This window comes from Nyctibius grandis, chromosome 5 (genome assembly GCF_013368605.1).
Source record: "Nyctibius grandis isolate bNycGra1 chromosome 5, bNycGra1.pri, whole genome shotgun sequence".
Classification (NCBI taxonomy): domain Eukaryota; kingdom Metazoa; phylum Chordata; class Aves; order Nyctibiiformes; family Nyctibiidae; genus Nyctibius; species Nyctibius grandis.
Genome location: NC_090662.1, coordinates 30,190,635 through 30,334,813, shown reverse-complemented (window position 1 = coordinate 30,334,813; position 144,179 = coordinate 30,190,635). Strand labels below are relative to the sequence as shown.

At 39.4% G+C, this 144,179-nt stretch overlaps 1 protein-coding gene across 1 annotated transcript; it reads right to left on the bottom strand.

Annotated features, from left to right (window-relative positions):
- Window positions 1-33,496: 33,496 nt before the first annotated feature.
- TFEC (transcription factor EC) lies at window positions 33,497-138,647 on the bottom strand. The gene is made up of 8 exons (XM_068401237.1): window positions 138,447-138,647; window positions 72,689-72,940; window positions 70,331-70,426; window positions 55,154-55,268; window positions 54,233-54,289; window positions 50,737-50,812; window positions 34,790-34,937; window positions 33,497-33,877 (listed from the first exon to the last, which is right to left on the bottom strand). The coding sequence occupies exons 1-8, from the start codon at window positions 138,645-138,647 to the stop codon at window positions 33,497-33,499; spliced, it is 1,326 nt and encodes a 441-aa protein (XP_068257338.1).
- Between the last annotated feature and the right edge of the window lie 5,532 nt (window positions 138,648-144,179).

The window sequence follows — 144,179 nt, the reverse complement described above, 5'->3', positions numbered from 1 at the left end:
AAGTAATGAAAAACAGGCTAACAATTTAGACTCTTTTTCAGTTCACCACTCTTCTTCACTGTTTAAAATATCTGTATTATTTTTCCTCAATATTAAAGCACCACATACAAATCATCTTACTTTAGAGCTGAGTAACTTCCTACAGATGCCACTAGGTAGGTCTGGAGTGCATCAGGGAATTGTGATCTTTGGGGATGAGCTAAGTCCCTGTAGACCAGTACTCACATTAGTGTCACAAAAGAAGGAAGAATTACCTTCTCCTGAGTCTAGTAGCACAGCCTAACACATGGGTGTTTGCCATCTGCATGTCAGAAAGGACAACCAAGACAGTCGAAAGACCACAGTCCCAAAACGCTACAGAATTTGCCTTTGGGATGTTTCCATCAGATCCTTCCCCAGATCCTTCTCTCCTCTCTCCTCTCCCCTTCACTACAGAGCAAGCAGCGGCTTTTCCAGTGGCCGCCCAGAGTCAGCTGGCAGCACGGACCTGTCTGCGGAGACAGGGGAGCCTCCACCGTGGCTCCGGGACACCTGCAGCTCCTGCCCTTGGCAAATCCATTTCCTCTGCCTCTGGGTTGCTCTGCACTTCAGCAGAGCAGGTCTGCACAATGTGTACTTTGTCCTTCACATCCCTTTCCCTTGTAGAACATCCTGTCCTCCCTGAAGCTGCAATAAGTGCTGCTGAGCTGTAGACTGAGTCTTTCTTATATTGCCTAGTTACATCGAAAAAGCTGATCTGCCATGATCTGCCAATCCACTTCAGTGCCAAGCCCAGACTAAGGGAAGAAATATTCTGAAATAAGTGCTTGCAAGGAAGCATATTTGTGAATACTATTCCAATATTATATACTTTTTTAATTTGGTGTACTTTTTGATTATGATCTACTTTGCTCCTAATTTCAGATGTCTGTGGAGAAGGGGAGAAGTGAGATTCTCCTGGAGGCCTGAACACATTTGGGATGTTTATGCGCATAAGCTGTTCGCCCCTGGGTGGTTTAGCATGTTTGCCCGGGACTACTTATTACGAGATGATACACTAGTCTGTTTCTAAACCATTAAGTATGATTGTAATATCATAGCACGTATCTTCACTTTTAATGGATATGCCCCATATATTTCAGCATGGTTTAGAGAATTTCCTCCTTCTCTGTGACTGAAAAATGAACTTGGTTCACTCTTTTGCTAGAAGAAAATAATACAGGACCTCAATAATTAAGTCTCTGACTTAGTGAATTCTTCTTTCATGTTTTGTCCACAGTCCATGAAAAATTGATTCTCTCTCAGGTAACATGCTTCTTTTTATCTATATGCAACACATTGATCCTCTTCCATTTTGGAGTTAGCTTGTTCGTTCCACTATCATTCCTGAGGTAACAAATGATATTTTCATAGTCATGGTTAGTAATCAATATACACAAGCTACTGTCATTGATCTGTGTAAGACCCTTGATCTAGAAAATCACCAATTATAGCTATTTAAAACAGATTCAGCTGATTAGAACCCAGAGAAAACCATTGTCTGGGCGTTTTGCATAATGGTGTTAAAACTGAGGTGAAATAATTTAATTAGATTGTATTTACAGAGCGAAATTTTGGCTTTTACCATCTTCTAAAAAGACCTCTCTGAAGAGTATGACATATGTCTTGAATTTTACTTATATATGTACAATTATTATAGCCCGATAAAAAAATCCACATAGAACGTGCTCTAACTTTGTTATTAACGTATTTAAATTTTACTTAATACAAATAATTTAATTTAAATATTGACATAATTTGGTATATTACAACCTCCTGTACTGAGAAGTGTGAGCTTTTGTTTCGAGCTTGAGCGTCCCACACCACACTGCATTCTGTGTATTCCAGCTGCAGCTATCCTGCAAACACGTGAGTTCCTCAGACCTGCACAGCTCAGGAAAATAGGACTAGACAACATATATTTCCATAACCCTATACAGCAATACAAGTTATGATAAATCAGCTGCAAGCATTTAACCATGTAATTCACACTCACTTTAAAGACCCTTTGCCCTGCCAAAGATGTTTAAAGGGGCTTTAATATAGCAGTGAATCAAGCCCAATGACCAGCTGTAGTTTGGTATTTCCAAGCTTTTATCAGTTTTCACCGCTGCTTTCATGTTATTTTTAGAAACTGTCTGGAATCAGAACTCTAGCCTGAAGTTGTCTGGGTTTGCAGTGACTGATTTTGGCTCCATTCTCATCATGGTTGCAACTAAATAAATGCCCCTGATTCTGCTCAGGCGCCCATTCCATCTTTCTCATCTCCAGTGGGCTGCACACATTCTCCACCCACGGACTTGGTTCCAGGAAGGTTAATAGTCCCCATTTCATTCACCATTTACAGAAGCCACTTTCTCCTGTTTAGCCAATAAATGGCTGCAAGTTTGGATGACACCTCTGTAATCTGTATAGAGTTATACAGCTGGAACATCCAAACACAGCATCCCTCACCTGTGTTTCAGTACAAAAGAAAGGTGCTTTTAGATTTCAGGGATATAAAGGGACCACACAAAACACACAGCGCCTTGCAGGACAAAGAAGGATCTTTCTGCAAAGAGGGAGAGGGAGGTTGCAGGCGAATGGGCAAGTAGTTTTGCAGATTTAACCACAGGAAAGGAAATGTTTTCCTTTCTCAGCATTGCAACAAAAACTCCCACACAAAGCCCAGAAACAGGGGCTTTTTGCAAACAGGGGAATTCACATATTCTTTCCCTTGAGCATTGCAGTAATTCATTACTAGGGAGTGGCCACTGCTGCCCATGAGAGTAGTGGTCTGACTGTGAAGCATGGCCAAGGGAACAAGGAAGGTGTAAGAGTGTGAGAACTACCGTCCCCATGAGGCACTCAAAATATGAAGCAGACTGATGGTGCCCAAAACAAACATTTGTTTCCAGCTGACAAACTGAAAACAGTACTTCAGATCAAAAACGTCAAAATACTTCTGTCAAAAAGCTGATAATTTAGGCAAATCTTTTTCTGATGAAATTGTTTTTATATTTCCAGGGTTTGTTTAAAGAAAGCAAGTAAAAATAGCAGAAATTATTCTAAATCCCCTGTATCTTTCAACTATCTTATATTCTCTAATAACACGTTACTTCTCCCATTTACTTTGCCTCTCTCACAGTCTTAAACTATTGCAGATACAAAAGTCCAACAGAGAAAGTTAAACTCAACTTCTTGACTTAGGCACAGGCACAAAATCTAAACTGAGCTGAGCAAGGCCTACAAGTTTCCATCCCAAAGCACGCTATGAGGGCTGAGAGGAAAACAGGAGGTATATTTGGACTGCTTGTAGAAACAACATGTGCATCATGGAGCTGATGCTCAATGTTCATGCAGGGCAAAAAGTCTTCCTAGGAAAATCTGCTTGAAAACTATCCCAAGTATTTTTACTAATTTAGTCTCATCATATCTGAATGAATTAAATGTAACCACCAATTAATTCAAAACTCATGAGTTAACCTACCTCTAGAGTTTTTCTGCAGCATGTCAGACTTAATTGTTTAGGGACGTTGCTACCCACACAGCCCAGTCTCCAAGATGTTGACTCTCACTTTCTTCATTTCAAAGCTGTTGATAGGTGCATTTTTTCTACTAAAAATCACCATCATATGTTTGACCTGCCTATACTACTAGCAAGTTTACTAACATTTGTTGTTTCATTGCCACTAAGGCACTTCCATTAGCAGTGGGCAGGAGGTGTGAGTGGGCAGCTGGCAGACTGGCATCCCTCTCTACCAGGGCTGGATCATGCTGAGGCTATAGCACTAAGCTGAAATATCCTAATGTTCCTAATGCTAGTTAGGTTGGTTGTGGTTTCACTGGTGTGAGTGGGTAATTAACAGAAATTTTAGAAGGCAATTTTAACAAAAATGCTGGTTCACAAAAGGCCTTGGCCTCTGGCTCTGAAGCAGGGTATTAACATTACTGATCAAGATCTCCAGTTTTACTACACTGCAGTCTGTTTAGGGAGAAGATCTAATCTCTGAGTTTCCTTGACCTTGTGATCTTTTACCTCAAGAGAAAGTCTGTGTTCCATTTTAGAAATATAAACATTATTAGTGCATATATGAAAGACCACCTCTGCTCTGCAATGGAAGATAAATAAATCCAGAAGAAAAGACCAAGGACTAGACTGAACCAGCTGCATGTTGAGTGAGCAACCAAGTTACCAGAAAGAAAAAAAATTGTCTTTATTGGGTTATATGAAAACAAAGGATGGAGAGAGTTAAACTAAGAACATTGAAGAATTCAAAAATGGTTTATAAAACTTAACCTAGATACTGCTTTCAAAAACCTCAACTGCTGACTTCACATACAAATATATGTACAAATTCTACAGTTTTTATACATATATATATAGTCCCTTGTTTGGCCTGTCCTATATTAATAAGTTTATTGATATTTCTTACTGCTTCATTGCCCACCAATACACTACCTCTAATGTATGTGAGAAGTACATATATGCATGTATATGTGCAAGTGTTTAGTTATCTAGCTGTCTGTTTACTGTAATGTAAATCTAATGATTGATCTTTTTTTCTAATAGCTTTTATTTCCTTAATCCTGAATGAATAGCAGTATACAAATTCTGCTCAACACCCCCCAAAAATAAAAAAAAGCACACAAAAAAAATTTCTTAAATGATAGTAACTAGTCCCCCAAGCAAGGGGAAAGCACAGTCTGTCAGAGGAGCTGCACCATCTGGGACAGGTTCCTCACAGAGAACAGCTCTCCCCAGCATCCTACACCTGGAAGAAGATGTTCAAGGAGAAACCAAAGGTGTCAAATCTCCCTTCACTTCCATGCAGGCAGCATGATTCCATCTGTGCAGTGCAGACATCAGCATTGCATTGCTGTTTTCTTCTCATCCACACATACTTGCCATCCCCAGAGGTCTGAAGGAGTTAACATGATACAGTGAAATGGGCCCTTGGCTGGGGAACCTGGTGTGCTCGCCATGCCCCTTCCCATCAAGGCAAGGAGTCCTCACTGCGCACTGCACTGCAACTCTTACGCTGATGGTGGCTAAATCATCAGTCAGCACATTTCTGCTGGCCTGACAGGTAGGCTGGAATTAAGGCAGAAAGAAAAGTGACAGAACTATCCATGATTTTTCACATATAACAACTCTTCATAAAACTTTTTAATCTTTATTTTTCTGATACTCATCTCCAGTTGCATTGCACTTACAATACTCATTGACTTTTGAGTAGTGCTGTGATGACTCCCAGCCATTAAGTTAAAAAATAGTTGCATTTTTATACCATACTCATCACCACAACTGCATGGTAACTGTATCCCAAATCACAGTCTGTTCCACCAGTTTGGCCAAACGTCTCAGCTTGGATTTATGGCACCAATTTGCAATGGATTTACAGGTTCCTTTCCTGAGTTATGCTGGGAAACACTGGGAAACATACAGAATACTCTAAATACTAAGGACACGCTCAGGCACCTAAGGCAATTGACCCACTCCAGATAGTATTTATAGTGTACAGACCTTGCTCATTGCCACTTAATACATTTCTGAGTGTATCATTCTGATGTTACCTCAATTTCTGTAAAAATTGTTTAGGTTTAAGTAGCATTTGTATATTTAATTATGTCACATATCCTTGGTGCTTTTAGATTCAAAACTAATTAGACAACATATTTCACCAGGGTATCTTTCCTCCACCATACAAAACTGTGCTAATAAAAGGCATCAGCTTGGGAACTTGAGAATGGAAAAATTGTTTTGGATTGAGTTTCTAGCTTTTTTCACTTGAGAAATGTTAGCATAGTGCCAGGTGAAGTATGGATTTGAAGAACAGGAAAACTGACACAGTGGCCATCCTAGCTTGTTTATTAGTTTCAGTCTGTTATGGAGGAAGAAAAGATAGCAATGCTGCTGTGTAAACGCAAAAGATTGCCAGCCAGGTAGAGACAGAGCATTTCTGTTTCCAAAAAGGTTAATTTCATAAAACATTTTACTCTTCCAAGTATTCTCTGGTCACTGGCAAGAACCAGAAACGTTGCGTCTCTTGCATGTCATATTAACGAAGCCGAAAGCTTTGTGTGTAGAGTGGTGTGTGCTCTGAAATAATTTGAAAGCTTAGCCCTGGTACCCTGTGGTGCCAATTGAAACTGAGGGGAGGAAAGGCAGGCTACTCTCCAGTTTTAAAACCTGGCAAAGTTTTCCTAAAGTAATGTGTGGAATAAACTACTTACAATAAACAACTGTAATACTGCAGGAGTTTTCACTGATAGAGGAATGTGTATAAGACACTCTGACATAAAAAATAAATCAGCTTTGGCTCCAATTATTAAGTGCTAAAAGTAACATTCTCAGATAGAAAAGGGTGGGCTTCCTCCTTTTTAACGATAAATATGTATGAAAAAGAGAAGTGTCACCATGGAAACCAAAGTCTTGCCATAGTTTTTCATACAGGCAAATGTTATAATGGAAACTTGTGTTCATTGCAAAAACAAACAGCTCAAGACTGACTCGAAGGTAGTATTACAGCGTTGTCAGCTTCGTCAGCTTGAGCCCCTTTGCAGTTCATTTTCTTTTATCCAAGTCTTCCCGTGTTTCCCATCTGGATTACACTGTCATACTTCAACCTGCTGTCTAAGGTGAAAAGTTTAATATTTTTCCAGTTCAATAAAAGAAAAACTTTAATAAAGATGAAAGGAAGATAACTACACAAAAATACTTCTCTTCACCTGTATTCAATCATAATGACAAAAACTACTTAAATCAATTTTAAATATTAAACAAACAACAAAAAAAAAAGAAATTAAGTTAAGGCACTAATCCTACAGGCACAGTTCTTCATGAGTTTAAACTCATGAATAACTTTACTGTTGTGACTAGTGCCTTTGTAATCAAGGAGATGTTTGTGTGACTGTTCATTAGCAAGTTCAGAACTTGAATGCATGAGTATAGAAAATACATAGAAGCTCACAGATGTCATTAAATAACGTAATACACCAAGAAGGAGGAAATATGAGCAAATGGGACTGTTAACATACAAAAACCGCACCCCAAAATGCTGGGAAGGATTATGACCCCCTGTTTGCTACATTTGTTCAGTAAACGGAGATGATAAAGCATGTGCTAATTGGGAATCAGAGTGCTGGAGCGATGCCTTTCAGCATGTCACGTTTGCCAGAACTATACGCCAATTTGCCAAAACACTTTACCACAGCTGGGCAGCGTAATGTTGCTACATCTCACTTTCTTGAAGTCAGATCAAGAACCCATTGCCCACAGGCAAGAAATGTTATTCTCCCAAGGAGTCCCTTTGTTTTTAATAGGACTCATTGTGTGAATGAATAACCACAGAGTAATGTGAGTGAGAGGCTCAAAATCTGGCCTCTGAATCACCTCTCTGAAAGCCAAGTGGACAGCCTGGGTAAGAAAGGGCCACTGCTGTCTGTGGCATCATTCCCTACCCAACGAACCCCCATGCTACAGGGTTCTCCAAATATCTTTATGAAAACTTGGCTGACTTTCTATTATCAACTATTCTATTTCTTCTATACAGCATAGGAGTTCTTCGAATTATTATGGGCTATTATTTAAACGTATATTTAAATTCTTGTAGATGAGAGATTTTTAACCCCCATAGACTACAACTGCTCCATTAAATCTGTTTCAGCATTTCATGTCTATTTGGCTACTGCACATACAGAACAATCTGTGAGCAGTTATGAAATTTATTATTTTTAAACTTAGATTGTGGGTGTATGTGTGTATGAATGACCAGTTAGAAAAAATACTAGTTATCTGTCATTTTCAAAATAGCCCTCAACACTTCTCTGCCTTTTAAAGACTAATGACCTGCAAAATTTAATTTAAAAATATTTTTTTAAGTTTCATAAGCTAAAAACAGCATCTAATATCACACCATTCCTGTATCTTTCATTTATGTGACATAATATGAGCTGAAACAATTTACTTCCACTTTTTTCTTAAGATCATTTGCATTTGAACTAAGATCCTATCGTATCATCCCAGAGAAAACTTCAGCCTTGGACCTACACAATATGCCTAGCCTAAATTTTATGCGCTGGGTTGTCCCATTGCAGCTAGCAGGGCTGCTGAAACAGAGAAAGCCACAGTACTGCATTTACAGCCACGCTTAACTTCTCTATCAGGACTACTCTCAGCAGTGAAGCTAAGCATATGTACATGTGTGTTTCCAGGACCTGGGTCTAAGCCTTTTTTACAGGACTGGACTGCTAATGGTTTCATCATAAAAATCGGAATCAAGGAGTTATAAATGAAAATTACGACATAAATGTACCCGGAGTGGCACAAATGGCATCATCATAGTAATCACACTAGAGACTTTCAGGGAGCAAAACAATATAAAATAATTCAAATCTTTCTGCTGAGGAAAGAAAAAAAAGAGTTAATTGAATAAAGTACTTCAGAGGATTGTAGCCCACTTATGTTTTCATTTAAATACACATTAAGATTTTTCTAAAATGGCCAAAGACAGTTTTTGTAACGCCACATATGGATGTCGGCAGCGTATGTAAAACAGAGAGAGAACTGTTCATTCTCGTTTGGTTTAGTACCATATTTTTCTAGGTATGATCAGCTGTAATAGTGGTATTTCATTGTGATTTTGAACCATTAATTTGCTCAATAAAAAGTGCTGGATTTTTAATAAATGGAAACCTCAGAATACATGCATGTGCATGGTCAAGTGCCAAGTGTGATTTAAAGAAGGCTATTGTAAGTCTGCTTTTATTGTTCTTCATAGACCACCAGAATCAAATAGTGTGTGGCCTACAAAGCAATTAGGCATTTACAAAGGATTCTCTGCTGGAATAGTATGCTCAGAAACAGAAGAAAATCCGATTTGTAAACAGCAAATACTCAAGGCAGGAATCTGTGCTACAATTCTGTGGTTTTTAAAGTCCATAAAAACAGATGAAGATTTATCATATGAAAATGAGAGTGGTTATTGAAATTTTCTTCAGGTCACATAACAGTGAAAACTGTGTACTTGATCATATTATTTTGTATAGTGGTGGATGCCTGGTCCTTGTGCCAGCTGACGACAGTGGAAAAGTTTCCTCTCCCTTCCTCATACTTCTCCCCAAGCTCCAACACCAGGCAACCGATCTGAAGCCCAAATACCACTTTCCTCTGCTTGACTTGGGTGGCTGTACAGAGGAATAATACATGCTGCTCCTCCAAAGGCTGAACTAGTGCATGTCATTCACCCTGTCACTCCTGGATGTGATAGTCTTGGCTCTCCCTGTTCAGCAGTTCATGCATGGTCAGAGCAGGCACTGTGGAGGTCTCTTGTCCAGTTTCCCTGCATGGCTTTACCAGTGGCAGGGTTGCTCTACAGCCCAGCTGCAGCCTCTCTGCACCTCTCCAGAGAACACCCCCTGCCTGAACCAAGGGCCATATTCTTCTGGTAGCACAGGCAGCAAATAAGGCCTTTAACATACTCTGAAGGGCCATCAAAAACTACTGCAGACACACTTTGCCTCAAGTATAGCTGGTAGTAGCAGTCTTACTCCTTATCACTGTCCCCCAGCAGCACGAAAGACACAATCTTGTCTCACGGGAGGAATTTTCCTATAAAGTGTTCTCATCAACAGCAATGCAAGGGGCACCCAGGTAAATCCATATACAACTAATGCCTTCTCAGGGACAGTGTTTAAGGTGACATCTGAGGGCCGTACAGAGAGGAACAAACCTTCACAAGAACTTGGGAAGCCTTGCTTCCTTATTATTCAGTTAAATAAAGGAACTTTACTGTTTCTTGTAAACAGCATTTTGGAAATATAAACTAAAGTAATAGCAATACAAATCAACTATCCACTCTACCCAGTTGAGAATCTGCTCCAGCGTACATATTCTGTAAAGGTTATGGCCACCTGCAGACTAAAAGGACTGTTAAGGTCCAAATACTCATTATTAAGCTACCATAGTTTGACGAATGGAGTCAAGATAAAAAATACATGTGGCTTTAAATTATTTGTTTGTGTTCTTCTGAATTTCACAGAAAGTAAAAATTTAACAGGCAGAAATATAGCTGGTATAAATCTGTACAACTTCATTGACTGTTCTCATTTATATCAACGGGGGATCCGACCCACACTATTGTATCATCAAGGAAAACATTCTGTGTTTGCTTAAAACCAATGCATTTTTACTTATTTAACAACAAACTTTTTCCTTTCCTTTCCTTTCCTTTCCTTTCCTTTCCTTTCCTTTCCTTTCCTTTCCTTTCCTTTCCTTTCCTTTCCTTTCCTTTCCTTTCCTTTCCTTTCCTTTCCTCTCCTCTCCTCTCCTCTCCTCTCCTCTCCTCTCTCTTCTCCTCTCTCTTCTCCTCCCCTTTCCTCTGTTTTCCTCTCCTTTCCACTTTGTTGAAAATTTCCAGAAATGCAAAATGCAACTTGTAAATAATTTTTGGCTTGGCAAGCTCTCCTGTGCACTAACAGTTTACATATTGCTCTGATTAGGCAAGCTAAACATGGTACTAAATATGCAGACGTGTTTCAACTCATGATGACAGCTTGTGTATGATTTACAGCACTGGCTGCTAAAGGCAATTGTTCTGGTTCAATATTCCTATTTATTTATGCCAGCATTTTGCTGTAAACAAAACCATTTACGTATCAGATGGCTACTGACAAAGAGTTTTTTGAAAGCTCAGTCCCAACAAATGTGCAGGCATATATCCACACTTTAAATAAGTATGCTGGTATTCTTTATACATTTTTGGGTTGAAATCAAGCTGAAGAGAGATGTTTCTATGGTAATTCAGAGGTTGTTTTTGTCTGTTTCTCTTTCCTCATAAACAGAAATTCAATGCCAACCCAACAGACTGGTAATATCCCAAACATGAAAACAATGCATATGTGATAGCTAAGGAATCTCCATGGTACAATACATACAGGGAGAGAAGCCGTCTCCAAATATTTCCTTTAAGTCAGAATTAATATTATCATGAGAATTTTGTTTCCTTAGACTCACAGTGGATGTCAGCTACAATATTATTCTCTTACTACCTATACAGACCTATACATAAACTGACTGATAGTTGGTATATCCTGGTGAAGTAGGGTTACAGACAAAGTTCAAAAGCCTTATAATCTGCTGCAAAATCTGTAACGGTGTGACCAGAAAGCAATATTCTGGTTTGCATAGGCCGAATGAGTAGCTTCCATTAATAGTGAACAGCAATGAAAAAAATCTACCTTAGTGAGAAAATTTGTGATACTTTCAGCAAATGTGATTAAAATAGACTCTCTCTCTCTCAAGCTGCCCATGGGTATTGGATCCTGGACCTTTGGTGCTTACGCAGGAACTATTACATCTAGTGTTTCCCAGACAAAGGAGTTACTGTACATATAGGCTTTTCTCTTTTCTAGGCTGGCAATTATAAAGCTTAACCCATATTTCAATAAGAAGGTCACTGATGGATACCTGACCTGATCGTGCCAAACCAGCGGCAAGACCAGCAACTCTACCAGTCCCTACAGCAGTGAATAGGCTACCAGCTTGGATCAGAAAGCACCAAGCTCTACCAAAGAGCAGTATGCGCAAACTGAAGCCTCTGGAATTAGTTTCGCTGCATCAAAGTATAAGGATGTTTTTCCATACCCAATATTATTATCTTCTGAGCTTTTTAATTTGCAGATTTCTCTCTCCTCTTTCATTTTACAAGATGAAAACCTGTCTCCAGAACACACATGTTCTCCACAGCATCTTGGGAGGGGTCCTTCCTCCTGCTCTGAGTAAAATGACCTTCTTGTGGTGCATGGTGGCCTTGTCCTCAGAAGCCATCCTTGGCCACTGGATTTTCTGACGATTGTGACTTTCCCTAGAAACCTCCATCAAAGCCATTGTGGGGTCTAACATGCAGAGAAACATCTTGCCGAAGAAGTAACATAGGATAACAATTTGGCTAGCACTGCTGCTAAAGAACATCACCTATAAACCTCCCACACTGACCATGTATTTTTTGTCCTACACAAATGCGAAAAAAAAAACCCACAATAAAAAAACCCCTGCAAATCACAGGAGAAGGCTAATTGAAAGCTGTAGCTACTACTGACACCAGGTGAGGGATCTGCAGAACAAGGACACTTCCAGAGCTAATACAATCCTTTCTCATTTTCCTAATTTATAGTAATAGCCAAGCCAGAGTCTAGAAAAAGATGAACTAAAAATATTGGGGTCATGGGTCTATTTAAGGCAGCAGTTAACAGCAATGGATTTACGGGAGAAACTAAGGGGCACATACTCTGGGTCATGAGCTGAAGAAAATGCTTCTCTTTCTGTATCACCATTACAGCTGTATCCAGCTCTGGCTAAGGACGTGGCAGCCCTTCCCCATCACTTACTAGACTGGGATGTTTCCCCAAACAGGCAAGGCAAGGGCTCTCAGCCTTAGCCGTCACTTTGCAGTCACTACTCCAAAGCAGTACTGGGGCTGCTCTGCCCCAGGCGATGGGTAGGAGCTACACAGCTTATTGGACAGACACTTGTACTTAATGCATTTCTTACCCCTGACGCATGCCAAAGGCAGCAGAGCCCAGTGGATACACTGCGAATCAGGAAAATCGGGTTCTGCGTATGACCACTCTGTCTCTCTGGATTCATTCCCTCTCCCTTCAGCACAAATGAATAATGAATCTGGTCCTTCTTTCCCCTTCTGTAAGCCCTAACAGTAATGACAGCCCTCAGGCTACAACAATCCATGTGGAACTACTGTAAAGGATGGAGAAATTAACTGCATTGAGCAACTACCAGGATTTTGAAACAAAAAATGGCCTCATCATGCAGAAGGAAAGGATGCAGAAGGTTTCTTGTCCCCACCTTCCTCCTACATAATGGAACGACATTTGCAGCCAGTGGGCTCAGAGGACTGTGCAGCCTTCTCAGCCTCCCAGGATTTACAGTAGTCAGGGAAGGAGGGACTTCCCTTTCCCCAGTGAGTCAGGAAGATGCTCACTGCTTGCAAGAAAGCTCTGGTTCTAGTAATCTGGCTCTCCTACAGGGTACTGGTTTTATCCTCAGCGTTCTCCTCTCTGACTTTGAAAACCTACTTCTTTCTTTGCTTGAACAACTAAATTTAAATGCATAAGTTGATGGAGGCACAATTGCCTTTCCCCTCTGCAGAGGTAAAACAATGGTGTCTCATGAGGAGCCAGCAGCTTCATTAACATAAGACAAGAGTTTCACAGTATATATCAGCCTACTTTAGCATAGTCAGGGTGTCTGGCTCTGCATAAGCCATGTAGTAGGAGTATCATGGTCCAAAGTTTGGTCTATTAAACATCTAATCAACATAATTACACTAAGAATTATGACTGCATGATTTTCTACTACCTAGCACCTGCATAGCTTTATGTGCTTAGGCAAACTGAGTGCCAAGTGGCAAAATTGGGAAGGTAGAATTCTACACCTGCTCTGGAAAGGTGGGAACAGTGAGGCAGACGGAAATGGGAAAACAGGCCCTTTAAAATCTTCAGGAGAAAGATCTTTTGTTACTGAACAAGCAACTTGGAATCATAAAAAGAATACCGGGACCGTCTTTGCATTTTAAGATACTGAGTGTGGTCTCACAGGACTGTAAAAAACCAGTAAATCCACTGAGATTTCCAGCTGCACTACAGTGAAAGTAGTGCAAGTGAAATCAGAATCTGGACCTACACTATCATTTTAACAATCCCAATAAGATATTGTGGGGAGTATGTATTCGTGTTGTAACTCCACAGTTTGTTAGTAGCAAATAGGCTTCAGCTTGAGTTCTTTCAGCACAGCCTGAATGGTGTGATTATGGCCCATAATATTCCCTTACAGTGCCTTCTTGCTCAATTCACAGTAATTTTTGCTACAGTATCTTTTCCCACAACTTTCTGGCTTTTTTTAATCTCCTGATTTTGGCCAAGTTGTATCACTTTACTGCTACTAATTCAAATCCCTTTGTTTACCCCCCCTGTTGCACAGTAGCCACCTCTCTGTTCAACAGAGGAATCTCTTCCCTTACTCTGACTTCCTTCAGCACGATACTGGTGTTGATTTGCTACAGTACATTCTTCTTTACCTCCTACATGCAACTCCCTCTGCTAAGAAAATGCTCTCCACCTGTCTTCCTCCACGATCCTTGGAGATTGGAAAATTATTTCTGTCCCATGGATATTTATATTGCCTTCTAGATTATATCAATGTGCTTTGCCATACTTGATGATATCAATGTGCTTTGCTGCACTTTCTTCGCACATGGTTTGCCTTATTTATGGGGATAGGATTCTCTTTGCATTTCATTCAGTTTTCTTCATGTCCTTTGCTTTAATTAATCAGAAGAATGTAACTTTACGTGAGTTGGGTGATGTGTTTCATCTGCTTAGGAAGTATAAGGGAAGCAAGTAACAGTAAGAACACGGTAAACAAATAAGTTTGATAGGTTTTTTTCCATAATAAATTTGCAATAAAAATTATCTTTAAGGTCCCTTCCAACTGAAACCATTCTATGATTCTATGATTCTATGATGACTATCACTGTTAATATCCCATTTTTTATTAAAAGAAAAATGCATAACAAGGCGGAAGTAGTTATACGCTAGAACTTTACTGTCAACTCATATGGGGAAATATGCCTTTTTTTTTTTTTCAAAAAGAAATAGAAATAGATGTAAAAGGGTTCACGTTTGCAATTATGGCTTCCAAGTATACACCAGATCCTAGGTGTCCTCAGGAGGATTTTAAGCATCCTGCTGTCTGTCTGTCAAGAGTAAGGCACTTTTTACCATAGTGTATTGTTTTATCTGGTCAAATTGTCAACCTTTGGGAAGCCAAGGTGAAAGCTCAAAGCTTCTTTACTAAAGTATAACCATTGTGTATTAAAATATCCGGGGTGATTCATTCAGTCAACCCAACATCTACTCATCAGCAGCAGAACAAGCTGAGGAGGCATTATACCTTTCTCTCGCACGCCATTTAAAGCCGGGCACCTCGGTCCGAAAGGCAGAATTGTTCCTCGGAGGGCGGGAGGGAATCACCGAGCGCGGGAGCGGGAACGCCGTGACGAGAGAGACCTCTAGTGGCGCCAGCGCCGCGCCCTGCCCGCCGACGGCCTTATTGTCCGCGCACCGCGCCGCCCGCCGCCCGCCCGCCGCCCGCCACCCGCGCCCCGCCGCGCCCCGCGCTCTCCCCTGGGCTTCGGGCGGGCTGCGGGGCAGGGGCCGCGCTGCTCTGAGGGGGTGGATGCCCGCCGGCATCTTGCTCCTGCCACGGGACCGTTCGGCTAAACGGTCAAAACCCCCTTCCGCGCAGTTTTGGGTGTTGATCTGCCGTGTGGTGCGGCAGTGCGCGGGGGACGCGATATTAAAAATCAAAATGTTGCTATAATTCCGGGGTGACTTTTTTTTAAAAAATATTTCAAGGTGCAGAAATTTGGTTTTGTTTTACTGCGCCTGTTCGTCGAGCCCTCTTAGACTTACTTAGGTGAGTAATTTGGAAAAACACAGGATTCAGTGATGCAATTTACGTTCTTACTCACTAACAAGAGCCTACCCTCTGCTGTCACACCTTAATAATTAGCTACATTATTGTCCTATTACTTTACTATTAGCCTTGTTTATGAGAAAAATCTTGTTTATTTTTTTGTTCTATTTCTATTTGATCACATAGCTGCTTAGCAGCCCAAATGGCAACTATTTGTCTCAAGTCATTTGCAGCTACAATCCCTGTTCAAAGCCTCATCTCACAAAGTCTTCCTTCTTCCTGGATGCAACGTTACTGCAAGTGGTCCCACTGGTATCACGCTGTTAGCACAGAGTCGTGTCCATGGGACAGCTCAACTGTTGTGCCCATTGCAAAGAGTTTGCACAATTAGGCCCAAAGTGTGTGAAATATAGCAAAAAAAAAAAAAATAATCAGGGCTATTTTTTATTTTAATAAGCAGATTCAAAATATGCAGGGCCAGAGAGAGGGCAGACATGCAGTGTGTATTAAGTGCAGGTTATCAAAAAGAAACTGTCTCTGGATTATGTACAGTTTCACTTGACTGAAGCTTCATGGAAGATTAAGCTTCTTTTGTTCTCTGTGCTGTTTCACATAGATCAGTTGATGATGTGCAGAATAATTTTAACCACATATTAAACAGTGGTTAATCTAAGATAAGGAGATGAGCAAATATGAATAGTGAATAGTGTTTTTAGTGTTAATGCTAATTAGAGATGGAGCAAGCAGTTCATCAGAAATTTAAACTCTTTGTGCAGGGTTCTCAAAAATGTATGTGTAAAGAGAAGGCCTGTTTACTATTGCAATGTTTACCAGCCAGTCTCCTGTGTGGGACACATAATTTATAAAGGAATCAATCACCCCTCTCTGATTTACGGAGAATAATAGCACCTGGGTGATTGACTTCGGGAACCGCTGCAGACATGGAAAATAAAATAGGCAGAAAGTGTTAAAATCCGGGACACTGTGTCAAAGAGTTGCGAGTATTAAGCTAGTTGGGTAGCATTTTTAACAGGAGAGGGAGGTGGAGTTGTGGGGTTCTGCAGCATATAAAAATAACACATTGTATTCTCCTTAAATTATGGCATTTCCAAAATATTACACTTCAGACTTTTGCTGGCCCCACAGGAGACATTTTCAGTGCCTTTTCTCTTGTAAAGATTTAATTGATCTCTTTTGAGGCTAGGAGAGGTCTAATATTTTGCAGATCTATTTTTATTTTCATCTTTTGCCTTAATCTCCTTCATACACCTTTAATTTCTTCATTTGAATTAATTAAACTCTCCTCAGATATATGAAGACAATGAGATTTCTCGACCCCATTCATCACACAGGTTATTCACAGTTCTTTCAGGAATTTTACCAACAGCAATTTGCCGAGGAAATCTGTTTGTTATTTGTGCGTGAGTATTTCAGCAAGCCCATGAATAGGACAACTGGCACTTTGGAATTTGCAGTGAGAGCATTTATCTTTTTCAATAGACTCTGATAGCGTAAAACTTGTTCATATAGCTTTGTTTTCTAGGTGACACTAGGACGCCACTGGGGAAAGGAGTAAGTACATAGTAGTTTAAGTAAGCAATGACATTATTAAAAAAGGGAGAAAAAGCTTGATTCCATCTTTCTGAATTCACCTTTTCTTTCTTTTTACTTTTTTTTTTTTTTACTCCATGTCTTCTTTTCCTTTTTGGAAGACAAAAGAGGGGTTAATGGTACAGTTTACATGCTGTGTTACCTTCTCTCAGCCACCTGCTTTTGTGCTCCGTTCACATTCATTCTTACATGGTGCATCTTCATTTTTCCTTCCTCCTCCTTCAGACGTTTATTGCATGAAAACAAGCCTTATCAATCAGTTCCTTGAATATGTTGCTGATGGCAGAAGAACTATGGGGTCTACTTTAGTGAATAACTTTACCATCTTTGCCTCATCATCTCTAATCAGACAGGTGTCTGGGCTACTTTTGCCCTGTAGGTGGACTCCTCTCTAAACATTATTTAGACCATTGCTGGAGGTGGTCTGCTGTGGAAATGTATTTGGCACTGCGATCTTTGTGCATAAAATATGTGCTGATCTTTTAAATATGAAAAGATTCATTGCTAGTCCTGAAAAAACATAAAAAATCTGAAGAAGTGCACCATATTAGGAAGGAGTAGGAAGAAAATGGTTAACCAAATGTATTTTACCAATCATTCCTATAAAGAGAGACACATGGTTTCAATTTTCTTATTGAAATTGAATTACTAGTTTAGGACAAGTTGGCAGAGTAAAACCATCTCATATGTAGCCATCCAATACACCCTCCCTTTCTTTTTAATCTCCAAATATGTCTGGCAAGTTCAGAGATTGTTTTCTGGAGTCAAGGGATCTCAAGCTACAGGATCCTCTCACTGTGATATTTTTTGTCACTTTTTGTTTTTCATTTTCTGATAAAACAAACAGATAGGACTTTGTAAACTTAAAATGACAGAGAAGTTTTTTCCCTACTTTTTAAGTATACTTTTCCTAAACATCTGTAGAGACAAACAAACTCTGTTACTGTATCCCTCACAGGAGAGGAATATGTTTAGGAGTATATGTTTTGTTGGTAATTAGGTTAACCTTGTACATCATCATTACTTGAATTGTCAGGGAAAACACCTAGGAAACATTTTTATCTCTTTTATCACTATTAAAAACCACACAACACAAATATTTCAGTGTAAATGTGAAAGAATATCTCAGTAATCATTGGATTCATGTTAGTGTTACGGGGCACTGAAATTTCTCTTTAAACATCTGGGCAAGATTTTGTGGCATTCAGAAACCTCTTCTCCTCTGTCTCCCAGGTCTGTACCTCCTTCACATGCTTGCACCATAGTAGTGAGACATTTGCTTGCCAGATAGCTGTAGTGGCTCTGTTTCTGAGGCTATTGCTGTTCACCTTCACTACAGCCTCTTCAGAGCTTGACTCAAGTGAACCTGTTTTTTCTTGCACTGGAGTCCACCATCAGAGGGCCCTGCTACGAAACTTGAAGGGTGACAAGCAACTGAGCTGTGGTTGCATCTCACATTACTGTAGCTGCTTTGCAAACAAGGTTACGCCTACACACAGAGTTTCTTTTCATGAACATACACGTAACTACCAAAGTCCTGGTGGTTCTCAGTCACTCAGAGCAACAGATCCTGTCAAAACCTATGCCCTCTCCACTTAACCCACCAATGCCAATTTAGCACATATCTTCAGTGCACATCTAAGCTGCACGAGGACAAGAAGACCGTACACAGTAATTCAAAGAGCAATGCTCTGGGGGTTCTTGTGGGATGTCTGAAACCCTAATGGCAGTTAATCCAAAAGAGGAGCCTGATCTGGGGTCTTTTGCTGTCAAAGAAGCTAGGCTGCTCTTACCACTAGGCTATTATCTAGTGTTGAGTTTTTTTAATAATATCTCCTGATTGAAACAGTTTCATATCCTATTAAAACAAAACCGAACAAACACACGCCCCCCCTGAGAAACCCGAAGTCATTTGGGAAAAGATCGATGCCTTATTTAAAGTGCTCGCCAGTAACACGGATGGAAAAAGTGCTAAGCCTGACATTAAACAAGGCAAAACAAGTATTTCAAAGCCAGGTCTCTTACCCTTGGGTGATTGCCTGAGCCACTCTTGCTTGGTAGTTAAATCTTGTTCTGAATTTTCATCTACATGCCACTAATGCCTCATGCCAAGGAAAAATTAATGGCAAGAAGAACAAAATAAAATGCATCACTCCGGCACACACAAAAAGGTAGAAGTTCTGCTCTTTTTCTGGCGGGTTCCTCTGGTATTGGTCAGTTGGCTCTTTGTTCCCTACCCTGAGATGCTTAATTTCCTCTCCTTTTGTTACAGTGAGTTTGAGCTAGAGGCCCTGTGCATCTTGTTGCAAAGCCCTGTGCTGGATGCCAAGCCCAGAGGTGCCCCAGATCACTGGGGAGGAGAGACTGACAGCTGGAGGACACCCCGTGATGAGTGAATCTGGGGTTGTAGAGAGAAATTTCCTTCAGTTGCTAGCAGTGTTTTGCAATAAATGATGTGGGGACACAAGCTAAAAGGTCACAGAGAAAGAGGAGCAAGGACATTCAGTGAGAATGAAAAAATAGTGACAGCTGATAAAGACTTCCCAGTTTGTGTCAACACATCCCATAAAAGGAAAAGACGTGGCAAACTTATTACTGCACAGGGGTGCGGTGAGCACCATGGCTTTATTCCCTTAGTTTCTTGACTTACCACAACAAATGACATCACAGAATTGGTGTCTAAGCTCCAGAATACAAAAATAGACTTTTTTTTTACGAAAATAAACAACATAGAGCTAGGAAGAAAATAAGATCATGGCTCACAAACATTAGATCAAAGACTGAAGAGCTATTTTTTTCAAATGGATTTCTTCATTAATGCCATCCCTTAATATCTGTATGAATAGTTTTTTGTTCATAAACTAGGGAGTGACGAATTAATAACTTTCACTAATTTAATCTGGAAGCAGGAACAACATCATTATATCTTGGCAAACAATCATTGCCATGAAAGAAATGCTGTACAGGTGAGGTAAAATGTACAATTGGCTGAAATACATTTTGATAATCCATATAAAACTTGGGAATTACAAATACCTCTGCAGAAACCAGGACCGTGAAATAATTCCCAAATGAACAAAAGCTAGGAACACATTTGTGACCAATTAAGCCATATGATTGGTTCTAATATATGTTATGATTTTCCCAGGTAGCTTTAAAAGTATGAAAAGATGAACAAAATGACCGTTTCATAATAACATGCTTCCTTTGCTTGATGGATAACATTTATTATTTATTTCATCAAATACTTCATTAACTCAATGAATGCTTCCAAGTTCCAAAAATAGCATTTCCCAGGGTTAAAGTCTTTTAGACAAAGGATCTGAGAACAGAAGTGAGAGCAAATACATTGAAAGTAGGAGTGAAAATCAAAGAAGAGAGGGTTGGTGAATACAAGCCATAATGCAGGATGCTCTCTCACAGCAGGTCCTGCTGGGTCTATGAGCTGTTGCCATCACCCTAATGTTTTGCCTGCCAGGCAGTCCCTGAAGGGATTTCTGAGTGCGAGGGTGGAGATTTCTAGGCAACCCTGTCAACATCTGTTATTTGTTTTGATTTCTATAGAGTTTTGGAAATATTGAAGAATTCATAGATGGTTTATACAGGTATATTTAATTTTTTTTTTCTGAATTATAAAGCATCCCCTGGAGTAGCAGAAAACAAAATTATTTGTAAATACAAATTATAGGGTACATTTACAGTGAAACTTAGAAACCTCCATCATATATACTTTCAAAATCTTGAAGAGGATATTTTCCCTAAATGTTGAAGGATTATTTCTTATTTTAACCAAATGTGTTTTCTGTAGCACTTTCTAAATTTAAATACAGTTTATAATCCATTTGAGCTGTGATGAGTGTAAGTCTAAGTAGAATATGATCTCATGAATGATTGTGTTGGTTCATAAACAGTCCTGTTCATGAAGAGAACGACACGACAAAAAAAATGCTGTATTTGAAGCACGAGCAATTCAAAATCTGCCTTCCAGACTGACCCACAGAAACAAAGTTCTGCTCTGAGACCCTTAGAGGGAAAATGGCCACTTGTCATATTACAGTCATGAGTATTCCTTATTTTCCAGCCATTACTGAACATGTTTAAGGCACTCATGAGCTGTTTTGGCAGATACTTATTGATGCATTTTAAGTCTTTTGTTAGCTATAGTCTTTAGTCATTTTAGTACATTGAGAACTAATCTCCAAGTCTGTCAGTCCCATTTTGCATTACAAATCATTTGTAGTTTTATAACTGTCATTTCCAAGGACATCTGGAAAAGATGGATTTATGAAAGGTTATCGTGCATTCTAAGGAGGCCGGGAATTAGCATGACTTTGTAAAGGTTCTTGTAAATTGAGCAGCAGCCATCACTGACAATAAGCTGTTTTCTGCTCTAGTCAAGTATCTTTATTTAAATATTAAGGAAGAGGTGTGACCTTTGGCCTCAAAGATCACTATGATACAGCAATAGCACAATCTATTAGCTGTCAATGAAGTATTATGGCCCTGGCTCTCTCAAGACACCTATTTGTGGACAGTGTTATAATAACCCTTCCATTAGGCATCCCCAAGGCAAATAACCTTGGCTTTAACAGAGTCAGTTTAAAATTCCTTGGAGTAACATTAAGAGAATATCTGGTTTGTGTCAGTTTAGGATCAACTACCAGCATTAGTCCCCTTCTGTAAATTGTAAGTAAGTAGCTGTGGATTTATTAGAATTATTTTATACATGCCCACAGGTAAATATTAAATACAAAGGATGTGAAAACTCATATTGCTTTCTACCTCCTACATGGAATATATACAGATTAATGGATACCTGACAGGTCTGAACATTTTAAAACGGGATCCATTTTCTACTGTATACATTTCATTTCTTTTGTTGATGGAAATTACACAGTGCTACTAGAATTAAATTTCATAAAAAAAAAAAAAAAAAGAAAAGAAAGAAATAAAATATAACAGTAAACGTGATTAAAAGTAGTCTAGATAACATTCGTATGAGTTAGCATATTGTCCCATATAAATAGTTAGGTACAGCTACAGTAAGATTAGGGGACTATATAAAAGGCCAATAAATTTTCACATGCTGTCTCTTGTTTCTCTCTACTGCATTTCCTGCTCTTCAGGTATCAGTATATTTCATACTCAAAGTTAAGTCCAAGACCAAGTATTTTTAAACTTGTGGGATGTTCAGAACAAGTCTTTTCTTCAGATGTCTTCTGTTGTTCAGACAAAATAAATCTGATGATGCTACCCTAATATCAGCTGAACTGCTTTGAAAACTGCAAGAGTTTCCCTACATATGTAAAACCAGCTAAGTTTGTTTTTTGCATCTTCTGAAAGAGAACAGCTCTAAAGCCACCTTTCATAAGAGGTAACAACCAAGGTCAAACTCTATTTAAATACTTTGAAAAATCAGAGGTACTTGCAAGTATTAAAAATAACCTACTAAAAATCCTATTAACATTTCAAATATTTTGGCCAGTATCCTGGTTATAGTGTTTCTTCTGAATCCAGCTTTAATATCTAATACAAATGGCTTTTGTTGCTGAAACACAGCAAACAACTGAAAGTGCTTGCTGTTGTGAAATCAGAAGTTTGGCTGGTTCTGCAAGTACAGCTTCTATACAACTTTATTTTCTGTTGATTTTTAGCAGTAGTAGATCATTCCTTAGGCAGCAATACAAGCATTCATGTGATGAGAAACTACACGAGCTATCCCCCAGCGAGGTTCAGTGTCTCTACACCTCCTCCCTGTCCCCAGAAGGGCTTTGATGGAGCCAAGGCAGTGATGGATCCCCTCCAGCCACTGCCCCCAGGACTCCTCTGCTCTAGGAAGGTTTACACATTGCAGAGGAAGAAAGTACCTGAATTAAATAACTCAGTGCTAAATTGGCCAGTTCTCTCTGCTTAGTTTTGAAGAGTCCCCTTTCCACCCCCTCACCACCTGCAGTTCTTGACCTCCTTAGAGGGTTTTTATAGGAGGAAGATGAATAAAGGGAAAAAAAGCCGTGGAGGCAATAGTCTACCATGCTGTGATCCAGTGCCTAATGGGTGCATTGGGATTTATCCCCTTGCCTAACGAAGGCAGAAAAGACAACTTCTACGTGGCTCAAGACTGGAAATATTCAAAACTACCGGTGCAGATTCACACTACAGCCGAGGGTATTTGGCTCCTGTACAAATGCCATCACTACCCTGGGCAACGTGGGCTTCAGGACCAATCTTTTCAGCCAGGGAGCTCTGTTCTCCCCCAGCAGGTCCTGGCATGGCAGCCAGCCCCTGGCAAGAGAAAGAAGCTCCTGACTCAGACTGGACAACGTCAAAATTTTGCAGCAGCTATTTTGGCCCTGACATTCTCAGAGTTAGAAGCTATGGGTCCAGAAAGTACAGCACAGTGAAAGATGGCCTCACCTTTGTTGTGACCCTGACAAGCTTATTTCAAACCACTGCTAGGAAACTCCACATAGTTTCAAAGCAAACAATTAAGTTGAGGATTACAGTAGTTGTTTTCAAGTGTTCAGTTCTCACATATTGTGCACTGTGAAGGCAATATTCGCTCTCAATAAAGGGCACTTGACTTTTGGTTCATTCTCCCTTTAGCACTCCTCTTACAGTGATATTGGATATAAAGCCATTTTCTTTCATAGGGCAATACATGGCAGAATCTAGGACGTAATTTAAGGGGCTCTATTGATATCATAAATTACAAGAAGTCTGCTGCAGCGGTTTATGAATGGCAGTAAAAACCTGAAACTGAAATACATCATTAGAATCATGTGCCACATACATGTATTATTATTTATAATACAGACCTAAGTATCCATATATTTTATAGACAAAGAAGATACCATAGGACCTCGTGCTAAAAAGGAATAGGACTTCCACAGCCTCTTGCTAGCAGATGTGCTCCAATAATGGAATAGAAAAGCGATGTTTATGAAGTTACTTCATAAAGGAGGAAAGAAACCTGGGTCTCTAAGCCTGGGAAAGTGCAATATCACTGCAATGCTTTCTACAAGATCAGTTCCTTGTGCCACTTTCGGAGTAACATCTTTGCTCCACATACCAGAATTGAATTTGAGGAGGACACTGAGGTTCTTAGTTATTCCGGTACACCGAATCTGCGTCCATATTTCAGAGTACATATAAATCTGATTTGGGCAATAGCTGTCAGTCAGATCGCTGTCTCTGTGCTTTTAAATTCTCTGGCTGGTACCATGGTTTAGCACAAGCACTTTAAAAATACAGTTATGCAAAGACAAAAAGAATAATAAGAAAGCTGTAGTCTCACAGAAAGAGTCTGTGAACAGTCCCAAATCACTTTGCTCTCAGTTCGCTTAAGAATTTAGTTCCCCAAAACAAAGTAATGCATGGCCTGTATTGAGACTCCAGACATCTGCTTCAGAAAATGGGCTTTGAAGGGGAAAGACCAAATAGGCACATTTTTGCAAACATTTTCATGTAAAATGTACTTACTTCTCTCCCTTGCTACACTGGCAAAACAGGGCATGAGGCTGATAGCTGCACTGTCTCCAGTAAAGCCAACTGGCCCTTGATGTAAAGTCTGCTCCCACCAGCAAGGTTATCCAGAGCAAGCCATGTGCACCTCCTGGTAACACTGAAAGTGCTTGGAGCCAACAACCATCCAGTTTGGGATTTCAGGGGCCTAAGGGAACCAAACATCTGTTTATTACTGGATTTCAATACACTTGACATCAAAACTAAGTCAGTTCCTCTGAAATGGCATGGCTTAAAGGGCAAATTAGTTTATTTCCTTCCCACGCTTGGTAATATTGAGGATCGAGATACATAGAAAACCATTTCTGGCCTTTTAAATAACCATATAATTACTTGTCACCATTAGTGCAGTGCCATTGTTTCACAGCTACCAACCTGTTAAACCACTGAGTGATCTGCCAGGTTCAGCTGAGCCTGCAGCTGATCTCTGACAAGCAGGAGGAGCTGATGCTCCTTGGACTTCCACCAGTCTCTGGAGGAGGAAGAGCAGTGAGAAAGGGAGGGAAGAATATTTGTGTTTTATCCTCCAGAATTTGGCACAGTTTGAAAAGGGAAAGAATGATGTGAGAGAGAGGGGTGAGGAGAGGTACTCATAACTTACCCCACTGGAAGCTGCAAATACCCTGAAATAAGCTCCTTTCTTTTCCTGTGGGAAGGGACAAGCTCTGCCAGAGCCCATCCCAGTACTCCCCTGCCTGCTTTTCAGGCTGATGTTTGCCCTTGGGCAGAGATCTTCCTTCAGGTGCACCAGATCCTGTTTGTGACATTTTGGGATCAAGAATATACCTTCTTTTTTTTTGCATGCTCCTTAACCTCAGTTGTCTCAGGCTTTTCTTTCACTTGCCCAAAGGATGCTCTAGCCACTGCAAAAGAGCAAGTCAATTGTAGTGTAATTTAGAGTGTAAATTCCCAAGTGGAAAAAGTGCCCCTTGAGTGTTTATTGCAGAAGTAATTTCTCTGATCCATGTATACGGTTGACCATGCTTATTTTACTTTGCAGTAAGACTAAATCGCTTTGTGTCGGTTTGTTTTTATAGCAGGCTGGTTGTGTATATTAGCTGCCCTGCAGTAGAAACTGTTTTCCAGTGGAAATGAGGGAATGGTATTTCTGCAATGACTTTAGGTATTTGCTCCATTTTTCCAATGGCTCTGTAGCAATGCAGGATTTTTTCATAGAATCATAGAACGTTAGGGGGTTGGAAGGGACCTCTGGAGATCATCAAGTCCAACCCCCCTGCCAGAGCAGGACCAATCTAGGAGAGGTTACACAGGAACGCATCCAGATGGGTCTTGAAAGTCTCCAGAGAAGGAGACTCCACAACCTCTCTGGGGAGCTTGTTCCAGTGCTCTGTAACCCTTTCAGTAAAGAAGTTCTTCCTCATGTTGAGGTTGAACTTCCTGTGCTCTAGCTTGCATACATTGCCCCTTGTCCTATCACAGGGCACAAGTGAAAAGAGGTTGCACCTTTCCTCTTGACACCCAGCCCTCATATATTTATACACATTAATCAGATCCCCTCTCAGTCTTCTCTTCTCCAGACTATAAAGCCCCAGGTCTCTCAACCTTTCCTCATAAGGCAGGTGTTCCAGTCCTCTAATCATCCTCGTAGCCCTCCGTTGGACTCTCCAGTAGATCTCTGTCCCTCTTGAACTGGGGAGCCCAGAACTGAACGCAATACTCCAGGTCAGGTCTCACCAGAGTAGAGTAGAGGGGGAGGAGGACCTCCCTCGATCTGCTGGACACACTCTTCTTAATGCACCCCATGATACCATTGGCCTTCTTGGCCACAAGGGCACATTGCTGTCCCATGGATAATTTGTTGTCCACCAGGACTCCAAGGTCCTTCTCCACGGAGCTGCTCTCTAGCAGATCGCTTCTTAACCTATACTGGTGCATTTTATTACTCCTTTCCAGGTGCAGGACTCTGCACTTATTCTTGTTGAACCTCATTAGGTTCCTCTTTGCCCACCTCTCCAGTATGTCCAAATCACGCTGAATGGCCACACAGCCTTCAGGTGTATCAGCCAAAACTCCCAGCTTTGTATCATCAGCAAACTTGCTGAGAAGACACTCTGTCCCTTCATCAAGGTCGTTGGTGAGGTTCCTCTCCCTAGTGATGAGGAAAGGTGCCCATGCCACAGATCAACTAACTGATAAAAAGACATTATATTAAGAATTTTTAATGTTATCATCTTATGTTTGAAAAAGATACATTTCCTTTAACTTAGCCTACTCCTGGAAGAGTATGTAAAATACTTAGCTAACAGATTTGTTCGAAATTCTGTATGTTAAACTTAAATAATCTGGAATAATTTGGTAACTGAAGGCAAGTCCACTACAAGTAAATACAATGTAAAAATGCATGTTTATGTAAAATGCTTAAAAAAAGACCCCCAAACTCCTGTTAACCACCATTCAAAAAATTTATGTTCTCACAGGGTTGCAGTAGGGAGAGCTCTTGGCCTGTGCTGGGCTTTGACTCCCCTCTTGTTCAAACCCCCTCAGGCTCAGTAGGAGGAAGCCTGGGAGGTCTGCAGAGGAGCTCAAGTGCATTGCCAAATCCTTGCTTGCTACCATGGGCAACCGGGTTGTGCAGCCTCAGTTTTGTACTTATGGATTTTGAACCTGTTAGGTGTTATTAGGGTTATTAGGGTTGCAAGGTGACCCCACTCTGGATTTGAGGCAGGAGGATTAGGAGACCTGTGCCAGCTCCAAGGAAGAAATGCAGGTGGAAAGTGAGGCTGGGGAGAGGTGTCCCTCTCTGGAGAGATGGGAGGATGGGGCTCAGCACCTTTGGCTTTGTTTGTTTGACTCTGCCAGCAGTGGGACTGGTTGCAGAAAAGAGCGGCTGCTGTCACTGCCGTCTGCGTTGCACATACACGTGGTCCTGGGACATCCCTGGGGTATCGTCAGGGGGTGACTTAGGGCACATAAGTATTGCCTTGCTTGAACTCCAGAGGCCTAAAAGAGGAAGTAAATTTCTAATCCAAGGAGTAAGTTTTTAAAAAGCAAAAGCACTTTTGGGGGAGCACTTTTTGAATGGTTCCTGTTTTGCAAACACAACGACCATCTAGGAATGTTTATGTTTTGATTCCAGAAAATTAATAGATATAGTATCATTTGAATCAAGGCACTTTACAGAAAACACTGGTTATTGCCTCCTTTCACACAGAGGGAAGTTTCCAACATTAGCCATGATCTTATCACTAAGTACATATACTTAGGTACAGGGATCTTATCTGGGGGAAAAATGCAGTTTGGAAAGTAACCGAGATGATATATCTCAATGACATTTGGAAAAAATACTGGTTATTTCTTATGATTTGGGGCATTTCTCTTTCTTATACAAAGTGTTGTCTATCAAACTCATAAGCATATGAATCTCTTTAACTATACTATTGTTCAATCTGCCTGTTTGTAACTCAGCCTCTTATTCCATTATAATGCTTGAATGATTCACATGCAATGTTTCCAATCCACTTTTCCTGTCTTGTGAAACTTTTTGACGAAATGTTAGCATTTGCAGGCACCAGATGTTTTGACATAAGGAGAAGCAATATGTAAATTTTAATCCATGCTAGGAACAATAGCCTGGAGGCACCTTTTTCTTATTACATGAATCATATACTTAACCACAATGTGGTGGATTATATCAAAATCATCACCACCCTGAATATAGAACACTTGTCTTGTGGTTGCCAATTAATGAAACTGATATATATTTAACTTGATGGGTACCAGTGATTTAACCAATAAGCCTTAGCATACTTTACTGCTGCAGCCTCCTTTATAATTAGACTTTTGGTCTGATTATTATCACAACTTCATATATTTTCCTCTAATCTCCCATTGATTGTCAGTAGAAATGATGTTGACGTTAAATCTGTTTGTTTGTGAATTGCAAATAGCACTACTTTTAATCAAGCAGTGTATCACATAGTGCTTTTCTAATCTCTGAAATAACTTTTGGTTTTATTTTCTGATGCTGTTTATTTAATCGTTAAGTGTCTGAGTCTGCAACAGGCTGAGCGTTGCCTTCAAAGTGAACTGAGGGCTCTCAGTCCCTTACAAAGGAGCTGAGTACCTTTTATGATCAAATCCTAAGTGCATAATAAATATGTAAAAAAGCAAAGCTTCTTTCCATGACTAATCACTGAACTTTAAATAATATTTATAATAATATTCTGTTTTAATACTGATAGAGGTGTCTTAATGATTTGGTGAAATAAAGAGCCTGGAGAACATCTTTATTACAAATACAATGTTTATCTGGTGTAGACAAACAATGAGCACTATTTTACATGAAACAATGAACTATTACAAAACTATAGCTGAAATATATGTTACTACTCAACAACTTTTGCATCATTTCATGCACAGAAAGCACTGAATATCTTCTAAAGAAAGCAGCACTTTTGATATTAGGAATTCAAAATGCAATCCGAATCCTTACTTAATTCATTAAGTAAGAGTATCTTTTAGTGCCAAATGCTACCTAATTATCAGCTTTAAAAAAAATGTTTTACATCTTAAAATACAATATTCTGTTTATCCTAGATTGTCTGGGGAACATCTAGTACATTAAAAGGTTTTTGTAGAGCTTCTTAGTGATTTAACTGATATCATCATGCCTGCTAGCAATTTCGCAACATTCTGAAAACACTTTTCATAAATCAAAGCCTTAGCAGTAGGAATAAGCAGATGGCAGGAGACCATATTAAAGAATGTATCAATTATTTTTATTAATGGGAGGCTACTGGATCATGATGTATCATAATGGACTAAATGTTTAGCAATTGTGAAGTGTTTTGTCTATTAGTTATCTCAGATGTTCTTAGAGGATGTTATTATATTGTCTCGTGATGGCATTCTTTGAGGGACTGGATAGTGAAGTTTCACAAGGGACATATAAAAAGATGTTTTAATTTCAGTCCTTTAATTGTATTCATATAACAAACATAAAATACCAGCACGTATAAAATGTAATTTTAAAAAGATTGCATGTACAGTGCGTAATAAAGTATATTCTATCTGCACACATTGACTTAGAAAACAAGATGCTATATGGTTAACAATGAAAAATAGTAATTATTATAAAAATATTCTACAGTCTCATAATAGCAACGTAAATGCCTTTACTTATCTAAGAGACTTAACATAATTTTAAATTACAATAATTTTACATCCTCCATTCATATATACAGCCCTATTAAAGTCAAAAGGTATTATAATAACAATGTTCTTATTAAGATTAAATGACTGAATTATATTTAGCTATTTTACTATATAAAGCAACTGTGTTCCTGTTTGTTAAAACTGTGTGCGCTTACTGTAGCTTTTCACTCTATCCACGCTATGCGCAATGAAATAATTTAGGTTTCTGTTCTTAGTATAGTATCTATACCCATTTCATGAATTAAACAGGATGTTAATATTTCAACTCCCTTTCCTTTTGTGCAATTATTAGTCCACTGTTCTGTGTATTCTGTAGGAATATGTCCACCAGCTTTGAACAGCTGCTACTGAAAACAAGCAAGAACTCTTCATTTAATACATCTTGACAAAAATAGCCAGTTCCCCTCACCCCCTGCCCTGCTTGAGGTCAAACTCTTTAAGTCTTTAAACACTTTCCTAGGCCCAGAGCCACAGACATATTATGCATCTCTTTCATGAGATTTCATTAAACAGATCTCTGTAGGAAATAGCTAGAAAGTGTATTTCTCTTGCACCACGTTTTAGTCCAGTAAACACGCATGGACAGCAAAGAAATTCTGCCTGAGGAAGGACGCTAGGATTTGTCCCTGTAGTCATGGAATCCCTTTCCTCTGTGCAAGCCAGTAGGACCACGCTCTGCCCTGCTCTAACAGTCCTCTCAGCTTCACAGCAGCCTCACCAAACCTGGGGTGGGAGAGGGAGAGCTTACTCCGGAAAGTCTGGGATATGGTTACCAGCACACACATCTCCTAAATGCCTTTGGTAGTACCTATTCATCCCCAGAATGTCCTAGATTACTGTTTCTTCCACCCTGTGTCACCACTTAATTTCAAGGGTGATGCTGTAATACAGGTTATAGTTACCAGCTAGAATACTAATTATGATGCCTTCCTACTAGAAAGAATGTAATGGTAGTGAAACAACATTGCCATAATACACACCTACAGGCAAGGATACATTTAGTGTTTTGGGCAAGGGGGTTGGGGATTTTGTGTGAATGAGGAGAGCTTGAATATGTTTAATGATAGATGCAATAAGTATATTGCAAAATAAGGATTCACTGTCTTCTGTTACGTTTCTCATGCAGGAAGAGAAAAAAAAATCTGGTGCTTCAGACTGAAACAATTGTCAGAAGAATGAAAATCAACTTTAAAAAATTTAATGGATGCACTATAATGTTTTTTTTAGAACAGTGCTTACAAAAGTGATGAAATTCAGGATATTATTTAAAGTCAATATAGTTCAGAAATATGGTCTAACTCCGATGTAAAAGTTCAATGGGAAAATCATGTCATACATTCATATTTAATTTCTTTTTCTGCATTATGAACAATCCACACTGGTGTATTTTAAAATAATGTAGTAGAAACCGCAGTACGAGGACAAATGACTTTGATATCAACCAAGTATCCCCTCCTTTCATCAGCTGAGATGGACAATACACATCCTACACTAGACATAATGTGGGCATAAATGTTACTTCTAATTAATCATACTTCATATTAAAATGTCAATATTAGCTAGTCTTTGGCAAAACTATGACAAAGAGGTTCCTTTTCTAATAAGCTGAATTTATAGAAGCACTCCAATTAAAATGCTCATCAGTTCTATGTTCAATTACCTTTCGTTAATACTCATTTGTCTTTCCATTCCTTTCTTCCATGCTAAAAAAAAAAAAAAATGACCAGAAGACTACTGTAGTTATTTTTAACCATGCAGTGGAAGCATATCTTAGTCTCTTCCGAGGGTCGGGCGTGTGCTGGGCTGTCTGGGACCCCACACATACGCAACAAGAAGGTCAGTTCCACTCTGTTCAGCTTACATCCAAGTAGTTTGCATAGGCTCATAGAAATCCTTGAGCTTCCTAAAAACATAAATATTCTTGTGAAATTGGATACTCCATCATCTTTCATAGCCATCCAGATGTAATTTATTATCCCACTGCTAACTTTCCATTTAAGAAGTTATTGTGACACTATCTGGGTTGGTCAGGAATGGGCTACGGCCCTGGAGGAACACAAACCTCACAAGGACTGTGAGGAGGACCCAGGTACCAATAACAGAAGAGGCAATAGGAAGAAAGAATTGCTCTGTTCTTAGATAATATGTTTAAATACATTTGAAACATTAACGTGAATAACAATCCATTTTGATCTCTTCTTACAGTTTCCAATCCTGTGACACTTCTGGAGCATGAGACAGGCTCAGTAACAGCAAAATTAATACACATTTTTGAAACATATTTTGAATTGCTAGAAAAGTCCCTAATGTGATCTTTGGGCTCTGGTTGAGGAAGAGCTGTGAAGAACCTGTGCCAACTTATTTTCCCATGTATTAATATTACAGTTAGAATGATTGCACTTAATGTCCTCCAGGAACATACATCACTCTCCAGAATTTCACTATGTATAGAAATGATGTGCCTTCTACCTGCCCTCTAACTGCCAAGCCTTTACTGAGTCATCAAAACACGTTTTCTGAACACCCCCTCCTAGCAAGCTAGTTAAGAGAAGCAGTGCAGCACATCAACACTTCCGAATATCCTCTGCAGTTTGAAAAGTCTTCCTTTTCAGCTTTTCTGTAGTGAATCCAAAGCCAAATTTGAAATTAAATTATCTTTGTTTCAAGTGTACACAATAGGAATCTTGTAATTTCCTTCCATTTCCAAATGGATCAAAGGCACGTGTATAAATAAAGTCCCTTTGGAAAAACTTTATTTGCTGCCGAAGGACACTGAAAGCGTTGTCCAGAAGCACACTGTCGTGTCTCTGAATTCTGATATCTTCCACACAAAAAAGGACACAGTTTGAATATTCTTGGAATAAGCAGCTGACATAGCACTGGTAGTGCTTGTTTTAAATTGTGCTAATTGTAACACGGAGTAACTTTGTTGAGTCTTGTACATCCATACAGTCTTTCTGCTGAAATGTCATATCTTTTTCTGTCTGACTTTGTTTGAGTCTCCGTCATTATGTTAGTTTCCATTTTTCTTCCGTATCATTAAAATATATATTAAAAATCTATTGTTTTTCTACAAATGAAATTTAAAAAAAATGGAATTCCATGAAAAGCTTAATGGACTTTCTCGTTTTAAAGAGAAACTGACACAGTTTAAATTTCATGCTCACTTCACACATGTGAAAGCATTACCATCTGTTTCTTCAAATTTTAAAACCTGCAACGTCTCTACAGTTCCCAGCTTAAATAGTTCCCTGTTGCTTCACATTGTGTAGAATTTTTATTTATATATAAAAAAAGAAATTAACAAATGACTAAAACTCATGTTTATAGCAGAGAAAAGTGAATGCAGATTGAAGAGAGAGTTTGAACACACTTTTCTAACATGGGTATTCCTTTTGTGATAACCATTTTCATAGTGCTGTAAAAAGTCATGGAATGACAGTAAAAACATCCCAGTGAAGAAAGATTTGTGCAAATGTCAGCTGTGAAGAGAGGGTATGAATATGGGACAAAGCGATATGAGCTCATGTCCATCTCATTTTCCTGTGAAGTAAGGGCTGATTTAAAGCCTTGTCATGTAACTTATCTTCACAGTGGCTCTCCTTATTCGTATTTAAAATAAGAACAAACACCATGCTTACGTTCAACTCGGTCTTTTAGCAAGCGGTCTAGAGAAGTGTGAGGCCCTTTCTGCTTTTATAAATCATCTCCATCATCTGTGCTAAAGCTGCTTCTCCTGCTGCTCTCCTTCGATGCGGCTGGGGACGTGGAAGACAAGAGTGGGTCTGTTCCAAATGGCGACACCGTGTCATCCAGTAAAATTTCCTCTAGCCGTTGCTCTTCTTTTAAAGCTGCGCTGAAGGACAAATCCGTGAAGTGTGAAAGTGGGTCAGAAAAGGCTGTAGATCCATCGCAAACATCAGAATTTGGTCCATGTGCCAGAGGTATTTGTTGAGAGTAGTCTACAGAGTTCTCCTCTGGATAAGACTGTTGCTTGATGACCTGTGCAGCTAAATCAACAGCACTGAGTGAAGACATGACTGGAAGGCCGTGTGCACGTGCCTGGATCTCTAGTTCCTAATATTTCAAACAAAAACAATTAGATAATGACTTTAAAAGACAAAACGCTTTCTTCAGAATTATTGCAATAAGTATACAGATCATACGTGCGAATTAATTATAACTTTTATCCAGTTGTGAGACTATGTTTTAAGATATGAAATTGTTAATCTATGAAAATTTGCCACTCGAGTGTTTTTCTTTTTATTTCTCCTCCTGTCATTAAGCAACTGGCCTATGGGAACATAAGAGGTAGGACAGCCTCTCTGAAACCATTATGTACTGAACCCAATAAAGGTGACAGAAAAATGTTGCAACTTTCTAGTTTGTTAGCCACTGCTATCCAGAGAAACAGAAGATACTTTACTTGATTATGCTTACGATATACACATATACGTCTAAATCACCATATATAAGATGATTGATTTTATGTCTGTCTGTTTATCTCATCTTCTATATTCAAATCTTGCATTTCAAGTCATGCAGGGCCATATTCTGCTGCTTCATGTCACAAGCAGATGTAACATGGCACACTGTACCCAAGGAAGTGTAACGTGTGAAATGATTACAAAGGGAAAATGAAAATACTGAAGGGAATTTTGTGTCCAACATGGATTTTGGTTGCAGGGAATATACTTTTTTGCTTCCTTTTTTTGTCTTTCTCTGACTCTAATACGTACATAAGGAAACTGTTTGTACAAATACTTTATTAACTTTCCGTGTATTACTTTACGTAAGGTCTAATTATCAAAGGAATTTCCTAGAAATCTAAAAAAATACCTCCTCCCCAATATACACAGCAATAAACAGAGAAAGCCAACTCATTTTTAATAAATGCCATTTGGGGAAAGATGATATAGATTAATAAAATTTGATGAGGGATAAGTACTGAGAAAGCTTTGTAGTTCATGACGATGCTCTTATACAAACCTGAATTCGGAGTAGAAGTCTTCTGTTAGCATGCTCTAATTTCTTCTGCCTGTGTTCTAATTCTCTGGCTCTCTGTTGTTCTTTTTGTAGCCACTTGATGTACTCCACTGATGCTTTTAAAATAGTTCCTTTGTTCCAGCGCATATCACTGCAGAATGTAGAGATAACCTTTTCACAATTGTGCATGTCAGCAGAATTCATAAGAACTTGCAAAATCTTTTACATTAATATGAAATAATGATTTACATGACTATTATTCACTCTTAGATATTATTGCTTCTGAATGGAAATTTTAATAGAATAGTTAAGAAGCCCTTATATAGTAAAATTAATCCCAGAATGAAAATAAGTGTCAAAAGAAAGTAATAAAGTGACTTTTTGTGGGAGAGCTAAATGCAATATCATGATTCTACCATTACAGTTTTTATATTTTTAGTGAAAATTGCTTTTATTATTAACTCTAAGATTAAAATCTATGTGCAGTATTTCTGCATTAATGAACTAGGAAATATACATTACTGAGGACTTAAGCCTAAATTTTTAAAGATCTTTTTGAATATACTACTCCTTTTACCTGACTTACTAATGAGGTTGCTTTTATGCTTGTTGAGAAAAAAATGGTCTGTGCTGAATGCCATTCCTAATTGTTGACAGTCCAGACAAATCACACTTTGGTAACCATAATGGCTATGGAATGACAAAAATCTTGTTCAAAAATCTTGAAACAATATAAACCAAGTTAAAATCCACAGCTACATGCAGACCCCAACTCAAAATAAAAGCCTTGCAAAAAAATAAGATTAAACTTATCCATCATTCAGGAAATCACAGTTCAACTTCCAGCTTACAAGCAGTCCTACTAACAATACACTTGTTCAAATGCATCTGTTCAAGGACTTTCATGTATCCCTTTATCAACTTCCCATGTATTCCTTTGTGTAAGGTCCTGGAGGCCTTGGAACAACAATGAAATTTGTTGAAAATGTTTAATTTCTAACAAAGTTCAGTATTTTATGATACAGGATGGGCCCGCTACACTAAATATACAGACAGAAAGGTTTATCCAAACTATCCACTTCAGTGCAAGATGGCTTAGACCGAACAGAAGATTGGCAGAGGTTCTGGTCCTAAGCAACCTGAGAAGGAAAAAGCTATTTGAAACAGTAAGAATCTGAGGTTGGGAGTGGCAAGTAACCACCTTAGTGCATTTTTTTTTGTACCTATTCCAAATACATATACTTATATGCTGGCATTTATAGAGTCAAAAAGAAATATAAATTATACTCCAGTCAATCATCACTTTCTATTATTCCTTGGTTGCTTTAGTTAATGAGACTTGCTCTTACACACATACTCACCTATGATGAGTAAAACTGATGTGGAGTGGATTTATTGCAGAAGTGTCTATGCTTTACATTCAGCCTGTCAAAGTAAGTGCTAAGGAACCTTGCACCTTTACCTCAAGGATAAGCACCCTTAGAGACTTCCAGCAAGGCAGTTGTCTTTCTACTGAATGTGCAGGGCAAAAGCCAGGCAGGTACAGGATTTAGGGACCCTGACCACCTGGCCTTTCCTGATGCACTGTACTGGGGATAGAATCTGATGGAGTTGATCACAGAATCACAGAATGTTAGGGATTGGAAGGGACCTCGAAAGATCATCTAGTCCAATCCCCCTGCCGGAGCAGGATTGCCTAGACCATATCACACAGGAACGCGTCCAGGCAGGTTTTGAATGTCTCCAGAAAAGGAGACTCCACAACCTCTCTGGGCAGCCTGTTCCAGTGTTCAGTCACCCTCATCGTAAAGAAGTTTTTCCTCATATTTAAGTGGAACCTCCTGTGTTCCAGCTTGCACCCGTTGCCCCTTGTCCTGTCAAGGGATGTCACTGAGAAGAGCCTGGCTCCATCCTCATGACTCTTGCCCTTTACATATTTATAAACATTAATGAGGTCACCCCTCAGTCTCCTCTTCTCCAAGCTAAAGAGACCCAGCTCCCTCAGCCTCTCCTCATAAGGGAGATGTTCCACTCCCTTAATCATCTTCGTGGCTCTGCGCTGGACTCTCTCTAGCAGTTCCCTGTCCTTCTTGAACTGAGGGGCCCAGAACTGGACACAATACTCCAGATGCGGCCTCACCAGGACAGAGTAGAGGGGGAGGAGAACCTCTCTCGACCTGCTAACCACACCCCTTCTAATACATCCCAGGATGCCATTGGCCTTCTTGGCCACAAGGGCACATTGCTGGCTCATGGTCATCCTGCTGTCCACTAGGACCCCCAGGTCCCTTTCCCCTACGCTGATCTCCAACAGCTCTGCCCCCAACTTGTACTGGTACATGGGGTTGTTCTTGCCCAGATGCAGGACTCTACACTTGCCCTTGTTATATTTCATTAAATTTCTCCCCGCCCAACTCTCCAGCCTGTCCAGGTCTCTCTGATTGGCTGCGCAGCCTTCCGGCACATCAGCCACTCCTCCCAGTTTTGTGTCATCAGCGAACTTGCTGACAGCGCACTCTAATCCCTCATCCAAGTCATTAATGAATATATTGAATAGTACTGGTCCCAGTACCGACCCTTGAGGGACTCCGCTAGACACAGGCCTCCAACTGGACTCTGTCCCACTGACCACCACTCTCTGGCTTCTTTCCTTCAGCCAGTTCACAGTCCACCTCACTACCCGATCATCCAGACCACACTTCCTCAGTTTAGCTGCGAGGATGCTGTGGGAGACCGTGTCAAACGCTTTACTGAAATCAAGATAGACCACATCCACAGCTTTACCATCATCTATCCACCGGGTTACATCCTCATAAAAGGCTATCAAGTTGGTTAAGCATGACTTCCCCTTGGTGAATCCATGCTGAGTGCCCCTAATGATCCCCCTATCCTTGATGTTAGCTTTAAAGATGTTCAGAAGAATACACAAAATTGTTTGTGATAAAGCATCACAGTGTTTAACCATATCCTAGAATTTAGATCATTTGCTAGAGATTTGAGAGAACAATCTTTTTGATTAGAGAGGGCTCAAATTCACGTCTCTGTCCTCTCTGGGCAGCACAAAAACCACGGGACTCCAACACACTGGGACCTCCCCTTGTCTCAGTGATGAGGGCCAGGAATGCACAGCTTTTGGGATTAGAAGGTGAGAAGGTCAGAGAGAAAATAATTATTGTCTCAGACCCTGCTGTCTACAAAGCCAAAACATCAGAGGCTGCTTGCTGAAGTGGGTATGTATTTTCATTTAGACTATCCCTTGCTGAAAAACCTAAAGCAGAGGTGGGAGTGGGAGCCAAGGGCAGAACTTGTCTCCCTCATGACAGCTGAATCATCTCTTGGCAGTCCCTCTGCCTTCTCCTTCTTCTCCCTGTACTTCTTGCCCAGATGGGAGGACAGAAATTTTCCTGCCACTATCCCATGGACTCCATCCTAGGAGAGGACTTTCTCCTCGCATGTGGGATACCTATGTTCAAACTGTAAAGGCTAAGGAAGTTTTTAGTACACGTGATGCTTATTTTCTGGACAAATCTTTGACACCATCACCACATTATAATCTTTTTTTTTTCTACAGATGTCTTTGGAAAGTTAGGTAAAATACTGAGAGGTACCTATTTACACCTGAATTGCAGTGGAGTTTGAAAGGCAGCGAGCTGCCTGTCTGTCTACACCAGAGCACTCCTGAATAAATAGGAGCAGACAAAGTTAGGAGGACAACAATATTTCAAACAGGGAATCTCCACTGCCATCTCAGATATGAACTATATGTTCTGTATATAACTCAGAATTACAGTAGGTTTTTGTTTAATTTCAGGTGAAAATTACTGATTTAGGACATTTTCATGGCAACTTTGAAAAGCGCTACAGTAATAAGAATATCTATAGCATCAACTCTGGAGAAACACAGTCTGCCTAGGCAAGGGGGGTCAGCTCCTCCTAACATGTAATTAAGACAAAATTAAGCCAGTTTTGGACTGATGGTCTGAACATAAAAATGTAGCACTATGAAATTAGAAATTTATCCATAGCTGGCAAAATGGAAATAATTAAGACTTGTAACAGCAGGAGAAAAATATGCATATGTCACATATTTGGCAAATATTTCATAGTAAATTCACAAATAATTTCATGTCAGTTATAAAATCTTATGAATTCAAAATCAAATTCAGACAAAAATATTTTTGGTTAATTTTTCTGATTGACATGTGAATAAGCCGTATGTTCATGACTGTATTTGGAATATTTTTGTGATATAATTCATTCATGTTACATATAATTGACAACCTTAGTGATATTGCTTACTTTCAGTTCATGTTGCCTTGATAGTCTGAATTTTTTTGTATATGGTAATGACATTTCTTCTCATAGATTGAAATAAATCTTCACTGGAGGGCTAATTTCTGGATTCAAACTGCCAGTGAGATGGATCTGGACAGCTTTTGCATGAGATACATATGTCTAGATATCTCTTGTGGTAATACAAATTTGAGAGGCAAAACTATCATGGAGATCTAGGACAAAAATGTTGTGGTATTATCATTTAAGAGACAACTGTGTAGAGGTTTGGTTGAGTGAGAAGGGGCACGATCCTGTGTCAGTCACCGAGCAGTCTGAGCAACCCAGGCTTTGAGCAAGGGTTAAGCCCAGAGCTAGCGACCTTGAACTCCCCTTGCACGGAGCAGAACAAAGAACCCCGTGGTGCCTGCTTCGCGGGAAGCAAAACTACATCCGGGAGGGGAGGGGGCGGTCACGGCTCTGAATATGTAAACCTATGGACCAATCACAAGTGCGATCGGGGCGCGCGATTAACATATGCATAGTCTATATAACCACTGCTTTCTTTGTTAATAAACGAGAAGCTTCCATACTCACATTGAGATCGTGAAGTTTACTCCAGACCGTTCCCCAGCACCTGCGAGCGCGCCTCCCCCGGTTTTCCCCGTACTACAACTGGTAGCAGAGGATGGTTCCCTTCGGCGTGCTCTCTCCGAGACTGCGGTAAGCAGCGAAAAGGAGGTGTTGGGAAAAAGACGGCTGGGAGCGGTGCTGTTCGGGTTCAAGAAAGGGCAGAACAGACACTGGAAGGGTTGGCCACCCAGCTCCCAGGGTTCAGGTGCTGTTCGGGTCAAAAGGGCAGAGCAGACACTGGAAAAAGGGCAGCCATGGAAATAGAGGCTGCAGTCGTGCTGATTGCATATATCTTCTCTAAGAGAAGGAGCAAGACAGCGGAGAAACAGCTAATTAAGCTGATAAAGTTGGGCCAGCGCTGGGGACATTTTAAAGACACAGCGCTTGTATTTTCTGTGGAGGAATGGAAAGAAGTGGGAGACATTATGTGGGAAAAGACTGTTGAGAGGGACCCCGAGGAAGAAGAAATTTAGGAGGTGCGTGAACTCTGGCAAAACGTGATAGAGACTTTAAAAAATATGAGGGCAGAAGGAGAGGTCACCCGCGCGGCTGCTGAGATGCGGCCGGCGCCGCCGGAGCCCACCCCCCCCCGCTAAAACAGAGAAACCTGGGGTTCTGGCTCGTTTCTTCGGGTTACCGGCGGTTAAGGGCATGTCGGCAAACATAAAGCCATCCGTGGCTGAGGTCCGTACGGCGGTAGAAGCGGCGAGCTCCTGGGAGAAATGGCGCGGTAAGAATTTAGAGGAGGAGGCTGCAAACAAAGAACCACGTGGCGCTCCTAGGACCGCGTGGCAAGGCGAGCGGAAACAGGAGGGGGAGGGGTGGTCAGCCCCTCCAGACGCTGCGCGGCTGGCCGGCGGAGAGGCGGGCGGGCTCATCCCCTCTGCGCCGCCGGAGTACCCGCCCCTTCCGCCCTCGCCCTGTCAATCAAGATCCACACCACCTGACCGTGGGAACCTAGAAACGGATGTCACGAGTCTCCTGCAACAGGTTTTGCGGGAATTGCAGGATTTAAAGGTACAGCGACCCGAATTAAGAGCATCCGCTCCTGGATTACAAAACAAAGACAACTCCAGGGATGCTCCGCTTCCACCTGCACCTAGGGCACCGAGGTGGAGTGGGGTGATTCGTGATGCCATATTAGAAGGACACTGGAGTACAGCAGCAAATCTAGGAGGAGTAGGAGCTTTTCCAGTGCTACAACAGAATGGAGTAGCTACTTGGGAACCACATGATTGGAAAATTCTCCAACAAGCAAAAGCTGCAGTTACCCAGTATGGAGTAAAATCAGATGCTACAAGGAATATAGTCTCCTGGATTTTTTCTGCGGATCTTTTATGCCCGCATGACTCCCGAAATTTAATGAAACTGTTGCTGACACCTACTCAATTCCTTTTGTGGGGTTCAGAATGGGCACAACGAGCAGCCAATGAAGCTGCACGGAGAATGAACGATCCAAATGATCCTTTACATGGAGTTACTATGGATATTCTCACAGGACAAGGAGCTTATTCTACGGTGCAAGCACAGTTACAGTTACCAGCAGTAGTACTACAAAAATCTGCACAGCTTGCATTTGAAGCATTCCAAGCCTTGCCTGGCTCCGCGATCCCGTCATTCGGATCGGTGGTTCAAGGAGCTACGGAAAAATATGAGAACTTTATTAATAGACTATGGGAAGCCGTAATGAATCATCCTGATCTTGATGAGGATAACAGGCAGCAGATGTTAAAGATCCTGGCTTTTGATAACGCAAACAGACAAACTAAACAGTTGCTCGCTAGCTTACCTAAAGGTGCAGGAGTGGAAGAAATGGTGAAGCGAGTCGAACGTGCTGATATGCAGAGAGCTAACAATACCGTTGCTGCTGCTGTGCAAAGTGCTGTTAAGGAGGTGGTTCAACCTTTGGCAGCGCTGGTACAACAAAAAGGGACACAACGACCAACGCGAGCGGGACAATCCTTTCAAGTAAATTGCTATCGATGTGGAGAGAACGGACATGTCAGAAAAGATTGCCGAGCTGCTGTCTGGTGTGATACCTGCCAGAGGAATAATCATTCAACTAAGGCGTGTCAGGGAAACTTCCAAAGGAGCGCGGAGAGGGGCCGCGTGAGGAAACAAGTCAACCCATCATACGAACCAAAGGTTTTTTACAACAGCACCAACCAGCAACCCGAGGAAGCCTGGGGTTCGACGTGGAAATTACAGTAGATGTCACCTTGCGAAGTCAAGAAGTACAGAAGGTCCCTACTAATGTACAGGGTCCGCTAAGCGGGGATTTCGATCCCATGGGAGGACTTCTGTTAGGACGATCTTCTGCTGGTATAAAAGGACTTATAATACTTCCAGGAATCATAGATGCAGACTATACCGGGATCGTATATATTATGATGTATACGCTTAATCCACCTATGTTTGTGCCAAAAGGTAGTCGAGTTGGACAAATAATCCCCCTTTCTGCCTATCAACAAGGTGCTAATACGACTACCTACCGTGGAGATCGTGGATTTGGCTCCACAGGACCAGCGGTATGTTTTACCACGAGAATGGACAACAGACCAAATATGTCAATCACAATGTCTCAGAACAACACTCGTATAAAGGTACAGGCCTTGTTGGATACAGGTGCCGATGTCACCATTGTCAGTCGACGCATCTGGCCAAGTAATTGGACACTAGAAACACCTGATTCACACATTGCTGGCGTTGGCGGGAATTCTATGACAGCTGTTAGTCATCACCCTGTGACCTTACTCTTTCCAGAGGGACAGCGTGTAACTTTGAAAGTTTATGTCTTGTCCTTGCCTGGGGTTTTGGAAGCACTCATAGGGCGAGATGTTTTAAGTCAGATTGGTGCGGTTCTTACAACCACCCATTTTTGATAATGGCCGCTGGAGAGCAGTCGCCCAATCCACCCTTGACTTGGTTATCAGATGAGCCTGTGTGGGTTGACCAGTGGCCTATGACTGAAGAGCGACTGCAGATTACTAAGGGACTGGTGGAGGAACAGTTAAAAGCAGGACATATCAAACCCTCAGTTAGTCCTTGGAATACACCCATTTTTGTCATCCCTAAGAAAAGTGGAAAGTGGAGATTATTACATGATTTACGGAAAATTAATGAGCAAATGCAAGCAATGGGAGCATTGCAACCAGGTATTCCATCACCTAACATGTTACCAGCAGGATGGCATATATTGATTGTAGACTTGAAGGACTGTTTTTTCACCATATCTTTACATCCTCAGGACACCATGAGGTTTGCCTTTTCTGTTCCTGTTATCAACAAAGCGGAACCAGCTCAAAGGTATGAATGGGTAGTTCTACCGCAGGGCATGAAAAATTCACCTACGTTATGTCAGCTTTATGTGGCATGGGCACTGAAACCATTGCGCCAGCTATGGCCACAGACTATCATCTATCATTATATGGATGATATTTTGTTATGTCAGGCTGATCCTTTTTCAGAAGAAAGTCTCCACAAACTAACAACAACGTTGGCGGAGAAAGGTCTCGTGATTGCACCAGAAAAGATTCAACGAACTGATCCCTGGAAATACTTAGGATGGACAATTTCGGATGCTCAAATCCGGCCTCAAAAGGTGGAGCTACATACAGATTTGAAGAACCTGAAGGATGTACAAACACTTCTCGGAGATATTCAGTGGGTCCGTAACTGTGTCGGTATCTCGAATACCGAGATTGCCCCCCTCACCGAACTGCTGCGACGATCACACCCTGCTGACACCATACAGCTGTCTGAGACTCAACAAAGCGCGTTGCGGTCAATCATCGCCAAATTACAAACTGCTTGGTTGTCGCGACGCATTCGTGAACTACCTGTGTCTCTGCTTGTAATTAACAGTGAAAATATGGTTTGTGGTGTCATTTGTCAGTGGCAAAACAAAAAGGGGGAACTCCCCCAGGGCTACAACCAATGCCACTACAAATGCCATGATAAAGATGAAGCTTTTTGGGTGTTGGAATGGGTATTTCTTAGTGTACAACCAAAGACAAGCATACAGACTAGACCAGAAGCCATAGGGGAACTAGTGAGAAAGGGTAGATCTAGGATTGTAGAATTAACAGGACTGGATCCAGCTGACATTAGTATTCCTGTTAATGCTGTAGACCTAGAATGGTGGTTCCGTAATTCTCGACCCATTCAGGAGGCTTTTTTGGGGTACGAAGGAAGAGTCCATTCACAGCAACCGAAAGGTAAATTATGGCAGATATTACAGAAAAATCAATGGATAGAAAAATCTAAAGTACAGAAAACACCAGTAGTGGAAGGGTTAACGGTCTATACAGATGCGGGAAAGAAACAGCGCAAAGCGGTGTGTGTGTGGCAGGAAAAAGGGAATTGGGTACACCACATGCTGTATGGTCAGACCGATGATACCTTACAGACTCTGGAACTATCTGCCGTAGGCTGGGCCTTGACAAATTGGCTGGATGGGGCTATAAATATAGTCACAGATTCTATGTACGTAGCAGGTGTCATCCCACGATTGGAGGAGGCATTGCTCCGAAACACACAAAATCCCAGCCTTGGGCAGTTATTCTTGCAATTACGGTCTATTATGCGACAACGCAGTGTGCCTTGTTGCATAATACATGTGCGGAGTCATCAATGGGATCTTGGTCTGGGGAAGGGCAATCAGGTGGCAGACTCTCTAGTTAGCCCTGCTTGCCATATTCCTCCTTTAGACAAATTTCAACAAGCTAGACAAAGTCATGAGCATTTCCATCAAAATGCAAAAGGAATACAGAGACAATTTGGAATAACAGAAAATGAAGCAAAATCTATTGTTCAAGCATGTCCGAGGTGTGGGGCTCAGGGACCAGGCATTGGTATTGGTGTAAACCCGAAGGGCTTGGCAGTACTTGAGCTATGGCAAATGGATGTAACACATATTCCACAGTTTGGGAGACAAAAATATGTACATGTCACAGTAGATACCTTCTCGAGGTTAATCTGGGCATCTGCAATGTCTGGAGAAAAGGCGCAACAGGTTTGTAAACATTTGTTGGCGTGTTTTACCGTTATGAGGGTGCCAGAACAGATCAAAACAGATAATGGGCCAGCATACACCAGCCAAAAATTTCGTGTATTTTTAACACGCTGGGGAGTGAAACATGTTACTGGTATACCACACTCCCCGACAGGTCAAGGGATCATCGAACACACCCATAGAACCATAAAGGAATATTTAAGGAGACAGAAGGAGGTAGATACTGATCCAACATCGCGGTTGCATAAAGTGTTGTTTACTTTGAATTTTCTGTGTTTAACAGGGGACCGAGAAGAACCACCGGTTGTTGTACATCACCAGCAGTTGAAATTTAATAACAACACCATTATACCTCAGTTACAGGTTATTTATCGGGAACCTGCTACAGGGGAGTGGAAAGGACCGGTGCCAGTGATCCTTAGTGGCCGGGGATATATGTGCGTGGCCACTGACCAGGGACCACTTTGGGTGCCGAGCCGATCAGTAAAACCACACCTCCCCGAGAAATCGGATGGGTGATGGAACTGGTAAAAATGGTTCTTACAGGAGTTCATGGGATTGCAGTTATATTGTTAATGTTACCATGTTTATTTTCTTGTTTGCAGAAAGCGTTAATGAAACTTGTGAATCAGGCCTGGCTTGCTCACAAACAAGAAGGGGGAATTGTAGAGGTTTGGTTGAGTGAGAAGGGGCACGATCCTGTGTCAGTCACCGAGCAGTCTGAGCAACCCAGGCTTTGAGCAAGGGTTAAGCCCAGAGCTAGCGACCTTGAACTCCCCTTGCACGGAGCAGAACAAAGAACCCCGTGGTGCCTGCTTTGCGGGAAGCAAAACTACATCCGGGAGGGGAGGGGGCGGTCACGGCTCTGAATATGTAAACCTATGGACCAATCACAAGTGCGATCGGGGCGCGCGATTAACATATGCATAGTCTATATAACCACTGCTTTCTTTGTTAATAAACGAGAAGCTTCCATACTCACATTGAGATCGTGAAGTTTACTCCAGACCGTTCCCCAGCACCTGCGAGCACGCCTCCCCCGGTTTTCCCCGTACTACACAACTGTTATTTTATGTGTATGTGTGTCTGTGCATGTGCATGTGTCCCATGTCTTCTACATCTCTACTCATATATGCATATACCGGTTGGTGTCTTATTAAATGGGGAATATTGAAGTTAAACCTTTCAATGTCTAAAGGCAACACAGCAAAGGATCAGCTGGTGACCTTAGAAGTCAACGTCTTTCACTCCATGTCTCTCTATTTATACCAGGAGCAAAAGAAAATGCTGAAGATGTCTGTGCTTGTTCTGCAATTGCAGACACTCTCCATTCGCTCTAGCCCATAGCACCATACAACAGTCACAGGACAGTGCTACAGAGAGACAGAGGCTCTATGCAGATGTGCAGGGTTGGAAGAGCAGCAATATAACTAGTGAGGATGAAGGCAAATGGGGGGGAATAAAATGGGGGAGGTACCTGCATAGCAATAGTCTGCAATGCATCTAGCTCTGCTTAGCAGGCAGGCAAGCAGATTCATCTATGATGGGAAGAAAAAAACACCTCAGCATCTGAAGATAGGTTAAATCCAAGCACAGCAAGTGTATACGAGGAATTTAGAAATTCTCTAATCAGTTATTGGTTTTCTGTTATTTCTCTGAAAGTGCTAAATTCTAAATTGGGCTCAAATAAAGTTACCTGAGGAATGATAAAAGTGGCATGAGGAAATGGTAGTTTTTTGCTTTTTACATATTTCTATATTGTGCTTGCTCAGTATATAATAGAGATAAAATTTGAAATGACAAGGCCTACAAACCCATCTGAGAACCTTTAAATACTGAGCAGCCACTGGCAGTTATTAGTCATTTTATTGGAAACTATTGTATAAAAACAGACAAAACAGTTGATTCATAACTGTCTTTAACCTACAAAGTTAGATATAGATCAACTAGTCTTTGCACATGGCAGGAATCCTTTTTTTCATTTTACTCTTTCACTATCTACTAATTCCTTCCTTTTTTTTTCCTTATTCTTCATTTTTATTGTATGTATGTAAGGCTCCACCCTGTAAATACTGAAACACATGGGAAACTACATGTGAAAGAAGTCTGTTGAAAGCAGTAAGAAGTTTTGCAGGTCTGGTCATCAGCAATGACCTTTGCAAAGGAGGATAGTGTCTTTGTCTCTGTGTGCATGTGGTACAATAATTTGAAATTTTTAGCAAGCTACGTATATGTTATCTAGTTTAATTAAGAGATGTCTACAACACTTAACATGATTTGCATGGAAAAGTAGCAAATAAGTAAAAAACACATTATGTTTTATTAGTCTCTGAACCCTAGCTCCTCCTAACTTTACCAGCTGAATCTCTCTACAAATCTCAAATGCCCAGACCAAAATGCATAACTCTCACCTAAGAGAGTTTCTCATTTAGGAGAAAAGAAACATAGCCATGAGACTGATCTTCAGCTCATTTCCATTAAGGTAACTTTGTTGAAGTCAAAGGAGCTTCACTAGTTTACACAAGTTGAACTCCCGGAGGAAGGACAAGAGCATCTGATAATCTAAGATGAAAACTAATTAACAAAAACAGAGTTTGGGAGAGGGTCATAGTCACAGAGTTTGCCAGCCACAGAGCCATTACTATTAAAAAATACATTTGTGAAGTTGAAGCTATGTTTGCAGACCATTTCTTTCCCTATTTCTGACAAATCAGCTGTAAACTATGATCGCTCAAAGAAATACTTTGAAGGACTTTGCACTTGTTTTGGTGACCTGCACGATTATAAAGTGTGTTCTCCTGAAAGAGGCAGCAAGCTTCCATTTTATAACAGCATGAGCGTGTGTAAGCTTTTCCTTTACAAGAAGCGTGGCCGTGCTGACTGCTAGTGGGTCTGTCCCCAGACAACAGAGAGAAGGTCAGGCACAGGCAGATGCAGAGGGGAGAGAGTGGGAGCAACTCACTACTGCCCAAATCCTCAGTGGTTCTCTTGACATCCCAGTTATGTAAAATGACTATAATTCTTAGAGATTTTTTTCTTCTTACTACTTCTGACAATTCTAGTCTGGCTACCATAAAATAGTTCTTGCATAGGCATTTCCAAACTCTATCACAATGTGAAGCCCTGTTAAGCACCTAAAAGGTGGATTCTGAAAGGCTGAACACAAAGGAACCATGAATGTAAAGGTAGGTATATTTAAAAGAGCAGGTTATGAGTTTTTCAACAAAATACAACTGAGTATTTGGGGCCTTTTTTAATTTCATTTTTGAATTATTCTGTATAACTGTTTTGCATTTCTGAATCATTTGGATAACTATGCATTGAAAATTAAACAAAAGAGCCCAAGTCCTTTGCAACTTATCTCCATTTTCTGACGCTGATTAAGAGAACTGAAAACACCCATTCATTTAAGCGATATAATCCACACTTTTCATCATTAAATTAAAAAAAAGTGAAAAGAATAGGGGTTTAAGCCAGTCAAAAGAAAGTCCCTGCGGAATCTCTGCAGGAGCCAAACAAGTTCACTACATAACCAACAAAACAAAAGTGAAATAAAAACCCCACACAACACTTCTAAGAAATATAAATCATAAAAGGTTTCCAAATAGCATCAAAAATGTCCTTTTCTGTTCCCGAGTCTGAATGTAATCTTCTTAAAGCAAGCCATCTGGGACAGGCATGCTAACCACTATGGCTTGGTTATAGTAGTATTTGCTCTTCAATGCAAAGGCTGATTTGCTTCACTGTCATTAGTCCAAGCATCAGTAAAGTTTCTTCTTTTATAGCTAAGTTCCCACTATAAGGAGAATCTTCTAAAATCAATATGAGAGGTGAAAATGCTATGTGTGATAAAATGTTACAGATAAAGTATTGTAAGAGATGGATGATACATCTCTTTTTTTCAAAGAAGGGGGCAGATTGGGGGCACAGTAAGGTGTTATGAAGGGAAAAGCAAGAACTGAAAGAGAGGGTAAGGACACTGAGTTATGATTTGGCAACACAGGACCATACCAGAAAGAAATCATAGTTTTGATCTGCTCAGCCAGCAAAACAACATGGTCAAATTAATGTATTTCCATCTACAAATATAAAAAAAAATATGTTTACACTTCTTTGGATTAATTTCACCTGCCACCAAGCTATAGCAAAGTTATGTTATAACATAGTTTTTCAAAAGCATCCCGAACCTTTTGATACCTCTTTTTTCTTAACAACAACTTGAAAGCTTTTAAATAGGCCTGTTTTCAAAAGGAGTACTGATTACCAGCCTTTTGAAGACAGCAGTCCTCAGAATGTGAGATACTTAAATTCATCACATGCTTTTGTAAACAGAAGCCATTTTGGGGCTGTCACACTCTTGAACTCAGTCATGGGTTTGCAGACTAAAACAAGAAAAGGCGATGTCTTCAGGATTTATACCTGAAACTTTTTCATCAGGCGACAACACTAAAATCTGTGGGTAAAATCCATCATCCACTTACTGGAGCAAAATTACAGTCCAGATAATTCATTTTATGAAGATCTTAAGTGATTGCTCAAGGTATTAATGTTCTGAGTAAGTTCATAAACTAAACCTGAATCCAGACCAAAACATGTAATTGAAACACCTCTGTAGGCAATCAAAAATGCAACTGGAATTTGTACCTCATGCCCATTTCCAATTGCAGTGTAACTTGCTTCCATTATTGCTTTATAGCTGCAAACCAACAGTGCCATCCACTGTTTTTCTGAGAAATCTTTCAATTATTTGCACAAGTGGTCTTGAATACTGAAAGATGCACCAGTAAAATTCAAACTCTTCTACTAGTCTGTGTTTGCAATGGATCACATGTGGCCAAAACTTCATTTAGGTACTTGAAGCGCTTCTTGTTTTAACTCAGTTGTAATACCTACTTGTGCATTAATAACAAGAATATGCCCATTTATCTAATCTTGGGTGGATGCTGTAAAAGGAGACGAGTTCGTGAATTCTCTAAAATGGATGCAGTATGTTAACTTTCTCTCTGGTGGTTTCACTCCAAGTGGCTTGTTATGTCAGCCTTGTACTTATGTAAGTCTCACACAGCTTTATATTGTCATAGAAATCCCTAATATAATCAAATGTTTCTTAGACCTAAAGAAAAAATAGGCTGAAATATCAATAGATGTTTTCATCTGAAGGATCATGCAGGTCTGTATTGACATGCAAATGATAAAGACAAAATCTGTATAATCAATTTTATGCAAGTCACAATCATGCTAGTGCATGGTCTTAAGGCTTCCCTTAGTGACAGGAGAAATCTAAAGCTAAAGTTCAGCATTAAATATCACACTGAATTGTTGTTGATAATCCTGCAATAGGCTTTCCTACCGAGGTGGCTTTTTTCATATTGATGATAAATACAAGTTTTAAGGGAATGCAGGTATAGGTAATGCAATATGCATTTTGTGTTACTGTAAGTATATGCATTAGTATAAAATGCTATTATTATAGCAATTATTATTTTTATCCTTTCATTTTAAGATTGTTGTTTTCCCTGCACTGAGTGGAGGACTTCTGAAACATGCTCAGTCTACAGATTTTAAGCTGATTCTTTTTTTTTTTAGGCGAAGGGCAGACAGTGGCAACGTGCATTTTGTTTTATCCCACTAGAGGGCCCATGGCAAGGGCTGAAAACATCACTCTGTCCTTCTCCAGAGACACCACACAATTGCTCCCAGGGACGGGCAGCTGGACTTTCTGTTGTTTGGCTTATCTTCTTTTGTCTTCTTTTTGGTTTTGTTTGGTTTTGGCTTTTCCCCTGATGTGGCAGTCTCTCTTAAACATCCTGGAATTGTTTTCATTTTATTACTCTTTCACAAAAATTTCCAAACAGAAACCAAAAATCTGTCAAAAGTGTGTTACTTTAACAGCCTGATCTGAGCCAGTGACCCGGCATGGAAGATTTGGTATCCCATTACTCAATCCTATAGCCAGTAGATGCAACTGTCTGGTTTTTTTTTCCTGTATTTACACTATAAACATTATTATAGGAAAGATTGTTGAACTCACGGATCATTAGACTTGGGGATGAGTGTGCCAAGCTCCTTGATTCGGTAATTAATATTATACCTTCTTCTTCTCTCAACTGTTAAAAAGAAACAGTTACTATTTTTATGGTGAAATATTCTTGGAGAAATTCAACATGAAACACTTTAATTAGTTAAAAACAAGATAGTCAATGTACAGAAAATTCCTTCCTTGAATAGAAGTCCCAACATGATCTCTTACCTGTCTCTGACTTGCTCTCAGGACAAACACCGTGATGAGTACCATCTCTGTATCTTACCCTACCTGTAGGTTTCTTCTTCATTTATAACTAGACTCCTAGAGAATTAAATAGTCACATACTGCCTAAACAAGAGCTAACATTTCTTTTTTTCTGATGTTTATGTATCCTTTCTTCACCCTGCTCCCACACAACAGAGTTTTCAGCTTAGTGGAGTTTTGATGATGACTTCAACAGGTACACAAGAAAACGCATCCAGCATTTCATATTTTGGCAGAACTCCTACTACAGATCACAGTTAGCAATGTCACTATCCCTTATCTACAGTTCTCAGCATTGCAAACCACAGAGAGGCCATAACTGCAACCATATCCCTTCACTGAAACAGAGAAAGATTGTGTCCCAGAAACACTTCATCCCCAGGACATCTGTTTCTTCAGTGATGAACAGCACAAGTGTGCTTACAATAACTTTTAAAACACACAGAAATGGAAGAAAAACATAATTTAAATAAGAAAAAAAAAATATTTTCTGTATTTAAATTTATGCTTCCCCTAAGATATGGCATCTTGGTTTACTTGTAATTTAGTTAGAAAGGAAAAAAGAGAAGATAAGCCTCTTAAAATTAGTTCCCCCTCTTTGTGCTCTCAATCCACTTTATCATTGCCCTGGTATCCAGACTGCAGTGTGTGACCCTTCTCTGCACAAAGAGTCACCTTTCGGCCTTCCATTTCACTAATTTAGAGAGAATTCTCCTCTGCTTCCTCACCAGTTTTTCTCCAGTTACTCTTACATGCAGAAACCTCACACTGTCTAGTAGATAGGCCCAAAGGACGTCTCATTGCTTTAGGGGATTTCTTGTATATAATTGTGACATAGAAAGTATATTCAGTGAGAACGTAATCCCATTGTGGCATTGCTAGCCATCGTAGTGATGTCAGGAGTGATGTTCTACTGGCATGAACAAGCACTTTTGTCCACTCCCTCCTCATTGTACTTTGATTCAATCCAAACCTCTTTGAAGGGACAGGATTCAGCTTTGGTCCGTCACTAGCATTGGATTGAGCTATTTCTTTCATCCCTTGCTTCTTGGAAGCCCTTACTTTCCAATGTGCTATGCCACTGTACTCTGTCAGACCAGACCTGGCCAGCCTAGAACACAGGCAGAATGGATACATGCTCCCCTCATCCATGTATGAAGATGTACACTTAAAGTTTAACGCCCTAAATTTGAATATAAGTACAAAAAGCCCAGCAGAGTTAAATTAGAACTGTGCAGCCAAGGGTGACCTAGTGGGTCTTCCTAGGCTGACTTCAACCTTCTCACAGTCATACAAGCATATCACTTTCAGTCTCATCCCCACCACACAGATCACTTTTAGTTCTTTACTTCTTCCAATACATAAAGGTGTTTTTTCTTTCTGTCTGTGTGAGGCTTTTAGGTTTGTGCAGCAGTCAGTTATTTCCTCCCTAGTTGATTCCAGCTCAGGGAACTCCCTAGGTGTTATTATTTACCCTGATGAAGTGCTCTGCCTTCATGAAACATATTGTCTTGTCTTACTCTCAATAGAAACAGGAATCTCACTTCACAGATTAAAGCATCTCAGGTTTTGTAGTCATGATTCACATATTCAGGAGACAGGGTTATAATCCTCTTGAGTGTACTGTTAAGCGACCCCTTGCATCCCATTGGCATGAATGTGCTGGATCTCGTAGAAGAAAGTGTACAGAAGCACACAGCAACTGAACAATTTAGAAGATATATTTCAGTTATGTTGGCAAAATAATGGCAGGGCAAACAGAGTCAAAGAATGTGTATTAACTATGCAGTCATATGGCATAATAACAGTGTAATTAATATTTACAGTGTGGAAAAGCTCTGCAAGACGACTCCTACCCACCACCTTTCCTAGTCCAGCAAAAACTCCCCATTCCTACACAAACAAGACAGGCAGCAGCTACACTGGCACTTCAGAGAAAATGTGCTACCAACAGGCCTAAAAATCTACACGATCTGTCTGTAACCCAGAAAAATGTACAGACAGAAATAAGGATGCCTTCTGGAAAGTCTAAGTAGCAGAAAGTTGTCCATAGTGGTTGCTAGCACATTGTACCAGTGGATGTATACTTCCAGGTACGTAATTTCATGCAAGTAAAGCTATAAATCCCTCTAAGATTACTTGAATAGCCAGAGAACAAAGACATAAATAGGAGAACAAAGATATAAATAGTGGCTATTAACTAATTACCAGTTCAGGTTTAAATTCATAACATCATGGAATATCTCAAGTTGGAAGGGGCTCATATGGATCACTGAGTCCAACTCCCAGACTATTTCTGCTGGAAAAAGTGGAAAGGAGAATTGGAAAATGTAATTGCTTTATTCAAAACTTTCCAAAAAAAATCCTTCAGGTCTTTTGTTTCAAATTACTCATTAGAGGGAAAAATTGCATAATTTTATAGGCAATCTTCTTTTAGCAATAAACCCAACCTTTTTTTCTATTCTGGATAAACCAAAATGTTGTTTATTTATATAAGTTCAATATTTAGGCACTGAACTATGAATTTTGTTATGTTCTAAGCCTAAACTATAGAAGACTATTCCTCTAGAACTGAAATGTCTAACATCTGTACATGGCTGCACTGTTCTACATAAAGGAAACAGAAGTGTATCTCAGCCTACAGAGGTTGGGGGGTTTGTGTATCAGAGCAGAGTCAGAGCACCATGAGTCTCACCCCATCCTGCCCTGTTCTCCTTTTGTGACATAGGATTTCCACAACTTTAAGTGCTTAACTAGCGTTTAGAAGTCATCTGATATCCTCTGTAAATTTTTTTGTCATTCCCATCATCCAGAGAGAGATACACCCTTTCACTTGGGTTCTTAAGTAAGTAAGGTGTGAAGACTCTGGATTTTAACTGTTGTTTTTTTCATCATCTGTCTCCTCTCTTGCCTATTTCGCACTGTAATTTTTAGACACAACACCAAATAAAGTGTGCAGGATACAAGTACAACTGTAGAATAAAAACACACTAGCAGGAGATAATATGGAAAGAAATTCATTACAATATGCAAAGTATTTTGAAAGACAAAAGTCAAAGACATAAAATAATTTCAGGGAAGAAAGCTGTGTGGTTGGCTGTGTTTGCAGATTAAGTTCAATTTGATTACCCTGGTAAGATGCTGACCTAGAAGAGCAGAGATGTGTTAGCTAATGTATATTATTTCTGCATTCCCCATACATTCCATTTAATGAGATGGAAGATGAACATATACTTACTGAGATTGTGATTATCCTTTTTTTGTCTCTCCTTTGCCAATGCTCGTGTATCTGCTTCTGACAGAAAGTAACATTTATTAAAGCAGTCCTTAAGTTGCAATTCTAGTACTTCTTTCACTTTTTCAAAATGGCCTCTTGTCACAAAAAGCATCCTTCTAGTCTTTTTACTTCATTATTCGTTTTATTATTAAACAAAATCATAAGCAATCTATATTCTACCAGCACTAAATTTTTGAGTAAGTCTCGCAGGTTGCTTAAGACTTTTATTGCACATATTTTTATTTAAGAACACAGTAAAGCTATGGAGGGGTATTTTTCTCCAGTTTGCTGTATTTTACATCAGGATAAAACTTACTTTACACTAATGTGGATATGGATTTGTATATCCCATAATGCAAGAGTTAATCAGATTTATAAGATATTGAACAAACTCACTGTTTTCTCTGAGTGACACTAATAAACTGTACATGGTTGTTAGCATTCTTTGGATTAATTGAATGTAACTTTTAAAGTTGTTAATCCACTAATATAGATTTACCTTGAATAGCCTTATTGTAAGGTTTTAAAAGAACCATTTGTTCTACCCTGGAACAAATTTAATGGATGATAATTTATTTATACCATTTTTCAGGAGCCAACATGTGAAAGAATCCACTATGTTTCTTAAAAGAATTAGGTTTATTAAAAGCATGATGTTCATAAAAAACAGGGGGCAAACATGGTTTCTGAATTGCAAAAGAGGAGAACAGAAAGAAAACATTTCTCTTTAGTCTTTGTTCTTTTTCTTAAATGAAACTACAAACTGCAAAATTCTCAGGAATTTAATTATGGACATCTATTTCATGGGTAAGATTTATTCAACTTTTAAGAGAAACATCACTTCTGAAATTATAAAATACTAAAATCTCAGAGTTCTTTTACCTGTGAGTTCCCTTTTTACTGGTAGATTAGCTGCACAAGAAGCATTTGTGAGACCCATATTAGCTGGTGCCATTCCCTGGTCACTGTTATATATATCCAAAATGCTGCTAGATAGCTTGAGGGGTAGTGGGGAGGAAGGAATAATAATTAAAAAAAAGTTAAAATAAGTTAAAGACTTAAAAGATTAAAAAAAAACATAAATACAAAGAGCAAACTTTTTTGAATATGAGTCTGGTGTTCTTTAGAAGGAGCTACGTATATCTGTCTAAAGGGAAAGTTTGCCTTATGTATTATTAAGTAAAATTGAAAGTGAAGGGTCACAGTCTGCCACTGTTCCACAGTGATTTTTTGAACCACATCACTAAACTCCGAATTGGTACTTCATACTGCACCTGGCTTAGCAGTATAAAGATTCAGTCACCCAGTTAGATGCAATAGTTAAAATTAGAATGGACAGAACATCAAAGAATATGCTTTAAGGAAAGTAACTGTGCTGTTGTCAGGACAGGCCAGGTAACCTAATGGTTTTAACATGCATAACATATATGATCGTGTATGCCATTATCCTGATTACCTTCTAAAATGTAATATAACATTATTTAAATAAACCCATAGAACACACTTAAAGAGAAGTAAGGCTAAAGTATGTTTCTATGGATTCTGGATAATTATCCCAATATTTTTACTTGAATAATTTTACATATCTGAAATAACTGTAAAATATGTAGAAGTTTAGTAAAGAACAGTTCAGGCTTTGCTCAGTTTCTATGACCATATAACCAATCTTTCAGCATTGATCATTATCTTATATATTTCTGTATGTTCATGTGAAAACAGCTGTATAACAAGAGTCCGAGTCCAGGTTCACAAAAAAATTTACGTTCTTATTCTAAGGCAATAAGAGCAACATATTTTTTTCATTTTATCATGCATAAAAAGTTTGTGCTGACTTTTTTTTTTGTTTGCGGCCAACACACAAGGGCTCAGAAATTGTGTTTGGGTCCACCTGGTCAATAAAAAAGAAAAAAAAAAGGAGAAAAAAGTGGGTGAAAAATGTGGGTGAAAAAATTGAGGAAAATTGTGGGTAAAACTACTGACTCGAGACAGAAAAGCATGAAAGAAAGTTAGGAGTTATTTAAGGAAATTGTTTTTCATAGACAAGAAAACATGTCTTTACAGATCTGCCCTGCACCCATGGATCCTGAAACACTCTGGAATTTTTCAGGCAGGTCACTGAGACACCAACCATAGTCTGCTGGGAAACAGCTTTTTTGTAGACTCTGATCATTTCTCTTTTTGTACAGACTGTGAGCTTCACCACAAGTTATTTTGAATGGAGACACTTTCCCAATGACTTGCTCAGTGTCAAATTGATCCATGGCAGTGCTTGCTGTATTTTTGTATTAAATCTGAAATTTTAAATAAGTTTTATCTTTAAATAACGATTTTACTAAATTAACTAATAACTTTACTAAATTATCTGAGAACCTAGTTTGTGTTAAATTGTCCCAGTTTTATAACCTACAATGAAAGGAAACCATCAGGATTCTTTTTGAATACATATAAATAACATGCTCATTTGTAAAGTAGAGATTTATCACTTCGGAGAACTGACAATTCTTAAATACTGTTAGAAATCACAACACCAAGTCAGTTTTGCAAATCTGCTTACATATTTGATCTCTCAATGAAAATACTTTTTAAAAGAATGTTTGGAATTCAGTTGAGTATTACTCAAGAACAAACTATGTTTAATATGCAGGATTTGAATGCTAAGAGCATTTGCACGTTAAGCACCTTTGTTTCGTTTCAGAGCAGTAAACCACCAAGTATTAGAGAATTCACTCCAGCTTTACCTTTGCATTGTCTTTGTTCCAGGGAGAGTATAATATTACAGAAGTGAACTCATACTAGCGCTAGACACATGTTTAATGACTTCTTACATTCATGTAAATGAATTTGGCTTATTGAAATGATATGAAAACAGAATGATATAAAAAATTGAGAGTCAATTTTTTAAACTCCTACACTTATTCCAGTGGGCTTGGGATAAAGCTGTTATATGGTTTAGGCTACCGTTTTTGTGAAATACTAGGAAATAGTAACCACTGAAAATAATATAATCTAATAAATAATCTAACAAATGAGAAATACATATCTATCATATTTTACATATTTCACACAGCTGTGTACATGAGTTTAATACCTTGCATAAAACTGGTGGTAATCTTTTTAATTTATAAGATTATCAATACCATTAATGAAAAACTCAGAACTGTAAACCACATTTTGACACAAACATGAGAGACATCAATGATTACTTCTAGTTTTCAAGCAGTAATTCATCCTTATGCTCGAAATATCGTTAAATTTCTATCGTCTGTTCATAAAGATGTGAATTCAAAAAAACAAGGCCTAAATCCAAGAGAAAAGGTAACGAATGGCCGACTTAGCTGGTAACAAAAAAAGGATCCCAACACACCTGAAAATTCAGAAGTGTGCGAGGGTCCAAAAAAGGGTGAGTAAACTCAATTTAAAACCACAGGTAGACATTTCAGCTGAATTTGGTTGGTTACACAGCTGATGAAGGTACTTCCATCTAACTCAGCTGCCATTGTCTGGAACGATAAGAGTTCACATGCCTCCTTCCATCAGCAGAACAGCTGGGGTAGTGTCATCCCACACAGCCAGGGCTGCAAGCAAGCATCTGTCCATGGTCTATGTCTGTTGGCAACTGCCATGTAATTTCAAGGGAGACTTAAACCAAATAACATTTCCATATCTTCCAGGAATAAAAGAGGAGGATTCTTAATATGATAATAAAATACATGGATAAGGGTTGTCTGTGCGTGTTCACCTGTAGTCCCTAGGCAGCTCTATGTCACAATAGTGTTCATTTACATGACCACATACTATTTAAGTATTTTTCCCTTTTGGCTAATCTTTGCATGATGTGTTTGTATTACAGTAACATTCCAGTCTGTAAGGATCATGGCTCTACTAGGGTCAATGTTGCACAGCTAGAAAGTAACAACTCAACCCTGTTCCAAAGTCAACTACATTTTTCTTAATTTAAAAATTCTGCTGATTGTGGTGATGCCCAGTCTAGACAGAGACACCCTGGGCTAGAAAGCATTTCCTGGATATTGGGTTCGTTTAACATATCATCATATAATCCATTTCATAAATCAATAATGTTCTGTCTTAAAATCAATAAGGTTTCCCATCTCCAATATTTTTATTTGGAGTATGTTCCAAAAATTGAATGATCACAAATTATTGTTAAAGAGCTTTCTTTTTATTTCCATTTCCAGACAAATTTTATTTTGGTTTTGTGTTCCTTTAACTTAAAAAGTTCATTGTTTAACCTCCCCATATGATTATTGTGAGTGACCATAGTTCCCTTAAGCCTTTGGTTTGCTAAGTTGAACAGGCCATGATTCTTTAACCAGACTTCCCATGCTATGATTTGTCCTAACAGGTCTCTCCCTGTCTTTCCTGCTTTGGATCAGTTTTTCTGAAGGGTGGACACCTTTATTTGTCTACCGTATTCTAAAATTTTTCTACCCAGTGAATCCCACAGTGGATATTTCCTTGTGTCTCTTGGAAATCTCTCTCATGATGGATCCTAAGATCATATTTATCTCCTTTTTGCAGTCCCATCATTTTGATGGCTTATAGTCATCCTCTGAGCAACTAATGTAACCAGATCTTTCTCTGTCATCTCCAGTTAATGAGCTCTCAGCTTATTGCAGACATTCCTGTTATTAGTATTTAAATGAATGACCTTGCACTCAGTACTATTACATTCCTTCCATTTATACTATTCTGTCATCACAGTCATATAATTCTTCATCTATGATATCCTCATCCTCCTTTGTATTGGCAATACTTTCTACTTTGGCTACCTCAATAAATTCATCAACATAAATGTATTTTTTTGTACCAAGGTCACTAATGAAAATATTAAATAAACTGAGGCTGACGATTGATTCTTGGAGCACTTCATTAATAACTTCTCTTTTAATAAAATCTTTATCATCTCTCTAGCTTGCCCCTTAACCTGAAAAGAATCCTGTTCAGTTACTTTCTATATGATCTGTATTGCACTTTACTAACATGCATTCATAAAAGAAGGCTACAATCAACAAACCCTGGACACGCAGGACTAGCTAGAAAGACTAATTCCAGTAGCAAACAACTCTCCATACATCCAAAAGGATGTCAGTAATCATGGAAGCAATGGAGGGTATGTACATTTTTAAAGAGCAGATACCTTACATGTTCTAGTTACATAAAATGGCTAAACTCTAGTGTAGCAAGAGCTTTTCACCAAAGGCATCTGGACTGTCCTGACAGGTCAAATAAATTCATCAGCTAGCCTGCTTTCCCTTGAGGGACCTGGGAAAAGGCATCAGGATGGACTTTCCTGTTAACGGAGTCTTATTTCCAGGTACCATTTCTCCCAGGGTCTTATTTCCTCACAGTCACATTCACAAGCCCAAGTGTATGATCAGAAGGGTCAAGATGCCTCCAGAAAAAAACAGAGGTCAGGACCAGACTGCCTCTACCAGAGGTCTTCATTGTGCCCAGGTCAGAAGAGCCCATGAAAAAGAGGGCAAGTGGGAAGAAAGCTGCAGCAACAGTCCTGCTAGCAGAAACTTCCTTTGCTACTCTCTTTTCCAGGGTTAATAGTTGCAGACATGCAACTCACCAAGTGTGTCTACATGCCTATATTTCCTGCAGTAACAGAAGTATGGCATACATCCAGAGCAGTTGATGTGTGGTACAGACAGTTCTGAGGATCATTGGCCCTATTACACATGATCAGATTGCCTGTACTGCACCTGCAGACTTGACAAACTCAAATAACAGGGAAGCATAACACATGCTGCTTTACTTGTCACAAGAAGAAACCATGTAGCTGCCTAACCTGAAAGGTTGAGTACTATATCTGCAAGAGAAAATGTCTTTTGGTGCTTGGTAAAAATTAGTACTTGCTCGCACTGCATCTAGAATAAAGTGTTCACATGTGAAATATTGGTACAATGCTTTATTCTTCCCTCCCCAAATATTTCCCACTTAAATCATGTTCTCATGAACCTAATTGATAGCATCACTTCAAATAATAGTTTTGTAAAATGAGGCTACTTCCCCTTCTTAGCTACAAAAAATATGTTAGCATCCATCCATTTCAATGTGGTTCTTGCTTATTCATTTTAATTAAAAAAATCAAAGCAGCAATTTTACAAAGTTTTTATAATATTATCCCATATATGCATCCCGAATGTAGAAATCTAAATTTGGAACTGTGTCCACAGTTCATTTTTTATAATATTATCCCATATATGCATCCCGAATGTAGAAATCTAAATTTGGAACTGTGTCCACAGTTCATTTTACATATCAAGTAAAAGTTTGTTCAGTATTTGTGTTACTGGGGTACAAATAATAAAAAAACCCATACTTAATTCCTCATCATTCCTTTCCTGTTTATTTGTGACAATCTTTTCAATCTTTGAAGTTCACAGATGAACTTCAAAATTAAGATTAACTTAATTTGGCCAAATAGTGAGTTGATCAATAAGTGTATGATAACCCAGCCACTGAAAATGCGTTTTCTAAATAGTAATATCTGATATACCAGGTGTTTTCAATTTTTGACAAGGGGAAAACTGGGGTAATTCTTGTATCTCCAATGTGTATTTTAGTAAATTGTGACTTTTCATCTAATTCAAAGGTATTGCAGACAGGACAAATAGTCTTGTGGGTCAATACAAGTCCTGTACTCAGAAGACTGGGGTTCAACCTCTGTCTTTCTTTTGCAGTTGCTGTGTTACTTGAAGAAAGTTGAACGACATAAGCTGTGATATTGTTTTTCTTTCTAAGGATGTGTTTATACTGTCAACTGTAGAAAAAGTTGTAGCATATTAATTCTAGAGCCTAGAACAAGAAGATCCCATTCACAGCTAAATGTTTTAATTAAGTCCTTTTGTAACTGCAATGCAAAATACTTATGTTTGAAAATATATGGTCTTTAGTAACACCTAATACCCAGATGTTCCAGTTCCTCTTTTTATTATCTAAAGAGCAGAAAAGCAAATGCTTCCCTTTTCAGACTTGTTTTCCTTTGAACAAATTGTATCTCCTTCTATATTTATCTTTAACATGGTTCATAATTACACACTCCTCAACCAGGGACTTGATGTTCAGATATATTATATTACATATTATATATTATGCATGAAAACTGGTTCATTTTTTATCTTCAAATAATGATCATCAAGCTGGTTCATTATTCATCAGGGAAAAATGAACTCTCTTCGTATTCCCAGTTACAGTACATTCCTGCCCTGATCATATACATAGAAGTCCGTTGTCTAGATAAATGTCTGATCAAATATGACCAAGCAAAGGAATTTTCTGCCTTTTGCAGGAGAGTTCTGTTCTTTCAATTATCGTCTCTTAATTATATGTTTTTAGCTGTTCTTGGGTTTTCTGGCTATAGAACTAACATAACAGACACAGACCAAAAGTAAAGTGATGTTGTGATACTGCCATCATCCAACTTGTAGCTGGAAGTCAAATGTCACAGGAGTACTGCCCCACTAACCTCCAGGGTCTGAAACCCAAAGATGACAAATAAATGACAGCTCTGTTAGCTGTTTTACTGAGATTATTTCACTAGTAACACCAGCTAATGCATTAATTCCCGGTTCCATCCAACTTCTATTTCTCTGGCTACCATATGTAAATGCATATACCAAATCATTCAAGTTTTTCCTTTAAAAACAATAAACAAATGTCAGCACAAAAATACAAGAAAAGTGAAAAATTGAGGCTGAAGGACAAGTAAAAAACAGATTTTTTTTTTCAGGATTAGAATACAGAGCATTTTCTCTTTAATATAGATACTAACACATCTATTACAAGTATTTTTATTATATATTATGTATGTATTATATGCTTTATATTGTATCCTCTTACATTTCACGTATCACCTAAGTATCTGAATACATTATGGTAAGCTATTTATTGTCTTCTGTGATCTAGTGTGTTCAGATGGATTAACATGTACATGCAGAGTTTCATTTTGGTTGGAATTCTATTCTGTAGTGGTTAATTTCAGATATATTCACAAGTTTATCTACAGTGTAAATATAAATGCATAGTTAGCTACTTCATATACTACTCTACACATATAGTAAAGGTCATAGAAGGCCTTGGTTGATGGAGAACAAGGTGCTAAGAAAAATAATTGTATCTTTCAGGAGTTTATTTCTCAAAATGGCCTTCAAAAAATCTTCGTGTTTTACACAAGTTAGCTTTATCTTGCAGTGAGAAGCTTGACTGTGCCTGGAGAACAAAATGGCCATTGTTGTTGCCTCTGAGCTCACAAGACTTCTATTCAATCTATGTAAATGCCATTGACAGAAATTCATAAAGTTTAGGTCCAGAAGCGATCATAACCTATACACTACAGACCCCAATGAGCTGAATGTAGCCTTCTCTATTATCTGTCATCTACTAAGGACTTCAGATCTTATACTGCTGTATACAAACAACATGAGATATGCAGCAGAGGCAGCACATCAGGGCTTTGGGATAACACAGAATCTAGCTGGTGGCCCCAAACAGCAGGAATTTGCTTGCAGATTCTGCTGCACAGGAACTTAGAATTAGTGAGGAGTGCATATTAGGAGAATTAGAAACCTGTTTTATCTATCCTTTCCTCTTACCTCTGTTCAACATGTTTGATGAAGACCATGTCTCTAAGAGGTGCTTACATAAAACCAACCATATAGTTCAGAATGATACTTCCATTTATGTCTATTTACCTTTCCGAAATAGAAAACTAAAGAGGAAAAAAAGACCTTTTCCTTCATTTCATAGTTACAAAAAAATGTACTCCATTTGCATGAAGCTTGAGTCTTCTGGCTCCCTTCATCCAGACACATCTACCCCCAAAACAGAGAACAGTTATTAGACATTGTGCTGTTCGAGTGTTCGAAACAGAGCTGAGTTATTCGGGCATTTTGCACAGCTTTTGAGTTCTGCAGCTATGTAAAAGTGGACCACAGTTCTCCTGACTCAGAGTATTGTATGCTCTATGCTACAAGGACATTTTCTACAGCATGAGGTAAATTGCAAACAATCATACCCAATCTATTTGGATAATTAGAGTATGCAAGAGAGCTGTACACTGCCAATTTCAGCCTCAAACTACTATATTGTGTGAAATACTGAAAACTAACCTTCATCTGGCATCTGTATGACATTCAAGACAGCAGTGGCAGTGGTAGCAAAAGACACCTCCAGCTGCAGAAAACAAGCCTGAGGAGTTCTCAGTTTGTGCATTTCATTGTTAGTTCTCTGCAACTGAAATATACAATTTTCTATCTAGCACCTTTATACTATTGAAGAAAGACAAAGAAGATATTTGCTCACCAGTTTTATTTTTGAGGAGTCTATTATTTCCTCAATAGCTACCGACTGTTCTTTCTCCTTCATTTTTCTTTGTCGTTAAACTTGGAAACGATACTAGGGAGAGCTAGACAGAAGTTTATATACTTAGGTGAACTTTGATTCTTCTTTGGACTTTAAGACTAATCTAGTGTAGAATGTGATTGACAAAGCATTTTCATTGACGTTATGCAGCCTTTTCAAGTTACCCAACCTAAGCAAATGAGGTTGTTAATGTTTACTCTGGCCCTTTCTCTAAAATGGCTTTGAACTTCAGCAGATTTTATAAACTTATAAAGGTTGCCAAATGACATCGGTATTCACTAAATAAAAAATACTCATGATTATGCAGCAGGATGCTGCCCAGATCAGCAATCCTAAATGCACCTCTAATGGAAACCTGGTTTTACTTCACGATTGAATAATCACAGAAATTATTGAATAAAATACTTTGGAGGATATCTACTTGAATTTCTTTTTTCTGTATGATTTCTGGGAATGGGACAGACAGCAGTTTTTGTAATCCATCCAGATGGTAACCATCAGTACTTGACAAATAATAATACATATACAAATTATTAATGCCATGATGAGAAACTGTGACCTCAAAGACCTTGTAATAGCAGTGAGATTTTGCAGACAGATTGCACTGTGCTTTTGTCAATAAATAGTGCCTCTATAAAATCAAATGCAGAGTTAACAGATTCAATCAGAACTTTATACCAGCTGTAGTTAACAGAATCATAAAAACTAGAGAAGGAAAACATCTATCCTGTCCTGTCCTGATCTAACCTCTGGTCCATGCGTGTACAACACAAGACTTTTTCAAATGCCAAAGGAGCTGACCAAATACAAGTGAGCCACAGAGCAACTGAGGATTCTCTCCATAAGCTGTTTTCCTGCAAGGGTGACAGAAATGGACTAATCCAAATGGAATTGACTCCAAAGTGAATTGGAAGTAGACTGTAGCTACTAATTTTAGTGAAATAGTGTGCTGTGAATGTATGAAATGAAGTCACACAAGCGAAGCAGTGAAGCCTTGCAGGATCCCTCAAGAGGTGACCTATTGTAAGGTAACACCGTTGCACAGCACTCCCTGTGCTGCTGCCATTGCCCACAGCCGGCTGGCCCACTGCCTCAGCCCTGGCATCTAACAGCCAGCAGAATCCCTGCCTTTCAGCATGCCCAGGTGCTTTTTCTTCCCCTCTCTGCTAGTGATTCCTCTCTCTCCCAGTCTTTCCACCCAGTCAGTTACAGAGGCCTTTTAATGATTTCACTAGAGGCCCCCCTTATCTTACAGCCAGACACTTGAGTACTTGGAGAGGGGGTGAAGCAGCTGTGAAAGCTGAGGAGAATCTATCTGCACCTTCTCTTGTTACAGTGCTGGGCGACATGGAGCTCCTTAGAGTGTGGACAAAAACAGTGTTATTCAGAGTTGTATGGAGATGGCACAGCAAATGCACAAACCACAAAAGGTCATTCATTCTTTCTTTCTACTCTTATTCATAACCAGAAGTACCAGACAAGCCAGATCTGTCCTGTTCTCTTCCTTCCTACACCACCCAACCAGGAGATGTCTAGCAATGGGATCTGTAAGATCACAGAATCTGTGATTCTAGCAATGGGATCTGTGAGATCACAGAATCACAGATCTGCTGCCTCTTAGCAGTTGCTTCTAATCATAACAAAAAATAATAATTATTATCCAATATAATGTTTTAATGTTATGCAGTTATTCTTTGATTATCTAATAATTAAACCAAGTTTTAACTGAGGTGCAGTACCATTTCATTAAAATGTCACAAACAGTAATCACTTTTTTTTTTAAATTCCTCTTTTCCCAGCGTATAAATACCACATACTTCAAGTCAGATTCAAAGGACTGAAGAAATTTGGTTAGATTCACAGATGGACAAAGTTCCCAACAACAGATTCATTGCTTGCGACAGCTTTAAATCTCTGAGGTGATGTGAACTTCAAAGCACCAATGACACCATAATTATTTCAGTACACAGTTAGAGCTGGAGCTCTTGAAGGAATTAATGCTGTTTCAAATCTTTAAGTATTTCTTCCTTTTAAAGGAAAGAACAATTTTGGAAAATATTTTGCCAATTTTTTTTTTTAAATAACTTTTTACCAGCTATTTGTTCCAGCTTTGTCTAGGACTGCCAAGGCTATTCTATTCCCTGAGTGAGAATAATTCTTCAGATCACACTTATGGTGCATTTATCCATATAATAAGAATAAAATATATGCTTTCTATAGGTTAGAAGCCGTTGCTTTCAGGAAACATTCCTACTGGCAAGCTCATTCAGTGGAATAATTCAGAAAACATTTCTTAAATATTATTAATAAATCAACATAGAATAATTTTTTTCTTGGCTCTATTTACTACTGGACATGGTAAAAAATCAATGAAAAGGATTTCCATGGAGAAGCTTTCCATTTTCTTCCAAGTGATCCAAAAGGAACTTCTCCGTTTTGTTTAGTCATTCAATACCTTCTACTGCAGCAACAGTGAGCCCACCTGATTCAGCAGACCACCAGCTGGGCCATTGTGGGGAATTTTTTGAAGTCCAGTTTTATGGTAGAGCTTTGCCTCAAGCACTTCTCTGCAATATTCCTTAGCGCTCACCACCAGCCATCTAATTGCTACAAAGCCTCTCTCCCTGGGGTTCTTCAAGAATACTTCTGAAAACTCTTGTTTTCTTCTGCACCAGAACAAAAGACAACTTAGAATCCATGGAAATGTTCACAAAATTAAATTATTTTCCAGCCTGTCCCACCCAGCATGGTGCAAAAGAAGCCTGTGCCCTTGCAGAACATTAGTATCCTCTCATTTTATTCTCGTTCCAAGCCAGTCAATCTCCTAATGCTTTTGATGTAAGTTTTAGTGGACTGCATGTCAAGTAGAGGACATTATCCTAGTAGCTGTACAGTTATTATCTGGGCTACAGCAGTTATTTCTGAATGAAAGTACTGGTAAAATGCCAAATGTTTTCATAGAGATCACTGTTGTGTTTGCTAAATTACTGGGTTTTCTGGTGAGTCCTGTGGCTGTATACATATATTAGCAAAACAACACAACATTTAGTAACAAGTATAGGTTCACTAGGTCACACACTGTCAAATCCAACCCTGAAAAGCAGACACCCATTTTTTAACCCTGTTCTTTTTTTGTCTCTCTTCACTGTGACTGATGCTCTCCACATCTCCCTTGATACAGCATGTTTCTTAAACTTCCCTTTTTCAGATATTAAAAGGAATGTAGACAGCAGCTTTTTAGAACTTGCCCCAAACTTTTAATGATGGTGTCATATATGCTTTACATTAACGGACCTACACATCTAAATTTCCTATGTTCTGAGCATCTGGAAGTTAATAAACTTTAAATTCACTATAGAATGTTGAATAGGCTATGAGGATTTTGAAAAAGAATGAAAGTCTGATAAAAATGAAAAATGTTTACTTTTGAAATGTCTGTCACCGTATTTGACATACATAACATTATTTATCTCATACTCACTCATATATTCTTTGTTTATTTTTTTTAATGATTTCTATAAGGTCAGGAAGAAACCTGTTGCTCCTAATATGATACTCAGAGAAGAAATGGATTTCTTAGAATATCAATAAATATGTTGCTGTCTGTTAGTAGAGTTTCATAAGACTAAGTCATTATGACAAGGAAAAATAATCTTAAATTGGTGTCATCTTCAAGTTTCCTTTATTAAATCCTACCTTCTCCATGGTAAACAAACCATTTTCATCAAGTGATTGCTCATAAGAATAGTCGTGATTTGATTTCAGCTATATTTTCTGAACAAAGGTGTAAATGAGTTTACAAATACTTTCAGAAGAATCAAGACCTCTTGCATGTAGGGAGGACCTAGTCTTATATTTTAATTCAACTTCTAAAAAATAATTATAAAATGTATGTTTCTACCATTAGGGTAGTGTTAAGAACAATAGAAACAGCCAGAGAATTCCCTACTTTGAGCTATTCTTAAGTTGCCATCCAAAATCAGAGAGTTTTATAAAATTATTGATTGGGGGCCAAAACCAATAAAAGCCAGAAAATCAGCTCTTCAGAAGCTGTAATAATTTTAATGAGAGATGGAGGGATGTTCTTGTTTTCACTTCTCTGATTCTACTAATACATGACTGTAATTCATTAATTCAGGGTCAGACAATGAGCCTCTGAGCAATTATTCACATGAGTGGTCTCATAAAATTCAATGTCCTCATCTAATGTGCTGTTTAAAAGGTACATGGGTGCATCTAACTAAAGCAAACATTAATTCACTGCAACACACAACAGGTAGCACTGCAAACTCTCTAATCTCAGCCACTATCTATTGAGAAAAAAGAGAAAAGAAAATGGCTTCATGAATTTGGCTTGTTCAATAAAAGATTTTGCTGAAAACCCCCCAAGCCTTATACCATATTCAGAAAACCAGAAGACTCTGTTTTTTTCAGAATTTTAGAGAGATTACTTTGCACAGTTTGGACAAATTCAAGACAATGCCCAGAAGGGAAAAATCTAAGATGTAATCCTAAAAAAACTTAAGCACTGCACTGGAGAGGTGTAAGAAGGAAGCAAACACGGAACCAGCCAGGCACATGGGCAACTCAGTCTCACTTCTGACCTCACTTACACTATGCTGATGGCAGCCACCATAGCCAGGCACCTTGTGTAGAAGTATGTAAGAAGTAATATGAATTCCTGTTTAAGTACAGCACAACCCCAGTTCCTCTTCTCAGAGGAATTAGATGCTCTCTCATTCCTGATCCTGTCTTCTAGTCCAACACTGTTGTAATACATACGTTTTTAACTTAGATAAACAAAATGTCATTACATTTAAAGTGGTAGTGTAAAACTGGATCTAAAGAACATATTTTCTGCCTGCCTGTCTATCTTTCTCTATTTCACACCTTATGACCAAAATTGTGCAGGCAGGTTTAAGACGTTGCCTGAAAGATATCATAAAACCCTGAGTCACAAGGTAAATGCCTGAAACCACCTCCATCTGACCATTTCTTTCATATATTTTTGGCATACACATTGCCAAAAGAGAAGACAGAAGAGGCAGAGACACTCCTTGATTGCTTCCACACCAGCACAGTTCACATGCCTTGTTACAGGCAGGCTTCATTTTGCCATAGTATTGCACAGAGAGATTTGGAAATACTATTCCCTGGCTTACCTAGCAGCCTGGTGATTTCCTCAGCGCAAACAAAAACCTAAATACAATTACCTGTCCCACAGGCATTTCAGGAGTCTCAAATCTTTGCAAAAAAAGATACCAGCTAGCCCTAAAAGTCACTGTATATTTCCTCGCTCATCAAGAATAGGGTATTCAATACTTTTTAGAGAGATATGTCCTTCATGGTTGAAGATAAAGGCTAATAAGGCTGGAATTAGCATAGATTAACATCATCCAGTTTTAAAAGGTGTTGAGGGAGTGTGAGTCTAATCCAAAACCCAGAATTCATGCCTCTCATCACCATCCCACAGTACCACACCTGAAAGGATCCTCCCCTGTCCCATGTTAATTTGAGCCAAAATTCACTCCCCAGGGAGCATTTCTTTTTTAAGTTTTGTACTGAGATACGTATAAATCACACTGACTGTATTAGTTCTGTAGCTGGCATACAAATGCCAGGTATTCATGGAACTGTTAATTGCCATTAATACTGAACTGTGTAGTGGGCAACACAGAGGCATAGAGATCTTGTCTCCTAATGGATTTTTGTAGCCAGTAATGTTCTGTAGTCAGAAAAAGATGTTCCTTCAGTGGGTCATTAAGAGCAAGCACCTGACTCTGTATTCTGAAATGAACTTCGTAGACTGCCAAAGCCGGTGAAAATCCTTCTGCCTTCACCAGCGTGAAGCTTCTCTTTATCAGTACCCATTTTAAGACCCTGAGGACAAAATCTGTGGAAAAAGGTTCCCAAGATAAATCAGGGTTGAGAGAACAAAGAACATCCCTTCTATAAAGTGTGTTGCGTTACAGTTTTTGATAGGTGTTATTTTCACAAATAATAATACTCTATGCATTGTTGTGCACGGAAAAGGTCCATCCTTCCTCTTCAAATGTGTAACATATATGGAAATGTAAGTAGCCTTTGTTAATCCTCTGTCATTTCTTTACAAAAAGACATTACAAAATTGTTTGTTACAATCATTCCTATAAAGCATTTCATCTGAAAAGTGACATTTCTCATCTTTGTTCTTGAAATTATTCAACTGAATGAAAATTGGCTTCATGAAAGTCAAGAAATAGAGCCCACCCTTGCTTCAGCATAAGACACTGGAGAAACTACTGTATTGTAGAAACTATTACATGGGGAAGCTTTGACTTTTTTAGATGAGATAGATAGAAGAATCTTTAAGTAGGACTTTAAAAGGCCTTCTAGGGTCTAGAGACTCCTCATATCCATAGTCCTGCATGGGAATTAGTACCTCCAATAAATTATGCACCGGACCTGGTGCTGGACTAGAAGCCCAAATGCTATTCAGACCACTTAAAACAGCTGAATCCTACCTCATTGGAACCCTTTCCTGTAATATTTCTTGACAAAAAGACAAGCAACTGAAGAGAAAGGAGAATAAACCACTGATAGTACTGCTTTAGCCTCTGAAGTGTGATGTCTGCTTGAATCACTCAATGAAATTCTCTATTATAAACAGCAAGACAAAATTCTACTTACAGTTCTTTGCATTAGTAGAGGAGTTTCAGAACAACCTATCCCTTCATCATTAAAACTTGATTCCATATTGATTATGTCTTCAATCACCTCTTCCATCTGATAAAATAATATTTTAAGACCAATCATTACAAAATAATAATGGAAACAATGTTATTCTGAAAATACAGAGGAAATAATCTTGAGTATTTATTACGTCAATAAAACTGAATTTCAGAAGTTTATATCTTAAAATTCAAATAATTGAAGCACTTTCACACAATCCTCACATTTTTTACTTCTTGTGAAAACAGTTTTTGTGGTTTAGCAAGTTACTTCTTTCCTCCCAAACACCAGCCCATTCCCCTTTTTTAACCCCTTATTGCAACACCAAGGTCAGATTATAGGAGTGCATTACTAAGTTGTAACTGCGATCTGTCACCTTCACCAAATGTGTCATACCCACAGTGTATTGTTGCATTGGTGCAGGAAGGCTGAAAGGAACCTGTGGTTCTGCAAGAGCGTGAGTTACTCAAGATTTGGTGCCTGATTCAGCAGGCAGAGGTTTGTGTTTTGTTTGGCAGTACACTGGATACTTCTCCAGCCAGCCTTCTGGTCCCACTTGTGTTCTAATCTGATCAAAAGCTACTGAAGCAGATGGAATAGATAATTAATTACTTGGTATGAAACAGCGAATACTTTGGAGACCTACAGACATATATAGATTTGGACAAGGTACAGCATGAGTTTTCAATGATAATTTTGGACTGGTGCCATTCACAAAATAACTTCAGGAAAGATCCCATGATGAACCTGTCACTGCTGACTCTACCGTCTGCAGGAGCAGCTGACTCATGTTGTGAGGCTTTTCAAGCAGCTCTGGGGAGCTGTCTGAAGAGCTGTAGCTGAAGGAAATGCGGAGGGTCCTATGCAACAAAAGAAAGTATCACACAGGCCAGGGACCTTTCAACACAGACTCCTAGGCCACATGGCCCAACAGAGCTCATACATGCACTCCTCTCCCTCTCCAAAAACCAGACATGCTGTCCGAGGAGTTGTGCCTAGACTTATTTAGGAAAGCACTGTCTGGGCCAAAAGGATGCCAGGAAATGCCAGCAATTAGACAATATGAATGAATACAGTTCAGTGCACCAACCTGTGTGTTGGCTCTGTATTATTTACTAATATACCTATAGCCTACACTGAACCACAGGGCACATCTGCAGCTAGGAAATACACTGTGCCAGTCATCTCCCTGAGGCTCTGGAATGGGATCATTCAAAGCATTGGAGTGATGCCTACAAGGACTATGGCCTGTGCCAGCTATCACTCTCCCAGTCATCACCAGGTACAGTTCAGGAGAGATGTTTACAAGCAGCCATCTTGCTCTTGAGGACAGAGAGTGATACTAGGGCAGACACCATTTTGTTCCTGGTCAGATACCCAGCATGCCTGAGAATGGTTCCAGCACACTGTGACTGCCAGCACAGAGGTGACCACAGAGGCTGCCACAAAGGCCATCTAAAACAATCTTTGCAGACTAGTGGCTCCAGTAATCCATAAACCTGACAAAAAAAATGTCAGTTGTCAATGCAGAAGGAATGGAGGGGCCTCAGATGAGCTCTCCATGAAGTGCTGGATTTATTTTTTCAGTTTCCTCATGCTTAGATGCATAATGTCCAATGCTCAAATGGGTCACAGTGTATTTGTAAGATTCCTCTGTTCTGTTAAAGCCCAAGATGTGATACAGCATCTCCATTTCTTATTTCTGTAGGAATTCCCCTTTTACCTAATAAGCACACTCTCTTGAAATCTATTGAAGTATTAAAGACCATAATGATCTACATCTCACGCTGGCTGAGAATCTGACACTGTATAATAGCTGTACCTCTATTAAAATCGATGGTGGCACTAAAGTTAGCGTATCTATGCCTATTTACCCAAGATAACCCATCTATAAATATATCAGTTAACTGAAAAATGAATGAGCGATTCTTTCAGTTACATCTTTAAGGTAATCAGTATTTAACTTTGTTATGCAGCTAGGATAATAGTTTTAGACAGAAATAACTTTCGTCTGAAAAAAAAAAAGTTTTGCATTACAAAGTACATATTCAAAAAAATGTAAAGACACATAGATAAAAAGATGCAACACCACATTTTAACCAGCAGTAATTTAGAAGCCTGATCATGCAAGAAGCCTTTCACAGGTATTCAAGAGAATCACCCACGTAATCCAAAAGGATTCAGGGAACAAATGCTGCAAACGAAGGCCCCTTGAAAGTAAAGAAAGTAATCTCTTGCCCACTCCCAATACAATGTGTGTCATGTAAAAAGTACGTAACGCCCATTTCTCCATTCCTTTCACCAGCCCGGCCCTACCGCATTTTCGTGTTCTCCTCCAAGGGCCAGCAGCTTGGTAACAGGGCTTTCTGGTGTGACAATATCGCTCACAGGAGGCATGTGTCCGTTTCTTAAAATGGAGGTCACTCCTGTGGGCTGGATTGTGTGGGAGTGGGACAGGGAGAGCGTCTGGCTGGACAGCTTGGTATCGAGGGTCAGGTACTGCTTCACCTGGTGCCTCTGGCTTTGCTGTATGTGGTATCTAGACTGATTTTCCAAGTGTGCTTGTACCTGGAAAGGAATGGAAATAATTGCTAAAGTTTCAAGTTACTGGTACCAGTATTTGCCCATATGTTCACTTTAAAAACTTCAAAACAATAGATTCAGTTTTAATAACACTTGGATAGAATTATTATTAATCTTAAATCTTGTTTTTCAGTTTTGTACCCTTACACATTTCTTATTTGTATACTATTTTCCTCTAACACAGCTGAATAAACCTTCTGAATAATTATCAAAGAAAAACAGAACTAGAAAGCATAAACATGATCTTGAGAAAAGACCAGAATTTCGCTACACATTTTTCTCTTCTCATTTAAGAACGATCTCTGTTGAAATCATTGATCATTACAATCAAATCTACAAGAATATATGTACTCTAAAATTAATATCACAGTGTATTTACTCTTTTGTACTTGAAACAGTAAATAAATGTATAAAGAAAAATATAATCCAACCAATTTCAAGTAATATCAACAGCAGCAGACATTCGTTCATACCTAAATCCACATTTGGCTCACCTTGTAATAAGTACAGTCAGTTAAATGAGGCATTGCTGCTCTTTTGAAAAAAAAAAAAAATTAAAAAAATAGAGTCCAAGCTATAGTCCTGGATGGGTGTTCACTATGCTCAAATCGCGTGGTCTTCTCAAAGTGCTTCTTGAGGACAGATCACTTTTTGAGTTGGTAAGACTTTATAAACTGAGTGGTCATGCCAAAACTGCTAATTGAGTAAGACTTTGGGACATCCTTTGATTACAGAGATTGACAGTTGCTACTTCAAACAGCTCCCATTTCAGATCAATGTCACATTCCTGCAATTTAACTACCAGAGGAGCACTGCATACACAAACCTTACTGTCATTTCAGCCCTGTGGCTTTCTCCTCTTCCTATGGCATGACTGGTCACAAATTTCTTGTAATAAATTTTTCTCAAGGGGCCTCTGTGTAAGCATGATTAATATTTGTTAAATAATAGCAAGACTTGCTTTGCAGACCTTTTTTCTCCAAAAAAATTCAGTCTTTTAAACAAACTTCTTTTTAATTCCCCTAACATATATAAGCAGAGATAAATAGCCCATAATAGGGGTTTGCATTTAAATTAGCTATATTTTTGTACAATATTGAAGGACCTACTTTATTTTTAATCATGTTATGGTGGCATGTCTAGCATTATTTTAATTATGTTTCTTCAAACTAATATTCTAGTCTAGTAAAAAAGATTAAGCCATGCAGTAATGAATATAATATTAATTATTTTGATGTAAGCCTTAAAGTTATTAAATAATATTCCATTAAAATATTGAAATAGCATCTGTTTAGATTTTCCCCTGTTTTAAGCTAGGAAGGTATGCATCCCATGTAAGGTTTTAAAAACTACATGTGTATTTGGGATTTACTTAAATCATGATATGACTTGTCTTAACTGAGATCTTCGTGTTAGTTTTAGAGAGTGTATAATGTATTGTTAATTTAACCTCCGATTTATCATGTGTAAGGATACTTGTAAAACCATCCCAAATCATTCCAATTCTTATGCATCTGTTTACTCCTTCAGCTTCAGTAAGGCTTAAGCTCATATTGAAAGTTAGACACTCAAGCACTTTCTTAAATTAGAATCCAAACACGAAATCTACTATATGTCAGTTTAACCAGAGTATCAACCTTGGGTGAAATGCAATATGTGCTGAGGGAAAGAAAATATGTCCTGTTGTATGGTCAGACCAGGGATTACTGTGCACCCTTGTTTTCGGCTGCTGTTTCAGAAGCACCCATGGACGCTTCTTGTTTGTGCTGGACCCTAGTCACTGAATGAATCCACGCAAAGTGACCACTACCCAGAGCCTTGCATTGCCTAAACTGATGAAGATCTCTTTCCAGCAGTGCAGAGAACTGCAATCAACAGCTTTGAAATCACAGCTTCTTCACACGGCATAAATGGGAGTGGGATCAATGCATAGGCTACCAATGCATCTACTGCATTTCACTCCAACTACTTTTTTCTCGTAAATAAAGCTGATGATCACTCCATGATGAGCAATAGATTGTTGTCTTAGAAATTCTACAGGCCTGCCTGAAGCATGAAATCCATGCTTTAAAATTTGTTTTTAATAAGGAATTCTAATAAGGACGTGGGTTCTGCCACAAGAAGCTTGCTGAAAAGTCAGTGTCTTGCTTTTTCCTTTCTCTGGACTTCAGATTGCTCGTGGCAGACTGAAATCTCTGTTCAGCCCAATTTCCTGGTGAACCACCAGGGGCCATCCCACCAGGCAAGGGGAGGATCTGTTAAACACAATCAGTTAACTGCTGACTAAGTCAAAAATCAGTTTTATCAGGAGTGCTTATTTTGTATGATATTCTTTCAGCGCTTATATCCTGTCAGTACTATCCTGAACTTCCACAAACAGGAAAAGAATTTAAAGCTTCACTGATGGGATCGGTTGCTATGGTTTTGCAAACCTCTCCATCCCCTTTAGTGTGCCAGTTGCGGTCGTTACAAAGCAGAACCATTGAGGTTAAAAAGGGATCTATGACCTGATTTTCAAATAGTACTGAAAGTTGTAATCCATGAACATCTTTATATATCTAAATAAGTCTTAAAAGTCAATGCTAATAATAAGAAGTAAAGCACTTTTGAAAGTCAAACCACTATGTAAAGACAAAGCAGAGCTGGAATCCTGTTTTTATAATTATATGACTAGTGTATAATAAATGGGGGAAAAAAGTCATGCTATGCTAAAGGAATACTAAGATTGCAAGTCAAGCTCTCAAAAATTAGAAATTACTGTTAAAACTGCCCATTCAAAATGAGTGAGATAGAGGCAGAAACACAAAACTTAATAATTTCATGAAACCAGGTAGTCCAGTGTCAAATACCAAGTATGATTGTTTTATTCTCCACTGGGATGCTGGATGAATTTTATTTTCTTATATCAGTAGTATTAAGCTAAGTTTCAGTTTAGATTTTCTGAAAATTTTAGGTGACACAAACTCTTTTAAATAACTATTACCATAATTACAAACGTTAAATATTGACTTGATTTTGAGCTGCTTTTTAATGGTGTGAAAATAGTGGTTAAGCACTGGCAAAGGTTGCCCAGAGAGGTCATGGAATCTCCATCCTTGGAGATTTTCAAAGCTTGACTGGACAAGGCCCTGAGCACCTGAGGAAGCAAAAGAAATCTAGAAATACTCAGGGAAATTTGAATTGGTAGTCTAAACATTGAAACTGTGGATAATCATTATTAAGTCTGGGAAAAAAATGGTACCAGGATAGGGGTTCAGTGAAATAAATGCAAAAAGCAAAATAACTGAAAGATCACTCCCACACATAAGTAATCCCATGAGTATAACAGCCCAGATCAACATGCACTTAGCTGCTTTAGAGACCTTGATCGTGTGCATGTCTTAGATCCACCAGATAAGGTCATTCCACAAAAATTTGAAAAAAAAAGATTTTTCAGAGTAGAAGCATCCTTATATTGCCTGATAAACCCAGTACTGTATCCTCCAGCAGTGTTGGGAGACTAATTTTCTAATTCCTCATCTTTTGAGGTGTTCCCATAATCTGTGAGAACATTTTGTCAGAGACTATGTGAAATTTTAAGGTGAGGGTCTCTGAATCTCTCCAGTCTAGGAGTCCTCCTATACATAAAATCATTAAAACTTCTTTGGACCAGGGACCTGCAATGTTGATGCTGACACATCCTTTACTGCCACAACAATCTGAATATAGGGTTAACTTCTTTTTTTTTTCCTCTCTCTTGGTCAATGCCTATTTAATCATTTGTTTAAAGCAGAACAGCTTTAAAGGAAGGCGCTGAGATGGTTTTCAGGGTAGAGCATCCAAGAACCTGGCAGCTCCATGGAATCTAGGTTTTCGTCTCTGACACAAATTAAGCAGTGTGATTTGATAAAGCATATCTTCTAGTTCTCAGAAGATTTTTTTTCTATTAAATGTTTCTCTACCTTCCTATGTTTTTGTGAAACGGATGGCCTTGCTCATTGATATGCCTGATTTCTGGGAATCCCTTGCAGAAATAGGCAACCAGTGACCACCAGATGATCCAGATCTTGACTCAGACAAGCCTCAAACACAGCCCAGGACTACTGGCACATCTGCTCTAGCTCTCAGTACAGTCAGTGACCTGATCCTTCCTGCCAAGTGCTCCTGAAGTTATATAGGTTCTTTTGACTATTGTGTGTGCAAGGTGTAACAAGGTGACCAATTTGTGCAGATGAAGTGCTGGTTCTCCTCCCAGGCATTCTCTTGCAGTGGTTGTGGCTATATACTTTAAATGCTAATTATTTCAGATTATTTGAAGAGTGAAGGACAGCATAAAGTTCAACCTTAAATAGATTATCCGCTCCCTCCTAGGCACTGCTTTTGTCTATTATTTGGCTTTCCTAATAATGGTGAAATTAAAGCCTATTCAGAAATAGAAACATCAAGCATGCACGGAGCCAAAAGCATCAGGCCAAATTCAAATATTAAAAATCCACCAGAACAAAGCTAGAAGAGAAAAGAACACTTTGAGATGGATTTTGTAATCCAGAAAAGATCCCATTGCACATGTAACTGACTGTACCTAGTTCTATCTTATATCTCACTGACAAACCAGTTCTGAGAACAAGAATGTAACAACCTTTCAGAATTACAGATGCATATTCAAACTTCTTCAACTGTTCTTTCTAATTTGAGCACACATCACCATGTTGTAAAACTGCGGTAGAGTTGTGTAACATCTTTTCCCACATTCACACTAATTTTACTTTCATTTCTAATATATTGCACAATGGCATGCCTCAGCCTTCAGTAGTTTATTTAGATAAACTATATTACTTCCACATTTGCTGATGAAATTTTTTTTCATTAGTAAAAGAATACCTAGCATGCCAAAAGTAAGAAAGAGGGCATATATAGGGGACCTAAAGGAGGCATGAACAATGTCAATGATATTCCAGTAAGTAGCAGTGCTACATCTTGTATTGATATTCCACTAAGGGCAAGCAGGGGATACCTGTACTCCCAGGCTGCTTAGCCCAACATCAGTCCTGGGAGAAATAATAGGAAAACTGAAAAGAGATTCAATTAATAAATTATTAAAAGATAGGAATATAATTAATGTTAGTCAACATAGTTCTGTGCAAAATAAGCCTTGTCAAACAAATCTACTTCTGTTCTTTGATGAGATTTCAAGTTAGGCTGCCAAAGGTAACGATGTAGGTATAATACAGTTCAACTTTTGTGTGCCTTTTGACTTAGTATCATTCAATATGCTAATTAAAAATATAGCACTACACAATATCAATAAAGCGTGTTTTAACTGGATTAAGAATTGGCTAACGAACATGCATAAGAAAGTAATCAGCAAAGGCTCGGCATCAGAAAGAGGTGTTCTTCAGTCTTGTACTACTCAACATTTCCATCAGTGATTTGGGACTAATGAAAAATAAAACCCACTAAAAAGAATAAATATTTTTTAGAGTAGTGATCCATTGAAAGAAAATGTTTTCCCAGTTAGCCAAACACACACCTGCATATGCTGGAGGAAGAAATACAGGATGGAACAATGGAGAAAACTGAATGGGGAAAACACTGGAAGCAACAAGTCTGTAAAGAATTTGGGGTCGTAATAAACCAGCAACCCAGCAGAAGTGACCGGATGATGTTATAGCAAGAAAGGGAAAATGGCATAAAGGAAGTAGTGAATAGGAGCCTGGCTTTACTCTGCTTTTATTTATGGCTCAGGAGAGATCAGTAATGGAATTCTAAAAATATTTTTACCCTAAATATTTTTAAAACACTGTTGAAAAAATTGAAAGGATGCAGAAGAGAACTATAGAAGTAGTTGAAGACCAAGAAAAGGGTGTTGCAATGAAAGTTTGAAGAAACTCATCTATGTTCTTGTTGTTAAATTGAAATCTGTGAAATTTGTGGGAGATGCTGAATCTGACAGGATCTTTCAGCTAGTACAGAAAGCGTGGCAAGAGCCACTGGCCACAAGCTAATGTTAGGCAAGCTCATATCGGAAATTATGTGACTAAACAGTGAAATACTCAAAAGGAAATGCTCTAACTGCTGTTTTCTTCAAACTAAGGCTCGATAACTTTCTGGAGGAGATGCATTAGCCAAATCCAAGATACACTTTTATCAAACTCATTCTTGGACTCAAAGTACTAGGATAATAACTGAATGGAGTACAAAAGCCTGTGATTTTAGAGAAATTAGAACGAGTGGCCTAATAGCCCTTTATGTGTTTAAATTTTGTGGATTTTTGGATATGAGAACTGGCTACTGTAACAGCAACTTTTTCTTTGATGAAAATTCACTCAGTTTAATAGATGTTTAAATCTCTGCAACAAAATAATATGCTTAAATACGGCCATAGTATACCGGACACAACTCAGTAGACTTCATTACAGTTTGCCATTTTTGCTGGATGTTAATTTGTTCCAGTGTTCTTAATAGCTTTTGAAGTAAAATTTCTTACCCTGATGGGATCACATCATTTATCATTAGTCCCGAACACAACACCTCTCTGAAACTGCTTGAGTTATGAGGCTTCATGTTCTTTTCAGCCACAGTACCAGAAAATAAGCATCTAATTATGAACTTTTTAATTATTAAAATGTTCTGTAAGTACCCAAAAATTCTAATTCCATTTTAAGATAAGAAACATAGTCACAACACAGACTATTTTAGCTCTCTTTCTGAGGAGTTTCAAATGGATTTTAAGGGTTAGGAAAAAAAGCATTTTTAGTGATGAAATAATCAATTTTAACTTCTATTACAAATGAACATCAGTTGTTTGTTTGTCCTGCTCTTTCTATTAAACTTTTTGAGAAAAGCATATTTGTGACATTATTTCATAATAAAATGAAATTTCAATTTAACTTAGCAATTGCACACTTCTGTTCTATCTTAAAAACTATCACCAAATAATGTAGCTGTTCACTTTAATGTTTAGTTTATAAAAGCGTGTGTGATTATGTCAATTAATTACTTAAGCTAAATACAGTAATTAATTTTTAAATGTGAATATTTTTCATATTGGAACTTTGATCTGACTAGGTGAGACCTTCACATTAATATGCATGAAGAGAGAATACAAAGCAAAAGACATCCAGTCTGTCAACTCACAGCTGTGTTTAGTTGATGCCTTACAGTAGCTTTCAAGTTAAGAAAAAATTCTCATGTGACTCCAATGCACTATTTTTCATCTTATTTAACCTTTGACATCATACTCATCATGAATTTGTGAGTGTTCTTTGAAGGGTGAAGAGACTGAAGAGGAAATATTTTAAAGTTCTTTGACAAAGGCCATGTCTTCAACAATGACTACTGCTTCTGTATTTTGGTATTTCACTGTCTAAAAATAGCTGATAATTATAAATGTGAGGTAGGATGGGAACAATCAGAAATTCTCCATCACGCTGCCAACCATTACGAAAAGCAAGAGGAATGTGGGAGCAAAAGAACTGCAGAACAGACTTTGCAAAAACTAGTGCTGGGTTAGGAAATTTATTCTGCATGGCACAGGTGGCAGAACAGCATTTCTCTCAGGGAGAGAAAGGCAGCAGAGCTCTCAGGGCTGTGGCTGTTAGAGGCTATATCTTACAGCTGGCCGTTTCCTGTCACATCCCCGTGCAGACGCAGGGATTTTGATAGCATTTCCCCATTGTGGTATTCTCTAGCACTCACTGAGCTCAGTCCTTTCAGGTATTTCTCTGTGCTAACCTCCTTGTGCAATCAGAAATAAGTTGGGGGAAGCCAACTACCTGCACTGAGCAGCTACAGAGACATTATCAAAGCAAGCACTTCCATCTGCACTGGTACACCTGAGACACTCTTGGCTTCTTAATTGAACTCCTGCAGTTAAGATACACACAACTCTGATGGCTCCTTATCCATCACCAGCTTGACTTCTGAAGAAAGAATCCCTAAGGTCTTAAGGCCAGCTTGTCATGTTTTAAAATAACAATGAGTCTCGATGACTTTGTGGTCTTCACTGGCAGAAAAGACTCAAGTTTTTAACATCGCACTATAAAAACAGCTTATAAAGTTAAGCAAAGCAAACTACAGGAAGTATTTTTACAGAACTATCCCTTTGATTTAAGTTAGAATTTAAGCTGAAAATCTAAACTGTGAATAAAACCAACCACTACAGTTAATAGGCCACACAAGCATAACAGTGGACCACAATCAAATTATGAAACCCCAGCTAATATCCTTACTTTGACTCTGCACAGTGACCCTGTCCATGCTCTCATTGATTCATGAGATCTGTGAATATAATAAATCTTTACTGTTCCAGTTCCTCTTTATTGGTGTTATTAAAGGACAGTGAATGTGACTCTTGCATTTGAAGAATGGAAAGAAACTTTTTGTACAGCTCACTATGTTTAAAGAGTTAGGTCCTGATAATTTACTTAACTACTTGTCTCTATCTCCAGAAGACATTCAAATTAGGTCAGCTAATAAGATGTTATTAAATGGAGAGGAGAGTATCACACATGTATTCAAGGAAAATCAATTTTGAATATGGAAAGTACAATGATCTGGTTTTTAGTTTAAAATCTTCTGCTAATGAACTTCCATCAGTGCAGTTTTTTTGGTCCTTGTAGAAGGAGCAAAAGAGCAGCATTAAAAAGTTCTTCTGTATTTGTCAAATGCAACAACTAGCACAGATCCATTAACATTACAGTTATAGCAGCTTGGGAAATCTGTAATGAGAGAGATGTATTTTATTCAGAGATTCAAGATTTTCTGACAAAAATCTTACGACAAAAAGAAATCTACTCCAAAATATAGGATTCATATAACACAGGCTGATACAGAGATCAGGAATAATGAAAATGCTTGCAGATATAAAAGTTTATATTTTAATGTCAGCATTTTTATCTGTTTAACTTCGGATGAAAGCACTCGGAAAAGACAAAAGATGACTGTATTATGAAGATCCATATAGTCTATTTTGTTATTCATAGGTAAAGTGTGGAATAAAGGTCTAACACTGGAGAGAACCGGTAGGTATGTGTACTACCTTTATGTGTAGATGAGAGAGTCAGGAGGCTGAACTTCAAAATGAATGAACCAAAAGAAGAAAGATCACTTGTATGATGGCTACTTTAGCAAATTCCTGGATAGTTTCAAGAGACTGATTTGTTCTTTGATTTCTAATTGTTTTCATGTAACAACTATCATTTTCTCACTTGTATCTCACTTTAAAGATTAAGAGAACTCGGAGCAAAGTCAGCCTTAAAAAGTATGAAGAGGGAGCATGAAATAATACATTTCTCATTGTTTGCATCATTTGAGATGCAATGACGGCAGTAATATTCCTCCTGTTCAGTTACAGACAGCAAAACAATCCTAGAAGTTAGGTCTGAAAAGTGTATTTTCCTGGTATGTAAGCGTATGCACATCAATTAAAAGGTGGAAAAAAGTGCTGATGGTAAAATTGCAAGAGGAGAAAATAGTACTTTGGCATTTGAGTATACTGATATTTCTGAGAGAGAGGTATGTCTTCTTGTCCTTACTTCTTCATTCCATTGGACAAATAGTGTTTGCACACAAATAATAACATTTATAATGTGCTTTCCAATAACTTTGTCATATTTGGCAGCACAAACTAAAGAAGAAAAAGACAAAACCTGAACACAGTAAGCCTACTTCTGCCATGTAATTCTTCTTCAAAAATAGAGTAAGTTCAAAAAGTTTACTGATTTTGGATAAAACTACTGGTTTTGCCTATTTCTAATATGAAAGATTCATGACTCTATGCCAAGGGAACTACATCAACTCCCTCAAAAAAATGAAACCCATTGGTTTGTTAAACTGGTAACAATTTCACCACCAGATGACAGCACTGGTTATTACTAACTCTTTTTTGTGTGTTTCAGTCCTCCCTCATTTTGAAAACAAACTGTACTCAGGTATGTGCTCCCCAGCCCATGCACTGCCAGAATGGAGGCAACAAAGCCAGTGGCATAAGGTGGTTTGGTGAGGTAGTCACATAGAGTCATAGATCTATATCAGGGAGGCTAATCTGTTAGACAAGCTATTTTAAGTCTGTGAAAGGTTATAGCTTCTGTAATGACACAAACAAAACCAGCTTCAACCAAAGAAATGTGCTTTCTATTGCTTTCATCAGTCTCAGAATGGTAAAGAGGGCAAGGGTAGAAGCTTTCAAAGTAGGCATCTTCGGTTCAGCCTCATAACACAATCTCTGTGAAATCAAGGCAGCAATATTATTTTGAGCCAGCTTAGGATCTGGCCACAAAGTGTACTTTCACACAAGGGGAGCAGATTGGGTTAGCTGACAGCAGTAGGTGACGTTTCCATCAAAACCAGGAATGGCATATCAAGCATAGCTATATGAGAAAAAGAGTAACAAAAAATATTTCATATCAGCTAAGAGCATTTTTTTAAATCCACCTGGTCCATTCTGTGTTCAAATATGTTTTATGGCTGTAAGTGGCAATGGGTCTGACCACGTTCATACTTCAGGATGCTGTTGGCATTCTGTTCATGGGCTTAGCAACCATTACCTTCAGTACTTGAACACCAGCTCCAAGTATATTCTCTCAGCAATACACTTCCACTTATATTCAGAGAGTAGTAAGAGTGGATTTACAGTGAAGTAATTATATGGTCCTTGAAATATTTTAATAATTTAATAGGATTTATGTTTGCCACTATTCTTACAAAGAAGAGTTACATAAAGAGCCTAGCTGTTAGTGAAAAAACACCTAATATTACCAGAAATTATGATGAATATAAATTTTTACTTAAAATTGTTTAATTTACTTTGAGGAGTCTTTTCTGAACTGTAGTTTTGCATGTTTGAGTCTGAAAAGATACTTTTCAGCCTAAGACCAATGAATATCTGCTAAAGATGGCAAGGGAAGCTGAGAATTCATTCAGAGAACACTTACAGAGTGCAAGGCTTCAAACACTTACGTTTTGCTGTACTCTGCAGCTGACTGGAAATCTCACAAAAATAGCGTAATTGGTACTTTCAGTACTGAACTGAGCAAGCAGTCTTGCCTTTTGACATGTATTTAAACTAATCTTAGCTCTCAACAAGTTCCATTCAGCAGTAAGTCAATTAGCCAAAAAAAAAAGAGAAGATATTAATACCATTTCTAATGTACAACAGATCAAAACTCAGTTCCTTTTATAATTACTTAAATTCTGAAATCAACCTTTAAAAACCTTTAGAACAAGAACTGCTATAAAAGCATCATAAATAGAATCAAAAGGCAACCTAGCAGAAACAAGCACATGTCCTTCGACGTTAAGTTGTACTTTACAGCATTTACATTTCAATTCAGGTACAACAAACATTTGTGCACATAGTAGACACTAAAGAATAGGGGCTGGAGGAGTGATATTAGGGTAAGCTCAGACTAATCAACAGTTTTCAGTCAATATCAACTAAATAAAAACTTGTTAATTAATAAAAGATGATTGATTTTACTGGGATTAATCAAGAGAAACTCCCACTTAGTTTAAATGAGAGTTCTGTGTGAATATGGAATTAAAGATTACTACTGGTAAGTCATTATTAAGAGCATTAATTATAAGCTGTATTGTACAGAACAAGTCTTTCAAATGCAATGGTCCTAATGTGGAAAGGAATGTACAAGTTAAAAATAATTGTCATACTATGTATCTGTATGAAATCTTTCTGCCCCCAAAAGTAATTTTTTTAGTTGCAAGTAAGAATATTTAATAATGATAACAGTATTTTAAAGAGACTTCAGTGTCTTGCCACAGAACTTGCAGGAGGAAAACATGTCACAGTGTTTGAAGTGCAACACAGTGGTGTGCTGTGAATGTTAACACTAGGATTTGGTAAGTGAGTTTATTAGTATTAACGAACTTATTTAATTATCAAGTGAGTTAGTAAGCATTTATCAGCATAATCAGTAGGCCATGTTACGGAAAGAAGGCAAATGGTAATCTCTTTGGTCTGCCTTAAGAAGACAGCCAATAAAACTGTGATTTTGTCGCACATGCAAAATAAAGCAAGAACCAATAAGCCTGATTTTCATCACACAGATAAAGCGCAGAAACACTGGTTTGCCAGCATAGCTACCTAGTGGCAGTGGCTGGATTTCTATCAGTTTTATCACCTCTACAATACAGCATCGCCCCAGAGCCCAGGTACTCGAACACAGCAGGGCAAACAAGAAAAGATTAGAACAAATCTGGCCATGAATAATGTATGTCACTGTTTGTGTGTATCCAGCTAGTTCAAGGGAGAGAAAGGAGAAGTGGTTCATAAGGGTATTTCCTTAACTCTGGCTGGAATTTCAGTTAAAAAAAGAAGAAATGATACAGCACTTTTAAGGAAAGAAACTTCCTATCTGTGTCTTCTTAAATGTATTATTAACTGAACAATAGATGCTGAAAGAAATCGATAGCATAATATGGCCATGTTAGCAGTTTCCTTCAATCGTTTTGTCAGTCTGTCATCACTGTTGCCATTCAAAAGGCCACAAAGCCTAAACACAGAGGCAGAACTCTTCCTATTACAGTCTTTTATTATTATAATATAGAATGAGCTAATTATCTTTAACATCAAACACTAGGGTTATTCTCAACCCAGTTCACAACCCCAGTTTATTCAGCACTGTTTCAAAGCAGTTTAACAACATAATTTACTGAGATTTACTTGGGCTCATCACCTTTTCCTTAGCTGTATGCAGAGAATATATGTAATATGGTTACATTTTGGTGACACCCTTATTTTTCTTAGTCAAGTCCAGATTTTATCCTTACGTTGGTGGCCCTCAGGACCATCCCACTAAATTAACAGATGCATAAATGCTTGCCAGAGTGGGGAAGGCTTTCTTACAGAAAACTGACAGAAAGGACAGCAGAGGCAAATGTGGCCTCAGACTGTAGCTGTGCTGGTCTCTGAGCTGTTTGTTTGCCTTGTCCCTCCTTCTTTGTCCACAGCTGCATGAGTGCACGGCTCACTGTTATAGTCAGGATGATCTCTATAATGAGCAAGGTTATCCTTCCCTAAAGATTACAAAATCCCACTACTTGAAGTGCAGAATTCCTGCTGTCCCTCCCCATGGCTGAATCTCCAGCAGAAGAATTTAGCTTGTCACATTGATCCACGTCTCCAGTGCAGCTAAATTTAACCCACTTTTCCTGTTCCTGAAGCAAGATTTTCATGTTGACTGAAGTTTCATTTTCACTTCCAAAGGTACACTTTACATTAAGTAGTTTTTCTCTCTTCAAAAACATTTATAGTGCAGGTGGGTTGAAATCTACATTTGACAAGGTAAGTGAAAAGGTCCTTTTCAATTATATCACCAACTCCCTTTTCTCCTACACAAAGGTCTCCGTAAACCTTGAATTAGAGACTAAGCATAACAGTATCAGCAGAGAATACTCAAGTCACCTGAGATGTGCAGATGGCATTAGCCTCCTACTTGCTGGAAAGCTTTGAGGCAATGTTCAGAGCAGTGGGAAGAGCAGGAAACACTGACTTAGGATGAATAGGCATAAAACAAGAACTGGGTTTAATATGATATGAAAGAGGGTAACACTATGACTAAGAAAAATTAGAAAAGTTGGACCTACTGGCTAGATTAGGCTGATAATGTACGTAGAAAAAAATAGGGCTTGATAAAAACTGTCAGAAGACTGAGCGATGGAAAGAATAGCAATTTCAGTTTTTACTTAGAAGATATTTTGAGTATCCCTGTATTCCTAGACAGAATACTTGAAAGCAAAAATAAAGCCCTTCACCAAGAAAATAGGGGGAATAAAACTATGAAATAAAAGACAGATGAGTCTGTCATTGTAACGAAAACTAAACAACCTTAAAAGAAGAAAAGGAAAACCAAGATAAGGCAATTACACAAGGTGGGAAGTAGACAAAACAAAAGCAAACAGAGAATGTTGGAACATAATAATAAGAAGAAATTTAGACCCAATTCCAGTTTTTCTAGCCATTATAAACATGAAGGATTGGACTTCCCTGCTTGGTACAAGAAAATGTCCTGGGTGGTTATGTAGAAGAAATGGTTATTAAACAAAACAAAGAAATAGAATGCGTTCAAGATAAAAACAAGCTTGGATGCAGAAAATCCTGGTTAGCTTACTTTCTGTATTTGCACAGAACAAAGGGTCCTGATGTTACACCTGAAGCTGAAGAGACAATAGGGGTACATCAGCCAGAAAGCCCCTTGCCAGTGTGGGCTGGGGTTCGTACAAAAGACTACCAGCAAAACAAGAAACACTGATAATTGCCACCAGGCTTTTGTTCGTCTTATGGATTCAAAGTAGGCCTGGTTGTTTTGTTGCTAGGGTTTTCTTCAAGTTGGCAAAATTTGGACCCGACAGTAAATAGGCAGGAAAAAATTTAAAGCTTTAACTGCTTCATTAAAACAAATCCTAGTCTATCCTCCCTCATAGACAAGAAGACAGTACCAGCAGTACAGTTTCACTGTTAAGAAGATGTACACAGAAATTTATTTAAACTAGATTTTATGTCAAAATGTGCAAGGTGTGTGTCCACTGTGTAAAAACTGCCACAGATGGGAGGGGAAAGGTGCCTCATGGAAGAGCAGCCCTGGGTGACAGCTAATTTGGTTACTAACCATACTTCAAACACTGAGAAGTGAGGAACCAGGGGATTTTTTTTTTGGCTGAGGATTCAGTAAAAGCCACAAAAAACTCCATAGTAAATATTTCTTCTCCCAGTTCCAGTATACAATCTCAATTTCAGTGTACCAGATGGCAAGTAGGCCTAGCATTTAGGCTTCAATAATAAGAAGTTTGTGTTACAAAAGAGATGAACATGACTATTAGTTTCCTAAACCTACCTTTAAAGGCCACCCTCTGGGAGGTCTGATATAAACTACTCTGGGATTCCCTTGATGTGACAGATACAGAAAAAAGTCTTTGCATAGAAGCAAGACAAGTTAAAATGATCCATGGTACCAGTGACTGCTGTACAGTAAAATTCTAAGTGTTTTTACTGTAGGCTTCAGATCTGGATATTGTCTCTGAAGAAAGTGTGTAGAGAGTAAGAAAAAGACAAAGGCTGGTAAAAAGGTGAAAACAGAGGATTACAGCAAGTGGCCTGCACAGCAGTAGGAAATAGAAGGCTACATATAAGCCTTCATATATACATATCATTCACACTCTGATCAATCGCATAAATTCCAGATTTAGTTTTACAGCTGTACAGTAAAATCAACCAGTATTAAAATAGAGCATACAGAGTATTGCAGATTAGGGAAAAAAAAGGCACCTTTCAGGGTTGTGACCTCCTCTACTAGTGAGCAATGGAAATTGAAGGCCATGTCTCCATCCTCCCAAGTCTAAACTCAATAGCTTTAACAACACAAGGAAGACAGAAGGTGGACATAAAAGCAGCAGTTGACTTGAGGTGAGATGAAGAAGTAAATGTGTTTAACAAATTCTCAAGAATCACTTGGTTCCCTCCATTTTTCTGTTTCTCTAGAACTTTTTGTGGTTGCATAGTTTTTGATTCCACAATCAAATAGTTTTTATTTAACCTACCTGTTTCCAATTCCCAGTTTTTCTGTTAGCTAATTAGGAGCTTACTTTGTCTCTACTTACTTCCATCTCATTGGGGGTGGGGTAGGGGGTGGAGAGTTGGGGGATTGTTTGTTTAATCACTGCTTATTGCTACAAGAACGTCTTTATCCTTGCTAATACCTTTCTAGGCCCTGATCCCACAACTACCTACACTTTTCCCATTTTATCCTACCAAGGGCCTTCACAGATTTCAGGGGAATACTCACATGGACAATTGTTTGTAGGACTGAACTTTAAGCAGTAATTGTCAAGGGCATCCTGCATCAGTGAGCTGTGAAACAAGTCTTAAGAAGCATACCACTCTTTGGGTGCAAAAAATAAACCATATTTTATGCCTATTTACTTTACTGAGAATTGATCATAAAAATCTTTTAAAAGGATTTGCAATTTTCAGTTTATAGCTATAATGTATTATGAGATCTTATCTTCTGCTCTTGAAAACAGTAAAAATTATGACTAGCCAAAGGACATGTATGTCTTGGAAGAAGCAAGATGACAAGCTGGTATTTCTTGGCTTAAGTTAGCATTCTTTAATCACCAGACCATGTTGTGGCTCCACTACACTGAGTTCTTCCTGAATGCAGAAAAACAGTCATGCCATTCACAGGAAAATTACTCTTTCTGCACTTGCTAGTAATTTAAATTGCAGTGGACTGGCACTTAGGATCTGTGTATTCAGTCCCTGCCCTTGTTACATTTTCCCTATACAGCCTTGAGCAAAACATTTAATCTATTTTCCTTGATAAATGTGAATAATAATATTTATCTATAGCTATTATTATATCTTTTTCATTTCAGAAAGCCTTTGGGGCACGAATTATTTCAGTCCCACTGGGACAACAGCACCTTTTCTTCACTGGGACCTTTAGTTGAAACATCTCTTCTTCTTCTACTACAACTACTACCACTACTAGTGCTACTACTACTAATCCCTTACTTATTCCCAGTAAAAAATAAACTAAGCAATTTTATTTTTCAAGGTAATGCATATGGCTTTGAAGCTAAATATAAAAATTCAATCTTTTCTCTTGTATGATAACCAATTAATCCATGTTACTAGACTGATAGTCTGCGGACAAGACTAGACATGCAAGTATTTTCTTACCAGTATAAGATTTATTCTCCCAGACTTCCCGTAACAGCCTATTAAGAAATAAACTGTTGCATCACAAGAAAATTCACTGCAGCCTAAATTAGTTTTGGTTTGGTTTTTTTTTGAACTAATGAAATATGTTTCCTCTCTAATATGTTTGCAATGTAAACACCCATGCCGGTTAATTTTTAATCTGTAAGGGCTTGACAAGCATATATAAAAGTCTGGATATACCTTCTCCTTTTGCCCTTTTATAGATAGAACTTGATGTTTCTGTCCTTAACTAGAAATGTCTTGCCTGCTCATGTTTATGCAAAACAGATTTTTTGGAAGAGAAGAAAAAAAAGTGGTACTGTAACATCAGAAGGAAACATCAAAGGACTAGAGGCAACATCTTAAGGCTTTTATCAAAGTAGTGAGGGAATGCATTAAAGCAACAATATATGTAGCTTACAAATGATAGGACTATCAAATTCAACAGTATGTCTGATGAACATAGAGGACATGTTCTACATGCATTCTTTATTTTAAAAGAAAGACTTGAACAGTGGTTTTGTTTTCAAAACTATGAGAGAAATATTAAAAAATAATGTAGACTTGGGTTTTTAGGTTGTGTCAATCAATGCAGCTGAGGGGAGTCAAAGGCAGCCAAGCCCACTTACACCTGATGGTAAATTACAATTTTATATTTTTTAAAGTCAGTGACAACACAAAAAATACATATATTTGGGGCTTTTTATTCCTCTCTACTTTTGTACCTATATGAGAGTTGAGGAAGAGTACTGGGATCTGGCCTAATGAATAAGAAACGTAGATAGTTCTGGTAGCTCAGAACAAGTCTGTTATGAAATTATGGAGCGTGCCCACAAAATATCTTTCTGTCAACCCCGCTTCCCAAAAGTATTTCAAGAAACTCTAAGTTGGCTTTACTTTTTAGCAAAATCTTAACTGTTGTTTCATATGTATCCCTAAAACTTGCATTTAAAAAGCTTTGTTTATACAAGTAGCAGAACCACCACCATGTGAAAAACTCCAGAAATGAACGAATTATAACCAGTCTCACCTTGACCCCAACCCCTGTGTGGAGCACAGCTGCTTATTCTGTTTAAATTTATGGCTTTTGCAGCCTGCCGTAGGAAAAAATACAGATTATTAATCTGCCCTAGGAAGACATGGCTCCTCTCCCATTCCCTGCAGTAGTAGTCGACTATAGGTCCCAGCCGACACCAGACCCAGACACCATGACTTGTGGTCCCAGCAAGTCCACTGACTGCTCGTAACATTTCACTACTGATCACTGCCATTAATAGGCAAAAAGGCTTCACACATTGGGGGTTAATAACCCTTCACCAGTTTTACAGCTAAAATAACTGGGAGTTCATATAAAGCTAGTTCAGATAGAGCTGGGATTAAAACCTAGTTCTGTTATACATGTGTGTGTATATGTACATATACACATTTTAATAGCCTAGTCTCTGCCACGGTGTCATTCTGAGAATTAGAAGCTCTTACAGGGTGTTGAGTGGATCTGCAGCCTATAAATTCACAGGCAGCTGATAATCCATGCTGAAGTGAAAAGCAATGGATAAAAATTAGCATAGGGACTTGGAAATAATGGACAGAATCACAAACCTCAACTGCTGGAGTTTTATTGCAAAGCATAGAATTTGGAAAAAAAATCTGACAATTTGCCTTTACTGTGTCGTTTTTATTTTGCTTTTGAATATGGGCACTCTGTTTTTCAGTATAGGATGTGACAGAGTTAGGGTGTATTTGAGGCTGTCAGCAATGCCTATATGGCCAGAGAGCAGAAGACTCTCTTGGGGCAGGAAGCTAAAATTCAGAAAGTAGTTATTATTCTTGAAAGCATAACTCTGAAGCTCATGGGAAAACCAGGACATTTGCTTATATGCATCAGGTGCCCAGACTGATTAATGCTCACTACAGCAGAGATTTATGGATCTTTCTTTCTAATAGCTCTTCTGTGAGCCCAACACAAGATGATTTTTGCACATTTTAAGTCTCTCATCACAAACTCTCCAAGCTCTCCACCCATTTATATCACTTCAAAATGTCATTAGGCCAAAGTTGTCCATTAAACCTTATTATTATTTATTAATTGCACAGAGAAGTGGTGGTAGAGCACAAGCAAGGAATGAAATGGGGTTCCAGACCATCATCACCATTTATATCTACTTCCTGCCATCTTGGCAGCCCAGCACCTGCAAGTCACTTGATCCATGCAGCTGCACTGCATGGGCACTCAGTAGCCGTGTCAATCCTAAGAGCCTGTGATATATCAGAAACCCCTCATGCTATACAATTAATAAATTCAGAACAAAATTTCGGGCTCTGTCCCATGTCACGAGGTGCTCTTGAAGCACAGTCAACCAGTGGTTATAACCACAACCTTTACAATATGGCAAATTTCCTGCTTTTTGAACATGACTGGAAATTTTTGAGTTCCCGGAGTGCAACTCTGATTTTGAAATAAACTCTGAAGGTCTTGTTTCTGTAATAGTGGTAAAAATCCAACATATAAACACTTCTTTGTTAAAAATAAGAAAGTCAAAAAGGCTGAGAAATTTGATAAACACACATTTCTGTCTGTCTATTGGAGAGCTTGATTAGGATCTCGCAGATTTATCTAAGAAGTAATAATAAATGCAGCTCTGAACTAACAAGAAAGAGAGCAGGAATGACAGACTGGGAATACATATTCAGTGCCTATTAATTGCCTTGCTATCTGTCCTCCGTGCTTGTGGGAAGTCATGTTTTAGAAACATTCATGCAGATATCCAGCAGAGAGCATGATACGTAGGCTTATCCATACACCTGCAACATCTAATGAAATAATGTCAACTTTTTATGAATATTCAGAGTGCTTTTGTTAATAAAAAAAAAAAGAAGGCATTATAATAGCCAGCCATTATGTAGGCTGGCACCAACTGTTCAACTTTTCTAGCAGAAAAAAATAATTGTGTGTGAATTGTATCGCTCATGAAAGTGAGACAGATGTAGGAAGAAGGCATGCAGACACTGCAAACACTTGCATCCCACCTCAGGCTCCACCTGGAACACTAGTTATTCAATTACCAGGACTTACCTCTATGATCCACACAACCTTATGCAGCATTGCACAACAGGGCTACATGGCTAAGGACTAGTTAATATATGCAGACAATTTTTCAAAACTACAGCACGTGTGTAGACCTGCATCTTTCAGTGTAGGAATCCTGAAACAATAACACTCAGCAAGATGGAGACCAAAAAAAATAATATTGTCCATTTATGGGCTAGTTTAGATCCAAAATGTTATGTAAAGTTTTACATTCCTGCAACATTTATAACAGGGGTATGGTTTCTAAATGTATCTAAGAGGTATGGTAAACATACAAATGCATAGTGACTCCTACTTAAGTGTGGCTCCTATTCTTCTATAGAAAGCAGAGTGGATAAGATGCTGTTTATGAAAAAAGCCATCTCTGGCAGTCTCAATTGCCCTGCAAAGTGTGGTTTTCATTTTTAGATGAGGGAGTTCTGAATTCAGATACATAAAACGGTGTAGATATCATACAGCTGAGCAAGCAGTACCTAACTTGAAGACATCTGCTACTCTTTTCCCTCTCTACCCTCTCTTCCAAATGAGAGCTCTGTCCCTGAGCACAGAGCAAAGGCAGACAGAGGATTCAGAAAATGAATTTAATTTTTTTTTCCAGTTGGATCTCACACGCTTATCAGAATTCCTCCTCATGACCGAGTGAACTGAATAAATTGCAATGACATAATTATGTAATATTCTATTAACAGAAAAAAAATCTAATAAACAATTCTCTATAAATCAAAGGGTCTATTATTATTGGTGGGTTTGTCTCTTACTCTGACCTTTTCCACAAATATTCTTCCTGTATAGGCCCTCTTTTCAGATCCAGCTCTACCATGGCACTGGTAATAGGTTCCCCAACAGGAGATGACGAAGATGTAGGGCAGATCAACACTGCCGGCCTTTACTCAAATGTAAAAGACAAAATCTCCTTCCCATCTTTCTGTTCAGTAAAGAATGAGTAACTGAATGATAACCTTAAATGGTAATTTACAGACAGTATATGTGTAATACACAAATACATATGTATGTATTCCTCTCTGTTTCTCATACATGCCTTGCTATACATGAGCAAACACACAGGTTCTAAAGCAGAAAAAGAGACCTGCAGTTTATCTCAAAACTCTCCATGCATTTGAGTTTCTCATCTTATTATATTAATCAATCTTATTGGCTTCAACATGTATTTTTCATATACTGAAATGAAAAACTGAGGTCTATTATGATTACTGATATTTCTAAATTGGCTGTCCCCTCAAATTGAGACAAAAGTGTGCCTTCTTTGTGTGCTTCAAATTGTGAGCTTGGTTCCCTGCTCACTCTCACCATTTTTCCATCAGTAGGACTCTGTAGACAACCAAAGCGCTCTCAGAGTGGGGGAGGAGTAGTCAGCCCTACTAATCAGTCCATGATCACTACTAAGAAAACTGCAAAACACAGCTTTAATGAGCATAAGACATATCTAAATAAACCACACCCAAATACCTGAAGTAAATACATAGAGCCACTAACTCCTCATGTAGTCAAAACTTTGAGGTGGGTCAAGCACTATTTAAATTCCCATCCAGTGAAAACAAGACGCAAAAACTTCAATGGCTGCTTTGACAACCCTAATGAACAGACTGAACAGACCACAATGGGAACGAGATTTTCTTCTCCATTGTGGAGTTTCACAGGATGCAAGCACACTGTTAGTCTTAGCATATGTAATACACAGGGCAGGACACTGGCTGACACATGGAAATAACAATTCTGACATCACTTCATAGAATCATAGAATGATTTGGGTTGGAAGGGACCTTTAAAGATCATCCCCTGCAATAAGCAGGGACATCTTCAACTAGATCAGGTTGCTCAAAGCCCCGTCCAGCCTGACCTTGAATGTTTCCAGCGATGGGGCATCTACAACCCCTCTGGGCAACTTCTAGTGTTTCACCACCCTCATCATAAAAAATTTCTTCCTTATATCGAATCTGAATCAACCCTCTTTTAGTTTAAAACCATTACCCCTTGTCCTATCGCAACAGGCCCTGCTAAGAAGTTTGTCCCCATCTTTCTTATAAGCCTCCTTTAAGTATTGAAAGGCCTCAATAAGGTGTCCCTGGAGCCTTCTTTTCTCCAGGCTGAACAACTGCAACTCTCTCAGCCTTTCCTCATAGGAGAGGTGCTCCAGCCCTCTGATCAATTTTGTGGCCCTCCTCCAGACCCACTCCAACAGGTCCATGTCTTTCCTGTACTGAGGACTCCAGAGCTGGACGCAGTACTCCAGGTGGGGTCCCACCAGAGCAGAGCAGAATAATCTCCCTTGACCTGCTGGCCACGCTTCTTTTGATGCAGCCCAGGAGATGGTTGGCTTTCTGGGCTGCGACCGCACCTTGCTGGCGCATGTCCAGCTTTCCAACCTTTTCTGAAGTTGTGGATCAATGCACTTCACACAAGCAATGAAGCAAAATATTCAAACTCATATCCTTTGAGAGTTATGTTTCACTTTTTCTTCAGGACATTCAGTGAAAATTAACTGCTTCTTACAAGTACGGAAAATCACCACCATGGAAAGCTATATGGGTTACAAAATACCATAGACAGTGGCCACTCTCAGGAACGCTTCTGTCTAGGTTTCTAAAGGTGAACTTAGAGGGGGAAGTCTGGACATAAGACAATCTTAGCTCACACATTGAAGACCATGTGCAGACATGGCACCCAAAGCTAGCATTAAATATGTGCTTCTGCTACCCTTGACATCTGTTCATGCACCTGGGGAGTAAGAGTGCTTTGAATTTCTTAGTCAAAATTAAAGTAATTAGCATGCTAACTCTCATAGATTCAAGTGACCTGTAACATGCTTTGCATTACAGAATTCATTAGATTTTGTTTTCGTTTAATCCTGCTAAACCTGAAATTATGCACACTTTAAAAAAAACAACAAAACATAACATCGACATTCAAGTCAGAGAACAAAGGCCTTTATAGGAGAACAAAGTTAGGATCAGTCTCTGAATCTCTTTTGGCCTGGATGCAGGTAGCAGCTTCATGTTCTGTACAGACCCAAGTACTTTAAGGAAATGTGAGAATCAGCAGAAAGAGGAGTCGCGTGTTGATCTTTTCCACGCAAACATGAAACATGACTGTTTGATGCAGACTGATGAGAATTCCTTTGGATACTACATACGGTCTTATGGCTCCATTGAGCTCTTGTGCATACTTTCTATCCCACTGTTAGTTTTTATAAGGATTCCAATAGTTTGGCAGTTTATTAGTTCTTATCGCATTATATTCACAGAATCACAGAATCACAGAATGTTAGGGATTGGAAGGGACCTCGAAAGATCATCTAGTCCAATCCCCCTGCCGGAGCAGGATTGCCTAGACCATATCACACAGGAATGCGTCCAGGCAGGTTTTGAATGTCTCCAGAGAAGGAGACTCCACAACCTCTCTGGGCAGCCTGTTCCAGTGTTCGGTCACCCTCACTGTAAAGAAGTTTTTCCTCATATTTAAGTGGAACCTCCTGTGCTCCAGCTTGCACCCATTGCCCCTTGTCCTGTCAAGGGATGTCACTGAGAAGAGCCTGGCTCCATCCTCTTGACACTTGCCCTTTCCATATTTATAAACATTAATGAGGTCACCCCTCAGTCTCCTCTTCTCTAAGCTAAAGAGACCCAGCTCCCTCAGCCTCTCCTCATAAGGGAGATGTTCCACTCCCTTAATCATCTTCGTGGCTCTGCGCTGGACTCTCTCTAGCAGTTCCCTGTCCTTCTTGAACTGAGGGGCCCAGAACTGGACACAATACTCCAGATGCGGCCTCACCAGGACAGAGTAGAGGGGGAGGAGAACCTCTCTCGACCTGCTAACCACACCCCTTCTAATACATCCCAGGATGCCATTGGCCTTCTTGGCCACAAGGGCACATTGCTGGCTCATGGTCATCCTGCTGTCCACTAGGACGCCCAGGTCCCTTTCCCCTACGCTGATCTCCAACAGGTCTGCCCCCAACTTGTACTGGTACATGGGGTTGTTCTTGCCCAGATGCAGGACTCTACACTTGCCCTTGTTATATTTCATTAAATTTCTCCCCGCCCAACTCTCCAGCCTGTCCAGGTCTCTCTGAATGGCTGCACAGCCTTCCGGCGCATCAGCCACTTCTCCCAGTTTTGTGTCATCAGCGAACTTGCTGACAGCGCACTCTATTCCCTCATCCAAGTCATTAATGAATATATTGAATAGTACTGGTCCCAGAACCGACCCTTGAGGGACTCCGCTAGACACAGGCCTCCAACTGGACTCTGTCCCACTGACCACCACTCTCTGGCTTCTTTCCTTCAGCCAGTTCACAATCCACCTCACTACCCGATCATCCAGACCACACTTCCCCAGTTTAGCTGCGAGGATGCTGTGGGAGACCGTGTCAAACGCTTTACTGAAATCGAGATGGACCACATCCACAGCTTTACCATCATCTATCCACCGGGTTACGTCCTCATAAAAGGCTATCAAGTTGGTTAAGCAAGACTTCCCCTTGGTGAAGCCATGTTGAGTGCCCCTAATGATCCCCCTATCCTTGATGTGCCTAGAGACAGCATCAAGAACAAGTTGTTCCATCACCTTTCCGGGGATGGAGGTGAGGCTGACTGGTCTATAGTTACCCGGGTCCTCCTTCTTGCCCTTTTTGAAGACTGGAGTGACATTTGCTTCCCTCCAGTCCTCAGGCACCTCTCCCGTTGCCCACGACTTAGCAAAGATGATGGAGAGTGGCCTAGCAATGATTTCCGCCAGCTCCCTCAGCACCCGCGGGCACATCCCATCAGGGCCCATGGATTTATGGACGTCCAGGTTGCTTAATTGGTCCCTGACCCAGCCCTCATCTACCAAGACAGATTCCTCCTCTATCCTGACTTCTTCTGGGGCCGCAGGGGTCCGGGGCTCCTCAGGACAGCCTCCAACAGTATAGACAGAGGCAAAGAAGGCATTCAGTAACTCCGCCTTCTTTTTATCCTCTGTCTCCAGGGCCCCCACCTCATTCATCAGTGGGCCTACATTGCCTCTAGTGATGGTTTTACCTGCAATGTATTTGAAGAAGCCCTTTCTGTTGTCCTTGACCTCTCTTGCAAGGTTTAATTCCAAGGAGGCCTTAGCTTTCCTAGTTGCCTCCCTACATCCTCTGACAACAGACTTATATTCCTCCCAAGTGGCCAGCCCCTCCTTCCATGATCTGGACACCCTCTTCTTCCACTTGAGTTTGCCCAGCAGTTCCCTGTTTAACCATGCAGGTCTCCTGGTACCCTTCCTTGACTTCCTACTTGTTGGGATGCTCTGATCTTGAGCTCGGAAGAAGCAGTCCTTGAATGCTAACCAACTATCTTGAGCCCCCTTACCTTCTAGTACCCTGTCCCATGGGATTTCCCCTAGCAATTGCTTGAAAAGGCCAAAGTTGGCCCTCCTGAAGTTCAGGGTTGTGATTCTGCTAGCTATTCTGTTCCTGCCACATGAGATCCTGAACTCTACCATCTCATGGTCACTACAACCAAGGCTGCCCTCAACCTTCACCTCTTCAACCGGACCCTCCTTGTTAGTGAGGATAAGATCCAGCAGCGCTCCTCTCCTAGTTGGCTCATCCACCATTTGCATCAGAAAGTTGTCATCAATGCATTGGAGGAACCTCCTGGACTGAGGATGGCTGGCTGAGTTGGCCTCCCAGCAAATATCAGGGTAGTTGAAATCCCCCACGACAACCAGGCCCTGTAATTGCGAGACTGCTCTCAGCTGCCTGTAGAAGGCCTCATCACCCTCCTCATCCTGATCCGGTGGCCTGTAATAGACACCCACGACAGTATCACCCCTGCCAGCCTGCCCCTTAATTCGCACCCACAAACTCTCAACTCGCTCCTGATCCGCCCCTGGACAGAACTCAATACATTCTAGCTGCTCACTCACATAAGGAGCAACTCCACCACCTCTCCTTAGCGGCCTGTCTTTCCTGAACAAGACATAGCCATCCATGACCACATTCCAGTCATGCGAGGCGTCCCACCAAGTCTCTGTAATTGCCACTAGATCATAGCCCCCCGACCGAACACGGATTTCTAACTCCTCCTGTTTATTCCCCATGCTGCGTGCATTGGTGTACAGGCATTTCAGGGAGCGAGCTGAGCACACCGATTTCACCCCAGGGGGATGGGAGGCCTCCTGGTCTACCTCAACACTAGAGCATTGCCCCAGTGGTGCAAGCCCAGCTACTACCCCATCCCCCTTCGAATCTAGTTTAAAGCTCTCTGAATGAGCCCTGCTAATTCCTGTCCCAGAACCCTTTTGCCCCTACGACATAAACCTTTCCCATGTATTACCGTCACGCCTGGTGTCTTATAAAACCAGCCATTATCAAAGAACCCAAAGCCCTGCCTGTAGCACCAGTCTCGTAGCCAGGCATTAATAGAGAGAATCCTACTATTCCATCCCACGTCATCACCTGAAAATGGAAGTAGGGAGGAGAAAACAACTTGTGCCCCAGACTCTTTCACCAACCGTCCTAGGGCCTTGTAGTCTTTCTTCATCCCCCTCAGACTACAGGATGCAGCTTCTTCCCCACCTGTCTGGAAGATCAGCAGGGGGTAGTAGTCTGTGGCCTTCACCAGGTTGGGGAGTTTCCTGGTGATATCCCTGATTCGGGCTCCAGGCAGGCTGCAGACCTCCCTGTGATGGGGGTCAGCTCTGCATATTGGGCCCTCAGATCCCTTTAGGAAGGAGTCTCCAGCCACTAAAACTCTTCTCTTCTTCCTTGTGGAGGAGGTAGCTATACACCTGTCAGGTTTTTCTGACTGTGGTGGGACCTCTGATATAGGTTGCCTCTCCACCACATCCCCATTGGACTGGCTGTATTCCACTAGGGCTTCATATCTATTGCTCAGAGGCACCTGTGGAGGCAAGGTAGGCAAGGAGGGCACTCGCCTTTTGCCACGGCCATAGACTTGCCTCCACTCACTCCTCTCCTCTAGGTTATTGTTTTCCACCTGAGAGGGGCAGAGTACCTGTTCTTTGTAGAAGTAGTTGAAATATCACTTCCAACAATTGTAATTATATTTTCTAGAGGCATTAGTGTAATTTGAAGAGCAGTCTGTTTGTCATGTCCCATCATCAGAACAAGAGAACTCTATTCCATGCCCCAGTTGGATCACTCCTTTATAAATACTTAATTTTTGTGGAAGCTGATAAAAAACGATTCCTAAATATACCCTAAGCACCGGTGTGGATCTGTGTCTTAATCTTGTCTCATGAATCAGAGTTTGGTTTGGTCACTTAACCTTGAGTTCCTGTGGGTTTTGGACAAATCAGGCTCAGTTTAGGCAGCTTAAGCTAACATAACAATGACAAAAGGCAGTGCAACTTATCTGCTTGTCTCAAACTGTGTCCATTTTCAGGTATTCAGGAAAAGGAAGGGAAATTATATGTTCATGAGAACAGCTGTACAGACAATTCAAATAACAATGGAATTCACTGAGCTAAAAGTTAGTGACTGGCAATTTCCAGCTGAAAGTTAGTGATGGTGAAATAGGAAGTTCTGAATAGGAGCTCTCCAAAGATGTTTTACTTGAGTGTTCTGTAACATTCAGTAATGAATATTCCCCACTTGCACAAAGTCTGCACATCTGTAGTGATGAATTCCATGGGTATACAAAGTTATGTTTAAAAATCATAAATAACAACATGTATTTGATGTTTTTAATTTCCTTGACAGTTTTCCTTGTGCACGTTTGATGAAATGGAGCAAAAAAGCAATGGTACTCCCAGACTTTCAGCAGCTGCTGAATATGTATATCTTTGAAGCTATCTATCTTATTTAATTTCATTTAATAAAGTTGTTGATATTTTCCAAATATGAAATCATGATTGTTCTCATTGTCACACACTCTTGGCACAGCTCCCAAATATACAAATGTATCATTATTTCTTCTCAGCTAAAATTTAAAATAAAATCTAATTGCGATGGTATGAATTCAGAAATAACGATATGGAGAAAAATAAAGTCAATAGAATTAACATGAAAGAAGATCTTTAAAGTCCCATGAAAAAAATTGATAGGAAAATGTGCATAAAAATAGCCAACTTTAAACAATATTCAAAGAAACAGAAAATAGATTGTTTCAATTATTTTCTAACATAAATAATTTCAGTAATTCCAAAAACTGAATTTACAAGAATTAAGTTTTATCATTATGTATGAGGTTACATTATAAATGTAACAGGAAATCTACAGTTTGGATCTAACCCTGTAGAAAGGCTTTTTATCATTTAAATATGATTTGAGGGGGAGGGTGTTCTGCATGTTACTGTGTTCTATTTCATCTTTAATTAACCCTTTGAGCATTTTGCAGAATGAACAGGAGTCGTGTGCATCAAAGAAAAAGATAAATTTGATTAACTCAGTTTGGTTAAAAAGTAGGAGTATTTCAACTTGCTATCATGTTAGTAACTATGCAGATAAACTAAAATTCCTGTTGGTGTTTATAATTGGTTGGACATCTTTTTTCAAGGACTTCACTATAAAGCATGAGACCTGATCAAACATCTGTAGGCACTAAGATAACACATACACTCCCTTTACCTATGGGAGCCACAGGCACTTCCAGAATGATTTACTCCTCAGGGGAGACAGACAGTGTTTAGGTTCTGTCCTTTCTCAGAGATTCTTTTAAGAAAGAACAACTTTCTTTCCAGCTGCTGAACAGCTCATGGGTGCTCTGAGCAGTAACCCCAACATAAACTACTCTGAGAAGGAGCAGAAAACACCCCAGAGGCATTTGGCACACGTGGCAGGGTCAATCCCAGTTGCCTGTGGTTCCCTAAATAGACCGGGAAACAGCTCCTCTCACTGTGGTACCAGCCTCACACCTGTCACCACCCACCTCAAGACACCCAGATACCAGCAGCAGGACTTACGTTACCCCAAAGGTCCTGCAACATTTATGGAAACAGAGCTTGAAAATTTCCCATGCTGCAGTGGAAAAGCTTTGTTTTATCATCATTAAATATATTAATACCAATGAGCTACAGATGCTGCCAATTACATGGTTTTGGAGTTACCTCACATGAGTAAGGTAAATGACGATCCTTATCTTTGTATGCTGGTCACATTGGCTGAGATCATGACTTGCTATAACTCATTTCCTTAAATCCTGAGATATAGTAGCTGAGTATCTGGATCCATTTAATTAAAGTTTGTATGGTATCATAATTTATACAACAAAAATTTGAACTGTCTTTACCAAAGTTCTGCAAGAAAGATAGCCTAACATTAACAATTAAAACTGAACAGAGGCCACCCTTAGTTTGAATTGATAGTGGACTTTAAGAAAAAGTAGTCTGAGTCATGCCATTATTCCTCAAAGTCATTACATTTCACTGTCCTCTTTTTAGACTTTTTTTTTAAATAGATGTCAAGCCCAGAGACTGAAGATTGAGGAAAGTTAAGATGAAAAAGAACATTGAAGTTTTTCATTAGAGGACTCATTTTAGAACAGGGAGGCAAAATTTACATGATTCACAGGTTAAATTTTGTTTAAGTAAACATCTGGAACGCTGATGTTTTTAAATCTTATCTACATCTTTCTTTTTATTTCATTCTACAAATCATTCCTAATTCTCATCTTTTGAGTCTGCCATCTCATTCATGTTTCTGTTGGGTGGTGAATTGCCTAGTTTTGAAAATACTTCATTTTATTTCTCCTTTCCCTCCTTTTTTCCTGGTGGGCAACACATATAATATTGAAGACTGTCAATATATTCCTCTGACCCCTAGTATTTACATTCACATACCATCTATGATGTAGCTAAAGCAATTGCATTTCTGCAAAAAACAAAACTAAAAGAGTATTTCATGCTTATCAGGCATATTGATTACATTTAGCCAATGGAAATTAAGAAGAGAAAAAGTGCAACGTGATCTGAAAGGTATTTCCACATTTCCAACCCATAACCCATGTGTTAGAGATTGTGAATTTCCACTCACAACACTATCATCATCAGTTTATATAATAATCAGAAAAAATTGTTTCCCTTGTTTATTTGGCCATTTTCAAACCAGTACAAGTGAGGGCGGCTGCAGTAAAGTCTGTTGCTGAACTGGTTTGCAGTGCATTTGGCTCACTGCATCCATTAAACTAGTTCTGAAGCTGGCTGCAAAACAAGCTGAACTTTTTTTTGAGGGTCTGATTATCTTGCAAAACATTCAGCACTTCCTTTTTTACATTAGGCTGTGAAGCGTGAGAAGTCTCCTCTCATCCTTCCTTCTCTCCTTCCCCACCCTCAGGCTTTCAGCTATTGCTTAAGACTCTGACTTAATAAGGAAGTTCAGAGCAGTATGGCAAAATTAATAATATACACTAGATTAAAATGGATCCAAGATGTATGGTGAAGAACTTTGTATCAGGACAGCAAGGGTGTATTCCCATGCAATGACTGAGGGGCTGGGCCACTTTGGCCAATTCCTGCCACCTCTCTGTGCCATCCTCCTGCTGCCCTTTTGCCTGCCTTCGCTAGATAAATGACACATTCTTCAAGGCAAGCCCTATTTCTTGCCATGCATTTTTACCTGACAGGATTCATCTTGCCCACATTTAGACACTTCAAAGTTAAGACATCTCTACCTGAGATGATCATCTTACTGGAGAGAAATCTCCAGGATGTGATTTGTTTGACCAGCCGTAGACAGCTAACTGAGGACTGCACAGAGGTCTCCTGAGTTCTCTTCTCTACTCTGTTTGTTATGAAGGCAATCTGGCATTAGTAACTCAGGCTAAGACATCCAACCTCTGGACACAGACAAAAGTCTCTCCCATACAGCCTGTGCGGACATTTAGACACTTAACAAAACCCTAACTAAAGTTTTATCTGAATTTGGTTGGAATTGCTTTAGTTAAGCAAATTTACTCTTCATTTCAAAGTCACAATGCATTAAACAACCAAAAAAGGGGAAAATTATTCTGTGCTGCAATATCTCACGTCATCCCCTAAAGGCTTTGCAGCACATCTGTTCATACAGGGAGGTGAAGAGGGGGATTCCACTTATGCAAAGGTGGGCAGCTGGACTGAACACCCTCTGAAAAAGGGAGGCTTTGAAACATTATGTGAAACTGAGGAAAACAAGAATTTCCTGCAACACACGTAGCCTAAGACTTGAGAAGCATCTTCCCCTTAGCCTACACTTAATTCTTTTCTGAAAGAAACATCAAACCAACACATTTTGAACACACCTATATAGTGTCTGCCAAGATGAAAAGTTAATAGATCTCAATGATTATGGCTGCTTGACCAGCAAGGTTATTTTGTGCTTGTCTGTGCCTGGTTTTGCAAGTGCTCCTTTACTGAACCATAGTATAATTATCAGTCGCAGGAGTTTGTTCAGTTCCCAGCCTTGTGCTGACAACAGCCTGCAGCCCTGTGCTGCTTCCTCTGCTTTCACGACTCAGCAAGGCCACGACTCACGACTCATTGAACAAGGCCAGTTACAGGCAGATGTGACCACAACATTGCCCAGCCCAGATTACACATCATTTAGATGCACAACATACTGGTACAGTCACAAGAAGCCTCCAAAAGTAAGAAAATGATGTAAAACAGATCCTGGGCCTCTGCCCACTTACTCACTACTTAGTGCTTCAAGGTGGCTTTGCAGCACTCCAGTGACACAACCCTCCCATGCCTTTGTGCAAAAGGATCCTCACAGAGATGTTCCCTTTCTCTTTTGGTGCAGGGAAAAAAACTGCTAGGGAAAAGTTAGTCTTGTGCACTGGCAGCACAACTCTATAAAGATAAAACAACTTAGAGGGATGGATTAAATCGCAACACACCAGGGGAAAGCACAGCTCAAGGGCAACCTTGCCTTTTACTCACCTGGTTTAGAAACTTCTGCTTTGCACCTTCACTTTCTCAAACACATTTGCATTACATTTGCATACACCCTCACACCTGCATTCATCCAACATAACCAGTAACCCTGGACCATCGCTATTAAATGCATCCCTAGTAAACAAGTGTTATTCCCCAAGACCGGTGGTCACATTTGTCTTCTTCGACTCAGCAAAGGTGCTGGGGATTCTTGAGGTTGGGGAGCATACAGTAGGTCAATTTGAAGAGAAAAGAATGGCTTAAAAGCTACTCTTGTTAACATTTCTTTTTTTGCTATGTTTCTTCCATACAAACGCATGTCAGTTCCAAAGTATAAATTTTGGATTAAATTAGGGAGTTGTGTCCTGATTATGTCTAAAACAAGTGGGTTGATTTCTCTGTGTTAGATCTTGCTTCTTCACAATGACAACTGGCTTAGCCCAGATGTCAAACTTTTAGAATGGCACAGATAGGATAAGCTAACTAGGAGCAGTTTTATAATATGACTTGGGATAACTAAGTCTGGATTTTTTTATTTAACTTGATTTAAAATTAGGCATCTAAATTATTACTCAGTCCTGTCAGTTGCCACAGTAGTACCAGAATACCTTTGTGTACAGCTCTCCAAAAGTCAACTGCTCCCCTCATCATTGCAGGGAGCACATCAACTTTGATGTGAAACTATACATTCAGGATATTCTTGTGAGAAAACCACAGAAGTAAGTTGAGAATGCCAGTCCCCCTAATCATATTGTAGAACATGCTCTTAAATCATTTTCAGGCTTTGAAAAATCATCTACATTTTGGACATCCAAATCTGAGAGATTTGTCAATGACTGTGGAGGCAAAAAGACCAAGTATGATTAAATTCTTTAGATATCAAATACTAATTATAGGTTTAGGGGACAGAGGGTCGTTATTGTTTTTTTCCTTAGATCAGTGGTTTTTATTTTCCTTTCCCTTGGGGACAAATTTTCTATATTTAGAATCAAGTTTTTATGGTGGAGAGTTTAACTGTGAATGAATATAGCTGTCTATACATCCATATACATGGATTTAACATCTGTACATACATGATTGTTAAAGTCTCCATAGTTCTAAAAACTATTTCATAACTAAATATAAAATGGATTAGGGGAAAGGGTAAACTGCATAATGGAAAAGTGCAGTGTGATGTAAATATTATTTGAACACAGTCTTGCTCTGTAATTTGTGAGCAAAACTTCCATTGAACTCAACAGAAGCTTTGTGTAAATAATCAGTAAAGAGCATGTACTGTTTTATATAGTACAAGAAACTTAATTTTATAAAACAATCAAATGAAATCTTCTTGTCTCTTCAGAAAGCATTCTGTTAAGTTAATGGTCTAACTTAAACCCGGTTAGCTATGGTGCAATGCTATGGGTATAGAAGTACAAAAGTTCAGTTGTAACGAGGTCCAAATCCAGACGGCACTGAAAACAGATTTTTAACCAACCAGTTCCTGCCACAAAAATACATTGTAAGTTCAATGGCAGTTAAAATGCAGCATTAAATTCGATTATTAATGATTGCACAATTAAGCCCTGTTGTGCAGTTGCTGCTCTCACACAACCGTGCCGGGAAGCGGGGTGCTGCCCGCCAGGCTGGGATGCGTGCTCAGGCTCTCCCCAGGGCTGCCACCAACTCTGCAAGACCCTGCACCTGCTCCTGCGGTCTCTGAACCCAGGCTAGACCCTGCAAGCTGGTTGTCCCCACTAGCGAGAAGCAGAACGATCCCTGGAGGCAGGTCCTTGCCTGTCCCTGTACTCACCCTAGCTCCTTACCCATACCGCGGGCGGCAGACGTGACCAGCCTGCCGGAGGTCAGTAACACTGAGGGAAGCAAGCATCCGGGGGTTTCACAGATCCTGCTTCCCTTCCCATGAAGGGTGGGGACAAAGTTCATCTCTTAAGGAACTACTAGAAATTTGGTTCTATATTTGACTTTCGATGACTGTTAAAGTCAATTGCTCACGGCAAAGTTTGTGTAACGCCACCTTCCTCTCACAAAAAAAACATGTTTTTTTTGGAAGTGAGGTAGAAATTTTAGCTATTACCTTAATAGCTTTAAAATTCTCAGAAATATATAAGAAAACCTGCCACGAAAGCTATAGCATAATAATATTCCGTGTACCAAGACAAAATTAATATGAGATGAGATGACTCTTTCATCACAGCAGGGAGACTCAAGAAAAAAAAACCCTGAATATGAATCAAGGTATTTGGGTATTTAAGAGGGCAACTCGGGTGTATGTGATGTTGAAGACATGTTTATCTTGGACAGAGATTGAAAAGTTCTGTAATCAGGATAGGCTCTTGTAATGCAACGGTTTCCTCCAAATTATGAATAACTTGAAATCACGCTAAGTCCCCTAAGCCTTTTTTTTTTCCTTAAAGTAGTGCCTATATGCTAAAGCCTTGAGGAAGGCAATTTTTTCTCTTTTAAACCCAGTTTTTATAACTGCTGTAATTGCTATGGGCATATTTGAATCTTCATATTCAAATACTTTCAAAGGTGAGAGTTACATCGCCGAGTCCTATTCAGGAAACACTCATTTTCTCTGACATTATATCATTCTCTGTGTAAAGTTAAAGGATTTATCTAACCCTTCACGAGAAGCAAAAATTGGGATACACAAGCAATGACAGATGAGCTACAACTAGCACAGTATTTTCCTGTTTTATTCTTTACTTGAAAGATGCTAAAACACTTTGAAAGGTCTCACACTCATTATCAAGTATTTAGCGCACTGCACAAAACCAAAAGCAACGAGGTTGAGGTTCAAACAGCAGCTCACAATTTTTAGTAACAATCCTGAAAGAAGTTAATAGTGCCTCTGATGTCACCAAGCAAGAAAGAGGCCCAGTATGGCAAAAAGTTATACAGGGACAAAACCATCAGACAGAGGTACAACACTCAGACACTGTCCACCTCAGACACTTGAACAGAGCTGCTTTCTCTTAAAACTGCTGAAGATGCCATTGCTTTTCTCACAGCATTGCAAAACTTAAAAAAAAAAAATCTTGGGAATTTGCTTTCACCTGAGGTCTGCTCTAGACAGGGACAGCCTAGGTCCCTACAGCCACTTGAAAAGCTGAGATGGATTCAAAGCTCCACAAACAAGACATCCTTCACAGAAGTTGGTTTTTTTTTCATGAGAAAACTTGTTTGGACATCCAGCCAGAGAAAATTCTGGCAAGTGATATAAAAATCATCACGGAGGAGATCAGGGTGGCAAAGGTGACAGAAATGGAAGGCCTGGCCTTAGGAAGAGAGATGGACTAGTCACTCTATTCTCGGTTGGCCAATGACACATTAGCAAATACAATATCTATCACATTCTTCATGTGTGTTCCCTGTTGTTTCTGGCTTCCACCTCACTGATTTCCATGAGAAACGGCCGATCAGGACTCTTTCTTCAGCATCTCTGCACTCTCCAGCATCCTTCCACGTTTTCCCTGAGATACAGAGGTGATTCCTTATTCTTTTCTTGAAGGAACACACTTTGCAAGAAAATACTAACATTACTGGTAACAGAGGTCAGCTCCCTGCCCTCCCCAAGCTGAGAACAATTCCTTTTTCAACAGTTACAGAAATAATTAAATTAAAATGTTATTATTGTAATATTTCCCTGCTACATAAATCTTTCACCTAAGAATCTCAAAAGGCTTTGTTGTGGTAAATATTGTCATCTTTCAGAGACTTGGTAATAAAGTTGGTGTATGACACAGTTTACGAATAAAACTCAGAAACACAGATTGCACTGAGTCTAATTACTGACATCCTATGCTTTTCCCTTTCTGGCACCTAAAAATTCGAAAACAATATTATTTTCTCTCCCAGACCCATTTAGCCCATATTTTACTAGTAGTCCTGGTAAGGCACTGTGCAGTGAGTAACAGGCCAAATGAAACCACATCAAACGAAGAATAAAAAAATCATGTCTAAGAAGAGTCTGGATTTTGCTAAGTTTACAGCCTTTGAGATACTCAAGCACATAATATCAGCCAAATGAAGAGTCTACTTTAGAAAGCATTCTGTTTTTAGTCAAAGACACCTAAGGGTATGCTGAAATGCCTTTTTTTCAGGGAATAGTGACTTGAATGGAAGCTCAGCACTTCCCTGACCTCAGGCCAGTGTGGATCCAGCCGCTGGGTCCCTTCATATGGGAACACGAGGCAGAGAGACCTCTTTTCAAAGGAGGTCAGTCTTTGAAACAGGAACTGACCTTCAGCAACCAAGGCTCCCCTCTCCTTTACAGCCTTCACACACTTTCTATTAGAAAGTAATACAACGGGGTATATTCTAATTCTCATCTGCCAAACATCCTTAAAAGCCTGGAGTTGTTCCTGTTCTCACTAAAGACAGGAACTGAGCGTGTTTGAGAGACAGGACTGTCCCTCAGCTCCTCTTCCTCTGCCTTTCCCATATATGGTTAGTTCTGCTATCAAACCTAATCCATTTTCAGTGTATGAGAGTAATTTTGATCATCAGGGGTAGAAAGTATGAAATCCCTGTGTATTTCTGGGAAACTTTCTGTGGGATAACAAGGGTCCAAGCAACTGCTCAGGCACACTCAGCTTGCTGCCGTTTCTCTGGCAAGGACGAGTGGACGTCAGGGCCAGGGGTGCAGTTGCTTGCAGGAGAGGGGAAAGGGGGAGCGGGGAATAGCCTTCTGCCATTGTCACCTCCAGGAGAGAGGAGAAGAGCAGGGGATACCAGCTGGAAAGGTTGGCCTCAAGGAGGTCCAGATCCCACACCCCAGCCTGGGATCCAGACTTGAATCCAGCTGCTACGATCAGAACTCCTACCCTAAATAAAGATAGGCTTTCAGTCCACATAACGCGGAGCTGTTTAGATAAGCCCCACATCACAAATGCATTGTGATACCCAAACTGAGAACAGCGCTTTTCCCTGCAAGAGCAGTTGCTCTTTTATGGAGGTTGATAAGTGAGAAAATGGAAAAGTTTTACATTTCATTTAAAATTGAGCCACAGAGCTTTCTAAATCAATATCGGTGATCTCAAATCTCAGACCAAAATATACCTGTCAAAGGAAGAGAATGACTGTTCTCATCATTCTAGCCATCAAAGTTATTTTGATCAAGTCTGTGTGTATTTTTAATAATGATTTTCCTTCTCTCCTGAAGTCTTGTTACTCACTTGAAGGTAAAATTATACAAAAAGAGGAGCAACTTTCTGAAAAAGTGTGAGAACCTCTGGGACAAGATCAACCAGTATTTTGTCAACTCAGTTGCATCCACGTCCCAGTGTGAACAGATGGAAAAGACTTCCTCAGCACTATGAAAAGCCTCCATAAGAAATAGAATTTGAACTTAAAAGAACAAAAATCCTGAAATTGTCTCAAACTGTTTCATATATTGTCTAAGTCATGCTGAGATTTACACAAGGAACCTCTACCAAAACCAGGTGGAATCAGGGACAGGGGGAAGCACACATTCTAACAGCTTTGTCACAGTAGACTTGCAGCATTGTTCCCAGTGCTAAGCAGTGTCTTACTACAAATATTCAAAATTTTAAAACAATTCTAAGAAGTGTTAATTATAATTTATCAAAAACAACTATTCAATTTAGGATATGTGCTAATAAAGCTTTTCCCAACCAGAATACTTTTGTCCATGGCATGGACAAAGTTATGAATAAGGCATGTATTCTAACAGATGAACCTGCATGATAGAAGATAGCAACAAAGAACTACTACACACAGATTGGTGACAACAATATTTTAAACAGTATGAGTGCTTTTAAAGGAGGGGGGGCTGCTGATCATGCATCATATTAATAGCTGTATTTATACACTGGTAAACTAACCTTTATTTGAATATTTCATACATAATTGTTATTCTCAGAAACGTGACTAAGATCAAAATGAAATACCACAAGTTGTTTCAGAAACTTTTCATCTAAATTTATTATTATTCAAGATTCTACTTTATGATTTCACAATTATAAAATACAGTCCTCTTGAAATTAAATTCTGCATAAATTTTGTTCAAGCTATTTCAAAAATACAGTGATATAATGGAGATCAGAATCTGACCTGTAAAACTTAGGCAGCCAATAGTTGCACCAGCAGCTACCTCCTAACAGACTTGTCAGAAGTAATGGGAAGTTTTTAGATTGTTCTCCATAAGAATACGGAGCACAATTTGGTGATTTAAACATTTACCTCATTTTGCATATACGCTATGACCCCAAATTCAAAATAGTGTCTCTTAACTTAAAAGAAAAATAATTTTACATCCATTTCTGCTTATGAGCATGCTTCTAAAATTTAAACTACTTCTAATGTTTCTCAAATACTAAAACAAAAGGGCAGGTTTTAACCATAGTACCCTATAGTTTTTAAGTGTAAATGCAATAGTATTTAATGTGATCATAATAAAATCATAAACAACATATATTACAGCCTGTAAATAGGGAGGAACAATGATGGCAAAGTGAAACAGCAGAGCAAAAATTCACATTATTCACTCATTGAAGATGACTGCTCTAATATTCTGCTGCTGCTTCTGTTCTTTATGAAAAGTTATTCTAATTAATTAAATACATCCTCATCAGCTAAATCAACATCTTATTACAGCATTTACACTAGAAACAAAAGAGCACAGTGGAGATTCCATTTCTGATTTTGCCAAAATACCTTCAAACCCTCTAAAAAAATTTTGCAGATCAGAAAGATAATTTTATGGATTAAAAATAATTAACTTTCCTTTTACTGCAATGCCTCCAAAACAGGTGGGAAAAAAAAGACTCTAAACTGTGTCCATTAGTATGCAAATAATGTCATGTACACGTGACACATGATGTCAAGAATTCTATTTCATTTCTTACAGCTGAAGGAACAGAATATAGATGCTGCTGCTATAATAGAGTTTGAAGTGGAGTTATACATACCTGCCCATACCAACTGTATTCCAGCATTGTAACCTCAGGGAACACCAAGTCTTAGAAAACTCAGAGCAAATTCGTGAATATCAACTGTTTCATGTAAGACAAAGCCTATGACTATGCTGCTACTTTCCCTTTCAAGGGAGTGTGCTACAGTCTACAGCTTTTTACTTAACCACCAGCACTGCTACAATAATAGCTTTGTTGAAGTGTTGTGCTCTTACAGCTAAAACCTGTTGATAATGAACCTGAACCCATTATTTTGAGTCAATGAATTGAAAGAAATAGGGCAAAGAATGAAAGCCACAGGGCCAATTACCAGCATTCTTTGATGTATTACTTGCTAGCACCCACCAAATCACTTTGTGTCTTTGTCTTGATCCCCTCTGTTATTCATTAATTATTCTGGAAGGGTTAGAGTTCAGATAGCTAATTGCACAGACAGTCTGACTTGGTGGGGATTCTCCCTACACTGACACTTTCCCCAACTGTGCCCAGCCACCTTGAATTATGCCAATTAATCCAATTCTTGGCATTTTTGTACAGTTCTCTGGGTTCTTTTAAAGCTTTGCCTAAAACGTTTTCACTCAGGCTTGTACAATAGAGGCTGAAGAAGATTTATGAACTGGATAGATAATGTTCTACAATTGTCTTCGTTCTTTGTGGAGGTCACTGGCCTTAGCGACCCTGTTTTCCTCCCCACATGCTTGTCTCTTTATTTACAAGCATAGTGTCTACTACATTTATTGCATATGTAGAAATGAGAATTATTTTATAACATTTAATTTTTCTCTCTCCCTGCCCCTCCCCACTCTGCATTTTTGTCAGGAAGGATTTTTGTTGAATTGAGAGGTAGATATTGCTTTATATCTATAGATACAATACCTAGGAATAGTCTAGTCTCGTACTTAACAAAAGGAAAATACCACATTTCTTTGTTGATATTAGCACTAGGAATACTTCCATGCCCAAAGTTTCATAACAAAAAAGGAATAAATTGTAATCATGAGAATACAAAAAAGAGAAATAAAACCTTCTTGTTCTGTGAGGTCAAAGCCCAGGCTCCTGTTCACAAACTCAGGAACTGTTTGTGGGCTTCCAATTCCAGACAATGCACACTTGGGACCCTCTTCATTTTCACCCAAAATGGGAAAGATGACATCTGTTTCCTGGGTTTGCCCACTAATTCCATGTTTGTTATTCCACTGCCACAGATACTCACATTCCTGCTTCTATGACCCTAGAAAATTAGGAATTTGGGACAATAGTCTAGGGGCACAAATCAGAAGTCACACAATTAGGACCAAGCCTATTCACGATTAGGTATACCCTACTTTTTAAGTAGTTCTACTGCAGGCAATGACAGTAATTTTAGGTCCTCATAGTCACTTCCACGCGGCTGGGAACTGTGAAATCAATGGCTCTACCTGAAAAGCTGTAAGCTAAAGAAGAAGAGGTAAAACTGGGTCCTCAGAGAGTACTCTGAGATTCAGTATGCACAGACAAAAGGGCCTTTAAGAAAGTGGTCACAGAAATAAACAGAAAACAGCAGCCACAGAGAACATGCTATAATTATTTTAAATCATAATATTAGGTACCTAAGTAGTTATCCAACTGTGTAATTATTATTTTTCAGAGATACCAGTTAGTTTATAACATTGTACTGCAGACATAAGAGTGCTTAGTAAAATTTTACCCAGGGAGTATTATCCTCAAATTACACTGACAGATATTACAATGAGTTAAATGTGAATGCTGAAGTCCAAGTAAGGGAAAAAAAAAGATTTTGTAATAAACCTGTTTAAAAAAAATTAGCAGTGTTTTAGCACTTCAGGTGATCTGACTGCTAATCTCCACTTGCAGATAACAGAAATCCAATATCCTTCAAGCAACCAGGTCAAAAGAACAGTTCAATAATTATAGGAGTCTTATATAAGAATCTGTAAAACACCCAGGAGCATAGAGTAGTTGAGGAAGATTAAAGAAAGAAAGTTTGTTTATAGATTTCATTTTTCTGCCACAAGAATCTAAATAAGATTAAGATGGTGCTTCTTTCCTTATACGAGGTCCAAACACAAAGTTTTTAATCACAGTTCTGTGAAACGAGTTATACTTTGCATATATATTCAGAATCACTCAAGCTCCATCTTCAGGTGAATGGTGTGCAAAATATTTCTGTTAGTCCAAACAAAATACTATCTCTGACCTCACTTTTTAGACTGACCTGTTGACTGGAATAATGCAAAACTCATCATCCACGAATTCATACTTATTAAGCGTTCGATATCAAACTTGGTTTCGTAAGCTACACTAGCATCAAAACTAAAAGAGTTCTGTGAAGCAATTTATTTTTACATAGTTGTGTCCATGCATAAAATATGGATCTTTCACACTCCATGACTTGACTTTTTCCTCATTAAATAGATCAAACATAATGTCTCTGTCTCATTAATATGTAATTCAGGTAAACCAGGTATCAAGTCATTTCTCTTCAAAGAACAGTAATTTTTTAATATCTGAAAATGAAGATAGTTTATAGAAATAGGAGAATGCTATCTAACTCTAAAGCAGAAGACTACCTTGAGTCAATGGTTCAGAGTTGGGCTTGTGATACTATGAAGTTAAAAATTCAAAATGCTAAAACATTCCCAAAGAATTATTCCTTAAAAGAGATAGAGATTTATGCCAAATCCATAAACTGCCAAAACTGGCTTTTGAAAATCTAGCCTCCGATATCTGAATCCCTTGATAATGCTGAATATATCACATAAGAGGGGAAGCCACCCTGTATTGTGCTATCAGCAGCTGTGCTCCTCTTCACTGGGTAGAGGAAGCTAGGAGGAGCTCTGGTCCTCTGGGGTCTAACCTGAGAGCTGCTCACAGAAGACTAACCACAACTCTGTGTGTGGCTGCTTTCTCCAACTGATTTCTCCTCTCTCACTTGAAAAACGCAGCTGGCATGACTACTTATGTTGCTGCTAAATCAAGGCAATATCACACTACCCTCATCTACGGGGGCATCTGACCATGCAGGTTGACACTCCACTGTCCTGAACCACATCACAGCATTTAAAGCAGGGATGAAGTAACTCACTTGGGGCAAGACAGTGAAGAACTTGCAGACTCTGTGCAGCAGATAGTTTCTATACATCAGTTTTCTAAATTCCTAAATATTGCTTTTCCACACTGAAGGATCCAATAAAAAATACTTTGCACAGAGTCCTAGTTTTTAAGGAAGATTTCATGGTTACAGAAGTATTTCAGGGCTTTCCATAACCCCCAGCCCTACTCCTTGAAGTGAGCCCCAGAGCTAAGAACAGTTCTTTATTTCAGAGAACAGTTCTTTACTTTGGATATAACTCAAACTACTTTTTTTTAATTTTGAAAAGTAAGACATTGCCAACAGCACTTAGACAAACATGCAACTTAAGTATCTGCATTGAATGATTACTGCTATCCTCTCCACTTTTTCCTGTATTGCTGGATTTGACATTGAGACTTTAGAAGTCTAAGATGTGCTTTCTGTCAATAAAGTCCTTTCTAGCTGTAAGGCCCTTAAGGAAGTGGTTCATTATGTATAATGCTTTGCACATTGAGGCACTGATCTGGTTGAAGAAACCAGAATTATCCAGTAACTTCTGACTACGAGCTCTTTCAGTCACGGCTGAGGTGCCTGAAAGCGCTCTGTTGCTGAGGTCAATAGCAGTTCCTTACAACTTCCACAGGAGCAGCCCCGTGCAAGAGGTCTTTCAGAAGTCCCATCTCACGTGTGAGTAGCTAAGTTTGGAAGTCTTCTAGACTCCTTTCTCTATAAACAAAGCAGCATGAAACATAAATGATTTTCTCCCTGAGTAATCAGCACGAACAGAAATTCATGTGTGAATAGGCTTATTACAGCTTACAGGTTAATATTGAACTCCTAAATCAGAACACTTTAATAAAGGGACTCCAACAGCCATGATATAATCTGAACTTGCACTAGATACGCAGTACAGCAGAGAACAGAAATAGGGGCTGATTCCTCAAAAGAGCAATTGCTTTGAACTTGAAGAAAAGTGCAAACAGCAACAAAATTACTTGGAGAAAAAGTGCAAGTTATTCTCAGCTAAATTCCTAACTGCATGTAAATTATGTTGCCCTGGTGGACTTAAGTCTGAGTATCTGAACCTTATACGAACTGAGCATCTAGGCTAAAATCACCTGGTTTTCCAAAGTGCTAACAAAGTAAATATCTTCTCAGCAATAAAATAAATATGATACATTAAGGATTATATCAATCTTCCTCTTAAATTCATTTAAAATGCTGCAGTCCAAAGTTAGCTGTTTGCTAAATACAGCAAGAATATTATATGATTTGGAAACTAGTCACATTAATGCATCTTTCTTCTCTCAGTAATGCGATTCAGAAACTGAGTTGTTTCCCCTGCAATTGCATCTTATTTTTAGATCCTCTCTCTTAGATAATAAGCACTATATCTTATTCAAACAGTGGCATAGTTCTACCATTCTACTTTTAGAACATTGCCATTGATTAGGATCTTTGCCTGAATCATAATTACAGGAATAATAATTATTATTATTATTAACTTTTCCACATTAGAGGAACTTATGACATTTTCCATGAACTTTCTACACTACACAGGACTCTGATGAAGTAAATGAGGCACCTCAAGTTTTCAGAGGAAAAGGATGTTGATTTTCACATATGGAACATTGTAAGCATGGCAACTAAATACAAAACCTGGTCCAAAATTTAACACACAAGTCAAAAGCATTGATTTGTTGCACTACCTTAATAACCTGCAGTACAAAAATAGACACAGACGATCAGCCTCGAAATGAGAGAGCTGAAGAAATATGATAAATAAAACGCAGCAGTTGCCCCTCTTCTCATGACAATGTTACATATACACAATATAATTTGAATGTTGCATATTAACAAGCTGGTCCATGAATAGTGAAACTGATACAGTGCTGTCTCCTGTAGATTTCTGTTATACTTCCCTTAAAGCTTTCTTTCCCAGGACTCCCAGTTACCCTATTTTGGATTGTTTCTCATGATCACTGTACTGTAGCTTCCAAGGGTCGATCACATCTGCTGCTTGGGAAGGGAGCTTGCAGGACACGGGCTCCTGAGCCAGAGCCCCACGTGAGCCCAAGAGCCCCCACACACCAGCTGCCCTTGCTCACAACTCTGTGGAGTCATTAAGAGCTTTCCTTCCCTGTGGTACAATTTATGCTTTTTTCCCTACCCATCTGTGGATCTCCATGACACCTCAAGGCACTTCTGTTGAAATTGGCCTGCAAGTTCAAGGACTATTGAGATGGAAGGAAAGAAAGGTTGATGATGAGCAAACAGATGGCAACTGCAGTCAAAAAATGCCACATTTCTTTAGGAAGCTGTGCTAAAAAAAGATCAAATATTGGTGCCTTGGGGAAGTGATGGATGCCACTCCTGGAACACTGCTTCACTATGAGGCATATTCAAAAGTTTATTTTTTATTTAATACAACACAACCTGCAGAAGCACCATAGACTTTATCCCCATGGGAGATAACATGAAACACTGGAGTTCCATGATATACTTCCTTACAAAAACAGAAATCAAATATATTAATTGAATCTGATTTTAAGGGGTTTTACCCAAAACACAAAACCTTGAATTGATTTCAGAGAAGTTATGAAGTCACCAGGGTATCCCTTGAATCTCAGACAAGCTAAAAGCTACACAACCACATATCTGTCCAGAGGCGGATCAGGAGCGAGTTGAGAGTTTGTGGGTGCGAATTAAGGGGCAGGCTGGCAGGGGTGATACTGTTGTGGGTGTCTATTACAGGCCACCGGATCAGGATGAGGAGGGTGATGAGGCCTTCTACAGACAGCTGAGAGCAGTCTCGCAATTACAGGGCCTGGTTGTCATGGGGGATTTCAACTACCCTGATATTTGCTGGGAGGCCTACTCAGCCAGCCATCCTCAGTCCAGGAGGTTCCTCCAGTGCGTTGATGATAACTTTCTGATGCAAATGGTGGATGAGCCAACTAGGAGAGGAGCGCTGCTGGATCTTATCCTCACTAACAAGGAGGGTCCGGTTGAAGAGGTGAAGGTTGAGGGCAGCCTTGGTTGTAGTGACCATGAGATGGTAGAGTTCAGGATCTCATGTGGCAGGAACAGAATAGCTAGCAGAATCACAACCCTGAACTTCAGGAGGGCCAACTTTGGCCTTTTCAAGCAATTGCTAGGGGAAATCCCATGGGACAGGGTACTAGAAGGTAAGGGGGCCCAAGATAGTTGGTTAGCATTCAAGGACTGCTTCTTCCGAGCTCAAGATCAGAGCATCCCAACAGGTAGGAAGTCAAGAAAGGGTACCAGGAGACCTGCATGGTTAAACAGGGAACTGCTGGGCAAACTCAAGTGGAAGAAGAGGGTGTCCAGATCATGGAAGGAGGGGCTGGCCACTTGGGAGGAATATAAGTCTGTTGTCAGAGGATGTAGGGAGGCAACTAGGAAAGCTAAGGCCTCCTTGGAATTAAACCTTGCAAGAGAGGTCAAGGACAACAGAAAGGGCTTCTTCAAATACATTGCAGGTAAAACCAACACTAGAGGCAATGTAGGCCCACTGATGAATGAGGTGGGGGCCCTGGAGACAGAGGATAAAAAGAAGGCGGAGTTACTGAATGCCTTCTTTGCCTCTGTCTATACTGTTGGAGGCTGTCCTGAGGAGCCCCGGACCCCTGAGGCCTCAGAAGAAGTCAGGATAGAGGAGGAATCTGTCTTGGTTGATGAGGGCTGGGTCAGGGACCAATTAAGCAACCTGGATGTCCATAAATCCATGGGCCCTGATGGGATGCACCCGCGGGTGCTGAGGGAGCTGGCGGAAGTCATTGCTAGGCCACTCTCCATCATCTTTGCTAAGTCGTGGGCAACGGGAGAGGTGCCTGAGGACTGGAGGAAAGCGAATGTCACTCCAGTCTTCAAAAAGGGCAGGAAGGAGGACCCGGGTAACTATAGACCGGTCAGCCTCACCTCCATCCCCGGAAAGGTGATGGAACAACTTGTTCTTGGTGCTGTCTCTAGGCACATCAAGGATAGGGGGATCATTAGGGGCACTCAGCATGGCTTCACCAACGGGAAGTCTTGCTCAACCAACTTGATAGCCTTTTATGAGGATGTTACCCGGTGGATAGATGATGGTAAAGCTGTGGATGTGGTCTATCTCGATTTCAGTAAAGCGTTTGACACGGTCTCCCACAGCATCCTCGCAGCTAAACTGGGGAAGTGTGGTCTGGATGATCGGGTAGTGAGGTGGATTGTGAACTGGCTGAAGGAAAGAAGCCAGAGAGTAGTGGTCAGTGGGACAGAGTCCAGTTGGAGGTCTGTGTCTAGCGGAGTCCCTCAAGGGTCGGTTCTGGGACCAGTTCTATTCAATATATTCATTAATGACTTGGATGAGGGAATAGAGTGCGCTGTCAGCAAGTTCGCTGATGACACAAAACTGGGAGGAGTGGCTGATGTGCCGGAAGGCTGTGCAGCCATTCAGAGAGACCTGGACAGGCTGGAGAGTTGGGCGGGGAGAAATTTAATGAAATATAACAAGGGCAAGTGTAGAGTCCTGCATCTGGGCAAGAACAACCCCATGTACCAGTACAAGTTGGGGGCAGACCTGTTGGAGACAAGCATAGGGGAAAGGGACCTGGGGGTCCTAGTGGACAACAGGATGACCATGAGCCAGCAGTGTGCCCTTGTGGCCAAGAAGGCCAATGGCATCCTGGGGTGTATTAGAAGGGGTGTGGTCAGCAGGTCGAGAGAGGTTTTCCTCCCCCTCTACTCTGCCCTGGTGAGGCCGCATCTGGAGTATTGTGTCCAGTTCTGGGCCCCTCAGTTCAAGAAGGACAGGGAACTGCTAGAGAGAGTCCAGCGCAGAGCCACGAAGATGATTAAGGGAGTGGAACATCTCCCTTATGAGGAGAGGCTGAGGGAGCTGGGTCTCTTTAGCTTAGAGAAGAGGAGACTGAGGGGTGACCTCATTAATGTTTATAAATATGGAAAGGGCAAGTGTCAAGAGGATGGAGCCAGGCTCTTCTCAGTGACATCCCTTGACAGGACAAGGGGCAACGGGTGCAAGCTGGAACACTGGAGGTTACACTTAAATTTGAGGAAAAACTTCTTTACGGTGAGGGTGACCGAACACTGGAACAGGCTGCCCAGAGAGGTTGTGGAGTCTCCTTCTCTGGAGACATTCAAAACCCGCCTGGACGCGTTCCTGTGTGATATGGTCTAGGCAATCCTGCCCCGGCAGGGGGATTGGACTAGATGATCTTTCGAGGTCCCTTCCAGTCCCTAACATTCTGTGATTCTGTGATTCTGTGATCTACAATGATATGAAGATGAGACAATACAGAAGTAATAATACTCTTTAAGCAAATATTATTTTGATATACCATTGCATTTTCTCATAATGTGAAGAATTCTTGTGGAACATCTCTCTAATGTTAACATTAACTGAAAGGTAAGAGAAGATATGACTGAGAATATAACTTCAATGTTTTTAATAAGTAGCAAATAGCAGTCAGAAAAGGTAGAAAGGGTTTTAGGAAAGGGTATGTATAGGAGAAAAAATTTGATGCAGTAAAACACTGATATTAAAAATATTGGAGGGAAAAAAAACCCAAAAAAAACCCCCTTGAAAATCAGATATGAATTAATCTACACTAAACTGATTTTTCAAGCTGGTTAACGGAAACTCAAATCTTTCTAACTATTAAGTTTCTGAAGTATTAAGATTTATTCAAACATACCATGAGTGTCTTGTGTAATCTAGTTGCTGACTAATAATGGAAATTATAGTGACTTGCTTACTGAAACACATTGCATTAAATGTGTATATTATATTTGTTGAAGAGCATCATAATACTTCACCTCAGAAAATTCCCTTTTCAGTGAGTATTTCAGAAATACTTTCTGAAAGAACTAACATCCATGATGAACTTAAGAGTTGCAAAGAAAGCCAGTGAACCAAATGGCTGCATATGGCCAACAATGGCAGCAAGGAAACTGCATAAGAGACCAAGAATATGCTTATATTTAGAGGAACTTCATAAAGCTATAAAGAAAATCCCCTTTCATCTTCCAACTGTGAAAGAAATAAGTGTAGAAAAAAATAATTGGTGGTGTAGTTAAGGTTAACTACATGAATGTTGTTGACACATCAGAGATTTAGGTATTACTGTTGAATGAAGAAAATCATATATTCACCTGTTTGCTGCATAATTTGGCACTCGTTAATTAACTGAAGTCATGGACACTGCATTTCTAAGTCATGTAGGCATTTTTGAGAATCTCCGCTTAATGTGCCTCATCTAAGCATCTGATCTAGGCACATCTGATCTAGGAGTTTAATTTTGAATGTCTATCTTCTACAACAATAACCAGTGGATCAATTCTAGCCACTAGCTTTCTTTTTTTAAATAAAAGTGTGAATGTAGTAAATTCTGTATCACAATCACCTTAACAGCAATCATATGATACTTGTTTGTTTGACTACCAGGTGCTGTGTGTGAGGGAACCCTTTTTTCTGTAATGAAACCGTTATTGATCCATTAGGAACAGCCAGAGATTAGACTTAGGTAGCAGACATTTGGGGCTCTAACTGACTGCTCATATGTGTATTTACGGTGTTTTATACAATGGAGTAACAATGGGCCACTCCTCACAGCTTTTTGACTTTTACATACATTTCCACACATTCACACATACATATAGAAGATATTTTAAGCAGATATATGTATGCATGGAGGGGGTGATATGTATATTTACATATTCAGTAATTCCAAATAGTAAGAAAAAATGATTGGCAAGGGCCTACCCCTTCTAGTAGATTCTCTTTTTAGTCTTTTGTCATTTTTGAGAATACGGTCCAGTGAAGCCTCATTTCTTCTAAATCCGTGTTCCGTGGAGAAGTGTTTTAATATTGTTTTTTGAATCAATAGGCATAATGAAGAGAAAGAGGTTTCTATCTGCAGAGGGCCATCATATTTTTAGAAGCAATACTGCAGTTATCACAAGAGTGGCCCATTAACTGTAGCACAGCAGTGAGGGAATCGCTTCTGAAATGTCATCAGCACTTCTTTTGGTCAAAAGTGTGCTTAAAATAGCCCTGTACACATGAAGCCCTGTACATACTTGACTTGGTATAAAGATTTCAAATAAGAGTACGGAAAAGTTTTGTGGATTTCTTTGGGATTCCTTCCTTTTATGTGTGGTCAATTTTATTCACACAGATACAAGGCTTTAAAGACCTGGATTCCCCTTAAGTTTTATTACCTATGATCCAAAATAATACCTTCCATAGCATGCTTTTTAAATAATGATTTAAATACAAATCAGCAGAGTGTCTGATCAGACCAAGTGTCTTGGAAGTATCACTGGCTGGAATACTTTCAAAATGTTTTCAGAGTTGTTTTTCTTTTTGAACACAGAATAATTCTTCTTGTAACCCTAAAAATGCTGCTTTTGTAGAATTAAAGTAAAGCTCAATAAAGTCAAATTGCTTTCAGAGGGCTTTGGATTTGGTCCCAGGTCTTTCACTTTGCAGATGGTAATCCTTAGCCAGCCTGCAGGGAAGCTATATTTGTTTTATTGCTGAACTACTGTAGAAAATTTTTTTTACATTGTGAATACTCCAGATAATTAACACACAGCATCTAAAATGAAATACTTTGTGTTAGATATTGGAAGACAACACATTTAGCAGTTCATCTTGTCCTACTTCTGGCAGTGGTCAGCACCAGAGGAGCAGAAGGCTGTGTCACAAGCATACTGTCAGGCAGGTCATAAAGTTCTCTGTATCATTATCCTAAAATCTGAGCTTTAGCATACCACCATCATTTGCGGAGCAGTATTTGTTGTAATAGGTGCTGATCCTGCTGTGAAAGAATGAAGTACGTATTTACTGACTTGAAGGGGAGAAAAGCCTTCGTGCTTCACTTGGATGTAAGAGAAGTGGACTGAGCCTATGGAGGAAGATCACCTGGGTTGCAACAAGAATGGCTCAGTGGCTACCTGCTACACAAAGACTTCAAAGAGTCTGGTGCAATTTCCTACCTGAACATGGGTCCCTGGATAATTTTGAGCATTCATCACAAGTGACATTCATCTCTAAGAGATGGTTTTCTAGTCTAAGTTAAGAAAAAGTCTGCCTTTTTGACAATAGCAAGAGAAAGGACCTCCAGAAAGTGAATCAATTGCAGATACCTCTGAGAGACTTCATATAAAGGCAGGATTTTCTTTTTTTTTTTTTTTTAATTCCTCTGGAGGTGCCTATCTCTTACCATTCATCACAGAGGGTGACTTGGGCAACTAACTTTAATTAGACAGCTATTATTTAAATGACTAAAAAAATAGAACCATTTAGGTATGTGTGGAAGCAAAGCCTTATGCTATGAGGAGCTGAATTTGTGTCTGCATCTTAAATTTTCACCTGTAAAATGTGACACCTTCTTTACAGTGAGACTGTGGAGGGTGAAACTTTAAAATTTATATGATGTTGTCAAAATGTCAGTGGGGGACAGAAAATTGCTTAACATAGATAGAAAAGGATGCTGGAGACATTGAGCCCCAACCCCCAAAAGGTATGAACTGAATGTTTGTATTCTAACGTTGCTGACATTTTTACTAGCTGGAGAAAAAATCTGGAGACAGGACTAAGTTTGGAGTTTGAATGAGCTGGATGATGCTTCAAGCACTTTGTATGAAATGTCTCTTAACTATTAATACTACCACATAAGCCACAAAATCCACATTTTCTGTGTCACAAAGTGGATGACATTGCTTATTTGTATTCAGTCCCACTGAATTTTTCAAGGCAAAATTTTCAAGGCATTTTTCAAGGCAAAATTCTCACTAAGTCAGTTGGAGCTTAGTAGTCAGAAAGTAGCAACATTCAATTTTATGAATAGCTCATCTATATAATTATTCACACCCTTTGGCCTGTAACTGTAATCTGCCTCTTTCAATATTAGGAAGGCAAGACACAGATCAATAATTTATCATTTAGATATGAAGAAAATACGGAGTCTGTTCTTTGGAAATATGTTAATGATTCGTAACAGCCCTAATGAAAGTTGCAAGCTTATGTTTATCATGTGGTTCCCATCCAGTTGTAGTTTCGTAATCTTTTGCCAAAAAAAAACCCACAAAAGCCAAATCTTCCTATTTGCTTTGGAAAGCAATTGCGATCTGTTCTGCATAAGGAATTGTCTATGACTACAGTCATATTAATGCACCCCACAAAGTTACTAGACCTGCATGGACCGTAGTTTTGGTCCAACCTTGCAAGGTCTTTCAATACAGCAAACTGCAGTAAATTAACACAAAATGTTGATGGAAAAATTGGCATATAGATAGACAAACCTTTGATTATCTGTACATTGGTCTGAAATCACAGTGCAGAGAGCAACAGTTTAGACTCAAATATCTCACTCCAGAACCAGCTTTGCTACCATTGCTAGTTATACATTTTGGCCAAATGACTTGTTTAGACTATCATCTGCAATGTTCATGGGATGGACAAAAATTTCAGTAGAAAAAATAAGCAACGATTATTACATTTTATCATATCTAACATAAAGTGAATGATGGAGATACAGTATTTCCAGCTGTGTCCTTTTTGCTCTGCTGTTTTCGATGTTTTTCTCTCTGCCTAATTTTTCATCTCTTCTTTGTTTCCCGTCTATCTTTTGATCTCTTTACTTGTTTACTCTGACTTCCAGCATTACTACTTACCATTTCTCTTCCTCTCAGACACATCTTTTTTTTCTGGTATTCATGACATTTCAGCAAGATATAGTTCTGAGAAATATAGTTGCTACTACTATATTGCTGGAATGATTTCTGTGTGGCAGTGTCTATCTATCTAGTTGATCTCAAATGATTGATCATAGCAGTCCCAAAGGTATAATAGTGAATTTGCACTATGGGTATGATTAAAGCTAGAGCCTGTAATTCCCAGCGAAAGAAATCAGGATAATAGAGAAAATAAAACTTACAGAAATTCTTTGTTAACTGGTTTTCCAAATATTCCTTAATCGGGGGGAACAATTATTTCCAAAGCCATCAAGTAGATGGCCATTTTCCTTTTAATTTCTTTGACCTTTGAACAAATTAACCATTTGTGTCTTTGAACAACTTATTTTAGGCAAACAAATGTACTTATTTAGGGATCTGATATCAAAGGGGTGGTCTTTGTCCTGGGTGGTCTTTGTCCTTATTTTCAGTCATAAGCAATTAATCCACCTTTGTGTGCATATCTTATGAGACGTTCTGCTTTAAAACCAGTCATTTAAAAAGTACTCAAATCCAAAACATCATCCAAAACTGGCACAATTTCCAGTTATCTGCAAAAGGCTAAATGGAAGATTTGAAACAAAATAGCTCCTGGGTTAGAATCTTGTATGCTATATTAGCCTTGAGCAAAATTTTACAGTGCCTTAACTTAACCTACAGGCAAAATTTCATAATGGGAATATGGAGAGACCTGTAGCTATAACCAGTACTACTGGGCACCAGTATAATATTTCATTTACACTTCTTACAAAGCAATTTTTGTTAATCTTGCTGCATGAATGAAAAATCTCATCCCACAGTCTCCAATTCACTACCCTCATGAACTCATAAAAAGGTCTTTTAACCACTGCTGTGATTTTCAAGTGGAAATAATAAAATGGCAAGAGTTAAATATTAATATTCAGTTCTTGCATTGTGCCTTTCTTTGATACCAATTACAACTTGAACTTCACCTAACTCAAAAAGACTGCAGACTTCACTCAATTAGCAGTAATAGGATTAAAACATAGCTTTGGAACTCAAGATTTAAATAGGAAAAAAAACTTGGCAAATGTACACTGCATGTACCAAATTAATTTCAAAATAAATATGCAGCCCTGGGTGAAAAAAGCGGAATGTGGAATGCTAGAGGTGTGGGGGTTATTGTGGGCTTTTTGCTCTCCTGACAACCTCTGCAGGTCGCATTGCTTTGAGAACGATCATGGCTGTAGAATAACAGTATTTTTTCTTCCTTTAGGTTTATGGACACTAGAAAAAGTTGCTGCCATTCACAACAGGTATTCTCCTTTGAGGAACACCAAAGCCATTTCTATCATCTGTTACACTTTTCTCCATTACCAAATGCTTTGTGAAATTTAAGCAATCCCACGGATGCATATTATTGCATTTAAAGAGCTTTCTCCGAAGAAAGGACAAATATGCCCATTTATAGGTGAAAACTGTCATGGGGACCAAAGCTATGTTTTGATATGCCAGATTTGAACAGCAGGCAACTGAATTTGTGGAAGAGAACTTTTGTGTTACTTTATCCATGCTGAGTTGTTAGTGGTTTATTTTGTATTTGCGTTTGATGGGCAATGAATCACCTAATTTTCACCGCATTTTGAGTATCTGCCTCTACAGCGTACGATACAATGCCCCAAACTGATGATGCTTTCTGTTTTAGGGTGTACATTTGACTTCTGAGATAAAACTGGAATGTCCTAAAATTCCGTCAAAGCAAAAATTGCTTGACGTCAGTTATAAAGAGCTGTTTGTATCCTCTTCTCAGAGGCATATATGAAAGATTTACATCATGTTTTACTAATCAAAAACTCACATAGCAGGACATATGAAGTATAGCTAAAGAGACCCAGAATGGAAGTGACACACTTAGCTTTTTTTGTTTCCTTCCAACTAGTGGAGAAATCAAGCCCAAGGCTGGCCACAGGTTTCTGTTGACAATATCCATGTGGATATTTCTGGAAAAATGTATTTCAGGAAATACCAGAGAATGACTAAACGGTCTTTTTCAAAACAGTACAAGAAGATGCTACAGAGATTTGGAAATGAGCATCAATGGTTGCATATTTCCAAAATCTGGCCCTTATATTTTGACAGATAAGAACTCCACAAAAGAAAAGAAAGATTAATACTTTAATAAGTAAAGCTGATTACTCAGGAGGGTTGTTAAAGACTGCTTTGTATTTAAGTTCACAAATAAATAATTTTCTTGAGAGTGGGTATAACAGCAATCAGTATGAGGAAAGATGGTGTAGTCAAGATCACAACATGCCGGAGATCAATAAGGGTTCAGAAGAAACAGGTTTGACAATAAAAGGAGCAGAAACACCATGATGGAGATACAGAGAGATACCTCAACTTGTATGGGTTACAAATTGCAGCACTCCAGAGTACCAAGAAAATGGTCTGTTCAGCTCCAAACCTTCAAAATACGGAAAAAATGGGTGATATCTTGAATCAGATTGGCTTCAGCCTCTGTTGTTTTGCTGGACTGCAGGTAATCACAGATAAATCATGACAACTTGACACTATTTCCATCATATTTCAGTTTGATTTCAACTACCTGTAGAGGCTATCTGGAGTTTCCATTTATTTCAATCTCTTTGTCTCTCACTCCAACAAAAGAAGTTAACCTGAAATCAATTGATCTATAAATTGCAAGGATTCAGTCTGGGTTTTGTAGCAGATATTTTTTATGTCTTGCCTCTGAAAAGTATTGCTTTCCCAAGTTTTGAAGTGCTAGCCTCCACAGGTCCTAGATCTTTGCTCAGAAAACAATGTACAGAAGCTAATTCAATTATAATATATCTTTAAATGAACCCTACCCTGTCTGGGTAGTGGCACTACCTCACAGGGTGTGGCACTGCTCACAAAGTAGACAGGACACTTAATTAGACAGGATCATCTGCCTCATGGTAAAAACATATTGAACTTTTGGGGATGGTTGGAAATAGTTTTGAATGAATGTTTGAGATGCATTAGCACTATTGCAAGGCTAGTAAATGGCAGCCAAGATAGCAAAATTCTCCCTCTATACAGCTGGATCACAACACAGCCCAGAGGTCTCCACCATATCCAAAATAAAAATCTCAGTATCTTCTTTCTAGAGTTTGATTTAAAATTCCCCCTTTATAAAGAAGAGAATCACCTAATTACCTTCTTTGATCTGTCCAGCTACAGAAATGCCCAACACATGAAAAAAGACAGGCTGTAGAAGCTGATCTGGACAGATTTGGAACCAATAAATCCCACTTTGGTGAGGAGGGGAGAAAGACGGGATGAACACACAACACAGAGACTCAAGATATTTAGAGATGGTTGTCATTCTTTATGAAGATTAAGGGTCTTGTAGCTCTGCATTCCTATATTAATCCAAAGGCCAGCCATTGTACAAGCTGCCAGAGTATAGGCTTCCAGACACTGCACTTGTAATGAGAGCCCTGAGCTAAATGGACTCCCATTTCCACGCCAGATTTTTTCTGGCTCTGCTATGTTAACTTTACATGGCAGATAAGCAACATTGATTGCAAAGATCTTTAGAAAACATTTAAGAACAAAAAGCAATAAATGAGGGCAGTTGCAGAGGAGTCCTTCATACAATGGCCAGTTTACTTGTGTATTGGAAGAATAAAACCATATGAATATTTTTGAAAATAAGAAAGCTCTTATAGTAAGAGATGAGTCAAACTGCAGGATAACTTGCAATTCTGATTTGCTTAAGGAGATCTACATAAACTGCAGAGCAAATGAACTAAGGCTTACAGAATAATTCATGAGGACACAAGGGTTTTTTATTTTTAATATATTAATACAGTTGAAAAGAAAATAAATACTCTTGATTTTTCTAGGGAGGTATGGGAACCATAAACACTATAGGAACTTTGCCCCTAGCATCAAGTAGTTTACATATTTTTATAAAAGTCAGAATTGGTTTGAAGTCACGAGAAGTAGACCAACCACTGTTAAAATGATTACTTTTTCCCTGTTATGCCTGGGTCCAGTCCATGCCATCAGATTCTCACTTTTATGAGCAATATAAAATTCAGACACAATTGCCAGTTAAAAACGAAACCATTTCTGCTGGATCTTCATAACAACAAACAGCTTCTTCCCTTAATTTTTTTTTTAAACTCAGTGACAATTCTGATATCCAAAGTGGCAACTAATTGCCCTGACAATTAAATGGTATTGCCACAGCACAGCCTTTATGCATTTATCCTAATAAATGTCAGACGAAGCTCAACTGCTCGCTTCAGCAGATGCTAATTTAGGCTGAATACCACCAGCAATTCAGAGAGAGAATTTTTGCTTTAAATAAGATCAATCTCACAAATGAAGTGTGAGTTTTCTTCTTATAACAAAGGCCATTGGTTATTCATTAAATCTGAATTACAGGTTTAACAAACACTTGCATAAGAATCATTAATATAATCTGTTATGTAATTACTAATGCAGTGCATAATACTTAATATCTTAACTGTCAGGTCTCTTCAAAATTCAATTACTACACCCCTTGTCATAGAGACTAGCACTGCTGTTTCAAAGCTCTTTTTTCCCTAGTGACCCTTCAGCTTGACTACTTCTTGCTTGGCTGCCATTTGTCAGTTCAGGAGTAGTATGAGTGTCAAGTCAGGTATAGACTTACATTGGACTCCTAACTCCCATCATGGTTCCTACCTTTCCACTGAAGTCGATATGAAGATAGGAGTCCTGTTATGCTTTTAACCCTGGGCCAGCATTTCAAAAAATGCTGATCTGCTTTGAAAGTCTGTGGAGCTGATCCGTTTCCTCTATTGCAGGTGACAAGAAACTGAGCCTTCTTTCATTAACACTGGAAAAGCCTGCACACCCTCAAGGTAGGGACAGCAGTGTTTGCACTACCATTCTCTACTTTACAATTGCAAAAACTTTGTTAATTCCAGTTGGGACCTTTTAATATTCCCCATGGAAAAAAAATTAAAAATTTCTTATCCCTTCTTGCAAATGGGTTCTGCCCCTATTTGCACCACCCATTTTGAAATATACACTGAACAGCACATGGCTGTCAAAAGAGAAGTTTTACAGAACCCTCTCAAGCTATAATTTTATTCATAAAATTGATATGCTTGGGAATGGCAGTGGGCACTGAGCCCAGAAGTCACGGAAGAGCCCACATTTTTGTCAGTACATTCTTTACCAACTACAGGAACACAACAATTTGCAAAATGCCAATTATGAAATGTCCCAGGACCTTGTAACTTCCAAACCTCACTGAGGGAAAGTACTAGTTGGCATGGTCAAAACTGTGTCAAGAACTCTTTTAAGAGTCGCTGAGCGGATGACTGACTGGACACGTCCTGGGTATACAAGTGTGGACAGACTTCTCACTGCTGCTCAGGGCTCTGAGCTGAGAATACATGGGAAGAAATCAGGAGAACCTGTGATTAAGGCATGACTATTTTTCTTCTTAGACCTGTCTTCCACACTTCTTGGCCTCCTTCATACAAAGAATCACAACAAACTTTAGACTGAACCTTCCTAACAGTGGACAGCTTCAAGTCCTTAGAGGGTTGTGACCTGCAATTTTAATTTTGATCCAGCATTAATGGTTTCTTCAACTGATGAAGGTGATGGACCTGCTGAACTTACTCTCAGTAGCAGCAACATCAGTGATTTCCATGCTACAGGAATTATCACGCAGAAGTAGGTCAACAGCTGTGCTCAGATATGAAGAGGTGTGTGTAAGAATAGACATAGCAAAAATAAAAAGGTCTAAAAAATGACAAAAAATGATGAGGTATATGGGAGCAAGAATGGAGACTGCGGACTTTACACACTGTAAGGTTAAAAAGATGAAGTCTGTGAAGTTTGAAAAGGAGCAGAAAAGAAGACATATTATAAAAGTCTACAAAATAATGAGTGAGCCTGAGGATCCTACACAGATCTCTCTATTTATTTCCCACTTACCCCTATCACAGAATCACAGAATCACAGAATGTTAGGGATTGGAAAGGACTTCGAAAGATCATCTAGTCCAATCCCCCTGCCGGGGCAGGATTGCCTAGACCATATCACACAGGAACGCGTCCAGGCGGGTTTTGAATGTCTCCAGAGAAGGAGACTCCACAACCTCTCTGGGCAGCCTGTTCCAGTGTTCAGTCACCCTCACCGTAAAGAAGTTTTTCCTCATATTTAAGTGGAACCTCCTGTGCTCCAGCTTGCACCCATTGCCCCTTGTCCTGTCAAGGGATGTCACTGAGAAGAGCCTGGCTCCATCCTCTTGACACTTGCCCTTTCCATATTTATAAACATTAATGAGGTCACCCCTCAGTCTCCTCTTCTCTAAGCTAAAGAGACCCAGCTCCCTCAGCCTCTCCTCATAAGGGAGATGTTCCACTCCCTTAATCATCTTCGTGGCTCTGCGCTGGACTCTCTCTAGCAGTTCCCTGTCCTTCTTGAACTGAGGGGCCCAGAACTGGACACAATACTCCAGATGCGGCCTCACCAGGGCAGAGTAGAGGGGGAGGAGAACCTCTCTCGACCTGCTGACCACACCCCTTCTAATACACCCCAGGATGCCATTGGCCTTCTTGGCCACAAGGGCACACTGCTGGCTCATGGTCATCCTGTTGTCGACTAGGACCCCCAGGTCCCTTTCCCCTACGCTGGTCTCCAACAGCTCTGTCCCCAACTTGTACTGGTACATGGGGTTGTTCTTGCCCAGATGCAGGACTCTACACTTGCCCTTGTTATATTTCATTAAATTTCTCCCCGCCCAACTCTCCAGCCTGTCCAGGTCTCTCTGAATGGCTGCGCAGCCTTCCGGCACATCAGCCACTCCTCCCAGTTTTGTGTCATCAGCGAACTTGCTGACAGCGCACTCTAATCCCTCATCCAAGTCATTAATGAATATATTGAATAGAAGTGGTCCCAGAACCGACCCTTGCGGAACTCCGCTAGACACAGACCTCCAACTGGACTCTGTCCCGCTGACCACTACTCTCTGGCTTCTTTCCTTCAGCCAGTTCACAATCCACCTCACTACCCGATCATCCAGACCACACTTCCCCAGTTTAGCTGCGAGGATGCTGTGGGAGACCGTGTCAAACGCTTTACTGAAATCGAGATAGACCACATCCACAGCTTTACCATCATCTATCCACCGGGTAACATCCTCATAAAAGGCTATCAAGTTGGTTGAGCAAGACTTCCCGTTGGTGAAGCCATGCTGAGTGCCCCTAATGATCCCCCTATCCTTGATGTGCCTAGAGACAGCACCAAGAACAAGTTGTTCCATCACCTTTCCGGGGATGGAGGTGAGGCTGACCGGTCTATAGTTACCCGGGTCCTCCTTCTTGCCCTTTTTGAAGACTGGAGTGACATTTGCTTTCCTCCAGTCCTCAGGCACCTCTCCCGTTGCCCACGACTTAGCAAAGATGATGGAGAGTGGCCTAGCAATGACTTCCGCCAGCTCCCTCAGCACCGCGGGTGCATCCCATCAGGGCCCATGGATTTATGGACGTCCAGGTTGCTTAATTGGTCCCTGACCCAGCCCTCATCAACCAAGACAGATTCCTCCTCTATCCTGACTTCTTCTGAGGCCTCAGGGGTCCGGGGCTCCTCAGGACAGCCTCCAACAGTATAGACAGAGGCAAAGAAGGCATTCAGTAACTCCGCCTTCTTTTTATCCTCTGTCTCCAGGACCCCCACCTCATTCATCAGTGGGCCTACATTGCCTCTAGTGTTGGCTTTACCTGCAATGTATTTGAAGAAGCCCTTTCTGTTTTCTATCTTTTGGTCTCCATTCTGCTCCTCCTCTTTCCAGATCTTCCAAAACATTTTTTGGTCTCCTTCCCATTTCCCTATTCCCTGTTATTTCTGAACCCTTTTACCTCATTTCCACCTTTCTTCTATATAATCTTTCTCATTATATAAATATTAATACCAAATATAAGGATTTTATTAATATCAATAAATGGAAGTATTACATTAAAAAAATAATAGTCCATAGAACTAAAAAGTGACGTATTTCAAATGATTGCCATGAAACAATCTATGTGAATTCAGGAAACACAGAAACAATTGTGCTGCTAGAAACTGCTTCAGCAAACAGTTCACTAAAAAGCGTAATAACCTCAATTACTTCATTGGTGGTAATTGGACATAAAAATAAATTTTAACCCTCAAGCATCGGCTCATAAACTAATTTTAAAGTGGAATCAAGAAGTTTTGAGACTTCTATCCTTTCTCTGAAGCAAAAGACATAGAGGTGGAATTCACTTGACTTTGTGTGTATGATAAAATGAAGATGCCTACACTCAAGCTAATTATCTAGACTTTTTTTTCGGTCAACAGGGAGAAAAAAAGCACTTTGAGGGTGTGATCCATCTTACTTGAAAGTAAATGCCTAACATAAGCCAGATAAACTGGGTCTTAAAAGGGCCTCCTTGCCCCACTGCCTACAAAAAGTCACTAAGGCATCTAGTTCAGATTTAGACACTTGTTTCAGAGATAGGGGAGATCCCAAGGAAGGCATTCTGAAACAGATTATTGAGCAATATGGAGGGCTGACCTATTCTAACTTAAGTATTCTTATGTTACTGTGTGTTGCTAATGTCATTTACACAGGAGTTGTGACCTGGAGCAAAGCCCTAAGATGGTATCACAGAGCCTACAGAGGCAGATGAGATATATACATGGATCCAAAAAGGATCTTCTTAGATATATAGTGCATCTTCATGCTTTTAAATTATACAGATTTGTGGGAGTAGTAAGACACTGACATTCTGTTCTTGCTTTCATACTGTCTCCTAATCTGTCAAAAAATCTATCCAATGATGTGCCTATCCAAAAGCGAAAAAACAAATTGGCTTTAGGAAGTGTTTGCATTGTTGTATGAAATGTGGGGAGTCACTGCAACTGACAGAAGACATCAGAAAAGGAACTGGAAATAAATCACTGTAGAGGACACTGGGTAGATGAGATTACCTACACAGAAAGTATAAGGAAGGCAGCACAGAACTTTTAAGTATAACAGGTATTTGTGACTTTCAGAATACTTTAAAAAAAAGCCATGACTTCTCTCCTAGCAATGTCCAGACTGGACCTGTTCTGTTTTTAAATACAAAATTTGCCTGCAGAAAGGTTCTGAAAGAGTAAGTATTAAAAGTAAGCCCCAGCAGCTTTAAAACAACTATTTCCAAAAGAAATGTAGCCATTTATAGACACGATTGTGAGAAGCTTATCTCCAAGCTTCCTCAGTGTCTCAGGTCATTGCAATAGTATTATTCTCCCTATCCACTCATACAGAAGATCGTAGTAGGATGGGGATTTTAAACTGGTTAACAGACAGACCCTTATGCAGAACTTTTCCCAGTATATGCAAGCAAGCATCACTCTGACCTCACTAGGAGCTATGGGAAAGTATTATCAAATACCTACCTTGTAGGTGCCTGAAATCTAGTGAAAAGATTCTTATCCAGGGACTGTTTTGCTATCTCTACAGCTGTTGGTGGATATTCTGCAGGTCGCCTTTAAACTTCGTTTTACACTAGTTAAACAGATGGTGCTCCCCAAATCTTTCATAATAATTTAGATCTTTTCATACTTTAATAATTTGCTGGACTCTTTGTCTAGTCCTTACCTTCTTACCAGTTTCCTGCTGGATCTGGGGAGATCTGAACTGACACAGCAGCCAGTAATGGTCAGACCAGCCCCAAATACACAGGTGAGCCAGTATCCCTGCTCCTATTCAAGGATTATTTATGTATTTATTTATTTATTTATATACATTTTTAGATATACAAATTTGATTAATTATTTTGCTGCAATGCTGCTTTGGCAGCTCATTTCCAGTTGATCAAGGTCTCTGACTCCCAAGCCTTTGACAAAGTTACAAGTTCCCAGGATAAATTCCTCTATCTTCTTATGGCCTGATAGAGCTTTTCATTTCCTGGAGGTGCAGTTTTTGTACTTCTCATTAAGATACACATTATTTAGTTGTACACACAGTTTGACAGTTTGAAAAGCCCATGCTATTCTATACCGGTGTCACTTTTCTGCACTCTTTTCCACTCCTTCAGCAAAGAAGTCACTTACACATGTAAACTGTTTAAATTAGTCGGTAATATATTTATGTAGCACTGGGCCAAGAACTCATTCCTGTGCTGCTCCAAAGGACTACATCGAAAACAGCAATGATCCCCCATTTCCAAATCCATTTTCACATCTGTCAGTTATTTAGTTTATTAATCCTATTATTGCATGGAAAGTTAATTGTCATGGGTGCTAATCAAACACCTTGAAGAAGTCTGACTATATTATATTAATTATCTTACATCTATCAACCAAACTTGAAATTGGATCAAAACAGATACAAAGTTAGTTTGACAAAATCAGTTTTCCATAAGCCACATTATCTTTCATTCTTTGTTAAGCAAGTCCCATATCAGCCATTCTTTTGCTATTTATGATGAATAACCTGTTAACTCTTTAAAAATACTCCCATAACAACAGTGTTCTTCCAGTCATAACACATTGTCACCAGGGAATATATCTTGTTTTGAATATTTGTATTTTAATGATTATTTCTGTCTTTAGCGATGATAATTACTATAATATAATATTGTTCTTTTTACCTAAAAGTCACCAATGGTCTTTACAAAGGACATGCACAATCCTGAACTCGCAATTATAGAGTCTATCACTGACAGCAGAGGCACGCAGTGGAGAAGAGGGAGGCTGGAGAAGGAATATATATATTAATTAAATAATTCAGCCTCCACTCAGATGTATCCATCAAAGAATGAGAGATGGAACAAGATAAGTGGCAACCTGAAATGCTAAATAATTAGTTTGCTTTGATTGATTGCTTGAAGAATAAAGAAACTAAAATTTCCACCAAAATTAATATGTGATAAAAGCTATTCCTAAAGATAATAAACTTTCCTTCTAAGGGTGTCCCTAGCCATTATCTAAGCTGAACTTTGACTAAGATACTCCAACACTCCAGACAAAAGAGCAGCAGGGTGTAAACACAGAGAGTAGGAACCTGGCCTTTGCCCACTGACCGAAGGATGGCATTTCTCACTACACATTGCACTTCACCTCATCAGGCATTTATTCAAGAGCAGAAGTCACACTTTTTGAGTTACAAATGCCATCCTACTTTCCTCTGGATTTTCTTTCAAAATCTCCAATCCAGATGTTTTCGAAAGCAAAAGTTTCTTAGTTTTCAGGGCTTACAAATACTGCCAGAGAAAATCTGGTAGCTCTTTTACTGCCTCTGGTATTTCTATAGGTTAACCTGTCTTCCTGGAGAGTATATGTGACTCTCCTTGATCAATACAGAAATTAATCTGGATCCAGGCTTTGTGTCACAAAAACAGGCCTCAGCATGAAGCCTCAGGCTTTGAATTCTCTTTCTTAGGCCTTTGCTACTGTTTTTCTAAAATACCAAACTAACCCCTTCTCGCTACCTTTCCAAATCCTTGATCCCAAAGACAGCATTCTCAATGGTGTTTTATGGTAACTCTTCACTCAAGACACATTCCTCATTAGTGCTTGCTCTGGGCAATGAAAAACTGTTTTAAGATTTTTTTCTTTAATTTGATTGCCATGCAAATGTGCTACACCTATCCACACCAGAACTTCTGTGCATGCAAAGAAAACGTGGGACTTTCAGAAAGGTATAATGGTCTGTCCTTACATTCTGTTAACCCCAAGTTCCCACCTTAGACTTTATAACATAATTCCTCTATTCTTCCCAACAAATCTCTTTTCAACTTCCAGACAGCCAACAAAGGACAGATTGGATTTCCTGTGAAGCCTCCGGTAGCAAATTTACTCAATCATGAGTCTTGCTACAGAGCAATGACAGTCAGTCCTTAATGGAGTGCTGTCAGCCCACAAATGGGTGAAAAGAAATCATGTCTAGAAGTCAACCTGTCTATAGGAATATAACTTAAAACACTGCTACTTAATTATGAATTGGGCATGATTTCTTGTCTAAAACCTGAAACCTGCCTTTGAAATATTCCTCTGGTGACCTGATCTTCTTTGAGACCTTTTGGAGATGTTGCATCCTGTCTGCCCTGACTTCTGCACAGGAATATTTTTATCTTTCTCTATTTTTTTTTTCTACTTTAGTATTTCGGTCCAGTAATATATTACTTTCCACATCTTTTTTGTCATTACTTCTTTTTTTTCTCTCTCTCTCCTCTCTTACTTGGTTTCTCACCATTTTTCCTCAGTCCTTCCAGTTTCTCTCTCCTATTTCCCTTTCCCATCCCCCCCTTTCTTTACTTTTCCTCAGCCATATCTTTACTTTTTCTCCACCTTTTCCCACTTCTCTTTTCCTTGTGATTTCCAACCTGCAAAGAAGTGCTATCCCCACAGGCTCTTCTGCACATTTTGATCACCTGCTAGCCTCTGCAAGTGAGCTCCTCCAGCAGCACCACCTGCCCCAGGTAACCCAAAGACTCCAAAGGGGTTGAGAGGGACTTGCCTTCCAGCAGGAGCGAGAGGAGGGTTAGCGCTGCCCTGAAAGTTGAAGTAGAGGGGATCAGTTTGCCAAAGTGGGGAGATTGGCAAGAAGACATGGCGCCAGCCACAAGCTGCCTCATTTATGTTCCCCCAATTAAAGCAGCCTGTAGGGAAAGTAGCATGTCACTGTAGTACACTGGTGTACTGACCCCTCTGAGTGCTTGTTAGCGCTCACCATACTCAGCATTTCCTCTCACTGATTGATAGGATGATACCTGTGTGTATGGCAGAGAGCAGACTCATTACAGCACATTTGCCAGACAGGCAGACAAATGCCCACAGGGGCAGAAAAGCTGTAAGGAATAAATAAAAACTTTATTATTTTTCTTAAACTCCTTTTCCCCAGGCTACAGTGAGGAATACTGGAGGAACAGGAGAGAAGAGGGAGCCCAGAAGAGAAAGGGAGTGGCAAGAACTGGAGGGAGAGTTTATTAACAGTCAAAGAAAGGTTTAAAATATTCATTGTTGGATTCAGAGTTTGGAAAGTAGCTGAATCTCTACTTATCTTTTTATTTTCCTTCCCACTGCTAAATGAGAAAGAAAGGATCAGTGGATCGGATTCCAAGCTATCAGAACATTCCTGATGTAGTAGCTCTGAAATGGCTACCTGGCTGCTCCACTCACTGCAATTAACCATTCCTGTTTTAAAAATGAAAAACAAACTTGTATCAGCCTTTATCAACAGCTGCCACCATGTGGTATCTGAAATACCACAGTTACTTCACATTCAAATAGAGAGAAATATGGTGGCATTATCTGTTCTGTTCAGTGATGGCTTTTAAGCATCTGTTCTGCAATGCACAGCTCACAAGAGATGGTGTGGCTGATGGGCAGCTGCTCTGCACCCCTGTGCAGGCCCTGCTGAGTCTGAGGAGTGGGCAGCCTGTGCGATGTTGCCCCCAACACTGTGGCCACTGTACCAAACCACTTCCCCACTGCTTGTCCTTGGAGCTGAAAGACCACAGTCCAGGACTGCCCCAGGTTGTCAACAGCAGTGCATGGAAAATACGTATTGCCAAATGGCTGATGCTAAAAACACATCTGCCAGGCACAGATTTACCAGGAGGCAGCATCCTCTCTCCCCATGTCATGAGAAGTTGCCTGCTCTGCCATGGGACGAGGGAGCAAACATGGAGCCGTTGGGCCCTGTTCCTGCTCACACCCAGCTGGACCTCAGCCTGGCTGCTGCCTGGAAATATGGCATGATGTGGGCAGAAAACTCCGGAGACATTCCACTGGAGTGTAAGTTGTCAGCCCTAGATCATTAGAGAGTTGATCTTAAGATTAATAATTCAAGGAGCAAGTTTTGAGGCAGAATGGGGACAAAACTTGGGACAAGACTTAATCAATACCCCGGCATTTGCTTGCTTGAGCCCTACGTATTTTTTAGAACATGTTAACTCCAGCAGCTTCACCCCTCACCTCCTTCCTGGATATCATTTAGATGCACTTCAAAATGAGCTGATTACGTTGCGATTAAGAATAGCTTTCTGCAGATAACACAGAATTCAGAAATCTGCTTTGTAAATATCTGTTGGTAATATTGGTACCTCTGAGATCGCTGGAGCTTTGTCTGATGAAAAGTGTGTTCCCACCGGAAAAAATCCATTGAACCCAGGATACTGTGAAACTGACATATGACACTGTGAATAATGCACATGGGCTTCTTCTCGAGGGTGCTTGTCTGTCCACTCTTGATCCTGTAGCTTTCCTCTGAGCTGAAACTGTAGTCCAGTCAGTGCCTGCAGCATTGCTTTGTTTCTTCCCCTTCCACTATTAGCAGAGCTGAAAAAATTGCTATAAAACACACACAAAATAGAAGCAGCAATTTAATTTCTTGCACAATATACCTCTAGTATTGAAAAAAAATAAAAATCCTTGGATATAAAACCAAATTAATGTTATGGTTATAGGTCACCCATAAGGACACAATCCCTAACATACTACTGAAAAAAAAAAGTGAGAAGAAACAGTTGGCATTCAGTTAACAATCATGTTTGGAGGTTTGTGACTGACTTTGTTATTCCAAGGGAAGCCAGGTACCAGTCTCTTGGGATTAGGTACAAAGGCAAGAAAAAAGTGGACTTGTATGAATCTCAAAGGTGACTGCTGGGTTAATAAAACAGTCTGTTTTCTGTTCACCCACTCTTCCTCTCAGTGTGCAAGTACATTAAAATATGTCAAAAGGAAAGCCATTTACTGGGGAAAAATAATTCAGCTAAAAGTCAAAATTTCCAGCTGGTGTATTGCCTTGGTGTGTGCAAGTGCAGTAACGAAGTGGCCCACACATCTCACTGCATGAAAGTTGCTATCCTCATTAAAGTAGAAACAAACACTTGAAAATAGGAACAACTGCAGGTTAAAAAAAGTAAGCACCACAATTGATATGAGAAGCCTTCATTTTTCCACATTCTATTTCCTACTTGCTCTATAGCAGATACGATATGTATTTAAGTAACCTCTTGAAAAGTAATGAAGGTAAAACTGATTCTGTATGCAGTAACCATTCCCATTTGCTGGAGGAATTGCATTGCTAACAACCATCCACGTTATCATTCTATGTTTAGAAGAAGAAATATTTTCACAGTCCAGTTTCTAAACTGCCATATACAACACAAGGATTGGTTCCTGCAAAGAGTAACACTTTCAAAAGTGAATAGCTCTGGGGAAGAAAACTTTATATCAGAATTACTCATACTAGAAAGGGTTTGTAGGATCAGCCTCCAACCCTTTAAAATAAAAGCACATTTATACTGGTGTATGCTGTCTTTGCCCCCAGGAAACACAATGAGGCTTGAACACCGTCGCTAATTCACTGCAGTATGAGCATTTTTTGTAATATGAGCAGCATGAGACATTAGATCTCCTGTTCCTTGGTCCAGGCCCTGGCAGAAAGCACTATTAGATAAATAGAAAGCAAAACAAGGGAAGTGGTACCCCATGGTGTGAGCCACCTTTTGTTTATTGATGACATGATTTTCTTGGGAAAAATAAAAGAGGAGTAAATAAGTTTTCCAAAACCTCTAATGACCACAGCAGAGTATATTACGATGAACTGTCTGAACCACAGAATCCCACCATGGGTAAGGTTGGAAAGTACCTCTGGGGATCATCTAGTCCAACTGCCCTGCCCAAAGCAGGGTCAGCCACAGCACGTTGCTCAGGGCCATGTTGGGTTTTAAATATCTCCAAGGACAGAGACTCCACAACCACGCCAAGCAACCTATTCCAGTGTTTGACCGCCCCCACAGTAAAAAAAAAAAAAAGTTTTTTCTTGTGGAGAAATTGAAATTTCCTCTGTTTCAGTTTGTACCTCTTTCCCCTTGGCCTGTCATCGGACACCACTCAGAAGAGGCTGGCTCGACTTCCCCCCCACCCCCTCAATCAGGTATTTATACACATGAAGAAGATCCTCCTGAGCCTTCTCTTCTCCAGGCTGAACAATGCTAGCTTTCTCACCCTCTCCAAGTAACTCACATGCTGCAAGCCCTTCAGCATCTTTGTGGCCCTTTGCTGGACTCACTCCAGTACATCCATGTCCCTTTCATACCAGGCAGCCCAGGACTGGACCCAGCACTCCAGCTGTAGCCTCCCCAGTGCTGAGGAGAGGGGAAGGATCACACCATTAAATTGCAGGTGGTGCAGTGCTGTTCTTCATACACCCAAGGAGAGGCTGTTGGGCTTCCTTGTTGGAAGGGTGTGTTGCTGGCTCATGGTACACCAGGACACCCGGGGCCTTCTCTGGAAAGCGGCTTCCCAGATGGTCAGCGCCAGTCTGTACTAGTACATGCAGTTATTCCTCCCCAGGTGCAGAACTTGGCATTTCCATTTGTCGTATTTCTTGAGATTACTGTCACCCCATTTCTCCAGATTGTCCCTCTGAAGAGCAGCACAGTCTTCTGGTATAGCAACCAGTCCTCCAGATTCTCTGTTGTCTGCAAACTTGCACTCTCCTCCTTCATCTAGGTTATGAATGTAGATTTTAAGCAATATTGGATCCAGTATTGACCCCTGAGGGACACCACTAGTTACTGGTCTCCACATAGTCTTTGTGATGTTGATCACAACACTTTGAGCTCAGCAGTTCAGCCAATTTTCAGTTAGTTCACTATCTACTGTCTAGTCCATAATTTGTCAGTCTATGATGATGCTGTAGGAGACAGCTTCAAAGACCTTATTAAAGTCAAGCTAAACAACACCCACCGCTCTCCCCTCGTCTACCTAGCTTGTCATCTCACTGTAGAAGCCTATCAGGTTAGTCAGGCATGATTTTCCTTTTTCCTTAGTCTGCATTTTGCTGTTGATCTACCTGCAGAAATGTTTCATGATGCCATTCATGTCCCTCTCCAGATTCAATGACAAAAAAAAAAAAATACCACCTTCAGCCCTGAAGCAGTCAGGCGGTTGGACTAGAGATGATCATTGTGGGTCACTTCCAACTGAACTATTCTATTCTATCCTATTCTATTCTACTCTAATAAAATGGAACTTATTAATTTAGCCAATGTTTCAATGTACACCAACAGGACCTTCTAAAATGTATATTATGTTTCTGACACTTAGAATTCCTTCCCCTGTTATGCAAATGCCTGCTTAGAGTCTTTTTAAAAATGCATTTTATGAACCTGTTTAATTATAATAGCCATGTAGTAGCTCTTATGAGCTAAGACATACCCAAGAACATAACAGAATTTTAAAATATTACATAGAACATTTTTGGTAGTGCCAGCACCAGCACTGGAGAAGAAGAAAGGTTTGTAATTTTTCCTTTTGACCAAGGCTTTTTCAATGTATTTCTTACTGGCTAATATGCACTGAGGACGGGATAACTGTAATTGAATAAAAATGTAAGTTTTAACACTCCAACATCCCCTCTTCTTTTTGCTCACAAAACAAATATCACTTCTCAAACTTACTCCAGAAATGTTGACCTCTGCGATTCTGCATAGAGCACTGCTTGACTATCCAGAATAAATTTCAGGACAAGGATCTGGCTTTGTTCTTTTGGAGCATCTTCTACTGAGGCTCTGATATAGATACATCACAAAAACTATAGCACTGCTTCTCACAGCAGCCTCTTTTATTAGATACAAGCAAGAGGGAAAGCTGAGAAACAGTTTGGCTAGCTCATCTGTGCTGATTCAAAAGTAAAGTAAGAACAGAAATGTGCTATATCTTCTAACTGCTAATGTTGTTCCTTAGCCACAAAGTGTAAATGGCTAGTCCTTTTGTACACAGCCTTTGATCCACTGAGCCTGGATTAATTACCTGCTTTGCAGGTACGTGCACAGTCATCTCCATACTAAAGCTCAGCAAACAACCAAAGTCTTCCCTTGTTCTCAAAACGTCACCTTGTTCTTGTGTCAGAGCACCAGGCTGCCTCAACCATGGGACTAGCTAGTGTTGTTTCGTCGCTGTTCTGCAGTGTGAATGGTTTCTCTTCCTTCCCTCACTGGTTCTGTCTCCTGTTTTGGCCAAACTACTCCAATGTGAATACCTGCAAAGTTCTGAAATATGAAATCTGAGAAGATGGCTGTAATTGCCCCTTCCTGGTCACTGCAGTCTTATCATGCCTATTTGGTGGTCACACATGCATACTAAGAACCTAATCTTGCAGTCCTTTTGCAAGCAAAACTCCCGATTGACTGGTATGTCTTTGTATTAAAAAATTTACTGGATATGCTGAGCAGCAGATCTGAACAAAGGAATTTAGTCATTTTTCTTTTAGTTTTTCCCTTCAAAAATGCCCTTAAGGCAGTCATCTATTTCAGTCAATGGAAGCCTGAAAATGTTCAATCAAACATTGATTCTATTTTTGAGCAATAAAAGCATAAAAGACGTCTAAAACCACAAATATTATTTTTGTACACATTGAAGACCAGATTTCTTCACATTTCATTGACCTTTTTATTAACTCTTTGCTTGCCAACTTTTTGCCTGGAGCAACTTTTGACAGTGAAGGAATCTGTGCTTATTAAGGTATGCATACTTATGATACCTTAGTTATATTAGTGGGGGAGGAGGAGGAGAGTAACATATATAAATGTTATGTATAAAAGACATACAGAAACTTCAAGTATATTTACATTTATGAAAGTTTAATTTATCTCAGCACTTCTGCAATTAGAAAAGTAAAAAGCAAGTTAAGTTAATATTTTGAAACTGAAATCCAACTTAATTTACACGATTTGCACAATAACTTACAAATAGCTAAACAAAGTTAATCCTACTTAATTTCTGCAGTCATTTAAAACACAGTTTCTCTCTTCCCATGCTGCTTTCTTCAGAACTGATCAAGAAGTAACACCAGAAAAAATCATGTAGTGTCTTTTTCTTATTTTTATTTTTGTTGATATTTTGAGGCTTTAAAAATTTTCTAGTCAGACCAAAAAGTCAAAGAATTCCAATGAAAAAAAATGTGAAAGCTGTGTTAAAATTAAAAGTATGTATGAGTTATTTAGAAATCTCACGAGAATTTTGCATGAGGGCTGTGTTCAAATGAAAGGTAAATATATACTGGTTGGGAAATATCCAATGAGTTTATCCAAAGAACCTTAACTCTGATCTCTAGCAATGCCAAGCACTAAACGTATATTTATGTTGATAGCAGTTTGGTCTTTGCAGATCCAGAAAAGACTAAATCGATTTTTAAAAATTCTGTACAGTTTATGTAACTAAAAGTCTGGCATATTTTTTTTTTTTATTTCCAGTTTGAGTAAAACATAAGATACAGAAATTCTGAAAAAAAAGTTTTACATTTTGCGAAAGGACATAGGGAAATAAGTAGGATGAGTTAAAATATTAAATGATGAAGATAATGAAAAAGTGGGCTTACTTAAGAATTGGAAGGGTGATTCACTAAAATAGAATTTTAGCAGCGAGTAAAAGGTATATTGGTGCAATAAAAGTCAAGAATAAGAACTGTCCAGAGAACTACATTAAGCTATAAAGGGGGACATCCAGGATATTTGGAATTACATATCTAGATGCATCACATTAAGACTCAGGCAAAGGCCTTGCTGTAGAACATTAACACCTGAGAATCACACCTAGAATAATCTAATGAGCAATACACGTCTTTTTGAGCAGCCTACACCAGCTGCTGAATAAAGTGGAAGGAAATTTAATGAAGGTAAACAGCAAACACTGGTAAGGGACTTAGGAGCTGAGTTATGAAGAAAGCTGTAAAGAATTACATGACAAATACAGTGCTTTTAACATGATATATATGAAAAATATGAACACCAAGAAAGAAACAATTATTACAAGAATAAAATAAGTTA

Bases quoted from the DNA above. Each gene is read 5' to 3' on its own strand.
- TFEC (XM_068401237.1), bottom strand. From the start codon at position 138,647: ATGCTGCAGGCACTGACTGGACTACAGTTTCAGCTCAGAGGAAAGCTA. The intron at 70,427-72,688 runs GTAGGGCCGGGC...TTATTTTATCAG, and splicing joins GAGGAGAACACGAAAATGCG to ATGGAAGAGGTGATTGAAGA. The intron at 55,269-70,330 runs GTAAGTAGAATT...CTACCCCTCAAG, and splicing joins CTCTACTAATGCAAAGAACT to CTATCTAGCAGCATTTTGGA.